The sequence below is a fragment of the Lepidochelys kempii genome, chromosome 1, assembly GCF_965140285.1.
Source record: "Lepidochelys kempii isolate rLepKem1 chromosome 1, rLepKem1.hap1, whole genome shotgun sequence".
Lineage (NCBI taxonomy): Eukaryota > Metazoa > Chordata > Testudines > Cheloniidae > Lepidochelys > Lepidochelys kempii.
Window position 1 is genome coordinate 297,923,922 of NC_136380.1, and position 121,896 is coordinate 298,045,817.

Below are 121,896 nucleotides of genomic sequence, written 5' to 3' on the forward strand. Positions count from 1 at the left end.
CATAATCATAGTGGAGACGAAAGTCTGTAATCATAATAGCATCCTTGCATTTGATAGGAGTAATAGATGGGGAAAAATAGAAAACATTTCAGGCAGCAAATATGTCATCTATGTCACCATATGCGACTAGGGCCTAGTAGATTACATTCTTTGTACAATCATTACTCAGTGAGTACCTCAATCAGACTACTCACATTTTAATTTCACTTTGATTTAATTGCAAGAATTGTAATTTGAAAAGGAATTATCGGTATGGAATCCAATAGTATTTTATCTTAATTGCGGCTTATTTTATTCCTCATGTCCTCTATTCTCCTTTTCCAAGGATGATGAATAATTGATTACGTGATCTGCCACAATTATCTGATGAATAATCAATGGTATTCAATCAATTTGTTTAGTGATTGTACTTTGTAATTTACATTTAAGTAAAAAGATTAAGATTTCCTGCATGGTTAAATAATGAATTATGTTTAAATAATGTTAAGACTGTAATGCAAAGCAACAAAAACTAATCAAGACAACATTAGGACTCATAGCTGTGACATTATGAAGATGGAAAAGGACAAATAGCGTGTATTTGGAATAGGGTAATATTCTTAACTTCTAAACAGGCCGGCTTCTTAAAATCAATATTTGGATATTAATTGTAAGTAAATGTAATTTAACAACAAAGGAAGAAAAGATTTGATGGAAGCCTATAAATATTGTTTTGCTTAAATACCTATTTTTACATTTTTTATGGTATCTGGAGGCCAGTGAAATGACTTCTAGTTGAGACAAGTTTAACATAATTTCTACTGGTTTAGCCAGAGGTAGTCTCCCTTCTTTCTGATAACGTAATAATGTTGCTCACAAGATCCTTATCTTCACTAGCTAACATCCTAGCTGCAATTCACTACTGGTGAAATTCCACAAGTGGAAATAGTTAGTGTAAAGAAGCACTGGTCTTTTTATTACTATATTGTCTAATAACATATCGATAGATGATTTCAGTGAGAAGTGATGCTTTCTTATCTGTCACACAGAGGACATGACAATACTGTACAGGGAGAAAATATCTGCTCTTACCTTCCTCCTCTGCCCCATTTCAACTTCAAGTGAGACAAAGGGAGGCAGAGACAAGAGCTTATATTGCATCTATCATTAACTTGAAAAAAATTCCATGTTGAGACTCATCTATAACATTTGGACACTGTCATGTTACAGATCATGGTCTAAATTTTATTCTCATTTACACTGCTATAAGTCTAAAGTAACTCAAGTTAACTTTACTGGTGTAAATCGACATTAGCTGAGAGCAGATTGTGGCCCCATATAATTCTGAACAATAAATTCCCTTGCTTGTGTTACTGATCTGAAATTGTTAAAACTGAAAGGATTTGTAATCTTAAACATTTCAGATGTTTTTTGCATTTCACTCATCTTCCAAATAGACTGGTAAATTTCACTTTTTGCTTATATTTAATTTTATGTTGTGGTTGTCTATCCCAGAGGCTGGGTAGCGAACACTGGGTCAGTTCATGCCTCCTCCATTTGCACATGAAAGGGATCCTCTGCACATGGATGTCCTTTCTTCTTAATGAACATGTATCTTTCAACATGTGACAGCACACTGGAATGCGAGACATTCGTGGTCACTTGAGGAGCAGGATACCACGTTACTAGTCTACAAAACAGCTACCAGTGGTATTCTGATGATGCTTCTAGAACCAGGGGGGAATTCTGGCAGTTTAGCCTCTACTCCCAGAATACCTGTAGGTTTACACAAGACTCCCAGAAGGCACTGAGCAAATGTCACCAACAGTTGGAACTCTTACCGGAACTCTAGGATGTGTTCCCAAAGTTGCTCTTGAAGTCACTGCAGCTAACCCAACTGAGTAGAGTACCTAGGGCAAAACAGCAAGTCCAGTAAGCATGATTGATACTTGTCTGTAAGATAAACAATGCAATTTAGTTTTCATTTGAGCCAAGTTGTCCATGTCGATGAGACCCAGAGGAGATGGCTGGGCTAAGCCACCAAGAGAACTGATGAGTGAGCCTGTTGTTGGAAATGGACAAAAGAAATACATTTGTTTAATGAGAAACAGAATTTGAAGATTTGTGCCTAACTTGGCTCAGGGCTGGTTTTGTTCAACATCTTTATCAATGATTTGGATGATGGGATTAATTGCACCCTCAGCAAATTCACAGATGACACTAAACTGGGGGGTAGGGATAGGGTCCAGAATGACCTAGACAAATTGGAGGATTGGGCCAAAAGAAATCTGATGAGAAATCTGAAGTCAAAGGGAGTCTTTTCATTGATTTAAATAGACATTGGATCAGGCCCTATATAAATGGACAAGTGCAAGTGCAGAGTCTTACACTTAGGAAGGAAGAATCCCATGCACCGCTACAGGCTGGGGACCGACTGGCTAAGCAGCAGTTCTGCAGAAAAGGACCCAGGGATTACAGTGGACGAGAAGCTGGATATGAGTCAGCAATGTGCCCTTGTGCCCAGTGCCCAGCTAATATGCCCAGTGTGCCCAGAAGGCCAACGGAATATTGGGCATATTAGTGGGCGCATTGCCAGCAGATCGAGGGAAGTGATTATTCCCCTCTATTCGACACTGATGAGGCCACACCCGGAGTATCGCGTCCAGTTTTAGTCCCCCCACTACAGAAGGGATGTGGACAAATTGGAGAGAGTCCAGCAGAGGGCAACAAATATTAGTAGGGGACTGGGCACATGATTTATGAGGAGCGGCTGAGGGAACTGGGGTTATTTCGTCTGCAGAAGAGAAGAGTGAGGGGGGATTTGATAGCAGTCTTCAGCTACCTGAAGTCGGGTTCCAAATCTGGGATACACACAAGAAAGTTACATTATTGGAGGTTTCTGGTAATTGGTTTTGATTTCATATAAACTTCCTGTTACTTCTTCTTGGAGATCAGAACACAAAACTATTGGATTTTAATACATACTTAATGAATACATAAATCTACTTCCATAGTGGGCAGTAGGCAGGTTATTATATAAACCATTACTCCAGTGGGACCACTCACGGGAGTAGAGGCTTGCCGATAAGCAGCAAATACATTGTGACTATTTCAACCCTACAGCTTATAAGAACAAACACAATAAAAAACAAAACAAAAAAACCCCACCCCCCTAGGCAGTAATTTAAATACCCAGGCTTCCACAACCTATAGTTTGAGGGAAGCTGGAACATAAAGATGTATCTTGAAACTACATCTGCCTCAGCTAACTGAAATCATTTTCCAATTACAAATGTTTTTAAAGTTTAATTTACTTTCCTACCACCATCTGAAACAGGAACAGAAAGCATATCGAAAATAGCCCCAGGCAGTCAGAATAATCCATCCAGTGATGTCAATGACATTTAAGAAGGTTTGGAGGGTTCTGTATTTTCACACATCAAGGAACTTGGGTTTGTGTTTTCTGTACTTGCACATCCTTATTTCTGCAAAAAAAAATTGTGGTTATAGTTAGTGTACGGTAGCGGGGAGGACGTTATAAAAGAAGAGGGAGTGGTGTTGACTTCACAGTGTGCTGCTCCCCTTCCAATGGAGACCCTGATTGCTCTTGTGCATGGACTATGCAGTTGGGGCTCCAGACTCAGATTCTGTGGTGATGGGCACTGATGTAAGAGCTTAGATGGATAAACAGGATAGGCATTTTGGGGAGCAATCTCCAAGGAGCAGTCATTCTTTGCAGCATGCTCTGCTGATAGCCCAGCAGATTTCAGTGGTGCTCTATCCAGTGTTAACTCCCCACACCCAGAGTATTGCGTCCAGTTTTTCTACGCTCTGTAGATAAAGATAATCAGTGGCAGCAGGGTAGGGAGCCAATGGCAACATGATATCATTATAAGAGGAATGGCATGTGAAAAAGTGGGTCCACAATACCAGAAGGAAAGGTTGGTTCTTTTCAAGATCCATGAGGTCAGGTTCCATGAGGATGGAACCAGCCTGAGGATTGTTCCATCCGAATTGGTATGCCCCCCGCCCCCTCAGAACACGTGAATCTATCAAGAGCAATATGGGTCCTGAACAATCTGTGGGCTGCCCTTTGCGTCCATGACTCCCTACCCTTCCCCTGGTTCCTAGTATTTCCAACCACAAAAATTAAAAAATTATTAATTTCTCTTTCTTCCCCACCCCTCCCCGATCTCTCAGAAGCATCATAAACACACAATCTCCAGCACCACAGCACAGACTTCTTCCACTTTAGCTACTGAAACAACTGATAGGTAGGAAGCATGTTAGTATCCTTTGTGTAGATATGCCATAAAGGGTGACACAGCACACACTTATTTGTGAGAGCACAGTGGGATCTTGGACATCAGGATTCCTGTTGTCTATGGTTGGGTCTGGTAGCCAAGTGTGGGGCAGTGGGTACAGACAACATAGCCAAATGTTACAAAGCCCCTGTTTGTGTCATCTGTGGTAACTGAACTCAGGCTCTTTGGATGTAAAAACAAAAGATGTTGCCATTTGAGCTAAAGAACTATTTTTCATAGCATGTGTCAATGTTCCTTCCCCACTCTGAACTCTAGGGTACAGATGTGGGGACCTGCATGAAAACCTCCTAAGATGACTTTTACCAGCTTAGGTTAAAACTTCCCCAAGGTACAGACTATTTTACCCTTTGCCCTTGGACTTTCGCTGCCACCACCAAATGTTTAACCGGTTACTGGGAAAGAATTGTTTGGAAACGTCTTTCCCCCCAAAATCCTCCCAACCCTTGCACCCCACTTCCTGGGGAAGGTTTGGTAAAAATCCTCACCAATTTGCAGAGGTGACCACAGACCCAAACCCTTGGATGTTAAGAACAATGAAAAAAGCATTCAGTTTCTGAAAAGAAGAATTTTAATAGAAGTAAAAAGAATCACCTCTGTAAAATCAGGATGGTAAATACCTTACAGGGTAATTAGATTCAAAACATAGAGAATGCCTCTAGGCAAAACCTTAAGTTACAAAAATACACAAAGACAGCAATATCCATTCCTTTCAGCACAGCTTATTTCCTCAGCCATTTAAAGAAATCATAATCTAATGCATATCTAGCTAGATTACTTACTATGTTCTAAAACTCCATTCCTGTTCTGTTCCTGGCAAAAGCATCACCCAGACAGACCCTTTGTTTCTCCCCCGCTCCAGCTTTGAAAGTATCTTGTCTCCTCCCCATTGGTCATTTTGGTCAGGTGCCAGTGAGGTTATCCTAGCTTCTTAGCAGGTGAAAGGGTTTTTCCTCTGGCCAGGAGGGATTTTAAAGGTGTTTACCCTTCCCTTTATATTTATGACAGCATGTTGGCAGTAACAATCATAAACCCCCACATATGGTTTACCCAGTGGAAGGTGACCAAAAGTCATACTGGGTATGTCTACACAGCTCCTTTACCAGAGTACCTTATAGAAGGGGCATGCCAAATGATGTGCTTGTGTAACCCACACTGACACAGTGAATAAGTCTACCCGCAAAAGCTGTGTGTGGGCTAGCCTACTGAGCTAGCTTGAATCCAGCTAGTGCAGGTAAACAGTAGCAGTGAAGACAGCAGGGTGGGCTTCAGTGAGTAGGTAGAACAAGCTTGGCACAGACCCATGGATCTGGATTCTAGCTAACTTGGGTAGGCTAGCACAGCTTTTGCTGGGTAGACTTCCTCACTGTGTTAGTGTAGGTTACGCAAGCACATCATTTGGCATGCCCCTTCTATAAGGTACCCTGGTAAAGCAGCTGAGCGCTGGCTGTGTTACATTACAGATACAGATTCTAGTCTCTTCTATGTCTGAATTGACCTTGTGCAAAGTCTCACTAGTCATCTCTGTAAAGTGGGATAATAAAACATGTGAACAGCAGTTAGTGAAAGAGCAGGAACTAGAAATGACGGTGTCCTGGCTTGCAGCTCAATGTATTTTCTCATAAGCTGAAGGGGATAGTGGGTGGGGGGCAAAGGGAGTGTCTCTCTCTTTCTCTCTCCGTTTCAAAAATCATATGCAGCCATGGAGCATGTCATGTTTTTTGCAAGAGCTCCTGCAGCAGGGGCCAGAAATCACATTCCTCATGATAAATTTATGGCAGTTGGCAACACTGTCAAGTGTAATTATATGTTTACTTCCAGTATATTTTTCACACACTAGATGTTCCTATGAAGATAACAGAGTTTCATACAGGGCATGGTCTCTGGTAACCAAAGGCGACAAAGTAGGAATCTAGCTGCTCAGAAGCCTGTTTGTAATTTATAGTTGTTTTCCTTCATAAATGTTTAAGATATATAATGATACCAGCATACATCTGATGCTAGGGACTCCCTGATATGCATCTATGTCTTATACCTCCCTCCAAAAGGCAGGGGGGATGACATGAAAAAAAAGATCGAGCCTTAGGCTGCATCAGAGGTGCGACAACATGAAAAACATCAGAAGGACCAGTACTGGGAATGCAGGAGACTAGCAGCCATGCTGAGAGATACATTAAGGGATAGGTTGATACTGCAAAAGGAAAAAACCACAACCTACGCCAGCCAGTCTGAGAGCCCTGGTCAACAGACACAGGTTTGAGTTATGGGACTAAAAATAGCCCATTTGGGCTCTGAGATCCAGAGAAGGGGGTGGGTCTCAGAGCCCAATCTCCAGCCCAAGAGGGAACATCTACACTGCTATTTTTAACCCTGCAACATGAACCCTGTTAGCCTGTCATTTGACCTCGGTTCTAACACTCACTGCCGTGGGGTTTTGCGGGAGAGGGGTTGGGGTTTTTTGTTTTCTTTTTGCAGTGTAGATCTACTCTAAGACAGTGTTTTGCAACGACTGGTACGTGGACCGATGCCGGTCCATAAGATGTCTTTAAAACAGTTTAGGAAGGCAGCAAGCCAGTCCCCAGTATCAAAAAGATTGAGAAACACTGCTCTAAGACAGGTTTCAGAGTAGCAGCCGTGTTAGTCTGTATTCGCAAAAAGAAAAGGAGTACTTGTGGCACCTTAGAGACTAACAAATTTATTTGAGCATAAGTTTCGTGAGCTACAGCGCTGTAGCTCACAAAACTTATGCTCAAATAAATTTGTTAGTCTCTAAGGTGCCACAAGTACTCCTTTTCTTACTGCTCTAAGAGAGTACTAAAAGGTTGGGGGGACATATCCCAGCCCCTCCAACAGTGTTTGCACTTCTGGCCTGCATTTTTCCCTTTACCAATGGTTTCAGGGATGTAATAATGTGTGCCCCTTTTTCCTCCCACCCCCGCCCACCCCTCCACACACAAGTATCTGTGTGCCAGAAGAGACTTCTCTGGATCTCATGGAGACGATCTACCTCAATCTCTTTAACAAGACTAGAGTACATTTCCTAATGTGGCTAAGACATGGTTTCTTTCTGTCCACACAGGGAAAACCAAACCCTGTAATAACACTGTTCAAGTAACATGATAGATTTTGCATTACAGGTAGGGCCTCAGTATGGGTAAACCCATTTGCAAGCTACCCAGACTACTCATGGGGTTAAATAGAAGCTAAAGGTTTATAGCTTAATGAGAGGCATTTGTAACTGAGTGTAATATAAACAGATATAGGACTTAAAAGGGTGCATTAGTCATAAAATCTTTAGGAGCAAGATAGCCCAACAGTTCATTCCAGATTCAGATCTGTTAATATATGACTGTAAGAAGAACCATAAACAAGGGTCACCATTTAAAAGCAAGCAACCTTATTTCCTATATAATCAGAGCTCAAAGTGAGAAGAAATAGGTGAAGGAAGCCATGTAATGCTGCAGCACAGGTCTGAATGTGCCTAGATATTACAGAGATAAGCATTACAGAAATGCTTGAATGGATGGCATGAAGGAACATAACACAAGGCAGGTATAGTAAAATGGGAACAAACAGTACTGATCCGTCCTCATCAGCTGTTCCTTCCTTCTTTTACAAAGTATTTCTGTTAAACGTCTATTTAATTTCTTCATCCTTCACATTTTTCCATAAAATAGTACAAATGGTTTTGGGTTTGGTTTTTTTTTCCATTTTGGGAGAAGTGCTGATGTTCATTCTGCTGAAACAAGTGCTGGTGACCAGCTCCTGTGAGTTTCTAGGGGGTGGGTGTGAGGGGGCAGAGACAGATGTCTTCATTTTCTTTTTGGATACACATGTAATTTGCAGGTGTTTATATTCAGAATTAGAGAAACCTTAAAAGGATCTGTTCACTTGAGCAATATGATGTTGATCCTATCTCCAGACAACATTGAAACAGAAGAGCAAAACATGATATTTACACTTCCTATTAAACTTTATAAATTCTTTTACAAGGTTTAACACTATTAATAATAAATATCTAGTCTAGGATAGCTTTCCCATGAGATGTTACCTTTTTATTTTTTCAGCCATGATAAACTTATTTTGACCAGATTGACTTCCAGATGATCATACACACTCCCTAACAGTGGAAAAGCAAATGTAGCTGAAATCAGGAAAGAAATTTTGTCATTTTTAAACTTCAAATTGTTCTCCTTTTTGGAAAGTCTATAAAGAGACACTGCCAGACATGTATAAATCAAAATTTAAGTTTTACATTGAAACAAAACCACTTGTTCCTCCCATTTGTATTTATAAAATCAAATATTAATAGAAATTCATTCAGAATGGTTTTTTTTTAATTTAGTAAATTTCAGTTTGGATTTAACTATTTCCCTGTAATGTGAGTGAAGGATAACTTTAAACTGAAACTGACTATAAACAAATATAAAACTGACACTGCTATTTTTGGCACCTTAGAGACTAACAAATGTATTTGAGCATAAGCTTTCCTGTTGCATCCAATGAAGTGAGCTGTAGCTCACGAAAGCTTATGCTCAAATACATTTGTTAGTCTCTAAGGTGCCACGAGTCTTCCTTTTCTTTTTGTGGATACAGACTTAACAGGGCTGCTACTCTGAAACTGCTATTTTTATTGCCCAAATTGTGTGAAGTGAATGTAAATACATAAAAAAACAGCATGAATGCTGAAAATTAAATGAGATTTTAAAATATCTGAAGTGTTATTAGTGTTATTAGTAACATAAATTTGTTTTTAAAATGTATGCTAATTTACTTAACTGCCAGTTTAAAGTCTACTGTATTTTTTAAAAGCTGATATTTAGTTATCTATTGAGCTGTCCTACATTCTGTACTTCGATTTTGTCTGTAATTTCCAGCATGAGCTAGAGATAGCTTTGAAGTTGATGGCAGCTAACATGGAATTTTAAAGCATTCCAAACATCCTCTTCACACAGAAAAGGGAATGAAAAATGACTGTACCACGCTCTCCTGCCTCTGCCTACTACTACAAGTAATGTTTCGCGTCATAGACAGTGATGTATTTGTGGTCGAAATACGAACATACCCTCCCCCCCCAAGCAAATTTAATCGCACTCGCACATCTCTGCATAGATCAGTGGAAAAAGTTTTAATTAACTTTTTCTCTCGTTAAGTGGATGCTGGAGGCACAGAGACGAGTAATTGGCTGCAGAGCCCTGTTTGATCAAGGGAAATTGGGAATGTGAGTCTTTCCCTCCTTTTCCTGGCTTTAAATCCATCAGCATCATTTGTTAAAACAGCAACAACAACAACAACAAAAACCGGTAGGGGAGAGGGGAAGATTTTGCACTTCAGATCTTTCGCTGTGCCTCAGTGAACTGCAAATGCCAGCTAACATTCCTCTTGCTCAACTTAATCACCAATGTATTTAATCTGATTACACCCAAAAACCCATGCCCCTTGAAAGCACACTAAAACCACACACACGAATCACGAAAAGCACATTCTGCGCCTCCCCGCCCCCCACTCTGCAAACCTGCCCTGCCTGGGATCTGCGTGGACTTCCGAAGCCTTGTCGGTACCAGGGAATGGCCTGTCCTTCCCGGTCAGCAAATCCAGCCCTCCGGGTTTTCGGAGCTGCCGGCACCCCCAGCGCGGCGGCGATTGGAGAAAGCGGCCGGCTGCAGCCAATGGGCTCTGTGGAATGCTCATGTCACCGTACCGGGCTGGCGGCGCCTGAGCCCCGTCAGGGAATAAGGGGAGAAGCGGCGGCGCAGCTTGGTCACTTCTAGCCTGACACGCTCCCGCTCCCCGCAAACCCTTCCCTGCTCTCTGCGGGAAATGCGCCTCTCCAGCCTGCACTGACTTCCCTGGGGTGCCCAAGCAGAAAGGAGCGGCCAAGCCAGGCTCCCTCCAGGGGATACTTGCCTCCCTTGCTCTAAATGTGACTGATCCTTTCCCCCCCGCCCAGGAATACCTTGCGGTGTTTCCCAAGTCCTTCCCCCGGAGGGTAAGTGGCAGCTCTGCTTTGCTCTCTCCCGCAGGGGAGAGAAGTGCGGTTTTGTCTGTATGAAGCGGGACTGTTCGCATTAGATTCCCACTTTGCAGTCTTGGGGGGTGAGGGGAATGTGCTGTGTGGAATGTCAGCCCCCCGGGGTCTTGTCACCTACAAATGTCTCGAGAGACTTAATTAGTTTAACAGGACCCGAAAGGTCGGAGTAGAAGCGAGGCGACTAACTTAGGCAGAAAGCAACTAGTGGCTGCCCCAGCCTAATACCTTTAGAAGCCTGTCGCCTCAGTTTGTTTCCTTAAAATATTGTCTTCGAAGTGGTGAGTTTTTAGCTTTCAGTGCTGGGTTTTGTTGTTTTTTTTTTAATTTTCTATAAACAGTAATGAAGTAAAAGCCCCAATCTGTTACTTATTAACATACCTGGGACTCAGGATGCAGCGCGAAGTTGTTAAATTTCTGCAGACGAAAAACCAAACAGATCTTGGTTATTGGATTGCCTAACCTGGCACTATTGTGTATGGGAGGAGGCTCTGGAAGATTGTCCACAAACTTGTTTGAAGAGTCTTAAATGAGAGGGGAAATAATTTGGGGGCTGACACCATACTGAGTTATAATTTGCCCCCAAGTGGAATCTGAACTAGCACTCCAAATACATGTATTATTAGCTGGAACGTATGTGGGTGCCCTGCATGCAGAACAACAAACAAACAAAAAGCAAAACAACAAACTGTGAGGGGACAAAAGGGAACAGAAGATTAGGATTTTATCTGAGGTTATTTATATCAAAGTGTCTCTGTGATTTATGCTTTACTTATTCATTTAGTTCTACACACACAGACATGGTTGTGCTTACATTTTATCTTCACACATGTACATGTTTTGGTATACAGAGACAATATAGAAATGTGTATTACCACTGCTGTAGAGTGTGTGTGTGTGTGTGTGATTTTAAATATGTTAGCGTATTTTGTACAAGTGTAGCATAGAGAGCTCCGTCTCTCTTTATAGCACCCAAGACTATAGATGGATGTGAGTTTCAGAGTGTTTGCTTGACTCAGGCTCCAGATGTGTGAGCTCAGCTGTTGCCTGTCACTTGGGTGACAACTGGTCTTTTTCCACTAAGCCTTTGCTTTCTCCATTATCCTCAACTAAGTGTCAATGTTTCAGTTTCCTTCTATTATCATGAGTGTATTCCAGTCCCATGGGACAGGGCAACCTTGTTTGGCTATCCTCAGCATGCAATATGTCTGCTTTCAGACTCTCTTCCATAGGAAAAAAACAATCTCATGACAGCTAGAGAGAGACATCTAAAATACAGCCCTAACTTAAGCTAAATATTCTGCCTCAAGAGAGCTCTGAAGGGGTGATGAATATTTGTCAAGCCTTTTTTCTCAAACAATATTTACTCCCACCAGGGGATTTTAAACATAAACAGCAACCATTTATCTTGCTGTCTGGTTGGGTTCATTTCAGTGTGCCTTCAATGTGGTTTCAGCTTAAGGTGGCGGGGTCTGGTCTTGGACAGGAATCTGTCATTGTACCCCAGCTGGGGACTGAAGAAAGCAAAATAAAGCACTCTGCTAGTACCAGTGTCTCTAAATGCCATCAACTGGAGAGTCAGGAAACTCAGTGGGGGTTATTTTACAAGCTCTCCAAGAATGTTTATACAGAGGATTTAAAGGTTAAAAATGCATATTCCCTACATGTTAAAACTAAAAGGTGTCAAAAATAAATGGCTAACATTACTCCCAGTTCAACTTTCCATGCTTTGTCACGTAGCTGAAAACTATGACTTTTAATTAACAACTTTTCTTGCCTATTGAAAAGTCAGAACATCTGTCAGTTCTTTTAGCTCATCTTGACTTTTTGCTGTTAGAGTTTATCGTGTTTTGTAATCCAAGATCTATGGAGCCATTGTTGTATAATAAAGGGTGCTGTACTGAGTCAGCCTGGTCACCCGCATAAAAATTGTAACATCAGCTGCGGGGGGGGGGGGGGGAGGCGGAAAGGGAGAGAGAAAGCCCTTACAGGGTTAATAGCTGAACTATTAAGATTGGAGTCAGATGTGGGTAAAAGCAACAAGGGAGTCTGTTTTTTTCCTAATATCCTGTAGTCTGATAACTCTGAAAAAGGTAATTGTTTAAAAAAAATCTGTTTTGATTTAGAATTTTTTTTAAAAAAGCAAGATGAAGTCTGCATAAACAAGAGAAGATTCTAATGTTTCGAAAGGCTAGGAAATGTCTAGAAAATTCCCGTCAGCTGAAAAGTAAAACACTGAACTATGCATGGATTTGTCATGCACAAATACAGAATTTTGTTGATTTCCCTCTTCTAAATAGTCCATTCTCCATCTTAGTGGCATAAAGGATATCATTCAGTGTTTGTGAAAGAACAGTCTGTGTGCTGGAAAGGTTGTCTTTTCTAGTAGACTAGTTAATTATAACTTTTAATAAGAGTGGATTTAGAGTATTTGCCTTCTAGATAACAGTTTTGCAAAAAAGAAAATGTAAATGGTTTGAAGAGTATAGGTGGTGGTTGCTGTTATACTCTAAAAGTTGAATAACTTATATGTAAAAAAGATGCCTGAGGAATGACTTGGCACACTAATGACCTAACTTCTCTGTTTGGTCTGTCTTCCCTTCTGTTTTTAGAAAGAGATTAAATGAGTTTGGCATTGTTCATTTAATTGGCATATGAAAATCAGATGGGTTTTACTCTGTAACTATTTTCCACTGAAACACTGCATAAGATAAACTTGTATGGAGTTAGTTCCTATTGTATCTTTGCTGAGTGATTGGCTTGACCCTTTCCTAATACCTTGGATGAAGATACAAAGATTTAAAGTATTTTCCCAATAGCATGGCATTTACAGAATATGGTGATGGTGGATGCTGTACAAACTACCTAATACAGAATAGATAAACGGACCAATTTCAGGTAAACACAAGAATTCACTAAACACGATATCCAGGCAACCAGAGCCATGATATATGTACGACTGAATTATTTTTTTGCGACTCTTTTTAAAATGTATGAAAAAATATTTTTGACTACTTAGTGTTGTCTTGGACTTTTACCTTATGTGGCCTACAGGTAAAGACGTCAATGCCTCTGCCTAGAGGTTCATGAAAGAACAGTCTCCAAAGCCATTGCTCCTTTATATTTCAATAATAAAGCTATCACTTCATAAATATTTAAGAGAATCATTCTATGGTCAAGTGTTGCCTAAGATGAAGGAGAATAGCAACACAGTATCTTTCCCTTGTTTCTGAGCAGGCTACATAATGACCACTTGGCTTTCTTATATCTTGAATTTATAACCTTCCTAGAAGGGTAAGTCAGCAGTATTTGATTTGGTTAGCCAACATTAAGTATTTTCTGTTTACAGTCATTCTAAACTGAGGTAAACTTGAGCTTAACTATAGTTCATTAGTGTATTCTAGTGATAAACCATTCATTGTTAGGCCCAGCTACTGGAAACACACAGATGAGTAGCTCTTACTTGCATAGCCCGCGGTGTGGCTCTGCTGCTGCACCAATACGGGGGTGCCACTGTTTCACATCTGGGGAAGACGCTCTATGCCGAGGGAAGAGAGCTCTCCGTCAGCATAATAAAACCCACCTCTGTGAGCGGCAGAAGCTATGGGCTTGTCCACACTGGCAATTTTCTCGACATACCCCTGAGCGCAGCACGTTTCAGCGCTGTAAAGCACCAGTGTAGACAGCGCACCAGCGCTGGGAGCCAAGCCCTGCGTGGAGGTGGGTTTTTTAGAGCTCTTCCGCGACCACACGAGCCATGTGAAAGCACTGCCGCGGCATTGCTTTAGCATTGCCAGTGTAGACTAGCCCTGCGTCAGTGGGAGAAGCTCTCCTGCTGACATAGTGCTGTGCACACTGGTACTTATGTCAGTGTAACTTATGTCACTCAGGGGTGTAAAAAAACCACCCCCCTGAGTGACATAAGTTATGCCAACATAGGCTGTAGTATAGACATAGTCCAAGTGTTTGTAGGACTGAAGACTTATAGTGGAAAGGACCAGGTCTGAAGGAGAGAGCCGTAACTCTGAGTCAACCTTCTCCCTTCCCCCACCTACTGACTGAGCAATGGTGGGAAGAAACATGTTTTACAAGTTATAGCACACTGATGTCATGACATTTCTGGCAGAGATACCAAGATAGACTAATCAGATCACTTTACTATTTGCCAGAATTACACAGTTTTTCCAGAGACTGTTCTTTTGTTGCTGGTCCATAGTCAAAAGATATTTCCAGTTATTGGAAAAAAAAATTCTCCAGGGGAGTGTAATAATTCGTTCTGTGTCTTTGTATTGTTTGCTTGTTTAGACTTCACTCTAAACACATTAAACTCACTTTTCTTTAGCCTCTAGAAAAATGGAATGATTGCTCAGCATGAATTGATTAGCCTTTTCAAGGGTTATTTTTTCTACAAGAAAATTTTAAAATATACAAACTGAATTAAAAATCTCAAGAGACAGAGGCATGAGCCAACACAAACATTTTTAAATACTTATGTAAACTAGCAAGCAACTGTAATTTAGCTCTTCTTGGAACTCTGCCTACAAGGGTCTATTTGATTTTTAAATGTTACCATAATGCTGGTTCAAAATGTTCCTGAAAAACAACTGACCAATCCAGCTGAGACTGTTTTTCTTACCAGTGAACCTGTGGTAGACACTGCTGAAGACAAGTCTTTCATTTCCAGTGGATTACACATCAACAAAAGGTGGAGCTGTAGCTGTGTTATTTCAGTTGTTCTGGTACTGAAGTCATGTATTCCTGTCTAAGATTTGTGTCTGAATCGTTGATTTATAGCACTCTGTAACTCTTGCTGCTTTGTGTGCTTCTCTCTTTCATTTTTCCTTCTCTCTTCCTCTCGCTCTCTAAGTCTGAAAATTTTGGCAATAATCTGATAAAAGTATTGCATACATAGACCTACAAGCACTCTCCACGCAGTTTTATTCAGCTGTCCTTTTATCTGTGGCACAGATCCCACAGCTTGCAGTTACAGTCTTTGACTTTAGTAACAATTCTGTATGAAATGTTTCCAATTACACACACTATTGGCAGCATGAAGCAACTGCATGCCAAAAAGCATTTCCAAGTGCCTTCCAAGAATCGGATTATGATTGATTTTAATTTAAATAAAGGTTGTTTGGTTTCTTGTGATGTTTTTATAACACCTTTTTCAATGTTGTTGTTTTTATAATCTTGTATCAAGTAGCCACAATATACCATGGTATCCGGGCTTGGTTTCTGTGACTATCACCTTCCGAATCTAAGTGCACTTCTAACCTTTGCACCACTGCATGGAAAAGTCAAAGTTGTCCATATACAATATAATTAATGGGCCATATTGAACCAATGGCTCCTTAAACATCAGTGGTATATTACAGTCCAATGTGCTGTTTGGTTTTAAAAAGAAAAAATATCAGGCTAAAGATATGATATGTTCAAGTCCTGCTACAAAAATTAACATTTTAAAAGGAATCCATATTGCAAATTATCTTCATCTCCCAAGATGTTGTGGACAGCTGGTCACTAACTATAGGTGTTTAAAATACAGTAACACAGGATTCTGAACACGTGGTATAAAGCTTTGTCAAATGGTCTGGAATTCTTACACCTGTCCTCGCTTTAGGGCACTTTTTTGTTCTAAAGACGGTCACTATTCTTGTTAGTAAATGTGTTTTGTAACTTTTTAATTTTAATCAGAAACTTAGCAGATTTTTTTAACATTAGTCAGTGAATCTTTAAAATGACCCATGCCACAGAAGTTATTTTTAATCTTTTCCATGAGAAAATGTGAAATACTTGATCTGTTTGTGGAGCAGTCTTGAAAGAGATGTTTTATAACAGGAGCACAAACTTCCTTTGACACTAACACTATAATTCTGCAGCTTTATCCATTACACTCTGATATTATCTTTACATTAATTAAGTCCTTTTGTGAAAGAGAGAGCACTAGCTCAGTGAGAGATTAGCCTAGCCACACAGTCACTCGCTCTCTACCAGCTGAGCACACTGGCTAGCCAGACAGCTGCTCCATCCATAGCTCAGTGCGTTGGTGACACAAATACATGGTAACTATGGTACAAATTGAAAGCTTTTTAAAAACCTTCATGTGTGGGTCAGCTCATCTAACCACAATAAAAACTGATTTTTTTTTTCATGTACATACTAAAAATGAGTAGGCTATGTTGAAAGCAAACCGCTACATAAGATTTTGGGGAAAAAATTTTTTTTCCTGCACTCAAACACAGCATTTTAATTCCCACAGTAATTTTACATCTCAAAAGTGCATGCATTCTATATAATTACTTGCGATTAAGCCGTGTTCAGGAAAGTTAGATCTTCAGAGGACCAAATGTTTTTTGTTTTGTTTTTTTAGTAAAAGTATAAGTTTCAGAAATTGGGATGATAGTTTTCAAAATTGTGATTAAAAATACTGCATATAGCATATGCTGAGAAAGAAAATGACTTTTTGTGAGAATGACTAATACATATGTCCAGGCCTGGAGAGAGAGCGTGGATGTGTGTGTGTCTGCATGTGCACGCATACAAATTGCTAACCGGGGTATAGTTCAGTCTGGAATCTTGTTAGTGAATCTCAGATGTTTCTTGTAGCAGGATACATGTGTTTCATAAGAATTTTGAACTGCTTTCTGACGCTGTGTTCATCATAATGATCGTATGGATAACTTCATTGTGAGAGCCCTCTGACGTGTTTGCAAAGCTTAGAGAAAGAATCTAAGTGATAAATACTGAGTTCCCATTTATCCTAGGACTGAAATGATTTAGCGCTCTGTGTATGTAGGAGGAAATAAAATATACAGAAGATATGTTTATATTTAACAGAATTCATCATATAAGTTTCTTTGCGCTCCTTCTATAAGCCTAAACAGCTTGGCAGGCTAATAGCCAACAAAATGTCCTCAAGTGCTGCCAAATGCGTTGAAAGTAAACCAGACTTTCCTCTATACTGAGGTCCTGGGAACTTACTTTACCTTCAGCTTTTAAAGATATTAATCAGCAAATTGCCTTGGTCTTCCTACCCTCAAACACCCAATGCAGGTTTGGGTCAGAGTAGGCATCTACTGTGAAACACTAGTTGAAGAAAATATGGTGGTTTGCCTGGATGGATGTTGAACAGCAATCAGTGATCAGGTGACACAGATATAGATTAGATTATAGATATGAAGGAAGCTCAATGTGTACTAAATTTGCAGACAGTGTGAACTGAATGATTGGGTATTTAGCTTATCTAAGCAATGTGGTGAGTAAGAAGGCACCTCTCAGGATTGGCTCATGTACTTCCTACAGTGCGCCCCCAAGTCCCGCTGATGGCACTCAACACCTCAAGGGCGGTGTCCAGCACCTTGTGGGATCAGGCCCTGGAAGTGTAAAGGCAGCATGTATGTATGAATGCCATCACTGGGACTTGGGGATACAAGATTCCAGTGGCATCTGTAATGCTTCCTTCTCATTAATCTAAGGAAGAATCCTATATAGTTATGAAATGATAGTGAGGAGGCCTGGGAGAATGTACAATGCTGGAAAAGACAATGCAACCTCTTTCCTTTAGCTCTTAGTACACCTTGTCCCTGACAAACAATCTTATTATATAAAGCCCCAATTCTGAATCTCTAAAGCAGAAACGAGGATCCAGAGGCACTACTGAACTACTTAACTTGTACACTGCTTTAGTAACTACATTCACTTTAGTGGAGTTTCACTGGTGTATAAATGGAGTAACTCAGCTATGAAACAGGCCTAAGTAGCTCTAACCTGTGCAGTAGTTTTGTGATTGTAATTCATGTAGACTCTTCCATACTTGATCTCACTTACCCTTGATCTCCGCAGGTGAAAGACTGACAATTATGGTGTTGGTGCCCTAAAATAGAAATCTTGAAAGATTTCAGAATATCTCATCCTGTCTAATCAGGGAGTGAGCCTTTATGGGACACAGCTTTTCCTTAAAAGAGCTCTCACACCCAGCATTGCCAGCTCTGACTATGAGAGTCTTGTGGTAATTGCAAAAATAATACATTTTTAAAAATGGCTTTAGCTCTAAAATAATGAGATTTTTAATCCCATGAATGTTTGGGGCCTGACGCACGAATTTTGAACACTTGGGCTTGGCAATACTGCTTATCCAAAGCTTTCAGACTTTGTCTGACTGGAGCCTCTTCTCCCGCCTTCACTTGTGGCGCTGCCTGTTTTGCAGTTCATGAACTTATCTTTTAACTCTCCCCCTGAATTGTAGGAATCATGTTTGCAGTGTCCTTTTAAACACACACGGCTTGATTTGCCTCTCTCAAAGACATAAATCAGAGTAACTCCACTGAAATCAGTGATGGAAAAGCCATGCAAAACTGGATGAGAGAGAATATGGCATCCAGTTACTATTTTTAAGTATTTATGATTAATCTAAAACTGCTTAATGCCGTACTATGACTTTATTATGCAAATATTAGTTTCCATACTTCTGTCATACATATTTCATTCTATATAATGAAATATATAAACAGTGCTGGAAATGTTAGGAGGTAGAACATCTCTGTTATGACTGCCCTAGCCAAAAAAGAAGGAAAAGGGAGGCAGTATTTAAACACACACATGCACATTGAGGTGGTTGTTGTTGGAAGCAGAGAATGTGAAAGGAGACTCAACCAGTCATAGACTGGGTGGTAGCACTTTGGTGGTAGCATTTTGAATTAATAGCAGTTATCGTAATGACTTACTTTGGTACTAATCTGCCAATTGTATGTACTACAGTTTCAGAAGTTAAAAGCTAGTACTGCAATACAGACACGCTAAAATAGTTACTGTACTAGGATCTCATCCAACAGAGAGTCAACTGCGCTTACTTCCGTACAGAGTCCCAAAGGAGGGTAACTCTTGAGACTGTGCTGGAGTAACTGTGTGTGCAGTTGTAATTCTGAGTATTGTGCCCCTTTCTATCACTTTATTAGCTCTCTTCTCCAACAATTCTGTCTTGAAACGGCTATGAGTCAGAAGTGATGGAGCACGACTTCTGCCCAAATAAAAGCACCATAGAGTTTGCTGTCTCCTTACATTCACACTCTTATTTCACATAGACTTTTCTATAATTGGAAAACTTGTTTTCATCTTCAGACTCTTTCTGAGCAGTTAAATGTAGAAGTGACTGCTGAACATCTACAAAAATCTCACCATTGCCATAAGTTTTGCTTGATGCTGCTATTTGTGTACTTTTTGGCAGTAGACTATGACCTCAATAGAGCATCAGTACTCAAATCACTGACTGGGATTATACAGCAGTGCTATAAAAACCTGTTCATGCTAAACTATGACTTGTGCATGTGTGTGTTTAAAAACACTCACCTCATTCATTAGTCACTATAGCAGATTCAAACTTCACCACTAGTTAGTTTTTCAGAACTAACATAATATACCTCATCTAACTGAAACTTTGCTTTGATTGCCCGTTTTGCCGTTGAAAAATAATAAAAATAGTCATCTTGTGATTGAGCTTGGAGAAGATCTATTGGTAAATTTGAAAAGATTTTTCTCTAACGTGGCAAATTACAAGTGGACTCTATGGCACAAGAGATGACACATGGTATTGCATCAAATTTTATTAGCATAAAACCAATATTTGACATACAAAACCTAGAAAATCAACAGCACATTATTCAGGATCTTCTCATTCACTCCTTAAGTTTTGACATAATCTAGACCAGGAGTGGGCAAACTATGGCCTGCGGGCTGGATCCGGCCCCTCAGGGCTTTGGATCCAGCCCCTGGGATTGCCCCCTGTGGTGCCGCAGACCCCGCACCGCTCTCAGAAGCGGCCGGCACCACATCCCTGGGGCCTGGGGTGGGGTGGGGAGGCAGAGGGCTCCGTGCATTGCCCTTGCCTCCAGGCACTGCCCCCCACAGCTCCCGTTGGCTAGGAACGGGGAACCACGGCCAATGGGAGCTTTGGGGGAGGTACCTAGAGGCGTGGCAAGGGCAGCGTGTGGAGCCCTGTGCCCCCCCTCTCCCCAGGGGCTGTGCAGGGGCGTGATGCTGGCCACTTCATGGAGTGGCACAGCGTGGGGCCAGGGCAGGCAGGCAGGGAGCCTGCCCTGGTCCCGGTGCACACCGCTGCCACCCCAAAGCCTGAACCCCTCCTGCACCCTGCCCCCCAACTCCCCGCCCTAAGCCCTCTGCCTCCACCTCACACCCCTGTGCACCCCAGCTCCCTGTCCTGAGCCCCCTGTCGCACCCCACACACCTCCACCCAGACCCCCTGCCCTGAGCTCCCTCCCACAGTCCGTACCCCTCCTGCACCTCAGCCCCCTTCCCTAAACCCCTTCATACACTCCGCACTCCTCCTCTGCCCCAATCCCTTGCTCTGAGCCCGTTCCTGCACACCGCACCCCCTCCCACGCTCCGCACTCCCTCCCGCACCCCAACCCCATGCCCCGGCCCTGCATACAATTTCCCCATGTAGATATGGCCTTCGGCCCAGAAAGTTTGCCCTCCCCTGGTCTAAACTGTAGATTGATGTTAGGTGTAGCTGAATGTTATACTGTGTATTTCCCAAGCAGAAATCTTCTTAGGGCTGAGTATCTGTTAATAGAATATTTTTTTAAAATTTACCAAAATACTAGAAATGCAGGAAACTCAGACCGAAGCTTCCAACACTGTGTGCCTATCTAGGTGCCACACAACTGAAGTCTGCCTTCATGGTTATATGATTTCCAATTTTTATGATCTCTAGTTGTGTGAAAATAACTTTCTAACGTATATCTGGTTAGTAGTGCAAGGGAAAATCCTAGTGCCTAGGCATTTGGTCCTCGTAGTAGCAAAGTCCATCATTTGTTGACAGTGCTTCACTATTTGCTGGTATTTAGCTGCCTGGTATTGCAGCAACACGATGATGGAGCCTAAGCTGAGCTGTTCACATTGCGGTACATGCAGTAGAACTTGCAGATGGCTTCTTTGGAGTGGAGTGGTGACAGGGAAAAGGGATGTGCCATGTGCACGCAAGAGTTTGTGGGGGTTTTTTGGTTTTGTTGTCATTTTTTTGCAACAGAAAACTTACCTTCATTTGGGGACTGAGGCTTTTCTCCCTCCTATTTGCTATTGTTATGATTTTATTCCTACAGGGCATGCTAGGTGCTTCACAGGAGACCTACCTGAAGACAAGTCCCTGCCCCAAATAGGCTCACAGTCCAAATGATGGACGTGACAGCCAAGTGAGAAAAACACCTTCATCAGAAGGAGAGAAACACAAGTTACAGAAATGATTAAGTAGTTACTTTAAATATTAACCTTGATGGCTCAGAGGTGAGGTTTTACTTTTTTGTAATGAAAGCCATGCTGTAGAAGTCATATTTTAGTAGTGATTTGTTAAGGTGAATATGGAGGCTCCGATAGGGTGGTTTTTTGGTTTTTTGGAAGTGACTCTCATGCATAAGGCACAGAATGGCAAGACACTTACCATGTTTGTGTCTGAGAGAAAGAAAAGGAGTACTGAGGTGGTGGTTGTTGTTGGAAGCAGAGAACGTGAAAGGAGACTAGACCAGACATAGATTGGGATCTGTGTTGTATGATAGGCCTTGAAGGCAAGGACAATGTGGAGCCAGTAAAGTGACTCAGAATGGGATAAGATGGCTGAAGCAATGGACTATTTGGTGTTAGCATTTTGAATTAAATGGATGGGGACTGGAGTTAGGGCATGGTTTGCATAAAAATTGCTGTTGACTGTGGTGGTTCCTGCCTGTAATTGGTGGGACTCCCTCTTCCTCTCCTGCCTTTTCATTACTTGAGATGCAGGAGCCTTTGCCCCATAAACACACTCTCTTCTGGATAGCTCAATTTCAGGGCTCTTTGCCAGTTAGATGTCACTTTCAGGCTGCACAGCTCATTACAAATCTATTCTAGGGCCTTGCCTAACTATTAAGCAGCAAGAGGAGGAAACTAGCTCTCTCCTCATGCACACTAAGATGAGCTCAGTTCAATCCTGGCTGCTATTTCAGTAAATAATTTCCCCATATATGGGACTGAGTGACATGAGATTTTGCCCCTGAAAAAGGGGGCACATATGGGCAGGCTCAAAGGCTAAAGCCAGCAGAACCTAGGAGAAAGTACCCTTTCAAATAGGGAGCAGCTTTAACAGATGCAGAACCTAAGGTGTGGAACTTCTGCCAGCCCAGCATTCAGAGCCCATTTTGGGGCTGAAATAAGCCCTAACATGTCTTTTAGGAAGTGAATCATTCCCATTAGTTTCTTGGTAACTATTTCAAGCTTTCTTCACATGGAACTTAGATGTAGATATTTTGACAACATTACCCTAAACTTGTGACTAAAAATCATGCATATGTATTAAAAATACCACTTCTTTGGTCAGCTACCTCAAGGCCACACATGTTCAGAGGGGTGTGGCACGCAGAGCTCCTATTACAATTAGCAGGTGCTTTGGGTGCTTGGCACATTTGAAAATCGGGCTCCAGGTGCACGTGCATGTTTTGTGGGTGTACTGTAGGGGAGTGATTTTGAAAATGTGACCCTTACAACGTATAGCTTTTATTTTGTAATAAATGTCAGCTAAAAACTTCTAACTAAAGCCAACAGACTATATTTTGTTGTGTGATTGTCTGAAAGCATATGCTACTTAACAAGATACAAAAATCTTGGGCTATTATGGAGTGGAGACTTAGTTTTAAATTATCATAATAAAGATGGCTTATTTGTTTGAACTCCATCTCTCGAACAAAGATGGAAACAAATTTTGGAGCTGCACTGCCAAGTATTGCACTGCCTACTTGTCAGGGCATTACTTCAGTACTAACATGGAGAGCAGAGTGCCCCCTACTACATCAGTGTGTAATTGGACTTTGGAACTCATTGCCACAGGATGATGTTGAGGCCTAATATTTAGCAACCTTCAAAGAGGGATTGGATGTATATGTGGATAACCAGACTATCTAGAGTTATAATAGTTCATGGCCAAGTACTGGAAAAATATAAAACTTCAAGTTAGTATTTATTCCTAGTGATTAGAAATTGATTTTAGGTTGCAACCTTCATGAGGTTGGTGATATTTTCACACACCTGCATGCTATGGGTCTCTTGCACTTTTCCTGTAAGTGTTGGGTAATGGTCGCTGTCAGAGAGAGGGTATTGGACTAGATGGGCCACTGGTCAGATCCGGTAAGGCAAGTTGGATGAACAAGCATAATGTCCTGCAGCACCCTAGCTTTTCTTTGGAGGTCTTTTATTCAGGAAGTATTTTATTTTATTTTATTTGTGATAACAGGTGAGAGCAAGACCTGCGGTAGTGGAACTGGTAATTATTGATTTCCAGTGTAGCCCGGTTGATCTTAGATCACATTTTTTTCCACTGAAAGTTTCTCTCTTATCTATCCATCTGCTCTTGGGATGAGGTCACACTAAGGGAGATGGCATGAGGTAGCTTTTAAGGGCTACATTTCATTACATAGTTTGGCAAAGGTTAATAAATTATAGCTTTCCAGATTAATGACTTAAACACACTTTCTTCAAGTACATAAAGTACAATAAATTTCCCTTAAGTGTCATAACAGGCAAAACAAGAGTGTTTGTGTATGTGGGAAAAGATCAGTTGTCTGAAAATGGAGCTACAAATTCCAGAATATAGCTTTGTCAAGAAAACAAAGCAAAGTATGCCCCATGCAATGCTGTTTAATGAAGAGTCCCCCTCAGTCAAAAATAGTAAACAAGACACTAGGTGGCACTCTTAAACAAACTTGGAATGTGACCGTGCTTATTTTTCGTGCAGTGCCAGTTATGTGAGGCTGGGGAATTGGGGAGAGACACTGACATGTTTAACGGTTCCCGTTGGAGGGGAGAGAAATAAAGAAACAATCTGAACCTAAATCTCTTCAGAGGCAGCAGAGAGTTGTGCCAGACAGGCTGTAGAAAAAAATGGCTAACCTAGTTTCATAGCCTAAATATCATTTACATTAACACACTTTTTATAAGCAATAATGAGCATAAACAAATGGAATATACTACACACTTTTTTTCCTGTATACTTTTTCAGAGTTTAAGCATGTCTAAACTTACGTTTAACATGGTAAGTCCTAGAAATCAGTAAATATTATACTTGTTTGGGAGGTTCTGCCCTTGACTTCCTTCAATGGGACCAGAATTGGGTAAATGGCCTTAACTCTTTAGGGAGATGCATGTAGGCTGTGGGATATCGAGATACATATTTCACAAATCACAAGTGGGCAGGCAGGTTTTCCTGGGCCTCTCTGTACAGGTGAGAGAAGAGAAGCTTTTAACACTAGCCAGCCATGGACTTTCTTGCATATCAAGAAGGGTACCTGCCGTCTTGGAGTTTTTCTGTTCTACTGTGACAAGTGGCATTATAGAGAAGTGGTGCTCTGGAAATCAACAGTAGAACTGGTCAAAACTCACAATTTCTGTCCTGTGGAAAATTCTGATATTTTTAAATTTGTTTTTTGTCCCAAATTGGGACAAAATATCAAAATGGAAGACGTAGTCCAGCAAGGGAGCCCCAGCCCTTAGAGAAAAGTGGTGGCATTAAGTACCCAAACTACAACTCCCCCGAGACACTGCAGAAGCTCAAGCAGACTCAGACTGATGTCAAACTGATCCAAAACAAAACTGTTTTGATTTAAAATAGACAAATTGAAGTGTTTTGGCTTGGTTGAAACACCAAAACAATACATTTCATTTTGATTTTGTCCAATGGAAAAATCAACAAAATTTGGCAAACTTTAAGGAAACTGCATTTTCTGTCAAAACAGATGCTGTTTTGTCATTTTCTCTATTCAGTTGGCATCAGTTGTGATCTTAGATTTTCAAGGCCTGATATGCTTGTGCAACTGGTTACACACAGTATTTGAATTGTTTTGGAAACTGCATATATAGCATGACAGCCTGCCAGAGGCTGGAGCAGCACTAGCCACCCTCCCCTTCCTACACACACTTCCAAAGCTGACCTGGTGAATGTCTTCACAAACAGTGATCTGACAAAATGGTCTACATCCTTGAGGAGCATTATCAACTCCCATCCAATTAAAGACCAGAAATGAGAATCCCAGCTTTGCACTGAGTTTGCCATACATGGGTACCCTATGAGAGAGAGTATTTTTCTTTGTTTTGTACTAATAAAGTGCTTGGTATTGTACTATGCACAACAGTAAAGACAATTCCTTCCCCAAAGAGTTTAGTCTAAAAGATTTAATATACAAAAGTGACATTGGTGAATAGCTTAAGAGTTTTGGGGTTTTCCCCCCTTCTTTATTCTCCAAAATTATAATAATTAAGAGCATGGCACAACAAGTGGGTTTGGAGGATAGGATGGCAGCCTACTAATGTGAAAGAGGGGTTATTGTTCTATTTATTGTCTCTTGAGCCCTGCCTCCCCTCGAAGGAAAGGGAACCAAGACCCAGGAGACCAGCAGAGAACACATGATCATGTTTTGAACATCTGCACAATTTGTTGTGAGTGGCATCTTATTTTGACATTTCAAGTGGGTGAAGCTTGGCTTGTGGGCAGAGTTTTCCCCCCATATTTGGATTCTGATTCTCAGCTGCTTTAGATCAGAGAACAGGGGAGGGGAGGAAGCAAATTGTACTGTGCATGCGTGGAGCTCATTATTTAAAATGCATTGAGCCATATTTTCATTCAGAGTTGGCTTGTTACCTGGTATCCTGTAAGGATGTGGGAGCTGCAAGTAATTTATGAGTATTATGTTCCATCTGTTTTTTATTGTGGTGATTACTGTGTGACTATCAGGGGTTAATTCATATGAAGGAAGATAGACAATGGTTTGATAAATTATTCCACAAAATCTGAGACCATGCAGAAAATGAAGCACCTTTGAAGTTTATCTCCAACATCCCTGGTGAGCTGTCTAAACCAGTTTAACCAAGCTCAAGAGACTAAGGGGAAAACAAAGGACTGGTTGAACTTATAAAAGGACAGCTTTCCTAAAAGGGGAAGTCAAGTATTTTGAGCTAAGGTGAAACCAGACTCCAGAGACTGGATTGTCTGGGATATACCTACTTAGGACTGTAGGTAAGGTATAGATGTGGGTAGGTGTTCTTACTGTTAAAAACCATTTTCTGTGCTTATGCTTTGCTGTGTTCCTGCTGCTAAGATTGAACAGTATTTTATTTTGAAAAGGGTGTTTTGCATTGTCGTTAACCACTGGTCACAGCTTTTGTAGGCAAGACTCACAAGCACTGAATCCAGTTGGGCCTGCTGAGTAATTATAGTTGATTGACAGAGTGCTGTATCCCAGAGACCTGGTGTAAGAGTAGGGAAAATTCCAGGATTCCACCCGGAGAGAGTTGAAAGTGCACCTGAAAGGGTGCACTCAGACTAGAAAGCATTCAAAGAGGCAGCTAGCGCTGAACTGTGATATCCTTGTTCAAACTGGGGTTGTTTGGTAGACAAAATTAGTTCAGGTTTCAGAGGAACAGCCGTGTTAGTCTGTATTCGCAAAAAGAAAAGGAGTACTTGTGGCACCTTAGAGACTAACCAATTTATTTGAGCATGAGCTTTCGTGAGCTACAGCTCACTTCATTAGTTCAGTCATTGCAGAGTTATGCAAGGACAAAAAAACTGATTGGAATATCTGGAAAATATATGTGACTGCATGTGTGAAGTGGGAAGATTCATGTTTAGAATTCAGCCAATTATACCAAAACACTCAAAACCTGGACTGAAGCTGAGCAGGCAAACCTTATAGGTATTGAAAGCATCTCCTTGGGTATATTTGTCCTAATGTGATTCTGTACTGTTTTAGTTAAAATATTCTACTTCAATACATTAATGTTAACGTGAAGAGATAAACGTTGGCTGCAAGATAAACCTTATATCTGGGGGGGGGGGTAAATGTGAATCACTTGGGCTATTTGGTCTAGCTTGCAGTGCGGGGTTTTATGAAAATTCTTTGTTCAGTCTAATTTTAAATGTCTCATGTGATTTGCATTTCCATTGGCTCTCTTGGGGAAAGTATTCCACACTCAGTGTTAAGATGAATGTAGGAAAAAAATTTCCTAAAACTTAAAAAGGGGTATATTTAGCATGAACAGGATGAAATTAAGCATAGGTGTCATCCTAAACAAATACTTTCCGCTTCTTTTTTACACAAAGGACATTCTCTACACTACTTTCTGGTATTCATCCAAACACTAAAACTACAAGTACTTGGAGACAGTCAACATTGTTCCACATACACACAAACAACCTTCTAGTCAATGTTTAACTAAACCATTCCTATTCAGTTGTTTTTAACCTTTCCTTCTAAATAAATCTCCTCCCACCCCACCCAGGCTTGTAGTGATTTGTATTCTTCTTATCTCCTCTCTTCCAGGTTGTTGAGATCTTTGTGTTACCAAGGTATTCAGAACTGTATATAGTATCCTAAATATTATCCATCTTTCTCGGCATGCCAGTAGTATTTTCTCCCTGGCCTCTGATGTGATACAATAGTAACTTAGATTGTAAGCTGTGTTTGTACAGCGCTTAGCACAGTGGGGTCCTGGTTTGTGACTAGGAGTTCTATGGTAATACAAACAATAATAACCCCCCAAATCGCAATGTATTTTTCTTCTTATCATTTCATTAATAATCCTCTATAATTTTCTCTCCGCTATTGCCTGTCTGACTTCTTTCATATCTGTGTTCTACTTTCTCACTATACTATTCCCTCCTGTTTTTCTAGATTGGCTCCATTTATTTCCTTCCCATAACTTCTGTAAATTCCTTATTACTTCTGTCCTTTCTGCTCTTACTGTCTCTTTCCAACTTAGGTTCATAAGCAACATTAGGCCTCACTCCTGAAGAGTGACCCTACAAAGCCCCATTGACCTCTTTTTTTTTTTTTTTTTTTTTTTTGCTGTAAGCTTTTACTAGTGTGGATCACTGTACAGTATCAGGGCCTTAATGTGCTCTTTTTACTCCTTCATTCAGATAGTAAATAGAAGTTATGTAAAACAGGGTGCCCCAAGGGGCACACGTTCCAACAACTTGATATCTTGGTGTGTATATATTAATTGATAAGATAGCAAGCTTGTCTTGTATAACTTTTTTTTTCCTGTTCCACTGTCCTTTAGAGATTTACAGGGGTTTTTTCCTCAGCCTTTGTTCCGTTACTTTACTATGAATTAAAGTGGCTTTACCATACAGTAATTCATAGAAATCTAAGGCTGGAAGAGACTTTCAGAGATCATCCAGTCCAGCCCCCAGAGCTGAGGCAGAACCAAGTATACCTGGACCATCCCTGACTGGTGTTTGTCTAACCTGTTTTTTAAAAACTAAAAACTTCAAATGTTGGGGATTCTAGAACCTCTTTTGGAAGCCTTTTCCAATTAACAACAAGGGCCAAATTCTGCCATCCCGAATCTTGTAAAATTCCCTGTGACTCAAATGGGAGTTCTGCTTAATTATGGACCACAGAAATGACCTGTGTGTTTACTTCAGTCAGATAAGTACACATCACAACAACAGAAGCCTTCCAGTATTTGCAGGTATTGAAGTTGGTTTTCTAATTATTATCTCATTACCACCTCTTCTGAAGTGATGCCCAAGCATTATTTTCTAAGCAAAGCATGGATTGTAAAAGAAACTTACTGACATAGAATCATGGAAATATAGGGCTGGAAGGGTTCTTGAGAGATCAAGTGCAGCCCCCTGGGCTGAGGCAGAACCAAGTAAACCTAAACCTTCCCTGATAGATGGTTGTCCAACCTATTCTTTAAAACCTCCAAGGCTGGGGATGACACAATCTCCGTTGGAAGCCTATTCCAGTACCTACCTATGCTTCTAGTTAGAAAGTTTTCCCCAATATCTAACCTAAATCTCCCTTGCTGCATATTAAGCCGATTACTTCTTGTCCTCCCTTCAGTGGACATGGAGAATAGTTGATCACTGTCCTCTTTATAACAGCCCATAACAGATTTGAAGACTGTTATCACGTCCCGCATCAGTTCTTTTCTCAAGACTAAACATGCCCAGTTTTTTAAACATTTCCTTGTAGGTCAGGTTCCCTAAATCTTTTAGCATTTTTGTTAGTCTCCTCTGAACTGTCTCCAATTTATCCACATCTTTCCTGAAGAGTGGCACCCAGAACTGGACACAGTTCTGTAGCTGAGGCCTCAAAGTGCCATGTGAAGTTGGACAATAATAACCCATCCCCAGGGCCCTACCAAATTCACGGTCTGTTCTGGTCAAATTCACAGCCGTAGGAGTTTAAAAATCGTTAATTTCATTATTTCAGCTATTTAAATCTGAAATTTCACGGTGTTGTAATTGTAGGGGTTCTTATTGTAGGGGGAGGTTGTGGTACTGTTACCCTTACTTCTGCGCTGCTGTTGGCGGCACTGCCTTTAGAGCTGAGCAGCTGGAGAGCAGCAGCTGCTGGCTGGGAGCCCAGCTCAGAAGGCAGAGCCAGCAGCAGCGCAGAAGTAAGGATAGCATGGTATGGTATTGCCACCTTTACTTCTGTGCTGCTGCCTGCAGAGCTGGGCCCTCAGTCAGCAGCCGCCACTCTCCAGCTGCCCAGCTCTGAAGGCAGCAGCACAGAAGTAAAGGGTGGCATGGTGTGGTATTGTCACTCTTACTTCTGCGCTGCTGCTGGCAGGGTGCTGCCTTCAGAGCTGGGTGCCTGGCCAACAGCTGCCACTCTCCAGCCACCCAGCTCTGAAGGCAGCGCAGAAGTAAGGTTGACAATACTGCAACATCCCTAAAATAACCTTTTGACACCCCCCCGCACCTCCCTTTTGGGTCAGGACCCACGATTTGAGAAACGCTGGTCTCCCCCATGAAATCTGTATAGGATAGGGTAAAAGCACGTAAAAGACCAAATTTCACAAGTGGAGATCAAATTTCATGGTGCATGACGCATTTTTCATTGCTGTGAATTTGGTAGGGCCCTAGATATTAGCCTTTTTTGCAACTGCATTGCATCATTCACTCATATTCAATTTGTAATCCACTATAAACCCCAGATCCTATACTAGATATTGCCTTTTGTGCATTTGATATATTTTTTTTCTCCCTTGGCAATATTGAATTTCATCTTGTTTATTTCAGATCAATTCTCCATTTTGTCATGGTCATTTTGCATTCTAATCCTTTCCTCCCAGGTGCGTGCAACTCCTCCCAGCTCGGTGTGATCTGCAAATTTTATAAGCATACTTTCCATTCCATTATCCAAGTCATTAATTTAAACACTGAATAGTACCGGATCCGGGATTGACTCCTGTGGGGCCCCACTAAATATGTCCTCCCAGTTTGACAGTGAACCACTGATAACTACTCTTTGAGTACAGTCTTTCAACCAGTTGTCCACACATTTTATACCCACTGGCTGCGGTTCGTTGCTCCAGGCCAATGGGGGCTGCTGGAAGCAGCGCGGGCCAAGGGATGTGCTGGCCGCCCTTCCCGCAGTCCCCATTGGCCTGGAGTGGTGAACCGCAGCCAGTGGGAGCCGCGATCGGCTGGACCTGTGGATGCAGCAGGTAAAGAAACCGGTCCAGCCCGCCAGGGGCTTTCCCTGAACGAGCGGTGGACCGGCTTTGAGAACCACTGATCTAGACTACATTTCCCTTGATTGTTTATAAGAATGTCATGTAGGATTGTGTCAAAGGCATTATTAAAATCAAGATATAGCACATCTACTTCTTCTACCCGCCCCCATTCCACTAAGCCAGTAACCTGTCAAGGAAGGAAATTGGATTGGTTTGGCATGATTTGTTCTTCACAAATCCATGCTGGCTATTATAACCCTATTATCCTCTAGGTGCTTACAGATTGATTGTTTGATATTTTATTTCAGTATCTTTCCAGGTATTGAAGTTAGGCTGACTGGTCTATAATTCTCAAGATCCTTTTTGTTCCTCTTTTTAAAGATAGATACAATGTTTGTCCTTCTCCAGTCCTCTAGGACCTCACCCGTCCTCTGAGCTCTCAAAGATAATTGCTAACATTTCTAAGATTTCTTCAAGTAGTTCATTAAGTGCACTAGGATGAATTTCATCAGGCCTTGCTGACTTGAATACTTCTAACTTAACTAAATATTCTTTAACCTGTTTTTTTTTCTTTTCCTATTCTGGCTTGTGTTTCATCTCCCTTGTTGTTAATATTGATTGTGTTAAGCATCTGGTCCAGTTAAACTTTTTGGTAGTCTGTAGTAGACCCCTTCCATAGCATCTCCATGTTTCCCACACCACCTTTATCTTTTGCCGGAGACTTTCAACTGGTCTACCTCTCATCTCCTTCCAGACCTCAGAAGTGTATGTATCACTGATGCACAATTGATGCACAATACATCACCTCCTCCCTCCCCCAGCCCTCCCGCCTGTCCTTCTGAACAAGGAATGTCTATCAACATTTTTCAGTTGATCATATGTTCATTACTTCCTATTTAATCATATTATTTGTTAAACATAGACTTTAAACAAAGTTTGTAGTTCAGATAGTCCAGTGTTGTCACCGTCTTAGGGCATGGCTATATTGGAAACTTCAAAGCACTGTCGCAGGAGCGTTCCCTGTGGCAGCGCTTTGAAGTGCGAGTGTGGTCACATGCGTGTGCTGGGAGAGAGGTCCCCCAGCGCTCCTGGTAATCCACCTCCACGAGGGGATTAGCTCTGGGAGCACGGAGTCTCTGGAGTCTGTTTACACTAGCGCTTTAAAGTGCTCTGACTTGCTGCACTCAGGGGAGTGATTTTTCACACCCCTGAGCCAGCAAGTTAGAGTGCTATAAAATGTAAGTGTAGCCAAGCCCTTAGTGTCCTTCATCCATTTTAATGGACTTCTCATTAAATCATTAAATCTTGTAGTGACAACAATAAGCCCAAAGCAGTAAACACTCTAAGGGTCTTGCTCTGCAAACACTACTTTACATGAATAGTCCCACTGATCTTGTAAATACTTTTCCATCTAGTGCTGTTAAGGAAAAGTTAGCACATGTGACTCCATTTTGGTTTGGGGCCCACCAGCAACCATCCATCTCTTCTTCCCCACCCCACTCACAGCAAGGATGATTTTCACAATAGAATTTATAACCTGCTAACTTTCAGTTAGCTAGATAATAGGTTTGTTATCGCTAATGTGCCACACAGCGAGTGTGTGTAAGGAAATAAAATATTAGCTCAGAACAGAGTATTCCCATGTAAGTGAACATAGAGTTTGAAAGGCTGTTCACTTCAATCAGTGCCTGTTAGGTAGGGTACTGAACCTCACAGTATTTTGTGCAGTCAGCCTGCATGGAGCTTATACCAAGATTGGGACCCAAGAACAGAAGGTGTGTTGTAAATTCACTATTTCCAACCCCTGGCATTCTAAAATCCTGAATTGTTGTTGTTTTTTAATTACCTTTAGTTTTTTTTCATTTGCTTTCTGGTTTTGAGCCCCTAGGTTTATGGTTTCGAGATTGCTTTTACAGCCTTGAGGACGAGCAGCTGCCTTTTTTATTGTTTTCATTTTAAATGAAAGCTGAAATTCTCATGTAATCTTCCAATTCTAAGAGCTGGCATGTGAAGAAAACACCAAATACTGTGAGACTTGCTATAAAAATCATGAGAAGTGGCAACAGTGAAACAATTGTGCTTATTGCATGTCATAATGTTTCCAGATAGCATAGGGATTCTGAAGAATTATGAATTAGGGGGCAAAGTGTATTGACTGTAATAAATAACTTGGCTTGATTTTGAACAGGGTTTTCATTACCCTAAGCGGCAAAAAGTATAATATCTTGTCAAATGAAGTGCAACTTTTTAAAAAAAAAAAAAAATAGTGTAATAAGAGTCTCTCAAAAGTGACACTTCTGTCTCACAAAACTTACTTTATAATCATCTTGGACTATGTACCCATGAGCTCATTCTGTAAAGCACTTACTAGCTTGCAGTAAAAGTATAATGGGTACCTATTGTATGCTCCTAAAAACTGGAGTTGGGCCTCATGTGTGACAGTTTTCACATTTAACAAGAGTGAAACACATTGTTCAGACCTTACGCCTTATTCATCAGGCAGTCACCCGGCATGAAAGTTGCTATAGAGAAATACTCAACTTTGAGGGGCCCTGCTTCCCGAGAAGCTCTGCACAGCAATATAAAGTCAAAATGTATGACTTTTATCAGATGGCAGAGAACTGTGAAATATATTCCTGATTCACAAAGAAAGCATCTGAATGCAAGGAAGTTATAAATAGGGGGACAATAAAGGGGTATGTTCTCGGTTCCAACATTCTGAATATAATATTTCAGCAGCAATCTGAACAATTCTCTAGGATTCATAGCACTGCCAGCAAGTAGCAGTTGACCAAGCAGCATAGATAATTATTTTCTTGGTCTTGACCTGTATGTAATTTCAGCTTCTGGAAATACCTCTAAGGATAAACTTTGTTTTACACTGTTTTAAATAAAAATGAATGCCAACTTTCACAAGCAAGAGGATAATTTGCTATTAGTGATAAACAATTAAAACATGTTGGTTTGATAAAGTATAACCCTTGAGCCACTTCCTTACATGATCTCTTGAATGTCTTCAAAAAGTTTCTCCAGCTTATCACATTCTAATCTTATCTGGCAGTATGACACATGCCTGGAGGGGACTACAAACTGTTTTTTCAAAGACCATTATAGTCCTCACAAGGCTACAGGGATCCTATAACATGTCTCCTGGGTCTGACTACATAGAATTGCTGTTTCTTTGCACACACATGCATACATTTTAAGAATGATTACACTCGTGCAAAAATCTGGGAAAGCATGAAACATTTTGAGGCACAAACGTAGTGTTAATGCAAAAGGAAACAATCATGTTGCTTATATATATATACAAAAATTGAACATTACTTTTATATAAGTAACTTTCAAAACAAAACTTTTTCCTAAGGGTTTGTGTTTAAATGAGGGAAATATACTGCTAGTAGAAGCCATAGTTTACTCTCTGATTTTTAGGACATAGTTCACATCAGTCTTTGTTTTTTGTCTTGTTCTTTCAACAAACAGAAATCTCACTCATAACTCAGATATGCTGATATTAATTAACTCAAATTTAATTCTGGAATGAAAGATCATAGAGTCTTCCCAGGCATTTGCTCATATTCATCCTTCATAAGAGTTTTTTATTTTAGCACTTTGCAGGTCCAGCTACCCGACCAATAGTAGTATAGCTTTTGTTTAGATGAACTTTACTACTGATACTCTGAGAACAAAAATGTTTAATCTATTGGACTCTGGAAAAAGGAATTTAAAAGTCAAATTAAAACCATGACCTAAAAAACATACTGGAGGGTTTAATGATCGGGATACAACTAGAGCTGATCAGACTCCTTTAATCCTGCAACCCTGCAGAGTATTTCGACATCTTGGTAAAAAAAAAATCAAAAGCACTCTGTTCTGAAAACCAAAAATTTCAATTTGGAAATGCCTTTTCCATGCTCATGGGAGTTATAGTGAGGGTGCCCCATATCCTAAATCTCCTCTGTGGGCTGGGCTCTCTAGCTGGACTACACACTATATATATTTCATGATGCACCTCAATCTCCCCTTTTCCTGAACCTCCGTGCTGAATTGTGGAAATACCTGGTCATCAGTGCATCATAAGAGGTGCAGGGGAGCATGGCCCACATAGAGTGGGGGCATGAGATACCCCAGGAGCATGTCTGAAACTAAACGTTTGGTTTTCAACTGAAAATTTTTTGGTTTCCAGGTGTTTGGCTTTTCAATGAAAATGAACATTTTCTGCAGAAAGCAGACCCTTCTTGCCAAAATTCATTGCATTGACCCCCCCCCCCTTTGTTTGTTTTGTTCAAAACACATAGACAGAAAACTTTTGATCCACCCTACCTACATCTTCAGGAAGATCTCTCACACCCAGCCAACTCTCTCTTCTGTTCCAAGCATTGGAACTGCAGGGTATGAGGCAAAAATATGCTGTGGAATTGGAGGCTGAAGCTTTTCCAGTAACCTTGGAAGACGTATCTTCACTCATATTAGTCCGTAGAGCACATGCCGCTAAAACTTTATCTGGCATATTATGTATGGCTTCCGCTATAGCAGTGCATGTTTGCAGCTCTGAGAGCTAGTATTATGAAATACTTAAAGACATTGGGCTACATTCATTACTGGTAAATGAGCATGACACATTGATTTCAGCAGAATTGTACCATGACTAAATTTGTCCCACTGACAGAACACTTCCAACTGCATTTCTGAAAGGCCTTCCATTAAAGGTTTCATTGAGATGTTGAAGCCTGTCAATACACATTTCTAATCCATTATTGTCTAATAGTTTGTCATGGAGTATAATTTACTTTCTAAAGATCTTCGTAACTCAAATGGGTGGGGCTACCATGACACGCCATCTTGCAGACTCATTTCTGCCCTCAGGAACATATAAGCCACTCCCATTAGCCCACTGACTTCAGAGGAGCTGCTGTGTTCCATACCAGGGATGAATTTTGTCAGTCAGTCATGTTTTTAAACAGGATTTTTATGTGACCTTGCCAGAAAACAGAATCCTGGGAATTACATAAATGGCATGGCCAACTCTCGCGATTCTTTTCCAAGTAACAAGATTGTGGCTTGGCTGGAACCTGGTCTTGTGATGACATGAGAAACTCCAGTCCTCCTAGCAAATTTGAGCCCTCTGATGGGTTGTCTGCCCCAATTGCCGCCTCCTGGGGCTGAATAACCAATCAGCACTGCTGTAGGCAAAGTGCTCTGCTCTTTCCCTTCCCCGCAGCAACCCAAAGCAATTCTCACCAGGTGTGGGGGGAAGCAACTAAAAAGCCCAGCAGCCCCCCATCACTACCTGGGACAAGTCGGTTCGTTTCCCTCCACCTCTCTGCAGCACGTGGCCTGGGAAGAGACAGAAGGAGGTGAACTCCTGGAACTGCCCCCACGCTCTGGAAGGGAAAGAAAGGGACCCTGCTGAGCCTGGGAGAGGAGGCTGAACCCCAGGAGGAGCAGAAGTGAGGCTGGGGAGCAGAACTGCTGGGAGGGCTGGAGAGGGCTAAACTTCTGGCAGTGCTGTACTGATAGGGGTGGGGGTGCTGAACTGCGGTGGGGGCTGAATGGCTGAGTGGAGGGGACGGAGGCAGAACTATATTGTGGGCAGAGCTAAGAGAGGTCTGTGGGGAGCAGAATTGATGTGGGAATAGGGGGCAGGATTTATTAGGAGGGTGGGGATCAGAATTAATTGCTGGGCTGGGGATGGACAGGGGTGAGAATAGACAGATGTGAGCACTCCTGCAGCACAGCCCCAAAATCATCCTACCCAGTAAATTTGGGACACTAGTTGCCCATTGATTAAATTCCTTCTAGGCTACTGAGGAGGACTGTGATCAATTGTTCTCCATGTACACTGAAGGTAGGACAAAAAGCAATGGGATTAATCAGCATCAAGGGAGATTTAGTTTAGATATTAGGAAAAACTTGCTAACTATAAGGGTAATTACATTCTAGAATAGGCTTCCAAGGGAGGTTGTGTAATCCCCATCACTAGAGTTGTTTAAAAACAGCTTTCACAAACACCTGCCAGAACATAAGAATGGTTATACTGGGTCAGACAAATAGTCCATCTAAGCCAGTATCCTGTCTCTGACAGTGACCAGTGCCAGCTGCTTCAGAGGAAATGAACAGAATAGGGCAATTTTGAGTGATCCGTCTCCTGTCGTCCAGTCACAGCTTCTGGCAGAGGTTGGGGGACTCAGAGCATGGGGTTGCATCCATGACCATCTTGGCTAATAGCCATTGATGGACCTATCATCCATGAACTTCTCTAATTTTTTTTTTAACCCGGTTATACTTTTGGCGTGCACAACATCCCCTGGCAATGAGTTCCATAGGTTGACTCTGCGTTTTGTGAAGAACTTTCTTTTGTTTGTTTAAAACCTTCTGCCTATTAATTTCATCATTTCATTGTGTAATTTGAACAGGTAAATGACTCTTCCCTATTTACTTTCTCCATATCACTTATGATTTTATAGACATCTGTCATATCGTGCTTTAGTTGTCTCTTTTTTTTCCAAGCCAGACAGTCCCAGCCTTTTTTTAATCTCGCCCCATATGGATGCTGTTCCATACCCCTAATTTTTGTTGCCCTTTTTTGTACCTTTTCCAATTCTAATCTTTTTCCCATCTCAAAAAAAAAAAACAACCCCAACTCCCCCCCCCCAGAACTGCATGTGTTATTCAAGGAACGGGTGTACCATGGATTTCTATAATGGCCTGATGGTATTTACTGTCTTCTTTTCTATCCCTTTCCTAATGGTTCTTAACATTGTGTTTGCATTTTTGATTGCCAGTGCACATTGAGTGGATGTTTTCAGAGAACTATCCATGACTCCTAAGATTTCTTTCGTGAGTGGTAATAGCTAATTTAGACCCCATCAGTTTGTATATATTGTTGGGATTATTTTTTTCCAATGTGCATTACTTATCAACAGTGAATTTCATCTGCCACTTTGTTACCCAGTCACTGAATTTAGTGAGATCCCTTGAAAATTCTTTATAGCCCCCTTTGGACTTACCTATCTCGAACTTTGAATAGTCTCACTGTCCACTCTTTTTTCCAGATCATTTATAAATATGTTGAATAGCACAGATCCCACTATAGCTCCTGAGGGGACCATGCTATTTACCTCTCCATTAAAGGAATACATGTTCAGTTTTCACTCCTTGTTTTCTATCTTTTAACTAGATACTTATCCACAAGAAGATCTTCCTTCTTATTCCGCAACTGCTTACTCTGCTTAAGAGACTTTTTTTTGTGGGATTTGTCAAACGCTTTCTGAAAGTCCAAGTACACTATATTGACTGAATCATCTTTGTCTGCATGCTTGTTGACATCCTGTAACAGGGTGTGCTTTTGCTCCTGTCTTTTTCCCCACAGAAACTGCACAGACTCCCGTGGTTGTGCATTCACAGCACCCTTTTCTGTTAAATTCCCTCCCTCGCTACCACAACAATCGCATGCAGCAGTCTGTTTACAGTATCTACAGTGCTTTTGGCCCTCTCCTCAGGACCTGCAGGGAACAGAGGTCTCCCTTCCAAGGCCTCCATGTGATTGAGCTCAGCTAGCCTGGTCTCCCCGCACTTCCTTCCTGTGCCTCTTTATCAGATTTGGGCTAATTGCCTCTGTATCCCACCCAGATGGCTAGCCTGATTATCTAAGTACCTCCATCAGCTTTCTCTGGGAAAATGATTGGCATCTAAGGGTATGTCTGTGGAGCAAAGGAAAAACCCACAGCTGGCCCATGCCAGCCAACTCAGGCTCACGGGCCTCAGGCTGTTTTTAAACTGTTTTATTTCTGTGTAGACTTCTGGGCTCAGATTGGAGCCCGGGCTCTGGGACCCTCCCACACCACAGGGCTCCAGCCCAAGCCGTAGTACCCTGAAGGGTAGGAGGGTCCCTGACCCCGGAAGTGTACACAGCAATGCAACAGCCCCGCAGGCCTGAGTAGGCTAGCATGAGCGGGCCACTGGTGTTGAGTTGCTGTGTAGACATATGCTAAGTGACCAGAGGGCTTGCTCACTCATTAGCCTCTAGCACTCTGTCACATACCCTCAGAGCATTCTACTAGATTGATGAGGCATGATTTCACATTACAAAAGCCGTGCTGACTCTTCCCTAACACATTGTGTTTATCTATGTCACATAATTCTGTTCTTTAATATAATTTCAACCAGTTTGCCTGATACTCAAGTTAGATTATCGGCCTGTGATTGCCATGATTGCCTCTGGAGCCTTTTTTAAAAATTGGCATTACATTAGCTACCCTTCAGTCATCTGGTACAGAGGCTGGTTTAAGTGATAGGTTACATACCATAGTCAGTAGTTCTGCAATTTCACATTTGAGTTCCTTCAGAACTCTTGGTAAGTACCGTCTGGTCCTGGTGATTTATTGCTGTTTAATTTTATCAGTTTGTTCTAAATCCTCCTTTATTGACACCTCAGTATGGGAGAGTTCCTCAGATTTGTCAGTGGAAAGAGTGGCTCTGGTATGGACATCTCCCCCACATACTCTTCAGTGAAGACTGATGCAAAGAGTTCATTTTGCTTCTCCACAACATCCTTTTCTTTCTTGGGTGCTCCCTTAGCACCTTGATCACCCAGTGGCCCCACTGACTGTTTAGCAGGCTTCCTGCGTCAGGGATGGTCTAGGTTTACCTGGTCTTGACTCCCTGCAGAGAGCTGGATTTGTCCTTTCAAGGTCCCTTTCATCCCTGCATTTCTATTATGCCAATTGTCACACTCATATTGGGGTTTGGCAAGGGGAATTCAAAAGTCAAAAGAGCAAAAACTACAATATAATCTCTTTTTTTTTTAAAATCTCAGGCGGGGAGGTCTGAGTTACGATTTTTATACTGCATGAAGAACATAGTAGTGCAACAGTGTCAGGTAAATGTGCAAGTGTCAACATACCCAGAAGCAGGAAAGTGGGAATTTGAGAAAAAAGAGAAAAATGACTGAAAAGGGAGACGCTACCACTGTGCTGAACTTACTTATTTTTCAAATATAGTTCCTGCTCTTGCTCTCATTGAAACCAATAGCAAAGCTTGTATTGACTCCGTAGGATCTGGTCCCTAGGTAGTGTTATGACATTGAAGTCCAAGGAAAGTTGCACACTACAAGGCAGGATTTAGTCTGGGTATGATTAACCACTGAGGAACAAAGAAAACAACTCCAACTCTAAAGATAGCATGAGTAATGCTCATACATCTATCTCTCCCAACTTTCAAACCTGCCAGTTTGATGCAATGAAAATGAGACAAACATCTAAAATACACAGCACCTGTCTTGTTGCGTGTTGTGCCATAATTAAGTTTTTTTCAAATAAATCCTTTTAATTGACCGTGAAAATACATCTATTTAAAAAAACCCAGTTTTTAAAAAGGGAAAGTGAGGGAAGGTCTCGTCATTTGGCTAATAAAGATTCCCTTCCCTTGGACCCATGGGTCAGCAACAGGGTTTGAATTCTGTACCTTCAGATCCCCAGCAAATATCTACAACTTGAGGTTAAGGAGTAACTATTATCCCCTCTGTGAACCTGGGGGCAGGGTGCAGGTGGGGAGGAGAGAGAAGGCACAACACATAGTTTGCTAGCTGTTTGCACAAGTATTTGCTAGACAGCAGTAAAATGTAGGGAGTCAGGATTCCTGGACTCAATTCCTGGGTCTGGAAAAGGAATGTGGCCTAGTGGTTAGAGTAGTGGACTGACCCTATCTGAGCATTTAGCTCTGGCACATTCATTCTGAGATGCAGTGTGGCTGAGCTGATAAGATTTGGGTCTGTGTATGTGTTTCTATGGGATGACTCTCTGCTCCGTAGGACATTGACTTGGCAGTACAGTGCAACATGGAGCGTGATTTGGCTGAGTGATGTGCAATACATACTGTAAAAATCCAGTATACGTACAGAGTTCCACAAACAGCAGAAGTAAATGTCCTGCAATTCTACTACAGTGGCAGCTGTTTTGTAACTTGTCTGTCAATGTTATGTCCTTTTTATACACAAGTTAAAAGAAGTTTGCAATGTGCACTTCAGTATCGTTCTGACAGTCTGCAATGAGAACTATAACTTAAAGGCGTTATTTTAAATTCTAATTTTTGATGACAAAAATACCTAATTGCATAGAACACACTCTCCTTTCAGTGAGCAAGTTTCAAATAAAAAGTCAGGAGCCCCAATGCCGTTGTCTGCTAACCAGCATTATCTCGGCCAAAGCAAATCCAACAAACGGTCCTGTGTGAATGCAGACAGACCTATTCATTACAGTTTGTACAGGAGAAAGTTGAATTGGAATTTTCCTGAGGCAGTCTAACATCTGGACTTTTACAGAAAGTTTACTCTTCAGTAAAGTAGTAGTAAATCTTAGGGAAACATTGTACCTTTTTGTTTTAATTAAATTGGCATTTCTTTAGTAAGCTGTTACCAAACTGTGGTTGTGTTTTTTATTAAAAAAAATTGTGGCAATAGACAAAAAAATAATAAATGGTGTTGTCTTTTATTAAGTTTAGGTGTCCTGTAAGCATAAAACTAACTAAGTGAAGTATGTGTGTGTGGCTGTGTCTTAAACCATGACTGTGTCTGGTTACAAAGCACCTATTGAGTTGCTTGGACCTACTTCATTTATTAAGTCTTAAACTGCTTATTTAAGAAGTTAGCTACATTGTCTGTAAAGTGCTATACACATTCAATAATAAAAAAAATACTTTCCAAACACCATAACTTGTTGAGCGTGATGTAATGAGGATATGGTAATAGATTAGAGGTTTCTTGTTTTAATAAAGCATTGGCTTATGAACTGAAAAATCATACTTGAGAAGAGCTGTGCATCTTTAGGAATCTTACTTAGGAAGCATGTATAGTGCTTCTCCATTAGCAAAGCTTTAACTTCAAGCTGCTGTTTTAGAACAAGACTCTATGTAGGAGGTTGGGGGATGGCACACAGAACCTTCTCTTCCCACCCCCTCTTGAAAAGTCCATCTAAAGGCCAACCAGAATTGAGGAGCACAGGAACTGCTCTGGCCCTAGCCTCTGGGGACTCGAAACCATGCCAAAGGGGAATTGGGTAGAACAACTACCCCACTCCTCTTCCACTCTGGCTGATGGAATGGGACTAGTGCACTGGGGGCATAGTAGTGAGTTTGTTTCATCTCTGCACTTGAGGGGGTTTAAGGAGGTACAATGCCTTTCAGTATTGTCATTGTGGCAGTCCACATTACTCCTTCTTCCAGCTATGCCTAACTGGCATGATCAAACCACTAGTAAACTGACAAACACTTAGACTATGTTTACACTACGCGCCTTTTTGCGACACAGCTGTGCCGCTACATCCGTGCCGCTAAAAGGTGCGCAGGGTAGTTGTTCTTTGTCGGCGGGAGAGAGCTCTGCCGCTGACAAAAAAAAACTTCCCCAATTAGACGCGGTAGCTTTGTCCACAGAAGAGCTCTCCTGCCAACAAAGCACTGTTCACACAGTCGCTTTTTGTCGGTAAAACTTTTGTCATTCGGGAATGTGTTTGTTTATTTTTTTCCACACCCCTGAATGACAAAAGTGTTACCAACAAAAGTCCAATGTAGACAAAGCCTTAGAGTGGTCTCCAGCACTTAATGTTTGCTTGTTATGTGTCTCCATTTAAATGTTAGTAAATAGCATTGGTTTATAGAAGAGACTCTCCAGCATCTTATTCTCTGGATTATTTGATAAATCCTCGCATGGACCTATCTCCTCTCTCAAAACTCCAGTCTCCTGCTTGGTTCTCAAAACATTTCATTCTTTGGAGCACCAGGATATAGCCCCACAGGTTACAACATAACAACATTATGGGAGATCAAAAATTCAGAGAGAAGTATGTCTGAAACTATGTAAATCCAATATTTACACCCAGCAGGTCCAAGTTTGATTATGTCCCCCACTGCTGAGAATAATATAAATGTGATACGATAAGTGCTATGAACATCTGGGACCAGACAGAGGTTAAGGCTAGAAGGGACCACTGTATTGCCTAGTCTGACTTCCTGTACATCACAGGGCACCAACACCGCCAAGCACCTCTGCACTAAACCCAACAAACCAAAATTAGACCAAAGATCCTGCTTACCTTCAGGAAACCGAAGATAAACAGAAATATCCATGGCTGTCAGGCCACAGAGTTTAATTGTGAGCATTGTCCCTTCCAGTGGATGGGGGTTGGTAGCCCATTGATAAAACAGGGGAGCGACACTCTGAACCTGCAGTTATTCTGAAATCTCCAGGGAGAACCTGTGGCAGTTGGAGCATCTGTGGGTGATTGAGTGTTTGCACAGAGAGGCTGACCCTCTACACTAATCTCCAGAAGCCCCATTCCACATGGCACTGTCTTGCTGCCCTTCCCTCGCTTCTCTTCATACCCTGGCCCTGTTCCAATGTGTGTGACAATCTAGTGTGGAACTTTACTGAATTATTTCTCTAGATCAAAGTAATCTGACCAAATTTACAGTTTTTACTCTCACTTGTATTCACATCACAATTTAATTATCTTTGCTCAGGGCATGGTGTTTATATGAGAACAGTTAGAGCTAGTTTACATTTAAAAAGTTTGCTGAAATAAGTTCTGTTATACCAGTATAACTGAATCTACCCAGGAGGGAGGTTGCCACTTTAACTATGACAGCAAAAAAACAAACTCATAACTGATGTCACTGTAAATGTAGACAAGCCCTTATTCTTCACTATCTGGTTCCTCCTCCACCATCCACCGTTCTCAGTACACTTGCAGTATGCCTTCTCTTTCTACTAGTCTTCCTGTTTTCTCCCTCTTCTCCCATTCTGCCACCTTTATTTAAAGGCTATAAAGTATCAATCTGTGATAGTGGCATCATGGCTGTCTTAAGTGCTGTGCTACCCATATATCTCCTCCATGTCTGGGGCACAGTCTCCCCCTTGAGGGAGTTTGAAGGTGTGAGGTGGGTAACTACCCAATATTAATTCACATGGGCATTTCTGCGTCAAAACCCTTGCACCCAATGAAGCTCCCTCTTCACACATCTCTTCTCCCCCCACCCACAACTTCCCCAAATGAAACCTTATAGTTCTAACTAGGGAGGGTAGCTTTTGTAGGCCTTGAAGCAAGGCATGTGACTATGGCCTGTGACTGCTAAGGCCTAACTCTCCTCTCTATAGTATTTTGGGTGTTCGGCCATTTTTATGTCTTCGCCATAGCTAAAATCTGAGGGATGCTCTGTCTTCGTATGTACATAATACAGCTGACACAGTAGGAATGATGGAGTTAGTTTTGAAAATTTGTCTTAAGTATTCTTCTGAATAGTCTGCTGACATTTCTGTAACCTGCTTTCTTGGGAAGTACTTACGGAATGGTCACAAATATTTAGCTGTACATTTTTTCAAAATAATGGAGTGTAGTCACATGCATCCCAGTGATAACGGGAAAGTCATTTTAGTGATTGGAAATTTACCCTAAAATGTCTAGATGAACATCTCTTGATTTCTTTGCTGAAGTTGTTGGAGACTTTGGGAGTAGTTAGGAGTTATTTCTATGCTTCAGGAATTAGAGACTTTTGTATGATCTGGCTATTCCATTTAGGAAACTATAAAGATTTTAATTGCCAATAGAGGCATTGCTTTTTCCACCTTTCACATGTATTGGCATAAGACAAAAGTCCATCTACTGTACAAAATCTACAAAAAGAACAGGAGTACTTGTGGCACCTTAGAGACTAACCTGTACAAAATCTAGAATGCCAGATTTTTCAGGTCTGTTAATTCCAAACATGCTACCTGCTAGCACTTATTTTCAAACAAATTGTCTGGTGCCATTAGCAGTTCAATCCATTACATCTATACTGGTACAAATAGAATACCAGTCCAACATCTGATTAACTCAGTGCTTTCCTTTGTTTACCCACACATGAGATAGTAGGAAGCATGAGAATACTGTTAATTTTAGTGCTTTCATTTGTTACTGCTCCAGAGGCACCAATTTCTAAGAATGTCAGTATGGAAAAGCAGTTCAAAATCCCACAAACTCTGATTTGTTTGGCTCCTGGAAGTATTGGGCCTGAGTATTCACTGAGGCAATAAGTATCAAGTAGAAAGGAAATGTATTTGGTATGATGCTAGAATTACATGTATGTGGACAGTAATATGTGAAGGAGCTACTTTCAAATTGGTTTGTATAGAGGTCCTAAATCTGTCAGAATGTCTGTGCAAAAATGCAAAACAAAGAGGAGGGTTGTTCTGTTGCCAGTGTAGGCAGCAAGACACTAAATTGAGCTGACTACTCTCAGTATAGTTGATTTTTGCAATTCTATGAATACAAGTAACTTTTGAAATATTAGCACGTTCTTTTTCAGAGAACAAATTTCTTGGCTTGAAGGTGCATTGAGGCGAATGAGAAAGGATTGGTAATATATAATGATCATTTTCTCTCGAGATCAGAGAACTCCATCTGATCTAGGTGAGTTCTGACCAAAAAGTCCTTATCAAATGATGTCTGTTTCATGGCCAGTCTGAAATGTTAATCCTGCTCCTAACGAAGAGATGTTCTTCTATTGAGGGCATTCTGTGCCAAAAATTTAAAAATTCTGCACCAAAAAAATAAAAATGCTGTCCACAATATTTTAAAATTCTGCAAATTGTATTTGTCAAATAAATGTGGAGGCTCCAGCATGGCCTTGGGGAGCACAGGCCACTGGCTGCATGGAGGTGGGAAATAACTCTGCATCTCTCCCCGGGACACAAACTCAGCGGTAATGCTGCACCGAACCCTGACACAGCGCAAGGACCGGGTCTGCCCCAGAAACACCCCAGGACCCTGCCCCTCCATGCCAGGTGCACCAGGTGTGGGCAGGCAGGCTCAGCAAGGCAGGAACCAAGTGTAGATGGGGCTTAGTGTGGGAGGATCCAGATGTGGATTGACAGGGGTCTGTGTCATGCTATCTGGGTGTGGGCAGCTCAGTGGGGGATCCAGGTGGAGGGAGGCATCTGGATGCACAGGGGCTTGTTGGGGGGTTCTGGGTGCAACGGTAATGGGACTCTGCAGGGGGGTACAGGTGAAGGTGGTTGGGGTTCAGCAGGGAGGGGTCTGGGTGTGGAGGGCTCAGTTGGAGGTCCAAATGCTGGGAGAGTGGGGCTCATTGGTGTGGGAATCCAAATGCAGCTGGTTGGGGCTTTGTACTCTGGGGATCTGGTTGTGGGTGACTCAGGGTGGTCCAGCTGCAGAGCTCGTATGGGGTGGTTCTGGGTGCGGGAGGGGTTGAGGCTCGGTGGGAGGATCTGGGGGTGAGGGAATCTGGATGCACAGGGGTTGGGCAGATTGGGGAGCAGCTCCCTGTACAGAGATCCCTCCCCCTGCAGCTGAAGAGCGATGGGTGTAGGGAGCATGGGTGGGGGGAGGGGAGGGAGTTTTCAGAATTTCCTACAGCTGGGGGAGAAATCTGGGGGTGGGTCTGACCCGGCCCTGGATGCCATGAAGGGGAAGAGGAAGTCCTGTCCTCCCCAGCCCAGCCGGGACTACAGCTGAGCCTGGTGCAGGGTAGGAATCACCAGCTGGGTCTTCCCAAGTACCGCCCCATGCCCCACTCCCCACAGTGATTTACCTCTCTTCCAGCTGCCCTGGGCACCTGAAACTGCTGGGGAGGGTCACATGACAGGTCTTGTGGCTTCCCTTTGCTTCCCCATCAGAAAGTCATTTTTCTGTGGGGAAGCAAAGTAATCTGTGGGGGACATAAATTCTGCATGTGTGCAGTGGCACAGAATTCCCCCAGGAATAATGTTCACATCACAGTTAGTCTGAGGAAGGGTGTTGGTGACTATTTTAGCAAAGAAGCTGAGAATTGGATGGGCATGAAAACTGATCTGTAGAAGTGATACCTGCTGTTAAGGGTTGAGAGAAATACATAGGGAAGCTGCACATTGCCAGAATCCTGTGCTGCCCATGTTTTCTGTTTATCCAGTTTTCCAGGATCTGCTTAAAAAATCTAAGGTCTAAGATTTTCAGAATTGCATGTGTAGAAGTGATGGAGTTGCACATAAATTAGTATATTTAAACATACCTGTTAAACAGCTAGGTGGGCATTTGCACTTTTGTGTTCAGTGTAACTGTGCCACTCTGAAAATCTGGACCTAAGTGCTAGGAGTTGTTTAAAAATAAATATATTCCATTCCCATTCCCATTCCATGCTATAAAATCTGTCAGATTTCCCAGCAGTCACAAAAGGAAGGCTTGCATCCAGCCTTTTTACAATCCTAGTTACTGGACACATCAGCCCAGTTCTGACTTTGACCAGCTATGACAAGTTGGATTCACTTCATAAGGTGTAAGTCACAGCACCCTCAACCCTTCCAGCTTTCCATATGGAAGAGTGGTTGAAACTCTGAGAGGACAGAGTGTTTACACTGTTTAAGGGATACATTTGGTTTCATAGAGCCAGACAATCTGGTCTGATTGCTGTCAGGTTTTATCTATGGATTGCAAGCAATGGCAATGGTAGGCTATGAATAACATCTGTGTGTTCCTTAAAAGCAACAGCTCTGACTCACCAGACTGCATGGAATGCTTCCCAGTGACATAGATGTGGATGCAGTAGGTGGGGGGGAAGTAGTCCACCTTCAACCTCCATGGCAGCCATAACGTAGGATCACAAAACTCCCTCTGCTGTGTTTGATCAGACTCTTTCTAAAATGTTGCACAGCAAAGCGAGCTAATGGGGATGTTATAGGAGCCTCTGTGTCATGGCTGATGACAAAATATGACTGGGCTAATGGGGTAGCATTGCTATCATCAGAACGATCTAACGGCAGAAGAGTGCTTGCCTTCAGAAAATTTGTAAACCTCACTCGTCCCATCTGCAGACTTCCATTCAAAAAAGGTACCAATGAGTGGATACTCAGTAGTTGCAAGAATAAGCCTTAAGTCTGCTGCAAAGGAGGTGATGAACTAACCGTGATCAGCTTCTTTGAAACTTTACCTGCTAATGCTTCTCCTGGCTGAGTTGGGTTTTGAGACGTCTAATAGTAAAACATTAATAATCTGCTCAAAAAGCCCTGCATCTCTCTCTGATGGCTGCTGTGTAGTCTCTAAATATTACATTCACTTTACTACTATACAAGGATATAGCTACTTACAGTATGATGAACACAACCACTACACAGAGGGGATTATGGCAACGCTGCTTTCTTTTACCTCAGGTTTGTAGTGGGCCTTATCAAAGGCCATGCTTAGAACTCTTCTTTTCTCCCGTTACTTCAAAGCAGTACTGAAGTCTAGTGACTGTTGTTTCTCCCTCTTTATCTTAACCTATGTGTGTGTAATGTTTACAGGTGGGTCAATATTTACAGCATTTCAGAGGAGATAGAGGTGCTTCCTTGCAAAGAACCAACAAAAATCTTAATTTGAACAAAAGCTGCTTATTTGTGTGTGTGACCCCTCACATCTGCTAACAGTTCTGAATGTTAGTATAACCAGGAGTCTAGAGATATGGCCAATTCAAAGAGGAAAGTTTGTTTGGAGTGCTCACAGCTCTCTTCCTGTTTGGTAGAAAAAGAAAATAACTCTGCAGGACATAAGTACCAGATACGTTGTGTAGAGAATTTGACAAGTTTCTTTATTCAGAAGATCTCTTTAAATGTTTTCTGTGTGATAGCAGCCTCTGCAATTATAGTTTTCAAGCCTACTATAAGTATAAAATTGAAGGGTGTATAGGGATGCATTAACAAGAATGGGGTTGATAAATTAAAAAACCCTACAAAGGCAGCTGATAAAAAAATCAAAACAGCATTTTTATATTTAATGAATACTATTGGATCTAGAGATTTTTTTTTTGTCTAGCATACTTCCTTCCTTAGTCTCTTTCACACTAACTATTTCACATTTTTCCCCAAAATAATTACAGATCTTGGCTTTATCATCAAGCAGATGTTTTCTATTAATTCAGAATGAAAATAAATGATTGCAATTAACCAAATACTTAAGCTACAGGACTCCACCATTCATCTACCTCACGACAGAAACTAATCTTCTTCAGCACCCACTTTTTTTGTGGATAGTGGGAAAAATTCTTCAGAGCTGCAGAAACCCTACTACACAACCCCCACACACAAAATCTGTGTGTAAGACACAGCTGGAAATAGTTTGGGAAGGTTCTCAGGCAAAGGTTAAGTAATGCTAAGTTTCTTCTGGTTGACAGCTGATGTACTTGCTGCAGCCTCTGAGTAATATCACTTTAACATTCTAACAAAATTAAACTGGATGGGTTTGAGAAGCAGCAATAGTGGATGATCTTTCATAAATTTAAAATAACTTCTTATTAACACTAATCTTAAAGAGTTAAATGCACTACTGCAATGCCAATGGTGAAGGAACTAGCATATTCTGCTCTCAGTGCAATGAAGTAGTAATCCAAGCTACATCAATTGTTGTTAGGACTGTCGATTAATCGTCGTTAACTCACACGATTAACTCAAAAAAATTAATCACATTTTAAAAAATAATCACGATTAATCGCAGTTTTAATTGCACTCTTAAACAATAGAATACCAATTGAAATTAATTAAATATGTTGGATGTTTTTCTACATTTTCATATATATTGTATTCTGTGTTGCAATTGAAATCAAAGTGGATATCATTTTTGATTACAAATATTTGCACTGTAAAAATGATAAAATAAATAGTTTTCAGAGTAGCAGCCATGTTAGTTTGTATTCACAAAAAGAAAATGAGTACTTGTGGCACCTTAGAGACTAACCAATTTATTTGAGCATAAGCTTTCGTGAGCTACAGCTCACTTCATCGGATGCATTCAGTGGAAAATACAGTGGGGAGACTTATATACACAGAGAACATGAAACAATGGGTGTTACCATACACACTGTAAGGAGAGTGATCACTTAAGATGAGCTAATACCAGCAGGTGAGCTCATCTTAAGTGATCACTCTCCTTACAGTGTGTATGATAACACCCATTGTTTCATGTTCTCTGTGTATATAAGTCTCCCCACTGTATTTTCCACTGAATGCATCCGATGAAGTGAGCAGTAGCTCATGAAGCTTATGCTAAAATAAGTAGTATTTTTCAATTCGCCTCATACAAGTACTGTAGTGCAATCTCTTTGTCATGAAAGTGCAACTTACAAATGTAGATTTTTGTTGTTGTTACATGACTGCACTCAAAAACAAAACAATGTAAAACTTCAGAGCTTACAAGTCCACTCAGTCCTACTTCTCGTTCAGCCAATCGCTAAGACAAATAAGTTTGTTTACATTTACAGGAGATAATGCTGCCCTCTTCTTACTTACAGTGTCACCAGAAAGTAAGAACAGGCATTTGCATGGCACTTCTGTAGCTGGCATTGCAAGGTATTTATGTGCCAGATATGCTAAACATTTGTATACCCCTTCTTGCTTCAGCCATCATTTCAGAGGACATGCTTCTATGCTGATAACAAGCGTTTAAAAAAAAAAATGCTTTAATTAAATTTGTTACTGAACACCTTGGGGGGGAAATTGTATGCCCCCTGCTCTGTTTTACCCGCATTCTGCCATATATTTCATGTTATAGCAGTCTCGGATAATGACCCAGCACGTGTTGTTCATTTTAAGAACACTTTCACTCCGGACTTCATAAAACGCAAAGAAGGTACCAACATGAGATTTCTAAAGATAGCTACAGCCCTCGACGCAAGGTTTAAGAATCTGAAGTGCCTTCCAAAATCTCATCAGGACGGAGTGTAGAGCATGCTTTCAGAAGTCCTTAAAGAGCAACATTCCGATGTGGAAATTACAGAACCTGAACCACCAAAAAAGAAAATCAACCTTGTGCTGGTAGCATCTGACTCAGATAATGAAAACGAACGTTTGTCGGTCCGCACTGCTTTGGATTCTTGTCAAGCAGAACCCGTCATCAGCATGGACGCATGTCCCCTGGAATGGTGGTGGAAGCATCAAGGGACATATGAATCTTTAGGGCATCTGGCACATAAATATCTTGCAATTCTGGCTACAACAGTGCCATGAGTATGTCTGTTCTCACTGTCGGCAACATTTGTAAACAAGAACTGGGCAGTATTATCTCCTGTAAATGTAAACTAACTTGTTTGTCAGAGCAATTGGCTTAACAAGAAGTAAGACTGAGTGGACTTGCAGGCTCTAAAATTTTACATTGTTTTATTTTTGAATGCAGTTTTTTTTGTACATATTTCTACATTTGTAAGTTCAACTTTCATGATAAAGAGATTGCACTACAGTGCTTGTATTAGGTGAATTGAAATATACTATTTTTTTTTACAGTGCAAATATTTGTAATAAAAATAAATATAAAGTGAGCACTGTACACTTTGTATTGTGTTGTAACTGAAAGCAATATATTTGAATATGCAGAAAACATCCAAAATATTTAAATAAATGGTATTCTATTATTGTTTAACATTGCGATTAATCATGATTATTTTTTTTAATTGCTTGACAAGCCTAATTGTTATGTTTACACTTTATCTAGCATGCAGTCAAGGGGAGGAAAACTGATTTTTCTTACCCTTTTACATATGTCTGAGAAATAAATAAATATGCACACAAGTCTCTTTTTGAAGTAATTCTGTTTAAAGAGGCTTGTCAAAATACTGAGAAATATATATGGGTAGAATACTACTACAATTCAATGGTGGCAGCCTGTGGCCCATCAGGTTCCTGGCCAATGGGAGCTGTGGGAAAGAGCGGGCTGCAGGGACGTGCTGGCCGCTGGGAACGGTGAACCGTGGCCACGGTGAGCTGCGGGCGCCCGTGCCTGCGGATGGTCGTCAGCAAAATGTCTCGTGGCCTGCAATCAGATTACCCTGATGGACTTCAGGTTGCCCACCACTCTGTGTGTGTGTGTGTGTGTGTGTGTGTGTTTATAACTCGTGACATTTGAGGCCCTATACAACTTGGGGCTTTCATTTTTATTTCAGCCTTGATTATTTTTTTACACCATTGTAACTCCAAATTATGCCAGACTTAAATAGCTGTTTAATGGAGTGGACAGTTTGGCCCAAAATTCATGTTTTAAAAGAAATCCTCAAATTACCTAAAAAGAAAGCAGGGAATATTGGTAACTCTGTTGAAATCAAAGTGCTTTAAAACGTGTTGATTTTGCCAAAATTTCATCTCTGAGAAGCAAACCAATAAAAATGCCAATAATGTTAATGTCCCATTGACATTTTCAGAATGAAATGTTTTAATTTTTCATAGTGAAACAACTTTCCTTTTATGTAATAATACAAAAGAAAAAAATTAAAATCAAACAAATCTCCAGTTTCAAGATGAAACACATCTATCAATCCAAAACAGACTTTTTCAGATTTTTCCTATAGAGAAGATTTTAGGTTTTGTTCAGAAATTAAGCCACAATTTATTTGAAATTAAGCCACATTTCAAATATCTTGAAATCTTCCATAAAACAGAATTTCTGTCCTCCGCCCAGCTCTTGTCACAACAAATATAATTCATTCTGGCACCTCTCTGGAACTTACCACTTAATTCTTTGTACCGTTTTAAAAAAAAATCCAAACATACCTCACCCCTTTTTCTCAATGGCAGTACTGCACCCTCCAAATAAACTCATTTTAAAAGTATTTCTGTGGCGAATAGCTGAGCTGCTAATAGATGTCTTGCAACATGACCCAATGGAGGTAGTGCTCATCAGTAGAGGGAGCTATGTGAAAGAGTAAAATCTAAGAGTTCTGTGACAGTAAAGTAAGACTATAGGTATGGTGCCTATGGCTTATTGTACTCTAAAGTTTAGCTGTTTTTAGTCACTAATGTAAATTATCTCTCTTCTTCCAGAGGAGGGGGGCAATGTATGTGTATAGGAATAGATATGAATTCAAACTGGTTTTTTGAGATGTTCACGAACATTTTATGACCTGATCCTGAGGAAATTAACACTTAAGACCCAGATCCTGAGCTGTGCTCTAAACACATCAGGGGAAATGAGATGCAAAGGTGCCTTAAAACCACTTTTTTTCACCCTATATAGTAGCTGTCATGCCACTCCTTGCATAAACTAGAACAGCCTCAGGGCTGCTTGTGGTCCCAAAAGGCTATTGTACATTAGGACATAGGGCTGTCCCATCTACAGTCTTTCTGTTAGCTATGCCACCTGCACTGGCAACTTAGGATAGCATGTGACCACTCAATCCCATCCAAATATTACTCTAGTTGGAGGGGGATCCTTAAGTAGCCAGCAATGCTGCCTTATCGCAGGGTGTGGTTCTGGCTTTAAAGAGACACCCAAGTCACAACTGACTGGCTTCATTATTTGTGAAGGAAGGTGTTGCTTTCTTCTAAAGTTTCAGACATTGGCCACTGCCAGGAGGAGAATATAGATATGAACTGTCGTTTATAGTTTTAAAAAGCCTGTCTAAAAATTCTATCCTGTTTGCAGCTTTTTATTATATGTGTGTTTGTTTATATATTTATTTTCCTTGAAGTATGTCATAAATGGCACAGTAAATTTCAGTGCTAGGCAGGGCAACTGGAAGGGAAAATGTTTTAATTCCTTTTACCTCAGGAGTGTAATTGAATGGCTCTGAAAAAAGGAATCCTGTCCGTTCTTCTTGGTCGAGAATTTTGGTGACTGATGCTAGACATAATTCCATGTCTACACTGGGGAAAATGTCTTCTGTCAGAAAACACCAACACATTTTAACTCTTGATATTAAACTGAACTTAGCACCAAGTGCAGAAAAGGATAAGTCCTATTCAAAAGTGTATTGGTTGGTTGTGAATCTCCCCAGAGTGAACCACGACCAACTAACGCTTCTCACACAAGTCACTGCCTATACCAGGGGCTAAATCATGTGTAATATCGCTAGTTGAAATGTGCTAGTCAACACATTTGGTAACATGATGCATTTTCCCCAAGTAGACAAGCTATGAAAGGAGAGGAAATGGGGAGAAGAGGAGTGTGTCCTACAGTAGTTTGTAGAAACTTTAAGACGTGGGTAAATGGAAACTCTGGTTTCACAGCATTCTCTTTGCTTTTTTTTTTTTTGGTTGGGGGAATACTCTATATGCCATATGGCATTAAAGGGGAGCAGGCATTTATGAGATACCTAAACTTTTATGCAATTTTCTGTCATCAAATACTAGAAAAGTTTAATAGAGACTCTCAGTGTTTTGTCTGCATCTCTAAAAGACCCACCTGGCAATTTCAAGCTTTCATTTGGCAGAAAATAAAGGTACCATGCACCGTTTAAATAAAGACATCAGGTGTGTGTGTTTGTGTTAATATTTTTAACATTGAGATCTAATTACTGGGCCTATAATGAGCAGACTTAAGCTTTCTGTGAGACTCTTTGATTTACTTCATTCTAGAGTATAGGTGCTATAAGCAACATTTCTTTTCTTTTCTTTTTGCATTAAGATACAAGGGGCTCATACTAGATTACTGGTCTCTTCTCATTTGCTCCGTACCTGGGAGACATGACAGCTGTGTATTTGTCCAGATATATGTGATTTCACCAGAGTTAAAATTATATGCATTAAAAATGAACCATTACTTTTAGATTTTCTTTTAACTTTTGTGTATGTATATAATTAGTAGCATAGTATAATTCCATTTTAAACCGTTGCCATCTGCATGATTGTTCTCTTGCTTTACATCAGGCTACAGGAACAGGTTTAATTAGGTAATTAAGGCTATAGTAAATATTTCCTGTGGAACATTTTAATTATAAATAAAATCTAAAATAGAGCATCTTGTGCTGAAGGAGCAGGCTTAGTCTAAGCTTTTACTGCCATTTATTCTGGTGTAACTCGGTAAATGTTTCCATATGAAACCCTAAGGAGCAGGATTTATTTACTTGCATGCACCCACCAACTGGAATGGCTCCCCTAAAGGTAACCTGTAAAGGATTTTAAAAATTGAGATTGAGCCCTCTTGCTTTTTTATGAGGTATAAAGAATACCTGGAAGGTGCCTTGGTTGGGTGGCTTATGTGTCTTACTGAAAAATTGTTTCTTGCCTTAGATATCAGGAATGTCAAGTCTTGTTTTCCTTGGTTTTGCTGGAGTACTGACTAATGTCCCACAGGATGTGTATTCTGTGCCTTGACACCTCACCTGAAGGAGTGGATTGGTGAATCTTTAACAAAGATGTTCTTTCCCTAAAACATCAGTCACTGTAATGTAATGGGTGTTAACTATTTTGAAAAAAAGGTGCTCACTAAAAATCACTTTCCCCTCTCAGGTTTCAGAGTAACAGCCCTGTTAGTCTGTATTCGCAAAAAGAAAAGGAGTACTTGTGGCACCTTAGAGACTAACCAATTTATTTGAGCATGAGCTTTCGTGAGCTACAGCTCACTTCATCGGATGCATGCCGTGGAATGCATCCGATGAAGTGAGCTGTAGCTCACGAAAGCTCATGCTCAAATAAATTGGTTAGTCTCTAAGGTGCCACAAGTACTCCTTTTCTTTTTTCCCCTCTCAGATGCTCAGTGGGTTTCACTTTCTTGACTAGAGCTGTTTGGGGAGGAGGGTGAGGAGGAAATGCTTCCCCCCCCAATGGAAAATTTTGACAAACTGATTTTGTTTTTGTCAAAATTGTCTTATGAAAAATGCTGACTTTTTGAAATATCAAAAACTGAAAAATTTTCAGCTGAAAATTGAACTTTTCAGTTCTTGGGCATTCCGTTTTTCAACAGTTGTCAAGATTTTCTGCAGAAATCCAACACTTTTCACAAAATTTTGTGTAGTCAAAAAGCCAATTTTCCATCAAACCATTTTTGATGCAAAATTTTCAACCAGCCTTACTCTTTACTATTATGATATCAACATTACCTCACTATTTCTGCGATCATCATAGAGTCCTCCAGGGCAGGCAAAATCTGAATTTCTAATGTGAAAAAAGCCATCTCTGAATAGTTTAAAAGGACAGTCTTTCTTTTCTTTTGAAGTACATCTTTAAAAAAATCTGTCATGTGGCTGGAGTACCATTTTTTTTTTATTCACACGCAACTCTACAATTTATAGAACTTCATCTTCAAATAACTTTATAAATGTTAATGGACCCTCACACTGCCTCTGTAAAGTGCGGGAAAGATTATTCCCATTTTATAGTTGGGGAAACTGAGGCAGATAGGCAAAGTGACTTGGCAAAGGCCACAGAGGGTTTCAGTGTCACAAGCAGGATTAGAGTTTAGGAATTCCTCTCTGGGTTTTACGGTTGGAAAACGCTTCTCTGACTTTTATTAGATATGGGCATAGTTGGGGACCTTTTTGTGGAAGCTTGGAGAGGGAGGGCAGGGAAGCTGTTTTGCATGACCACTTGATCCCTAAAGCGTCGATGGTGTGTGCTGGAGAAGGGACTCAGAGCAAAACTGATACCAAAGTATTTAATATAGCTTGTTTCCCCTATTAGGAGAAAGTCTGGTCATGGATGTGTATGGGCTCTCAAGTTTTCTGATGACAGCAAACATTGTAACAGAAACAAAACAGCTTTGCATACTAGTGACTGGAATAATAAAAGAATAGTCTCTTAGATTGCCCTGTCCGAGATCTGGGAGTGAGAGAGCTTAATTGGTGACCATTTTGGTGTTTGGTACAGCTTTTTAAGACAGAAGTTCTGAGTATTGATTCTCAATCTAACAGGATGATAATGAGGACTTTTCAGTAAGTGTAGTATCTGTGTGGGAGACCAGAAGTATGGAAGGCGAAGGATCTACAAAAACTGAACAGCCATTCATGTTAGCTGAACTACTGCTGTGAGGACACTCCCTTTAGAAAAGGAGACTTGATTTTTCTTTTATCAAGCCTCTTCCTGCAGAGTGATATGTGACTGACTCGCATGGGTTAATAGACATTTAGGGCCTAATCCTGCAAATTTTTATCTGCCTTATTGGTTGTCTACATTTGAAAGTTATTTTAGATTAACTTGACTTTTTGGGGGATAAACTGCCATAAGTCTGCACAAGCTTTTAAAAAATGATTTGGCATCTCATTCCACATTAATCAATCCACTTTGGAAGTGGAGTAACTCAAATTTGGAATGAGTTATTCTGCAATAAGGTAGGTGTGGACATATCCTCATTTCATGTTAACTATTCCTTTCACTGCTATCCCACATGGCATTGCTGCACACGTAGGTTAGCCTGTCTGTCTGTCTGGGTGTCCCTCTATTGCTTCGGGTCATAGTGACTAGATATTACCTCCCTGTTTAAATGCTGGCATGCAGCCACATGTGCCTCTTTGTGATGCCCCCTCGTGGTGAATTCACACACTTGCAGTAACATACAGATTATAGGTTTCAGAGTAACAGCCATGTTAGTCTGTATTCGCAAAAAGAAAAGTAGTACTTGTGGCACCTTAGAGACTAACCAATTTATTTGAGCATGAGCTTTCGTGAGCTACAGCTCACTTCATCGGATGCATTCATACAGATTATAGCAGCCATTCCCTATGTTTCCACATGGTGCTGTGATGAGGTCCTGGACTTCCTTCGCTCAACCTCCTCTAAACAGCACTGGCTGTGTTGGCTGGTCTAAGGCAGTGGTTCTCAACCACTGGTACGCGTGGTCTTCCAGGGAGTACATTAACTCGTCTAGATGTTTGCCTAGTTTTACAACAGGTTACATAAAAAGCACTAGCGAAGTCAGTACAAACCAAAATTTTATTCAGACAATTACTTGTTTATATTTCTCTATATACTGTTTACTGAAATGTAAGTACAATATCTATATTCCAGTTGATTTATTTTATAATTATATGGTAAAAATGAAAATGCAAGCAAATTTTCAGTAATAGCGTGCTGTGACACTTTTGTATTTTTATGTCTGATTTTGTAACCAAGTAGTTTTTAAGTGAGGTGAAAGTTGGTGTACGCAAGATAAATCAGTCTCCTGAAAGGAGTACAGTAGTCTGGATAGGATATAGGACCCTAGGTGAATGCATAATAGCATAATAACCCAAAATAAAGGAGTTTGAGGAGACAGAAGCTGCTCTGGGTCAGTAATATGTCACTTTCTTAAAATTAGAATGTAGTACATCTGCTTCTGACTGTAATGAAATGATATTTCTGTCTTGGTTCATAATTACCTAAAAAGCTTTCTCAAAATATTTGGTTAATTAAATAGTCAGTCTTGTTTGTTAAAATACAGTACTTTCGGTATTTTTTTTTTTTTAAGGCATAGTAGCAAGGAGAAATGCAGGCTAAATTAACGAGTGCAAAATCTTATATTGGATAACTTCTTGATGTTCCTAGTGAAACAATGACATGACTGCTTCACATTATTGTTAAAATGCAATGCTTGATGGTGTCAAGGAAAGGCATCTAGATAAGAACTTATCTAAGCTTTTAAAAGTCTGACAACATGACATTATCAAGTTTCAGTTTCTGTATGGGATGTGGGAGTGGCATTAGATTAGTTCTTCCACATGAGCTAAAATCACACATGTATTTTGTCCCAGGCACCCAGTTTTATGGAGTCTCGACAATGTTGGAAAGTCACTATACTAGATATGTTTCAGAGTAGCAGCCGTGTTAGTCGGTATTTGCAAAAAGAAAAGGAGTACTTGTGGCACCTTAGAGACTAACAAATTTATTTGAGCATGAGCTTTCGTGAACTACAGCTCACTTCATGGGATGCATTCAGTGGAAAATACAGTGGGGAGATTTATATACATAGAGAACATGAAGCAATGGGTGTTACTCTGAAACCTCTCCTTACAGTGTGTATGGTAACAGTCGTGTTAGTCTGTATTCGCAAAAAGAAAAGGAGTACTTGTGGCACCTTAGACTAACCAATTTATTATCCTATTACCAGCAGGAGAGTGGGGTGGGGGGAGGTATTTTTTCATGCTCTGTGTGTATAAAAAGATCGCATACACTTTCCACAGTATGCATCCGATGAAGTGAGCTGTAGCTCACGAAAGCTTATGCTCAAATAAATTGGTTAGTCTCTAAGGTGCCACAAGTACTCCTTTTCTTCCTGTAAGGAGAGTGATCACTTAAGGTGAGCTATTACCAGCAGGAGAGCGGGAGGGAGGGGGGACCTTCTGTAGTGATAATCAAGGTGGGCCATTTCCAGCAGTTGACAAGAACGTCTGAGGAACAGTGGGGGGAGAGGGGGAATGAACACGGGGAAATAGTTTTACTTTGTGTAATGACCCATCCACTCCCAGTCTCTATTCAAGCCTAAGTTAATTGTATCCAGTTTGCAAAATTTATTCCAATTCAGCAGTCTGTCCTTGGAGTCCCCATGTGTGAAATAAACAAGTAGCTAAGCCTAAAATATTTATAGTAACACAAAGCTTGCTTTTTTCTGCAGGAGCCTACTAAAAATTATTAGATCCTTTAGGATCAAGTTTATGTAGTCTATCCACTTAGAAATAAAACTTTGCTACTTCCTTGCTTAAAAAATAATTCTAATTGCTAATGGAAGGAGTCCGGGGGGTGGGGTGGGGGGTAAACTTGTCCAACCATTATAGTAGTAAAACCCTGCTTGGCACAGTCTAAATACTTCCTGTGGCAGAGTGCCACATTGGATGATGGGGAAAGTAGAGCTAATGTGGCCAAGGCACAAACACAACATGAGTTACATGACTTCAGTCTTGTAAAAGAAAGTCTTTTTTCTATTTGCAGAGTATATATTACACTTGGAACAACATGCATTTACAGTGCATGGAGGTTTCTCATGTATACAGATCGCCTTTGATTTTTATGAATCAGTAATTTGTTTTGAGTGGACTAAAGACATTGGCCAAATTTTTCAAAAGTGGATATCAGGTCTAGTCTACACACTTTTTTGTTGGTATAACTGTCAGGGACATTACTTTCTTAATTTATATAGTTATACTGGTACAATCCAAGAGTGGACACGGTTATATTTCTATAAACGTGCCTTATACTTCAATGGCTTATTCTACTTCCCATATGGAAATAATAACTATACCATTATAAGCACCTTTATATTGCTATAACTGCATCTGAACTACTTTGACTATACCATTATTGTTAAAGGGTACAGCTTCGTAGTGTAGAGAGGCTTAGGTGACTGAATAAGTGGCCTGATTTTCAAAAGTACTTTCAAAGTCTGCTTTGAACACCATTTATTAGTTGGACTCCTGTGCTTCGTGGTAGATGAGCAGTAGCTCTGAAAGTGAGGAAACCAAAATATTTCCCAGTACTTAGTGGAAACTTGCTCATTGTCCACAGGAAAACATTTATTATGAATTCCAGTAACAACGAGAGTCCTACACATAGTAAGAATCCCTGCCCAAGAGATCTTACAAACTAAACAGGCAAAACAGGGAGTGTGTGGAAGAAAGGAAGATTGTCTCCATTTTGCAGACTGAGTGGCCTACAATCAGTAGGAAGTCTGTGGTAATGCTGGGAATTGAACCCAGATCACCTGAGTTCCAATCCAATGATTTAACCAAAAGACCATCTTTTCTCAATAGGAGTGATAGGAAGTGAGAAGAGTGTCATTTTTTAGAGGTTACCAATGAACTTATTTAAAATGTCTCCCTCTTGCCTCTTACTAATCCTGTTGTTTCTTCTGCTTTCCTGTGGAAAATGGGCAACTTAGTTTAACTGTTGGGAATTTTTTATCATGCTAGAATAAAAGAGAGGAGAGAAAAGGTACTAATGATCTACAGACAATCTGAGGCAATGTTAAGAACTCAAGGAACTATTCTATGTTTTTACCTGGTTTTAAGAATAAATTTGAGAGGTAGTCCAGTAGAGAGCTTGAGTTATAAATCAGAAACCAAAGGCCTGGTCTTCAGGAGGGAAAAAAGGTGTGTTGTTAATTTGAGTTAGCTAACACACGGTAAAAACTTAATTCAGACAGCGCAGTTTGTAGTTTTCACACAAGTTAGCATATTGAGTATAAAGATTATAGGGGAGCCTTGGGCATATGGGAGCTGCGGGTGGGGGCAGTGTGCAGAGCCCCCTGGCTGCCCCACCACCTAGGAACTGGAGGGACAAGTCACCGCTTCCTGGGAGCTACCTGAGCCCCCTCCCGCATCCCAACCCCCAGCCCAGCTCAGAACCCGCTCCTGCACTCAAATTCCCTCCTGGAGCCTGCACACCATGCCCCCTCCAGCACCCCAAACTTCTGCCTCAGCCCAGAGCCCCCTCCCATGCCCTGAACCCCTCATTTCTAGCCCCACCCCAGAGCCTGCACCTCCAGCGCAGAGCCTGTACCTCCTTTCACACCCCAACCCCTGTTTCAGCCTGGAGCCTCCTCTTGCACTCCAAAACCCTCGGTCCCACCCCCCAGGCCAGAGCCCACTCCTGCACCCTGAACTCCTCATTTCTGGCCCCACCCCACAGCCTGCACCCCCAGCCAGAGCCCTCACTCCCTCCTGCACCCCAACCCCCTGCCCTAGCCTGGAGCCCCTTCCCACACCCCAAACCTGCCATCCCTGGCCCCACCCCAGAGCCGGTACCCCCAGCGGGAGCCCTCACCCCCTCCTGCACTCCAATGCCCTGCCCCAGCCCGGTGAAAATGAGCGAGTGAGTGAGGGTGGGGGGAGAACAAGTGATGAAAGATGGGGGAGAGGCCTCAGAGAACGGGCAGGGCCTCAGGGAAGGGGCAGGGCAAGGGTGTTCGGTTTTCTGCAATTAGAAAGTTGTCAACCCTCAGCGGGCCAGGGAGAATAGCCTGGGAGAGAGACCAAGGACTAAGGAACTGCTAGTGAGGGAATCCCCATAGTAGCCAGGTAGAAAGTTGAATCACAGGGCCCAGAGGAATCTGCTTTGTAGACCCTAGAAAGAGGGCTACAGAGAACCTTGAACTAAGAGATAAGAGAGTACTTGAGCCAAGCAGAGGGCTGATATTACAAAGCATGAGGGAACTGTGAGACCCAGCCTCAAGGGGGAAGGGAGAGAAAAATAAGCCAAAGGGGCATAGAGGATTTGACAGCATGGATAAATCTACGTTATTTAAATAATCAGAGATTTAAATCAGGAAACCTTGATTTTAATCCATCTGTTTTATTCATGTTTCCCATTTGTCCTTTTAGTTATTTCCTAAAAGAAGGGTTGATTTTCATTGTTGGTAACTGTTAAAACATGTTGATTTGCAACTAAATACAGCCTTTGCACTAAATTTGGTGCTTCTTTTTGCTAACAGGGAGGATGCACTGTATCTACACATGCTTATTAGAGCAATTTTAAAGCTAAATTTGCATTTATTCTGATTCTTAAGTTTTACATTTTGATTATGTTAGAAAATGGTGAATGATACATTTCTTTACCAGAGGATGATTAAGTAACTTGTGATTGGTTTCAAGCCATATTTGTGTATCCTGGATATATAAGGGGAAAAAAGTTTATTGAAAAGTTAAATGCAAACCATGTTTTGATTAAAACTATCTAAAACTTATTAAACAAAGGAAGTATTATCTGTAGTTAATGAAGGAATTGATGGTGCCTTGTCACCACATCCTTCAGTAGTTTTTCTTCATCAATTGGAAAGGGAAAACAAGCTTTCCTGCTCTTTCAGCTCTGTATTAAGTAGTCATTGAACTTGAACTAGCTAAATAAACTAAAAACAAAGAAAAGATTTTCTTTAAACCCACAGCAGAGGCTACTGTTGTCCAAAGTTGAGCCAACTCTCATAATTTCGTCATGAGTCCCATGATAATGATTGTTTTCCTTAAAGCCCCAGCTCCTGGAGTCAAGTGGAGATGTGATGATTTCAGCCTTCATTCTTAAAGAAAAAGTAAGTTCTAGCCCTCATGGCTGTGGAGAAAGTTTCCCAGTGCACCTAAAGGCTCAAAAAGCAGAAGGCAAATAAAAAGAACACCAGATCTAGTATTTTTACATAATCTCATTATTTTAAAGACAATTTCATGATTTTTGGTGAGCCAGACTCATGATTTTTTGAACATTTAGGGTTGGCAATACTGAGCATTTCAATAAATTCCGGTTCTAGGTGCTTAGCCAGTGACTCCCACCAGTTCAGTGGTTTCTGATGCTTTAAAACTTGGCATCAGACATGTACTGTTTAATATTATTCGATGTATTGAATTTAAATGATTTTAATAGAATGCAATAAGTTTAGGCCTTAACACAGACTGTCAATTTCAAATTTAAATAGATTTTTTTAAAATTGCATTTCATTTAAATTTTAAAAATCTGTTTTTATATTTTTAATTCACCCTGCTATTTGAATTTCCTGCTGCCCAACAGGAGCACTTATTTACTGTGTGTCTAACAAATGGACTCAAGTGAGGGTGGGGGAAATATTACTCAAATTATATGCACATTGCCACATACATGAGAGAGCTAAAAAGGGGAAACTCGGGCTGGGGTGACGGGGTGCTGGGATGGGGTAAGCTGACCATTTACATAGACTAATATATCTAATAGGAAGAGTTAGGGGGAAATTAAATCTATCCTACTATGATGCAGCATGGAGGTGGACTCTAGATCAGTGCTACTCAAAGTGGTGGTCCACGGACTGGTGCCGGTCCGCGAGCCATTGGCTGCCAGTCTGCACGCACACTGGAAAAAAAAATGCTGGTCCCCCACATCAGATAGCTTGACAAGCACTGCTCTAGATGATTTACAATGTCTCTTCCAACCCAGATGATCTTATCATGGTTAAGAAGAATGGCCATTTAGTCAACACTAACTAGATACTTTTTACTCATCTAGTAAGCCAGTAAATGAATTCTTATCTGTCACTTTAGTCATTAAATGGTAGCCCTGGTTCTTTCCTTGCTCCTGGGGCTGGACTGTTATAGCTTGTCTCCACTCCCGGGGAGATCAGTGCTGCTGCAGTCAATGTGAAGACCCGCTAAATCTATGACAGAGCTCTCTCCGGTCAACCCTGGTACTCCAGCTCTCCGAAAAGAGTAAGGGAAGTCGACCGGAGAGCATCCTCCATCAACGCAGTGCGGGTAGACACTGCAGTAAGTCGACCTAAGCTACGTCGACTCAAGCTACTTTATTCACCCATCTGGTGAATTCACTGCCCGCTGATTTAGTGGATAGTGTAGACAAGCCGCCTGTGTCCATCTACCAACCAAACTCCACCCTCTTGAATGCCAATCACAATAGCTCTTCATAATATGACAGTCCTGCTCATTTCTTACTTGAGTTTGAACAGGAGTGACATACTTAAGTGTTCTAGTGTACAAGATCCTCACTGGGCATTCCAGTTTAATCCTCTGTCAAGATGAACAGGAATAGTTTAGACCTCAAAGCAATTGTTTCAGAATGTCAGCAATTCACTGACATCACTGCACCAGCTACACTCAGGTCACATTCAGAAAAGGAGTACTTGTGGTACCTTTGAGACTAACCAATTTATTTGAGCATAAGCTTTCGTGAGCTACAGCTCACTTCATTGGATGCATTCAGTGGAAAATACAGTGGGGAGATTTATATACATAGAGGACATGAAACAATGGGTGTTACCATACACACTGTAAGGAGAGCGATCGCTTAAGGTGAGCCTTTACCAGCAGGAGAGCGCGGGTGGGCAAGGAATCTTTTGTAGTCATAATCAAGGTGGGCCATTTCCAGCAGTTGACAAGAACGTCTGAGGAACAGTGGGGGTGGGGGGGGGGAATGAACATGGGGAAATAGTTTTACTTTGCGTAATGACCCATCCACTCCCAGTCTCTATTCAAGCCTAAGTTAATTGTATCCAGTTTTCAAATTAATTCCAATTCAGCAGTCTCTCGTTGGAGTCTGTTTTTGAAATTTTTTTGTTGAAGAATTGCAACTTTTAGGTCTGTAATCGGGTCACCAAAGAGATTGAAGTGTTCTCCAACTGGTTTTTGAATGTTATAATTCTACCCCATATCGAGCCTAAATGTAGTAAGTAGGATTACTCATGTTAGTAAGGGTTTCTCTGTTAAAGTTTGCAAGATCAAACTCTAGTTATTAGGGGTGACTACAGACAATCAATAGGATGCCAGGTAGCATCTTCCTTTAAAAAACTAAATATTGTACCTAAAACTCAATAGAAGTAATTATTTGTTTGGGTGCATTCAGTCTGACAGAGTTTCTGTGACTTTGACTTTCAGTGCCCTTCATTTTCCTGTGGAAGGGTCTGTTCTGCCCTCTGCATGATGAAAGCCTGTTGGAAATTGATGGCACAGAAAGCAGGGCAGATGCAAAGCATTTGGAGCATCTCAATCCTGTTTAACTGTGCCATTGTCATGCTGGTTGGACTCAACACTTTTCTTTTGCAATTGAAAGGATCAGCAGAACGAGCTGATAAGCACTGGTATCCTGGTGTGAAACTGACCCTTTGAACTGTGAAGAATCGCTTCAGATAAGCAAGTCATGGAATTTTTATCATGTCTTACTTCTTGTTGCAGCATTTTAGAGTTAGCAATTCAAGCCTGTAAGAAACAGAATCATCCACTTCCCCATCCTTACAAAGAACAGAGAGAATATAGTGGCAATGTAATTTGAATAACAAACTTAACTGATTAAGGGCCCAAACCAGTGAAATGAGCACCGGGACTCCCATGGAAATCAATAGGAGTTGAGGATGTTCAGTACCTTGTAGCATCAGGTTGTTGGTATCACAACAGATAGCAATGAAGGCTTGTGCAGCCAAGATACTTTGTATACAGTTTCAGAGTAGCAGCCGTGTTAGTCTGTATTCGCAAAAAGAAAAGGAGTACTTGTGGCACCTTAGAGACTAACTAATTTATTTGAGCATAAGCTTTCGTGAGCTACAGCTCACTTCATCGGATGCATTCAGTGGAAAATACAGTGAGGAGATTTATGCATCCGATGAAGTGAGCTGTAGCTCACGAAAGCTTATGCTCAAATAAATTGGTTAGTCTCTAAGGTGCCACAAGTACTCCTTTTCTTTTGTATACAGTTATATTCACTCCAGGCTTGTGCAGCCAAGATACCTCTGGAGTGAAAATAACTGTATACAAATGGATTCTCTTTTACATCAATAAAATCTCTCCAGTTCTAAAGTGATTTGTCTAATTCAAGCAATAAAATGTTGGATTTCCATAACACAATCAGAAGTTTATCACTGAAGCCCAAAGGAGAGGATGGCAAAATATTTGGTATTTTTCTAAGAACATTAGCTCCTGGATTCCTGATTATGAGAGAATCTCAGCTTTCATTTAAAAGAAAAAAAATTCTAGTCCTCAAGGTTACAAAAGAAAAGTTTGAAAAGGTGAGAACACTTAAAAGCTCAAAAGGCAAATAAAAAAGAACCCCAATCTCAAGATTTTTGAGGATTGGAGGTTGGCAGTACTGTACTACTGAGGTCCGGTCCACACTACAGATCTATAGTGGTATAACCGTGTTGCTCAGGGGTAGGAAAAATCTGACCTAACCCCCCATGTAGACAGTGCTGTGTTGGCTGGAGAACTTCTCCCGCCGATATAGCTACTGCCTGTCTTCACTAAAGCTCTACGGTGCAGCTGCACCAATCCAGCGTTGTAGGTGTAGACTTGCCCTAACACTTCTAATGTTGCTATCCCAAAAAACTGATATGGGGACAAAGGGCCTTATCAAAAGTCCAGTGACATCAATGAGTATTTGAATTGACTTAATTTTGTAAAGACCTGATCTGAAGCATATTGATCACCAGTTAGCTGTCTTGCCAAACAGCTATCCGTGTGTAGTAGATTACACATAAAAGTTACACCCAATTTAAGTCTTTGATCTTAAAGGTAATATCAGAAGATATCCAAACTGGTCCCCTTAGAACAAAATTCACAGTGTCCTTCAGTAAAGTTTGCTGGGGTAGGAGATAATGGAGAGTCTAAGACTTCATCTATACTACCGACTTACATCAGTATAATTATGTCTCTCAGGGGTGTGGAAAATTCACACCTCTGAGCAACACCGTTATACTGCCCTAATTCCCTATGCTGACTGGAGAAGCTCTCCTGTCTATAGGTAGCAACTTCACTAAGGCTGTGCCTACACTGCATATCTTACAGAGGCACAGCTGTCGTGGCACAGCTGTGTCACTGTAAGATCTCCCCTGTAGCCATTCTCTGCAGGCAGGAGAGAGCTCTCCTGCTGGCAAAGTAAAGTCACCTCCAACAAGTAGCAGTAGCTTCGTTGGTAGGAGAGCGTCTCCCGCCAGCAAAGCACTGTCCACACTGGTGCTTTTTGTCCATAAAACTTTTGTTGGTCAGGGTGGGTGTTTTCTCACACCCCGACCGACAAAGGTTTTACCAACAAAAGTGCAGTGTAGACATATCTTAAGTGCTACAGAGGTGCAGCTGCATTGGTGCAGCTCTGAAGCTGCTGTGCTGTATGTGTAGACAATCCCTTAAGCTATCCACATGGGGAGGTAGTGCAAAGTAGCTCATGCACTATAAATCACACCCTAGATTGCTGCTCACTAACTTCCCCACATAGACAAACCTGTCTTTAAAAAAACATCAGGATCAGGCCAAAATCCCAGGCTCCGGGAGGTGGCTTAACTCAAGCAGCTCCCAAAAGCAGCAGCATGTCCCCACTCCGGCTCCTATGCAAAGGCGCAGCCAGGCGGCTCTGAGCGCTGCCCTGTCTGCAGGCGTGGCCCCTGCAACTCCTACTGGCCATGGTTCCTGGCCAATGGGAGCTGCAGGGGCAGCACTTGGGGTGGGGGAGGTGTGTGGAGACCCCTGGCTGCCCCTACATGTAGGAGCTGGAGGGGGGACGTGCCACTGCTTGTGGGAGCCGCGTGGAGTGGGTCAAGCCCCTGACCCCACTCCTCAGTTGGAGCACTGGAGTGGGGCAAGCCCTGGACCCTGCTCCCCGGCGGGAGCTCGAGAGCTGGATTGAAACGTCTGGATGGCCGGATGCGAACCCCGGGCCGTAGTTTGCCCACCCCTGGGTTAGTGGCTTACAGATAGTTGTAATAAGACATAAATCTAGTATGTCTGTTTAGTCCATGATTTTTAGTGTCTAGCAAAGTTATGAATTTAAGTTCCCAGGCTTATCTTTTGAAAGTTAAGTTAAAAATGTCAGATACATACAACAAATATGGCTCCATGCTAATGCTAAAGAGGGCTTGTCATAAATATAAAGGGAAGGGTAACCGCCTTTCTCTATACAGTGCTATAAAATCCCTCCTGGCCAGAGGCAACATCCTGTTACCTGTAAAGGGTTAAGAAGCTCAGCTAACCTGGCTGGCACCTGACCCAAAGACCAATAAGGGGACAAGATACTTCCAAATCTTTAAAATCTTAGGGGGGGGAAGGCTTTTGTTTTGTGTTCTTTGTTTTACGTGGTGGTTCACTCTTGGGACTGAGAGAGGCCAGACAGAAATCCATCATCTCCAACCCCTCCAATATTGCAACCAGTATAGGTAAGCCAGGCAAGGTGGATTAGTTTATCTTTAGTTTTATGTGAATTTTCCGTGTGTTAAGAGGGAGATTTATTCCTGTTTTCTGTAACTTTAAGGTTTTGCCCAGAGGGGGATCCTCTGTGTTTTGAATCTGATTACCCTGTAAAGTATTTTCTATCCTGATTTTACAGAGATGATTTTTATCTTTCTTTTTTTTAATAAAATCCTTCTTTTAAGAAACTGACTGATTTTCCATTGTTCCAAGATCCAGGGGTTTGGGTGTTTGATGATTTTGTAACCAATTGGTTAGGATATTATTCTCAAGCGTCCCCAGGAAAGGGTGTGTGTAGGGCTTGGGGGGATATTTTGGGGGAACACGTCTCCAAGTGGTTCTCTTTCCCTGTTCCCAGTTTAAAATGCTTGGTGGTGGCAGCATACTGTTCAAGGACAAGGCAAAGTTTGTACCTTGGGGAAGTTTTTAACCTAATCTGGTAAGAATAAGCTTAGGGGGTCTTTCATGCGGGTCCCCACATCTGTACCCTAGAGTTCAGAGTGGGGAAGGAACCTTGTCAGGGCTGGTTTTGAATCTATTTAATTTTTTTCCACCTTTTTGTGGATCTTGTGGTAGTGTTTTTTCCCCCTTGCAAAAAGACTTTATTATGACTCTGAATGAAACATGCATTATTTTCTATTGCAGCAACCCAAAATCAAGACAAGTTTTTACAGAAAAGTTACTTTAATGGAAAAGTCTTAGGTGAAAAACCTTTACTGCTTCCTCTGCACATAGGTTTATAGTAACTGCTTCATATGTTCAAACTGAACTAAATAAATATAATTTAAAATTTTAGTATAAAAGAGACAAATCCATGCACACATAATATGAATTGTTGTTTTTCCTCAACTTAACTGAAACTTTTTACATTGAAAGAAATATGCCAGTGTAGTCTAGGGTACTGCTTTGATGATTCACTGAATTGCTGTTTCTTAAAATGAATCAATAGTCACTGAATTCATATGGAAAAATTCCTAGACTGACTGACTGAGCCAACAACTCCTTCTTCCTGAATTTTTGCTTTGATACAATAAATTGAATGTGAGATAGTCTTGCTGAGACAAAGGAAATCACAACAGAATCAGGGGTGGGCTGCATCCTTTCGCCTTGTAGGGTTTGGATGGATTACCAAAACAAACTGAGAATGTCTTGTTCACCATCTGTGAAACTGTGAAACTTTTCTTCGTGACTGTTGAAGACTAACACCTGGACAATTGAAGACTAACCATTGCTTCTTACAGAAGACAAACTTCCAGCTATGGGATGCAGTAGCCTAGTCCAATCTAGAAGAAGCCTCTCCTGAGCACCAAGAATCTCAGAAAATGATACCTAGTTTCTCTTGAAAAAGTTACTGAAAAGATGGTGAAATCTAGACTCCTAGCATCACTTGTCTTCATTACCATGGGTCTGTCACAATCAAGTGTTCACGCTTGGGCATCACAGAAGTGACCTTATTGACACTGGTGAACAACCTTCTCATGAACTTGGACGAGAAGCAGACCTCTTTGGTAAAACTGCTAGACTTCTCTATTTCAATACCCTTGACTGTTTGTTTTCTCTTGACATTAGAAGAGCTAGTAGGACCTAGCACTTGACTACTCCTTTTCCACCAGACAAATCCCAGAGAATTGTAATGGCCTCTCTCTGGGTGTGAAGCCTCAGGATCATGGTGCAGTGACAAGCAATGTCTCCTTTTGTCTTGCACTGGCCAAAAACTCCTTCTCTCAGGAAGGCGGTGATCTAGATTTTCACTGCTTCCAAGTTAGTGAGCTGCAGTAGTCCATCTGGGTTGAGCATAATGGCTTTAACTGGCACAGCATGCAGTAGCTCATAAATAGAATCTAATAATGGGTTTGGAATAATCCTTTAGTCTCCATGTATTACAGTATACCATTCAGTGGATTAAGCAATTTAAGTATGCATGATACAAAGGATACAGATTAAGGTTAAGTTTTTGCATTGTTCTTCTATGACATAATGCTGTCCTTGCTATCAACACTTTTAAATTAGGATAAAATTCTGTCTTTTGATACATGTGCACAACTTCTTCAGTGAGAATTGGATGATCATTTGAAGTCCGAATTTGGTTTCTAGGCCCAAATCCATAAAGGGAATTGGGCATCGCACTATAGAGCTGCACCCTTATAAGCTTTAGTTCAGTGTTTAGGGAATTTACCCAAGATATAGGAGATCCTGGTTGAATTCTCCCCTTTGCCTGATGAGGAAAAGAGATTTGAACATAGATTTTCCATCTTTCAGGTGAGTGCACTAGCCACTGGGCTGTGGAGACCTTCTTTCTCAGGTCTGTCCTACACTAGAAAATTAGGTTGGTTTAACTACAGTTGTCAGGGGTGTGAAAAATCTACACCCCTGAGTGGTGTAGTTAAGATGACCTAAGTCCCCATGTAGACAGACCTAGGTTGACAAGAATTATTCCACTGACCTAGCTACTGCCTCCTGGGGAGGTCACAGCTGGACTACCTATGCTATTGGGAGAAACCCTCCTGTCAACATAGGTACAGCTCCACTGTAGCATTTTAAGTGTAGACAAGCTGTCTCTTGTCCAGTGGATATTTAGTTATTTATACACAGTGAAACCACTTTAACAGGAGAGAGACACTTCAGAATGCCTGCGAGCCCAGTGGTTAGGGCACTTACATAAGGAGTGGGAAATCTGTGTTCAGATTCCTTCTCCTCAGTTCTTAGTCTAATTTGTCAGTTCTTAGTCTAATCTATTTATTAAGAGGGCAGGGATCAGAAGGATTAATGTTTGTTTGTTTGTTTTGTTTTAAATATTGTGTTAGCCCATTGTTAGGCTTTTGTAATACAAGGCATGTGAAAATTCCCTCTCCATAATTTTGAGCATCTTAGTGTAATCTCTTCTCCTCGCCACAGCAGAGTTTTTCTTGTTTCTTCTGAGTAACTAAGCCAGAGTAGTAAGCAAAGTATGTGTCTACCCTATTCATATTATGGTTATAATATAAAAAGTACTTTCATATTTCTTGACGAGATCACCAAGGCACTGTTTAACAATTAATTGGGCCTCACAACATTCTGTATGTAGGTAAATATATTATCTCCATTGTACAGCTGGGGAAACTGAGGAGTTAAGTGACTTTCTCAAGGCTATGTAGCGAGCCACTGGTAGAGCCAGAACCAAGAGGAAAACTGTAGTTCCTAGTGCCTTAGTCCATCATTCTAAGCTGATATCATACTATCTGCTTTGATAGTCTTTGTATCTTTCAAATATACATTCTCTGTTGTAGATTTTATAGTATAAATGTTATTGCTGAAACATAAGGCAGAATAAGAGATAAGTAAAAGAATAATACTAGCATCATGTTTGCAAAAATTGTCATACAATTCAATGGCTTGTTGTGGTTTTTACTATTCGTGATCATTAAGAATACATCTCTCTTTACCATCAGGTAACCAGTGTTGCCTCAAAAAGCTGTATCACACTCTCTTCAAGAGGGTCCCAAATTCTTCCTTAGCCTTTGCCAATATAGGCCATGCACTTTGTTGTCTCCCTGCTGTGCAGGAGGATGGCTGTCAAAATGACAGGATCTGCTTTGAGTTCTCATTAAATATTGTATGTCATAGTGTGACACATGATATGCCCTGCAGTGTGTCGTGTGCTATGACGCTAATCAACATTCAGTACCAAAAGAGGAGAGCAGCTGTTCTGTAGTCGGCATGTCTGAGTGCTCCTGAGCCCAGCAGGACATCACTTAATTCACATTAATGGCAAAGGAACTAGCCTCATAACATTTATATAAACGGAACTAACGATCAGGAAAAAATGCAAACTAGTTTTATTCTACTCTTGGAAACTATGAATAATTAACAGTAATCAGACATACTGGATCTGATTAAACTGCTTGTGCCACTGCTACGGCTCCTGTAAACCTTTATGTGAAGCTGCAACTTTTAAGCGCTTATGTGCTTTAATAGATTAAGTACCATTTGCCACAAGGCTCCTCACGTATTATAATGGAGAAAAGCTGCAGCTAAGGGCAAACATCTCAGAATCATGGTGCATAGGGATAGAAAGTCCATCGTCTCTCCTTTCCTCACAGCTCTTCTATTCCTCCTCCTTCATCTTGCCAAGACAAAATTTTTTTTTCTATAGTCTAACAGCAATAGCTTACCCACCTCCTCTTTAAAAAACAAACAGGAAAAAAACCCAAACACACAAGGTCCTCAGCTTCCCAGGCTACCAAGGATGTGACTACATGGAAGTTTCTCTGTCGTCCATTTATCTCATCCCCTCAGGACAGCCTCCCTGCATTAATACCACATTCTCATCCACATCAGGAATGGGAGTGCCTTAATCATCATTGACACAGTGCCTTCCAGCACCTTGGAATAACGACTTCTTCATTACTGTCCAGTGATGGACACCTATAACCAGGAGCATCAGCAAACATGGCCAATTCTTCCTATCTCCTTTCAGTACAAACCCATAGCTCCACTGCCTCCTGTAGGTCAGAGTGAGAAACATTAGAAACTACTATGGAGAGAGAAAAGGAGGACTTGTGGCACCTTAGAGACTAACCAATTTATTAGAGCATAAGCTTTCGTGAGCTACAGCTCACTTCCTCAGATGCATATCGTGGAAACTATGCATCTGAGGAAGTGAGCTGTAGCTCACGAAAGCTTATGCTCTAATAAATTGGTTAGTCTCTAAGGTGCCACAAGTCCTCCTTTTCTTTTTGCGAATACAGACTAACACGGCTGTTACTCTGAATACTATGGAGAGGTGGATGCAGTCTGCCCATAATGGCTCTGGGCCACTAGATAGTCATCATGATGATTAATTACAAAGATCTTTGTTAGGGCACATGAGTTCTGCCAGTTGGTACCTCCATCTCTACCTTCCCTGTGACTATAATCTCTAGAATCCTTCCCATGAATGAGTGAAGCGTTGTTCCTTCACTGCACCCTCCTGGTTTCATGGCTAGTGCCCATTTGGCCATTCATCTCTTAAATTATTTGGTTCTGCAAACAGGACCTGGCTGCTGATGTTTTAGCTCAAATAAACGAGCCTCTGGCCACAAACATCCCCTCATCCCTATTGAAAACCTGTCCTCTAACAAATTGAATATCTAATTAGTTACTTCATGCACAGCAGATGTCTTTCTTGAACCCGCAGCACTATCAAATGGCTGCATATTCCAAGCTGACTGCAGCTAGTCTCACGGTTTGGGCTGTGGTTTTTTAAAGCAGTAAATCCAACCAAGAGTAAAGTTGGTTGAGGCAAGAAAGTGGCAAGAAACTGAGCAGCAGTTTGGGGTTGTACAGCCAACAAATGGCAATGGGTAATCTAGGTCAGGATAAAATCATTTTTTGCCCTTGTAGGATGAATAAAAACACTGCAACACAAATGAATTAATACTGTAAAATCCCTCATAAACTGGTTTCCCCCTTTCTGAACAGACACCCCTCTACCCTCATATGTAATCATTTATTCCTAACGCACACTGAGAACTGAGTGAGTGGGGAGAACCCTCTATCCCAGCTGCATTAACCTTGGCCAGCTTGTTTATGGGGTGGGGGGTGGGGGATTGCCATGGACAACAGTGCTCAAAACAAGATCCCTGTGGAATCCGTCTCTGTATATGGATTAAATTGTGGGGCTTCTCTTAAACTGCTGTTACCCTCATCTCTTACCATTTCCATCTTCTGTATGGGATGGGGATCCAGGTCTATCTAAAGAGGGCAGGATTAGATAGTCTTCTGTTCTGATAAAGGTCTCCACTCTTGCTTCTGGATCTTTTCCTGGAGTTTTCCATGAGATCTTGGTTGGCGTACTACTCAGTTGGAGCTTACAGAGGGGAACTTTTTTTGGAGCTGTGGCTGTTCCTCAAGCCCACTTAATCAACTTCTCAAACTCAAGGCTGCCTCTCCTTGGCTGTTTTTTCCCCCTCTCCCTCATGCCCTCAGAAAAGTCTGTCTTTTGATTGGTTCAAAAAGTTTCTGGAGCCCTTTCCCAGCCTTCACAAGAAACTTTTTGAAGACGAGAGCTCTTGTGCTATGGTATTTGGAACCAAAATGCAGAGCGATGGTCAGATTGGCTGTGTACAGGTTCCATAATTATCACCAACTTGCTGCTTATGTGTATCATGGAAGAAGTCCTAGGTGGGAAAATGAATGAAGAGAAGGTGATGGCTTAATGCAGTAGCTATCAACCAGAGGTACGCGTATCGCTGGGGTTATGCAGAGGTCTTCCAGGGGGTGCATCAACTCATCTAGATATTTACCTAGTTTTACAACAGGCTACATAAAAAGCACTAGCAAAGTCAGTACAAACTAAAATTTCATACAGACAGTGATTGTTTATACTGCTCTATATACTATACACTGAAATGTAAGTACAATATTTATATTCCAGTTGATTTATTTTATAAATATATGGTAAAAATGAGAAAGTATTATTTTCCGTAATAGTGTGTTGTGACACTCTCTTGTGTTTTTATGTCTGATTTTGTAAGCAAGTAGTTTTAAAGTGAGGTGAAAGTTGGGGGTATGCAAGACAAGTGAGACTCCTGAAAGGGGTACAGTAGTCTGGAAAGGTTGAGAACCATTGACTTAATGGACCAGAGATGTAGGGTGGGTCTGGGTATGTGAGAGAAAGAGAAAGCCATATGTGAAGATGTTCTGAATGTGAAAAACTGCAGAGCCATGTGCTGTAGCTACTGTGAACCTTTGGCCTCACCTACTCTCTGCTTGCTTAATCCATCTCCTCTGGGACTATTCTGTCTTCTTAATAGTTCACCATGACTCTTTGGTGGGAGGAATAGAGGCAAGAGAGAACTGCCTACAAATTTTCCCTTAAGTACACATGCATGTGCAGAACCAACAGAATGTTAGTAGGCCAGTAAGACTGCATTACAGTCTGCATTACAGTAGGTTTCTTTTAAACCTTATAACTTTCATATATTGAACATTTTTACCAGACTTCTGAAAGTTGCATCGGTGGCCTAGGACTATCTCCTTAGAAACTTGAAATTTTCCATCTCAAATGGCTAGGTGCTATCGCTATTCAGAACTGAATTTGCAAAAAAGTATAGTGAGAAACTTTCATTAAAAAAATTAATCCTGGGTTAAGTGAACCTACCAAATTCAGCCTAAAATATTTAAAAACATGTTTTGAAAAAGTTGAGAAGCTAAAAATAACCTTTTGAAATGGCAATGCTCATTCAGCTTCAACTGTAGGAACTACTAATGAATATCTAATTTTTAGTTACAGTATATGAAATATGGAATACAGTCTGCTTAGAAGTAGTTCAATATAAAGCATCAGCACCTGCTTACTTTGAGTAAATTGCATCATATTTTTAAAGCAGTGTGTTACTTCTTCATTGCTACCTATTCAAAAGAATCCAAAGGAATCCATCCTAATGTGTAAATGGTGAATGAGAGAAGTCAGGACATGTTGTCGAGTCCTTGTGGAGTAGCTAAAAGCTAGGAGGCAACTAGTTAAGTAACAGATGTTAGGCGTCTCAAACAGCTCTTTTTTCAGCAGTTGAATGGAGCTAATAGGACTCGTGAATAAATGTATGCTTGTATGATGGTCACTCCTGCCAAGATTACAAGTTTAGGGTTTAAAACAATCCTCAATGGTTGAATTATATGTAACCATGGATAATGAAAATACATTCTATTTAATATAAAATCCCCAAACATAGTAATATAAAGTGTAATCTAAGGCCACAATTCTGCACACAGAACATATGTTCATGTGATTCTGTAAACATTCACATTAGTGAAGTATGTATGTATGTATGCCATTGAAGACTCAGGCCTTAAATTTAGTAAGTCATATTTTGAAAAAATAAAGGATATTAGACTTGATTTTAGGAGAATTACACTCAATTTTTTTAAATGTTTAGGTAAATTGTCGATATGGTAAAACAGGTTATAGTGATCAGTGTGTTTAAATTGACTTTCACTTGATTTATTGTAGATCATATAAACATAAAAATAAGTACTGCAAGCAGGGATAACACGTTTGAGAATAGACTCTTTTGCCCATCTGACCTTGAATTTCAAGTAGAATGGAGGGGAAGAGAAGATGTATGTTTACTCTGAGGCAGAAATTCTATTGGTTTTGGTGGTGATTCTCCACCAAAAATTGAACTATCTTTCTCCTTTCCTCATCCTTGTGCTCACAAAATACTCAGGAGGCATCTGGGCAGTGCTAGTTAAACCTTCTTTCCTGCCCCCCGTTAGACTAAAAGTTCCATCTGGGCTGAGGAGTAAGGGTCCCCAAGTAGCAGTACAAATCAATATTTATTATGCTGTTGATTTGGCCCCAGTACCATTTTGGTAACACACACAGACAGGATGTTCTTCCAGCCAAGTAAAAAATAACTATTTTTGTAAAAGGTTTTTACTTACATATATTGCTTAGGGTCTGGGAATCTGGGATTAAGTAAGAAGAAATTCTACAATGAAGTAACTCCAAGCCATCAGCATTCTTCATTCAGTAAAGTGGAAAGTCAGTCTAACCACAGGGGAAACTGGCTGAGTCCCTCCCATCTATCTCAGCCATTCACCAAGGGCAAGTCATGCCTGACCAACCTGATTGCCTTCTATGATGAGATAACTGGCTCTGTGGAGATGGGGAAAACGGTGGATGTGATATATCTTGACTTTAGCAAAGCTTTTGATATGATCTCTCACAGTATTCTTGCCAGCAAGTTAAAGTATGGATTGGAGGAATGGACTATAAGGTGGATAGAAAGCTGGCTAGATTGTTGGGCTCAACGGGCAGTGATCAACGGCTCAATGTCTAGTTGGTAGCCAATATCAAGCAGAGTGCCCTAGGGGTCGGTCCTGGGGCCGGTTTTGTTCAACATTTTTATTAATGATCTGGATGATGGGATAGATTGCACCCTCAGCAAGTTCACAGATGACATTAAACTGGGGGGAGAGATAGATACGCTGGAGGGTCCAGAGTGACTGGACAAATTGTAGGATTGGGCCAAAAGAAATCTGATGAGGTTCAACAAGGACAAGTGCACTGAGGACAGAAGTGTCCTATGCACCACTACACACTGGGGACTGACTGGATAAGCAGCAGTTCTGCAGAAAAGGACCTGTGGATTACAGCGGATGAGAAGCTGGATATGAGTCAGCAGTGTGCCCTTGTTGCTAAGAAGGCTAACGGCATATTGGGCTGCATTAGTAGGAGCACTGCCAGCAGATCGAGGGAAGTGATTATTCCCCTCTATTCGGCCCTGGTGAGGCCACATCTGGAATATTGCATCCAGTTTTAGTCCCCACACTATAGAAAGGATATGGACGAATTGGAGAGAGTCTAGCAGAGGGAAACTAGTCAAGGAGAGGCTAAGTCAAGTGCCCTGGGATTGTTTAGTCTGCAGAAGAGAAGAGTGAGGGGGGATTTGATAGCAGCCTTCAACTACCTGAAGGGGGATTCCAAAGAAGATGGAGCTAGGCTGTTCTTAGTGGTGGCAGATGACAGAACAAGGAGCAATGGTCTCATGTTGCAGTGGGGGAGGTCTAGGTTGGCTGTTAGGAAACACTATTTTGCTAGGAGGGTGGTGAAGCACTGGAATGGGTTACCTAGGGAGGTGGTGGAATCGCCATCCTTAGAGGTTTTTAAGGCCTGGCTTGACAAAGCCCTGGCTGGGATGATTTAGTTGGTGTTGGTTCTGCTTTGAGCAGGGGGTTGGACTAGATGAACCCCTGAGGTCTCTTCCAATCCTAATCTTCTATGATTCTATGATCTCAGGAAGGAAAATACAAACACAAAATAAATCAACACTTTCACATTGAATCTTGTTCAGCAGCTCAAAGCTATCATGAAAAATGCATAACAGTGGTAACAAGCTGAAATTTGTCTTCATAAACATGATTTAAAACTTTTCTTAAATGCCTATATTTGTGGGTGGCATTTGTTTTTTGGAGTGGGGATGACTTAAAGTAAGGTCTCTTTTTATAAGTGTTATTGGGAACAAATATGACAGCATTTTGGGGCAAGGTACCAGGTTGTAGAGTAATGTCTACAGTGGATTCTTTTAGGCCTTGTCTAGGCTACAAAGTTTTGTCGACAAAAGGAAGCTTTTATTGACAAAAGACTGGATAGCATACACACTGCGATGTGACTTTTGGTAGCAAAAATGCTCTATTTTGGTGACAAAATAAAATCACTCTGAAGAGAGACATAAGGCTTTTTGCATAAAATTTTTGTCGACAAAGTGCCCGTGTAGACACCACGCTTGATTTTATCACTTTAATTGGCCTCTAGGAGGTGTCCCACAATGCGCACAGTGACCGCTCTGGTCAGCAGTTTGAACCACCTACCCTGCAGCCAGGTAAACAACCATCTGCCCCTCTCTCTTCGAACCCTTGGGAATTTTTGTAATTCCATTTCATGTTTGCTTGGTGTGGAGAGGTCTTATCGCATTTTCCCAGGTGACCATGGTGGGTTATTGCGGCAAACGCTCTCCCACTTGGACCACTGCGGAGCTGCTGGAGTTGCTCAGTATACGGGGAGAGGAGGCTGTGCAGTCCCAGCTGTGCTTGAGCCATAGGAATTTTGATACCTATGAGCAATTTCTCGAGGCTTGTGCGAAAAGGTCTGTGATCAGGACACACTGCAGTGCAGAGTGAAGATAAAGGAGCAGACATACCATAAGGCAAAGGAGGCAAACCATCACTATGATGCTGCACCTAAGACCTGCTGGTCCTATAAGGAGCTGGATGCTAACCACGGTGGCGACCCCACCTCTACTGCCAAGAGCCCCTTGGATACTTCAGCGGGCCTGGAGGAGGCGGAAAGAGGGCCTAACCCAGAGGACAAAGTCGTTGATGAAGAGGTGGAGTTAGACGATGATGTGGAGCTCCCGGCGGGGTCGCTTGGTGGGGCAGGGAGCAAGGAACTGTTCACCACTCCGGAGGTGTCTAGCCAGTCTCAGCAGCTGCTCTCCGGCAAGCAAGAAGCAGGAGAGGAGATGCCTGGTAAGTGGCTGTGGTTTGTGTAGTGCAGGGGTGGGTTCACGGTATAGAAGTGTAGAAGCCTGGCTGTGTTTCTGTGTGCTGGACATTTCTCTGTGTATCTAATCAGTATGGGGGAACAGGGTGTAGATGCATCCTGAGATCTCACAGGAATCCTCCAAAGAGATCTCTAGGAAAGTTTCCTGGAGGTATTCGGTAATCCTTTGCCAAAGGTTCCTTGGCAGAACTGTTTTGTTCCTTCCCCCATTGTAGGAAACTTTCCCATGCCATTCAGCAATCACTTGTGCAGGGACCAAAGTGGCATAGGGACTAGGGCAGAAGCTACAAGCGTGTAGTAAATGTCCCCCTGCTTCCCTGCTTACCCTCAGGAGCAAGATATCTGCTACAATGACCACCCCCCTCGCCCCCGCCTGTGGAAAAGTGTGGGAGAATTTTAGATTTTCTCCCCTAGTCAGCTGCACCACAACCCTTGCAGAGTGCTTGCTGTTTTCTCCATGTAGAGCGCTCCCACCCCCAGCCAACACTCACCATGCTTTGGGTGTTCACAGAGATGTGTGCTTGCCAAGGTCCAGTAAGAAAGTGATTGTTATCGTTACAAAAGGTATATTTTACTGAAATGTTTCAATGCTGTGTGTGAACATACCGATCGTGTTTCTGTGCATTGGTCCCTCTGCTTCAGCAGATGTGGCCTTCAGGAACACGCCACCCACACTGGCCGAATATCTCCACCAGATAAGAAGACATGTTCCGGGAGGTACTGCATTTTTCCAATGCAGAGAAAAGAGAACACAAGGAGTGGAGGGAAGCCAAAAGGCAGGACAGAAATGGAAATCAGGAGTTTAAGGACACTACTGAGCGGATGACTAAAGTCATGGAGGAGCAAACGCAGATGCTGAAGTCCTTAATAATGCTGCAGACTGAGCAGATGCGTGCCCGCCCTCCCCTAGAGCACATTCAGAACTCTTTTCCATGCCCCCCAACTCCGCCCACACATTCCTTTCCACGTTCCAGGACTTCTTGGTTTCCCCTTCACTCCATCTCCTTGGACAACTTTCAAAATGATAGCTGGACCTACATACATCTCTGAAAGTCTGCTCTTCCCTGGTACCTCCTTTCCCAGTAAGCATCTGTGTGTGTGTGTATGTGTTGTTGTGCAATATAAGCAAAGTTTTGGAAGGGTAACTCATCTTTATTTGTTTCCTACAAACTGAGATAGCCGGCACTACCAATACATACACAGGCAGTTTAATCATTTGCTTACTGGAATGTAACGCCCCAAATGTCTCCATTTCTACCTAGGAAAACTACATGTAATGTAAGATTGCAGCACTAATACAGAGATACGCATTACTGGTTCACATTTTCAAAGTGTTGCTGCAAAGCCTTCCTGATTCGAATTACCCCCCTCTGGGCCCCTCTGATAGCTCAAAATCAGTAGCCAAGCGGTCTGCCTCAATACTCCACCCCTGAGCAAACCTTTCAGTCTTAGCTTCACAAAGATTATACAATGTACAACACGCGGCTATGACCATGGGAATATTATCTTCATTCAGGTCTAATCTGCCATAAAGACATGGCCAGCACACCTTTAATCTGCCAAAGGAACGTTCCACTGTCCTCTGGCACTTACTTATCCTGTTGTTAAACCACTCCTTACTGCTGTCCAGGTTCCCATGTAGGTTTTCGTGAGTCATGGCTGTAAGGGGTACGCTGGGGTCTTCCAGGATCGCTATGGGCATTTCAACATCCCCCACTGTAATCTTCTGGTCTGAAAAGAAAGTCCCTGCTTGTAGCTTTCTATACAGGCCAGTGTTCCTGAAGATGCATGCATCATGCACCTTCCCGGACCACCCCACGTTGATGTCAGAGAAACGCCCACGATGATCCACAAGTGCCTGCAACACCATGGAGAAACTTCCTATTGATGTACTCCATCACAAGATGGTCTTTTGCCAAAATTGGAATATGTGTGCCATCTATTGCCTTCCACAGTTCTGCAAAGCCATCCACTATTTCATGCACATTTCCAAGAGTCACGGTCGTCCGTAGCAGGAGTCGATTAATTGCCCTGTACACTTGCATTAATGAAACTCCAGTGGTCGACTTTTCCACTCCAAATTGATTCACGACCAACTTGAAGCAGTCTGGTGTAGCCAGCTTCCACACAGTGATTGCGACACGCTTCTCTACCTATAGGGCAGCTCTCATTCTGGTGTCCTTGTCCCGCAGTGCTGGAGTGAGCTCTGCACACAGTTCCAGGAAGGTGGCTTTCCACATCCAAAAGTTCTGTAGCCACTGCTCATCATCCCACACCTGCACGATGATACAATCCAACAATTCAGTGCTTGTTTCCTGAGCCCAGAAGCAATGGCCCACCCTCTGCAGCTGTTCTGTGAATGCCAAAAGCAATCTACAGTTGCTCTTATGCATATCACACAGTATGTCAGGCAACTGGGGGTCGTCTTCAGTTAGGAACTTTGCAATTACCTGCACTGCGATCCATGATGCCTTCATGACAGTTAACAGAGCATAGGAGAGCAGTGCGGGATCCATCCCTTCTCACAAACAAGGGCCATTGAAAAATACTGAGAAAGAAAGCCGGAAGCCCATGGAATGCTGGGACAGAAAGCAATGCACCATGGGACATTAAGCCTGGTCCCAAGATGCGCCACGATCCACTCTGCCTTCCCACAAGGCCTAGCGGTGTTGAGCTGGACTATGGGATAGGTACCCACAGTGCACTGCTCACGCAGTCGATGCTAGTGCCCCAAGTGTGGACATGTTTTCCTGACAGAGGGAGTGAGTGTGAACATGCAATACCAATTTTAATTATAGCACCTTTTGAGTGTTGACATAACTTTTGTCAACAAAACTCTGTAGTGTAGACAAGGCCTTAGTAAGGGAGCTTTTTCCTCATTTCTACCTTTCAAGGATAAGCCTCAGCTGAATTTGAAGAAATGGACTAAACCCATTGCCATTAAAAAAAATTTTTTTTTTTAAACCCACAACTTAAAAACATACCTGTAGTAAAACAAAATCAGATTTGAACTATGTTACATCTCTGATTGATGATAACATAAGTGTCTGGAAACAGAATTTCTTCCAGTTCCTGTATCACATATGACGTTTCTGTATAAGTAGAAGAGGAAATTTTAGAAAAGCTGAGAACGACAGAAATAGTTTTGACAGAGGGAGCATGGCCTGGCCTGCCAAATAAGCAAGCCTAGTAAACAGAGTAGTGAGCGTCTATTGAAGTGGAAATAATGTCTGGCTTTGAGAGAGATGTTTTGTTGTTATTCAACAGGAAGTAGACTGTCTTCAGACTTAGGTGCCTGTAATATATGGGAGACTAATAGCCATTTAGCTATTGATCTTCCTTTGCAAAGATTGAAACAGTATCTCTTTTTTGTGATGCATTTTGGTAGGGTTGACCAGCACTGGGTCTTGACAGCTCATAAATCTGTTGGTATCTCTTCTGCCCCTGCTACTTTGCTGTCCAAATGAAAGTTAACAAAGTATAATGTATGTTTATCCTGATAGACCAGCAATTTATTAATGTCGACATTACATCACTGTCTGCCTTCAGGATGGCATGTGAGATGAATTTAGTAAACCAAAGTGGATGCAGTGTTGTTGTAGCCATGTCAGTCTCAGGATAAGAGAGAGGCAAAGTAGGTGAGGTAATATCTTTTATTGGACCAACTTCTGTTGGTGAGAGACAAGCTTTTGAGCTTAAAGAAAAGGAATACTTGTGGCACCTTAGAGACTAACCAATTTATTTGAGCATAAGCTTTCGTGAGCTACAGCTCATTTCATACACAGCTTGTCTCACCTACAGAAATTGGTCCAATAAAATATATTACCTCACCTAGATTGCAAACCAAATTAACAGTTCTCCTAAACTGTTGTCTCTTCTGTATGAGTTGTGTTGGAACTTGGTGCACTTATATACAAATTTAGCATGTGGGTCTCTGAAAAATGACTCTGTGAAAACAGGAGAGTTCCATGATTGTTGGGTCTCATTGATCGCCAGAGTAAATTTGCCTACTTTAAGCAAAAAGATGACTGTCACTGCCATCCCTGCATTCCAGCCTAGAATTTAAAACTGGGTTGTCTTCTTTCTGACTTGTGTATCATCAGTAATAGACATCTTCCAGGTCAAACTCTGTTCTCATTGTAACTACATTGTCTTTAAATTCTGGCCTCAGGTGTGCCTATTCAGCTACATGGCCTGTAACAGGCATGCCTAAGTATAACTGAGTCATTATTTACACAAGAAAATTGTCCTGATCTAATTAAAATTGGTTGAGAAAATGATATAGTGTAGATGCTCTAGTTTTGGTTTAAGAGTGTAGTACTGATTTTATCTGAAGGAAGTTGCACTAATGGTTAACTAAATCAGTTTCTAAACCAATTTGGCTAAATTGATTCAATTGTGACATGTATACAAGGTCTAAGAGCAGAATTTCTGTAACTAGGCATTTGACATACATAAAGCTAACATGATTCATTGCATCCACAAAGCAGACTTTTCTCTGGCATAATAGAGAAGTTAAAAGTACATAGATAAGCAAACAATGGTGTCCACAATCTTCCATGTTGCACAACTGCTTCTGCTGGTGCCACAGGCAAAGCATTGTGGTGCATGTATTACAATGCACTTGATTAGACAGTCCCTTCTACACAACCAACCAAGCAAACAAACCTCAGAACCAAACAATTGTGTTAGAATCTGGTTAGAAACAAGTCAGTCGTGGTATAGCTGTTCGTGATCAAGGCCTACACAGTACTATACTCACTCAGTTACTCATGTTGTGTGTGGACATCAGCCATGTGGAGTCAATCATGTTAAAAATCAGGTTACAATCTTAATCAAAATCTTTAGGGGTTAGCAATTACTATAAAGATGCTTTAAGAGTCCTGTCAGTTCAAGACCAAAGTCCGGCCAAATCCACTAACAAAATGCTCTAACACATTTTAATTTCTTTCCTTGTTACTTCAGAGCAGAATCATGGTCTAACATCTGTACCAATACTATACTAGATATACAGTAAATGAAAGGAATAAATTAAAGTTCAAAAACAACTTTTAAGACAGCTATCCTTTGTACATATATTTCAGAACAGAGGTATTTGATTTCACTGGGCCGGTGCTAGTTGTAACTGTGTTCAAATTCAAACATGATTGTATCAAAAAGCATTCTACCGATGCGTCTGATTAGATGCATAACTGCCACATTCTCTATACTCTACAAGCGATGGTATTGTGGATGTAAGCACAATAAGTGAGCAAGATTATTTTCTGATTTAGCTTATCTGTTAATAAACTAATGCTAATATTCAGAGCAGAAAAATAGAATCCAGGAGGCACCATATAGATACTGGTGTCCTCCGATTTGGACCTTCAGAGTCCTTTGTGTTAGCACAAAACTATCCTTCTCCATTTGTACCTGCATTGTTTTCTTTTCTCCTTTTTTCCTCCTCTCTCTTGGTCTCTTTTCCATCTGTATTTTATTTTCACCATTGTTTCTTTGCCCATCACCTAATCCTTTCTCTTCTACCTACCCCTCGTACATTGGCTCTCTTCCCACAATGGTCCAGTCTCCTGCTCAGTCCTTTCTCTCTTTGAATTTATCCAATAGCTCTGGTTCTGTCTGCCTCACTCCACAGGTATCTCAGGATTGTGGATTGTGCTGCTGTTCTATGTCTCCTGCTGACAAAGCGCTTTCCACACCTGTGCTTTTGTCAGTGTAAGTTATGTCAGTCAGGCGTGTGGTTTTTTCCACACCCCTGAGAGACATAAGTTTTACCGACAAAAGTGCTAATGTAGACATAGTCCTAGTGTCTAGCACAGAGGTGAGTAAACTTTTTTTGGCCCGAGGGCCACATTGGGGGTTGTGAAACTATATATGGTGGCCCAGGTAGGGAAGACTGTGCCCCCCCTAAACAGCCTGGCCCCTACCCCCTATCTGCCCCCTGATTGCCCCCCTCAGAACCCCCGACCCATCCAACCCCCCCTGCTCCTTGTCCCCTAACTGCCCCCTTCTGGGACCCCCAACCCTAACCACACTCAAGACCCCACCCCCATCCAAACCCCCTGCTCCCTGTCCGCTGATTGCCCCGACCCCTATGCACACCCCTGCCCCCTGACAGGCCTCCTCCCCCCCTCCCGGGACTCCCACGCCTATCCAATCGCTCCCTGTTGCTTGACTGCCCCCCAGGGCCTCCTGCCCCTTATCCAACCCCCCCCACCCTTACCATGCCGCTCAGAGTGGCAGGAGCCCACAGCCGCGTGGCCCAGCCAGAGCCAGCCATGCCACCCAGAGCACTGGCGCGCGGTGAGGTGAGGTGAGGCTGCGGGGGGAGGCGGTGGGAGCTAGCCTCCCCGGCCGGGAGCTCAGGGGGTGAGCAGGATGGTCCCACAGGCTGGATGTGGCCCGTGGGCTGTAGTTTGCCCACCTCTGGTCTAGCACAATAGAGCCCCATTCTTGGTTTGCCATAAGCACTACCATAATAAATAATGAATGCTCCCCAATTGTTTTTGGATAGAGAAGAGAGAAAGGAGGAAGTCTTGATTATTCCTCAGGAGTTGCTAAGGGAGGGAAGAACGGAAGGGGAAATATTGATCTCTGCCTGTAGCCCTGGAATTAAAGATACTTCATTTGGCCTGAGTGAGCATGATAGCAGAGCCAAATGTGTGGCTGTCATTCCAGATGAGTGACACTTGGCAGGGGTGCAGACGGTGAAAACTGAAAGTTAAAGGACACGTCTGCATTGGGAATTTTCAGCACTTTTCATCCCACTGGTCTAGCTTTGCCGATGGTGGCAACGGGGAAGTGCTAGTACAGACAAAGATACAGTTTAGGGTATAGTTGTTAAAATACCTGTACCCCCCTCACTACCACCAATAGAACTGCACTTGTGCTAGGTAGTGGTTTTCAATCTGTGGTCCAACCCGCGCGGATCTGCAGATTACGTCTAAGATTTCCAAAGGGGTCTGCACCTCCATTTGAAATTTTTTAGGGGTCTGCAATTTCAAGTGAAAGAAGTTGAAACCCACTGTGCTAGACTGACGGTGGGGAAATTGTTAGTGTAGACAAGAACAAGGGCCAGACTTATAAAATTATATGCGGAGACGCCTAAAAATGCAGTTAGGCACCTAGTGGGATTTACAAATCCGAAAGCAGGTTAGGAACCTAACTACCATTAAAGTCTAAATGCCTTTATAAATATGGCCCATGGAAACTTTTCAGAAGAAACTATACTCATGGTATGTCTACACCACAGTCACAGATGTGACTGTAGCTGAGGTACGCATACCGGTGCTAGCTTTAATCTAGCTAGTGCTACTAAAAATAGCACTGAAGATGTGTGCCGTGGCTCCCGTGGGGGAACGTACAAATCTGATCAGAATCCTAGGTATGTACTTGTGTTGCTCGTCTGTGCCGGGGCCATTGCTGCCACATCTTCACTGCTATTTTAACTGTGCTAGGTAGACTAAAGCTAGCGCAGATATGCGTATCTGAACTGCAATCACATTTCCAACTTCAGTGTAAACATACCCTTGGAGGCCCAACTTATTCCCATGGGAGAGAGAACACCTCAAGTCATGATGGGGCTCTAGAAGAAATTTCTGTGAGGACTCGCTTGAGGAAAACCTCCCTGCATCATCCTCTTTGCTCCTCATAGCAAAGCCTATCAAGCCTGCTGTTTTCCAAACCTGGCAGATCCCCAGGGATCTGTGTGGGCCTCCAGAAGCTATAACCATCCATCTAGTGGCTCTGGCAGGCCTCTTACCCTCACACTTTCAGGGACTTCTCTGACTATAGCCCCCAGGAACCCTGGCATGGACAGGGCTGGATTAACCTTTTTTGGGCCCAGTGCCAAACATATTTATGGGCCCCCACAAGGGCAATGGGGCATGGCGCGGGGGTCAGGAGTGGTCAGTCCCTGGAGCGAGGCACCAGTCAGGGGAAATGAGACATAGCACGACGGGGATGGCACTGCTCTGCCCAGCCCAGAGTGAGGGCACACTTTAGAAACCAGCAGCCACCAGACATACACTGCATCACTCAGACATTAAGGTCAGAAGGGATCATTATGATCATCTAGTCTGACCTCCTACACAATGCAGGCCACAGAATCTCACCCACCCACTCCTGCAATAAACATCTCACCTATGTCTGAGCTATTGAAGTCCTCAAATCATGGTTTAAAGACTTCAAGGTACAGAGAATCCTCCAGCAAGTGACCCGTGCCCCATGCTACAGAGGAAGGCGAAAAACCCCCAGGGCCTCTGCCAATCTGCCCTGGAGGAAAATTCCTTCCCAACCCCAAATATGGCGATCAGCTGAACCCTGAGCATGTGGGCAAGATTCACCAGCAAGATACCCAGGAAAGAATTCTCTGTAGTAACTCAGATCCCACCCTATTTAACATCCCATCACAGGCCATTGGACCTATTTACCATGAATATTTAAAGATCATTTAATTGCCAAAATCATGTTATCCCATCATACCATCTCCTCCATAAACTTATCGAGTTTAATCTTGAAACCAGATAGGTCTTTTGCCCCCCCTGCTTCCCTTGGAAGGCTATTCCAGAACTTCACTCCTCTGATGGTTAGAAACCTTCATCTAATTTCAAGTCTAAACTTCCTGATGGCCAGTTTATATCCATTTGTTCTTGTGTCCACATTGGTACTGAGCTTAAATAATTCCTCTCCCTCTCTGGTATTTATTCCTCTGATACATTTATAGAGAGCAATCATATCTCCCCTCAACCTTCTTTTGGTTAGGCTAAACAAGCCAAGCTTCTTGAGTCTCCTTTCATAAAACAGATTTTCCATTCCTCAGATCATCCTAGTAGCCCTTCTCTGTACCTGATCCAGTTTGAATTCATCCTTCTTAAACATGGGAGACCAGAACTGGACACAGTATTCCATATGAGGTCTCACTAGTACCATTATACAGGGCACTGACGCCTCCACATCTCTATTGGAAGTACCTCTCCTGATGCATCCCAAGAGTGCATTAGCTTTTTTCACGGTCATATCACATTGGCGGCTCATAGTCATCCTATGATCAACCAATACTCCAAGGTCCTTCTCCGTTACTTCAAATTGATGCATCCCCAGCTTATAACTAAAATTCTTGTTATTAATCCCTAAATGCATGACCTTACACTTCTCACTATTAAATTTCATCCTATTAGAACTCCAGTTTACAAGGTCATCCAGATCCTCCTGTATGATATCCTGGTCCTTCTCTAAATTAGCAATACCTCCCAGCTTTGTATCATCCACAAACTTTATTAGAACACTCCCACTTTTTGTGCCAAGGTCAGTAATAAAAAGATTAAATAAGATTGGTCCCAAAACCGATCCCTGAGGAACTCCACTGGCAACCTCAAGCCTGACAGTTTACCTTTCAGTATGACCTGCTGTAGTCTCCCTTTTAACCAATTCCTTATCCACCTTTCAATTTTCATAGTGATCCCCATCTTTTCCAATTTAACTAATAATTCCCCATGTGGCACCATATCAAACGCCTTACTGAAATCTAGGTAAATTAGATCCACTGCATTTCCTTTGTCTAAAAAATCTGTTACTTTCTCAAAGAAGGAGATCAGGTTGGTGGCACGATCTACCTTTTGTAAAACTATGTTGTATTTTGTCCCATTTACCATTGACCTCAATGTCCTTAACTACTTTCTCCTTCAAAATTTTTTCCAAGCCCTTGCATACTACAGGTGTCAAACTAACAGGCCTGTAGTTACCTGGATCACTTTTTGCCCCTTTCTTAAAAATAGGAACTGTGTTAGCAATTCTCCAGTCATGCAGTACAACTCCTGAGTTTACAGATTCATTAAAAAGTCTTGCTAATGGGCTTGCAATTTCATGTGCCGATTCCTTTAATATTCTTGGATGAAGATATCCAGGCCCCCCGATTTAGTCCCATTAAGCTGTTCGAGTTTCACTTCTACCTCAGATATGGTAATATCTACCTCCATATCCTCATTCCCATTTGTCATGTTACCATTATCCCTAAGATCCTCATTAAAGACTGAGGCAAAGTATTTGTTTAGATATTAGGCCATGCCTAGATTATCCTTAACCTCCACTCCATCTTTAGTGTTTAACGGTCCCACTTCTTCTTTCTTTGTTTTCTTCTTATTTATATGGCTATAGAACCTTTTACTATTGGTTTTAATTCCCTTTGCAAGGTCCAACTCTACTTGACTTTTAGCCTTTCTCACTTTATCCCTACATGTTCTGACCTCAATAAGGTAGCTTTGCTTGCTCATCCAGCTTGGTCTACAACTCCTGCCAATGAATTTTTTCCCCTTTCTTGGGATGCAGGTTTCTGATAGCTTCTGCAGCTTGACTTGAAGTAATCCTGGGCCTCCTCTGCCTCTAGATCCTTAAATTCTTCAATCCAGTCCACTTCCCTAACTAATTTCCTTAATTTTTGAAAGTCAGCCCTTCCGAAATCAAAAACCCTAGTCGCAGATTTATTTTTGTTTATCCTTCTGTTCAGTTTGAACTGAATTAGCTCATGATCACTTGAACCCAGGTTGTCCCATACAGCTATTTCTTCTATGAGGTCCTCACTACTCACCAAATCAAATCTAAAATGGCATCCCCTCTTGTTGGTTCAGCAACTTCTTGATGAAGGAATCCATTAGCTATCGCATCTAGGAAAATCTGAGCCCTATTATTATTACTAGCACTTGTTCTCCAGTGTATATCTGGGAAGTTAGTCTCCCATGATCACACAGTTTCCATCAGTATTTACTTTATTAAAAACATTAAGAGGGCTCTATCCATATCCAAATTAGATGCCGGCCGTCTATAGCACACCCCAAGCACTATCACAGGGGAGACTCTAGTAGTTTTCTTCCCCAATGTGATTTTTGTCCAGACGGACTCTGTCTTATCCATTCCATTGCATCTTATTTCTTTACATTCTACCTCATCATTGATATACAGTACTACTCCACCAACTTTTACCTTTATTTCTGTCTTTCCTAAACAGCACGTACCCTTCAATAGCTGTAGTCCAGTCATGACGACTATTCCACCATGTTTCTGTTATCCCTAGAATATCTGGTTTCACTTCCTGCACCAGTAGCTCCATTTCGTTACCTAGGCTCCTCGCATTGGTGTGCAAACATCTTAATTTTTGCTGTTTGTCCGTGCGTAATCGGGTAAAGAATGTGAGCAAGGCCATTCTACAGCCAGTATGACCTATTAGACTGGTATCCACACTGCCCTTCCTCCTTATGTCCATTCTCCTACCCATGGCTGTATCCTTTCTTACTTTGTTTTCTTCCCTCTCAATGCTAAAATCCGGCGTGGAGATTACCTGGACATCTCCCAACCATCTCCCCCAAATTCCTAGTTTAAAGCTCTCTTAATCAGTTGTCTCAGCCTCCATCCTAGAAGTCTATTTCCTTCCCTACTCAGATGAAGTCCATCCCAAGAGAACTGTCCTCTGTCCATAAATGCATCCCAGCAGTCATACATCCCAAAGCCCTCCTTATAGCACCACTGCCTAAGCCATCTGTTGATAGTCATAATCTTGTCACATCTTTGTTTCCCTTCTCTAGGAACAGACAGAATCCCACTGAAGATTTATACCTGAGCCTCGATTTCCTTAAGTGTCTTCCCCACCCTGGCATAGTCTCCGTTGATATGTTCCAGTGAGAATCTACCGGTATCATTTGTTCCCACATGAAGGACAATCAGTGGATTCTTTCCCGCTCCCTTTAGGATCCTTTTCAACTTCAGGTCCACATCCCGTATCTTAGCACCTGGAAGACAGCACACCTTTCTATTGTCTGGATCAACTCTGGTTACAGGCCTGTCTATTCTTCTCAGTAAGGAGTCCCTGATCACGTAGGCCTGCCTTTTCCTGGTGATGGTGCGATTCTCCGGTCTATCCCCTGTTCCCTCTGGCTGTAAATTCTTTCCATTCCTATTCTCCCTTGTAATCCTCTTCAAGCCATCCTGTATCCTCCTGGGGCTCATATTTGGTGTAGTCTCCATTGACTCTTCCCCTTTTCCTATAGGGCTAGTTGCTCTTCTCTTCTTTCTTGCCCTTTCACCTTCAGTGACCACCTGCTGAGCCCCTTCTTCATTTTCCAACTCTGCAAACCTGTTCTTGAGCTCTATTTCTCCTTCACTAGCCTGTCTTTTGCTCTGCCTGGTTCTTTTAGTCACATGCTTCCACTGTCCATTTTCTTCACCCAGCAGTCTCCCTCGGAATTCTTCATTCCTGCTTCCATCTGCCAGTCTGAGTTTTTCCCTTCAGCTGCCTCATGTCTTTGCTCCATAATCCACTTGAACCCCCTTCTAAACTCAACCAGACTTTCCACTTGCATCTCCAATCCTCGGATCTTCTCTTCCATCAGCTCTGTCAGACAGCACTTCATGCAGATGAAACTCTTTCCCGGTACCCCCTCCAGGATCATGTACATACCGCAGCTTCCACATCCAGTCATCTTCATTGCATCTTCCACTACATGGGTCACTCCCACTGCTGCCTCTGTCTCTGTCATAGCCTTCCCACCTAAATCCTGTTAATCTGGGGAACACAAACCACACCAAAACACCACCCCCCACAGCAAAAACAAACCCCAAACGAGCACCGCAATACAAACTCCCCTGTTTACAGCTCTGTTTGCTGGCTCCTGGGCCACTGCAGCTGTCTGTGCTGCTGCCTGACTGGCTGGCTACCTTTATAGGACCCCTACTCAGAGAAGCCCCGCCCCCTAATCGGGGCTCAGCTTCTCTCCCAGCACAAAGCCCCTACAAGCCTCTACACATACAAATAATACAAATACAAAAACTTTCTCCTCCAACAGTATTCCCACTCAGACTCCTGTTTACAGCCCTGTTTACACACTGCCTCCCAGCCCAGTGCCCCCCAACAGACTCCCCACCAACACCTATGCCCTACAGCCCCCTGCCCAGAGACATCCCCCACAGACTCCCCACCACAACTGCACAGCGCTCTGCATACCACCACAACCACCACCACCCAGTGCCCCCCACTACACTCACCAGCCCCACTGGGAGGTGACCGTGTCCACCAGGCTGAGCCGGCAGTGTGGCTATTGCTGGTCCGCCCCTCAGGAGCAGCACGATCAGCCAGGCTGGAGTTGGGCCTGCCCAAGCTGATCTCCCACGGGACCCACTTGCTGGGTGGGGCCTGGCCGAGTCCTCCGTGCTGCCCCCCCTCCACCAGCCGAGACTGGTCCAACCTCTGCACCAGTCCCTGGTGGCTCGGTCCCAGGGAGATGTGCTGGGCCCCTGCAGGTAGTGGGCTGCAGTGACTGATTGAAGGTGGAACCATTCTGGGGAGCAGGACAGACCCCTGGAATGTGACCCCCGAGAGCCTCCCCCACGGCCAGCAGCCCTACCCAGCCACATGATGGCGCCTGGCTGCTGGGCGGTGAGTCCCTTACAGGCAAGAGGACCTGCTGGCTGGGAGCCACTCACACAGCAAGGCCAGGCTCTTGACTGCCCAAGGTGAGGGGCCAGACCTGGCGTGTGGACAGGTCATGAGTTAGGGCTGTTTTAATGTGCTCTAACTCGCAAGTGTAGCCATGCCTTTAGTGTAGACAAGCCCTACATCTCTCAGTGCTGTAGCTTTTTCCAGTGTAGACCTACCCATAGTGAGTGACAATCCCTGCTTCAGAGAGTTTGTCTTATTAGTTCTCTAGTTTTCCATAGAAGTTTCCAAGCAAAAGGGATAGAAAAGACATGGATTGTTAATATTCAACAGCAAAAATAATGCATCGGGGGAGGTCAGGGAGAATAAAAGGTATTTCCGACGTTTCAGTTTTTAATGAATGATTAATAGAATTGGTAGAGATGCTCAGTTGACCACCAGAGGGAGATTATTCAACTCAACAAATAAAAACACTGAAATTGACAAAATCTGGATGAATACATGCCATATTTGACTTTTTAATTTAAAAAAATTATTGTGACTTCATAAAAAAAAACAGTTAAAAAATCATGGTGTTTATTACCAATAGAATTACTTCATGCAAATGAAGTTGGATTTAGGCATGGGAAGTTGACTAGTTGATATACCAGAGATATTGCAATTCCCCCCTCCCAGTAATGGCCAGGTCTCACAACTCTGTGCAGGTGTACCCCTCTGTTGAATCCCCTTGACTTCAGAATGGTTCTGTACAGGTGCAGTGGTCCACCTAATCAGAACAAGTAGAGCCAATGACAGGGGAGTAAAAGGAGAACAGAGCAGAACAGTACCTATCCTACCAGACTTGGGGCTGGTTATCAGGTAGGTGTTGTGATAACTAGACATAGATGAGTAGATGAATATTTTATATTTCTTCTCATAGGTATCATATTGTGGATCCATTGGGTATCTGGGTCTGCCATTTATAATGATGTCACTACAGACAATACTGGTCCTCTTTGCTGTTTCTGGCCATGCCATCACCACCACACCTGTTACTCAGCATTGTATGAATCTGTAATGTTTCTCTCAGGCGTATGTCTTTTTAAGAGATTTATGTGCTTCCATTGGATTTAGAATGGTGATAAAGAATTAAAAGATTGATCAAGTTAGTCACTCTACTAGAGTTTAAATAGAGAAAGCTCCTTTCAAACTGCAAAGGGAATTTTAATGTCTGACTGCATGTCTTGTGAAGCAATATTAACCTATTTTTTGTAATAGAGATCACATATTTTTCATCCGTGATTTCTAATGCTGTTGATTTGTGATAAGATTTGATGTAATGGACCAAACCGTTGATCCATCAAGTTTCATATCCTTGTGGTCTGCTAATGCCCGATCATTATTAATCAACTATTCCATAGTGTTTTCATGGAAGGGGAAAAGTTTCTTCCTGTTCCATGTTGCAGTGTATGTATGCCCTGGCATACGATATTGGATATTCTCATTTCAGAATTCATGACTAAAATGTTGATTTGTCTTAATGTTACCCAGCCAGTAGCAATAAGTAGCTTAACTTCATGCATGAAATTGCATCCTATTTCCCATGTAAAAAAGAGGTTTAATATTTTCCATTTCTGAACACAGTTCATGTATCTGACCCCTTTCCACAAACAAATTTATTTCTGAATGATTGGCTCTATACCATGAATAGATAATTTTAAAGCAGTCTTTTTCACCTCATAAAATGAAGTCTAAATACAGGTTGGAGATGTGGGAAAATGGTTGCAGTTGGTTGCAGAGTAGAGGCCGTGTTAGTCTGTATTCCCCCCCAAAAAAAGAGTACTAGTGGCACCTTAGAGACTAACCAATTTATTTGAGCATAAGCTTTCATGAGCTACAGTATCCATTGAAGTGAGCTGTAGCTCACGAAAGCTTATGCTCAAATAAATTGGTTAGTCTCTAAGGTGCCACTAGTACTCCTTTTCTTTCTTCTTAGCAGTCACCCAAAAAGCAATCCACACCAGTCTTCCCGCTGACTGAAACAAAAGGCAGCCCTTGAGGGGCCCAGTTATGACTCATGCCTTTCCTTTTCTGAATGTGTTTGCCCTTGACAATAACAATGCCTTTCAGACAAGATTGACTCCTCTTAGCACCCTGTGGATATAGTCTGTCTCATTCAAATTTAATTTTTGTAGGCAGTATTAACTGTCTGCTAACTACTTCGTTACTATCTCATATGCAATAGCCTGTAAAGTTAACAATGCTGTGGAAAATGTAACAAACAAGTAACTGTGAATGTTCCACAGTAGTTGACACTTCCACCCTCCATATAAATAGTTGAATGCTGTACATAATTGGATAATCATGAAGCCGTATCTAGTTAGCTAGTGTATAGTTGATTTTAAACAAAAGTTTTAGAAGTGATCGGCCTCATATAATTATAATTTCATGTTAGATGCTTTACTACTGGAGAATATGCATCTATGCCAAGCTTTAGGAGAAAGGAGTGCATGTCTGATTAATGTTGTGACCTGTCCAAAACTAGACATCTCTATAAAAATGCTACATAGTTTCATTCAGAACAAGAGGCATTTATGCCTTTGACCTAGAGATAAAGTACTAATAAATTATCTTTGATAATTATTTCCCTAGGAAAGCAAAGAACAGTTAGGAATAGGAAAAAGGAAATATGACCTAGGTGTTCACGGTTAAATTCACAGTTCTGTAGAGGAAACTGCCTGTCAGCCTTTGAAGTCAAATGTGGGAGGGAAGGCGCAAAAGCCAGTTTATTTCAAGCTGGAGGAAAGGCTACACCTTTTAAAAATGCAGAGTGAAGTAAAAGCGACAGCTATGTTAGTGGTTCCTCCCTTTTTGAATATTTATTGTCAAAGATGGAATCAACATTGGCTGCTAGCCAAGCATGTCTGCATGACAAACACTATTGTCTGACCAAGGCTAAATCTTTTCTAAATAGACTCTACACCTAAAGCCATAAGCCTCTGGTATCTCTGCCCTCTAATAAATACTAAATTTTTCCTCATCTGTACTTGGCACTGGAGAGAGAGAAACTATTCGAGTTTTACCACTGAGCTATTCATTTCACCAAACTGTTTACAGCAACATGTTTGTGTATTTTTAAATGTTAAGCTTTACGATAGGGCCTTTTCTGTTCAGTTGGGTGCAGAACCATATGTGCAACTAATCTCCTTAACTATGCCCTGTGAGAGAGAAATTGTTCTTGGGTAACATTTTTTTTTTTAAAAATTGACATTCTACCTTACATTGCTGTTTGTCCACCAGCACTTTATAAATGCAGAGACTTCATATGACTCAGATACTACAGCAACTATAAATACTACATGTATGTATAGATTTGTATTCTGATAGTGTTACCTTTGTATGTAAAGCAGTATTTACAGTCTACTGTTGGCCATAGTCCCTAGGTACTGATATCTAATGTGTATAAAATAAATTATTTTAGATTATATACTGTAGCTATTAAAGAGTTCTTAATTTATTTTTGTAATTATGCAAATATATACAATATCCAGATTCATTATGATGCCATAGTACACCTTTCAGTCTTGCACATGAAAACATTGACTCTACTACTCTGAAATTCTTTCCTCTTGCTTCAAACGGTTTAGTGATGTATTTAATGAAGGGATTTTTTTGTATTAAATCCTATATAAAATATTTGTCACATTTGTATAATACTATTCATGGGGCTGCTTTGAATTTTGCTAGTGTATTACTACTAATTGTCAGGTTTCAGAGTAGCAGCCCTGTTAGTCTATATTCGCAAAAAGAAAAGGAGTACTTGTGGCACCTTAGAGACTAAATTCGTTAGTCTCTAAGGTGCCACAAGTACTCCTTTTCTTACTACTAATTGTAGCTCACTTTTGACACCTTCCACTATCCTGTTTGATTTAAGTACACAGACTTTTACCTGGCATTGTTCCTTTCTCTGTCTCATGGAGTGACACAAAATAGCTCTCTTCATCAGGCTTATCTGACTTTATTTATGTTAAGGACCTCTTCAAAATGGTCAGAAACTTATTAAATTCTGGCCCAGTGGGCTGACTTCATTGTTATGGGCAAGTTTTGAGATGATTGTTAAGGACGGCGGCCTCCCATATTCCGAGAGTGGTGTGCTGGAACGAAAAGGGAAGTTTACACAGGCGTTTTAAAATGTTTGCTTCAGTGCTTGTAGAACTGATTGGGCTCCCTGGAGCTCATGAAATGGAAGATAAGGGATTTCTCAAGTAACACTTCTAGTTTGTAGTAACTTGTAGTTTATATAGGATCACAGATGACTGACAGTTCCTGGAAGTGGACAGTCTAACGATTAATGTTGGAGGAATTATAGACTGAACAGAGGTCAGATCTTAGTACACTCTAATGTATAGGCAGGAAGGCTTTCCACACAATGGGGGGTGTGGTGGGAGATCTATTACAAGCACAAATAGCATTAGGGAAGCAAGGGGGGGTGGGATAATATATGTACTCAGTACTGTGACTTAAGCTTTTATTACTTCTAAAAATATTCAGTCCCTGGAGTAGATAGTTGGCTGAGGGAACCTTTTTGCCTTGTACAGGTTCCTTCCCAAAATGAACGTGCATCTTCTTAGCCAGCGGTAGGAATGAAAGGGAAGGATGATTCTGAGCACTGCCTGCCAAAAAAAGAAGAGGCCCTTGTTCTGGTGCCTTCTGCCTCCTCCAACAGCTGTAGGCTTGATGCTGTATTGGTAAGGGCTGGTTCCTCCTCCCGATGCGCTGTGCACCACTGAAGTGGGGGGTTAATGAGAACATCTCTGTGTGCGGGGAGGGGGTATGCGGTCTAGGGGGACTGCTGACGGGAGCTAGTGTTTATGTTGGAGGATGTTGTAAACAGCCTCCGGGAGGAGTAAGGAGCTTCTTGAGGTGGGTGTGTTGGGGAGGCGGGCGGTTAGGGGCTGTGTGTGTGTGTTGGGCGGGGGGGTGGCTGGTGGACTGTAAGGAAGCCGGGGGTCTTTGAGGAGGCTGGGGGGCTCTGTGTGTTGGGGGAGACTGGGCTGTGTGGCTGCCTGAGGGGGTGTGGGGGGGAGTGGGGGCTCTGAGGAAGCTGCCTGAGGAGGAGGCTGAGGGCTCCAGGGAGCTGGGGGGAGGCGGACTCGGGGGGCTCTGAGGAAGCTGCCTGAGGGCTGGGGGCTCCAGGGAGCTGGGGGGAGGCTGACTTGAGGGATGTGCGGGGAGGCTGGGGGGAGGCTGACTGAGGGCTGTGTTTAAGAACTACCAGCGCATTTGGGGAGGGGCAGGGCTTGTGCTCGGGAGGCTGCTCTGTCCTGTCTCTGCAACCTGGCGGGAGGGGAGGGGGTGCCCGCCCGGCCGCCCGTGTCGCCTCAGGCGGAGGGAGGCGCAGGTAGTGTGCGGGCGGCGCTGCCGGGCACTGCAGGCCTGCTGAGGTGGGGAAAGCAGCAGCGCGAGGCTGGGGGCCGCTGCCCCGGCTGCACTGGCCGCTGCCCCAGCCCTGCCCGTAGAGCCCGGGGCCGCCCGCCGGGTGGGAGTCGAAGGTAAGGAGCCTGCAGGTCGGCGCGGCGGCTTCTCCGCCCGGCTGCGGGGATGCTCTGGCAGCCGCGGGACGCGCAGCCCCTGGGGCGGGGGCGATTCTCCCGAGGGACCCCCCCAGTTTCCATCGCCCCGCGATGGGACAAGGGAGCCGCTCTCCCCGGGGACAGCAGGGCACCGCGCTCCGTCTCCCCAGGGCCCGGCGGCGCGGGAGCCCCCAAGAGCCCGCTTCTGGCTCACAAGCCCGGCTGGGAGCCGCGACCCCAGCGCCCGTCCCCGGGCTGCAGTCCCCAGCAACTCGCTCCCCGGCCCGCTGGGGCTGGGCGCTCGCTCTGCCCTGGCCGGCGGCACGGGAGCTGGCGGCCCCAGCCTGGGGGAGGGATAGCTCAGTGGTTTGAGCATTGGCCTGCTAAACCCAGGGTTGTGAGTTCAATCCTTGAGGGGGCCATTTAGGGATCTGGGGCAAAAATTGGGGATTAGTCCTGCTTTGAGCAGGGGTTGGACGAGATGACCTCCTGAGGTCCCTTCCAACCCGATAGTCTATGATTCTATGGGCCGTCGCGGCTGCCGTTTGCGATCTGCCGGCTACTGTGTCCTGTTTCTTGGCGTTTGAAGCAGTGGAGGGTGGGAGTGGCGGAAGGGGACTTAGTTTAAAATAGCAATTGCAAGTGGCCAGGGGAAGCAGCGAGCGCCGAGTCTGCAGGGGTCGGAGCTGGGGAGCTTCGCCTCCCGCTGCAGCTTGCGCCAGGGCTCCCCTTTTAAAAGAGGTAACGTGCCGCTTGTTGTAGCCACTTAACCGTTAGGGCTTGGCTGCAAGGGAGGTTAATTGGATGTTGATACCTTATTACTGCTGCTGTGAGCTAAGAAAGCCAGGTCTGTTTGAGCTGCGTTTGCTCTAACTGTTCACAGACGTCTCCTGTGCTACTTGACATACGAGATGGCATCACATTTGATCCTATTCACTCAACAAACCTCCCACTGGTGAGTAGTTACATGTGCACTTTTGTTGTCAGCTGGCCCTGGGACACAAGGCCTGCCTGAAATGCAGGTGGTCTCTCTAAGATTAAAATGATCGTTTTAAACTAGTCTCCACAATGACTTGGCCTTGAAATAATAGGTTTAAGAGAGGATTTCTTTTGGCAGTGTGTCTGGTATTTAGAGTTGAGTATTGAGAGGGGTCTTGCCTCTTGTTTGCTATACATGCTTGTTGCCATGAAGTGCAAGTACACTCATGGTTTTAGCCTGCAATTGTTAATCCCCTTTTATCGTTTTTAAAAAACATGATAATGTGCAGGAACAATCAATGTCAGTTCTTCAGAATTCTTCTTCAGCTGATTTCTTCTTCAGAACACTTGACAGATAAGATGACCTTTTAAAAATGTGCATGTATGTATATTTAAATTTTCCTCATTAATCTGTGTCAGAATAAACTGGGCTATGTGTGGAATTTTGTTTTTACAACTTGTGACTTCTTGAACACTTTCTTGAAGTATTTTCTCTGGAAACTTGTTTCCAATGAGTGCTGTAAGCTTTAACAAAGAACAGTGTTGTTCAGGAGCCAACAGGTGATGGGGTGAAACCTGAGTATATGTGTACATTGGAGTAAAGTCTGGCTGCTGTTTCCTACAGTCGTTTAAAATAGAAATTTTTTAAAAAAATCAATAGACTGTAAAGGGCTAGATTTCTTTCTCTCACTTTTAAAATCTGTGTACCCCATTATGGAAAATAAAGATCTTATTAGAACAGTGCTTCCTAAACTATTGATTCTTGTATAACCACAGCATGCAGTTTGTTTTTATATGGAGCCAAATAAAATAACCCAAATCAGACATTTTGGCAAGGACAATGCTTTATAGTGTTTCCTCCTTTTGTTAAATTTAAGCAGTCTGTCTTTGCAATTTCAGAAGGCATTATTCATGAAAATAAAACAGTCTGAAATCATGAAAGAAAGTAATGCCAAATTTCCAGTGTGAAAAATTCTTTATTTTGGCATGTGTGTCAGTATGTGTGTGTGGTAATTACTCAACTCTGCTGTTGGTTGGTGTACATACTTAGATTAGGCATTATTTAGAAAATGTAGAAAACACATCAGCTTGATTTACTCTAAGGCCAATCAATATGTAATTAGCAATAAATACACTGTAGCAGTCTTTGAATTTTGCTGTATATCTTTAATAAAGTACAGTACTGTTTCTTTGATAGTTCACTAGATATTCTGTATATGTAAATAAGGTAAACCTCTGAAGCAGCTGTGGCTAAGTCCTGATAACGCCTAACACTTAAGTTGTAATATTTGGAACTGGGTCCAAATTTCTTTTACTGGGTGCCAAATCTGGTATCAAACGTTTTGCTAGATTTCAAAAATTAAGTTATTTTTAATGGGGAAGCAGGAAAACAAATTACTCTAGTTGCAGCAGTAAAGTGGGTTTTTCTGGTAATGCTTATACCGTTATTGGAATGTTTTTTGGTTGTATTTCTACTACAGACTCTGCTCCTCTTTAGGGTGAATTATCATATGAGGTAGAAAGAAAAGGAGTACCAGTGGCACCTTAGAGACCAACCAATTTATTTGAGCATAAGTTTTCGTGAGCTACAGCTCACTTCATCGGATGCATAAAGTACAGTACATAATCCCATTCACTTGCTTATTTAACGCCTAGTCTTAACCCTTTGGGCTGCAATTGCAGTATATTGTGAATGGATGCATGTGATATGCATCTTGTGTTCCCTATAGCCTTGTTAACAAGCAGTTTAACAAAAAAGTTGTTAAACAATTTGCCCTGCAGGACAGAGTTAAACAGCAGGGGTTGGGAAAGGAAATATGTGTCTTACTGAGCTCACAAATCATGACCTCTTCTATCTGATCAGCGGTGACCATAGAACTTACTCAGTGAGCTGGAAATCCTAACATAAGGATTAGTTTCACACTTGGATTTAACAATTCTCTAATATCCTTTCTCTAGGATGTGAATTTTAATATTTTATGTAACAATGGATTTATAATTAGGGATATGGACTCTTCACTCCTAAGAACTCTTCCTATTATTAAGTGACCGTAGATGACAATAAGTTTCACTAGTGTATATCTGTCTAACTTTTTTAATCACATTTTTCTTTTACATGGCTAATAATTATGAAGCCACTAGTGAAAGATTTTTCTCTTTGTAGATTGTGAAGCTTTATTAATGAGGGAGTGCTTGTAAATCTTAAAAACAAACTTGCTTTATTCTGTAGATGTCATGTAGTATCCTTTCTCAAAGTTTCAACAAGCTCATCTTAAGATATGTAACCATTTTGAAGCCTGTTACTTTAAAGAATGAGTACAACTGCAAAAATGTTTTAGCTCTAATCTGTTGCAGTTTTAATTCGCAAACCAATTTACGGACTCTTAAGAGGGTTGGGAAAATAATAATTTATAAACACATAATAGCTAAAATAGTTCTACAAGTACTGATTGTATTTTTAGTTTTCATATACTTCAGTTTAACATCAAACCTTCAGAAACATAATGGTCACAATCTGGTTCAATTTATGAATAATGTTTTTGGTATCTGGAATGCATCTCCTCCATGTTAATTATCCCAACCTTCCAATGAATGTAGGTTTAAATGGTAATTTATATCTATGTGGGCATGTGAGGTTTGTGGTGCTTCTTCCTTGCCCTTCCTAAAACTAACATATTGATAGCAACCCTGCCCTTTTCTTTTAGTTTTTCAATTTCAATTTGCCAGCTAAGGGAAGAACCTCTCTTTCCTTCACTCTCTCCCAAGAGCTGTTTCAACCTACTTCTTACCCATAAAGGAACTGGAGGTAGAGGGTGTAAGCTTTGAAGTGAATGTATTACTTTTTAAAAAAAATTCCAATGCATAGAAAAATGAGTAGAACTGGAGCTGTTCCCCCAAGTACTTTGGTCTGAAAGGAAACAAGGCTCTGCTACTTTCCTCCCCCGCTAAAGTCTTGTCCTCTTTTTGGAATTATATAACTCTGGCATTTATTGGTGCACTTTGTAAGTCTTAACGTTATCAAGGACAGCAGTTACCTACATAGAAATAGCACTTGACACTTATAATGCTATCTGCAAAGGGCTTTGTAAAATTAACTAGTCCACATAACCTTGTGAAATGAGTGAGTTTATCTTCTGTATTTTGCGGATGGAACAACTAAGCAAGAGAGGTTGACTTTTTCTGAGGCCACAGGGTATCAGTGTGGTCTTGACTTTCCCAGATTAATAGTTCAAAATGGAGTTTAAACAACTAGTACATGATCAGTTCAGTATCATTCAGGAAGTCATGGGTATATGGTATTGGGCACAGGGTTTCTTATTACTGACAGTGCTGAACACAACCTCGTCCTTGTCTACAGTGGCCAGTTGTGTGAAACAGTGCTGACCACAAGTAATGGGATTGTGAATTCATATTTTAACATGACTTATCTTCACTACCAAATTTAAACTTCTGGTTCTGGTATTCTGCTCAGACTACTAAAACCTCTCACTACAAATCAAAGTCTCCTTTAGTAAAGTGAAAGGAGGTGTTACTTTGCTCAGGTGTTACTGTCCATTCTTGACTAAGCTGTAAATAATGTAACACTTGAATTTTAAAATTATTCCATAACTAAATATTGGATATTTACACAAGTTATTGGAACAACCCAGTACTGTAGTTAGGTTTGATTCATACCAGTCTGGCTTATGACACTCTCTCCTTCATGGAATTAGCTAGTCCATTCTGAATATGGTTGACATTTTTTGTCCACAGAGTAGGAGGTGGTAGGCAGCCCTGATTCACCACCAGGAACAGTTCTGTTGACTATGACTTGACGGTTAAAAAGAAGAAAACTTTCTTTGCTGCGATGAAGGCATAAGATTTTTTGTTAATTGAAAAAATAAAAAAATCTTTATGCCATCATCAGTCACACTTCAAATGTGATTTCTCTTTCTGGTGGTCTGGCATTCTTTCTCCAGGCTTAATTTATATTCCAAGATGACCTGTGAGGATAGCATAAAACAAGAGGCTGTTAAGGATTTTCTGAATTTATTTTGTGATTTTTTTTAAACATTGATTTTTATTAAGAAACAATGCAAAGTACAAAACCATGACCGACTGACTTACAGCTTGTATATCTTTCCAAACAGAGACGATTTTCTATACTGACAGTGGAAGACATAAAATGTCCTACAGGGTTATTTGGAGTGGCCTTCTAGAGGAATCATTGATGAGCATTAGGCAGATCTCATCTGCGGCACAAAGCAATCATTTCACCCTTTAGAAAACTGACAACCAGTCTAAGAAAATCTACATGGTAGAGTAGATATGTACATTTATCTGTATATCTGATCATTGTATGAGAGCCACTAATATTTTGAGCAGCTATTCATCTTCCCTGGTATATTTCTGAATCAACAGGATTATAGTTACAAAGCTGAATATATCCAATTATTGTTCTGGCTTAAGAGTGTGAAGGCTAGACCAAAGATACTGTCTGAACTCTTCAGTATACTTGCTGATGTAGTTACTTCTTTCATATGAAACTTACTTTAGGCTTGCTATTCCATGATGGAGTCCACCATTAACTACTTAATTAAACTTTTTTTTTTTTAAAGGTAGACTCCTTTATTCATGGGGTCACTAAGCAGAATTAAGTTTTGAAAGGTGACAGTTTGACAAACACATTAATGTACATAATAGAGTAACAAGTGAGAAGTAGAAAATTTTAGGTGAGACTTCAAGTAGTTAGTGACACTTTAAAAATATGATCTATGTCATTTCAAATAAACATGTCATTTAATTTCATTAATTCTACAGAAGAATATTCTAAAGTAGTGTATATCTAGTACTTGGATCACCTTCCAAAATGACTTGGACTTTAAATGTGACTCATAAACATGATACATTGATCTCACAGCTGAGAATTATTTGGACACACGTATAATTGTGGTAGGGGTCAAGATACTCATCACAGTCCTACTACAACCATAACTAACAATAGCATCTTTTAGTAGCTACCAGAACATTGAGTTCCCAGCTTTATCCTAGTCCCTCTTGCCTGTTGCTATATGGGAATAGGAAGAGATCTTGGCTATGTCTACACTACATGATTTACAGTGGCGCAGCTGAACTGTTGTAGTGCTTCTGGTGAAGATACTCTAACATAGGGGTTCTCAAACTGGGGGTCAGGACCCCTTGGGGTCATGAGGTTATGATGTGTGGGGTCACAAGCTGTCAGCCTCCACCTCAAACCCCGCTTTGCCTTCTGTATTTATAATGGTGTTAAATATATTAAAAAGTGGTTTAATTTATAAGGGGGGGAGTCGCAGTCAGAGACTTGCTGTGTGAAAGGGGTCACCAGTACAAAAGTTTGAGAATCACTGCTCTAAGACGACAGGACTGTTAGCTTAATAAATTCTGCCTCTGCAAGAGGTGGTAGCTATGTTGGTAGGAGAAGCTCTCCCACCAACATAGCACCATCTACACCAGTGCTTAGGTCAGTATAACCTATGTCCCTCAGGGGTGTGGATTATTCACATCCCTGAGTGACATAAATTATACTGAAGTAATTTATAGTATTGACATAGCCTTAGATCTAAAATGAGATTATTGCTCTTGTTGTACTGGATGATTTTATTTCCACTAACCTGATGAGAAAGGAATTTCCTTTGTATCAACAAATTATCTCCTCTGTATCTGCTTTCAAAGGAAATTAGTTAAAAGATGTTTATCTATGTATTCTAGATATCCAAAGTGAACTTTAAGAGACCTACCTACTGATCATATTTATAAATTACTTATTGAATAGATGATCACTTCTTTTAGCAACAGTAATATTCAAGACAATATAATATCCACACTAAATTGCTTCAGACTTTCATTAACCCTTCCTAGTAATTGAGGATGGAATGAATGCACTGATGTTCATAAAGCTTTTTTACATAGAAGACATGAATGATCTGCACCTGTTTTAAAATGATGACTTGTTTGGAAGGTCACAAACTCTGAACAGTAGAAGAGGAAATGAGGTCATCTTTACTTTTGTTAAGGGTGAAGTAAAGTCAAATTTATTGGTTGGTTGTGCTAATCTCTGCCTTCTGGCATGCATGCAGTTTAAAATACTGCACAAAATAGCAAATGTAGAGGTTTTCCTACATGTTAACACTTAGCTTTCTTTATAATATGCACTGATAAACTTAATTTTAGTTTTAATTTATTCAGGTTTACTAAGTTTACCACTTCAACAAAAACTGAAATAAAATTTTAGGGATTTATTTAACATCCAACATGCTTTGTGAAAATGTGCAGTTCTTACAGTGGCTTGGATAGGAGATCTACTGTTGTACTTAGAATAATGAGTTATGATGTAAGCAATCTTTATTACAGTGCTGCTGTGCACTATAATAATAGTCTGTTGGCATCTCTTAATGTTTTTTTTTCAGGGTTTATAACTTTATTATTCTAACTAGCAGTGGGCTAAAATTAGTGGATAAATTCTCAAGGCATGTATAAACTTCATTATTCATGATTTTTGTTTTGGAAGCTTTTAGTATTGTAGCAATAGCAAAATGGAATAGTCAGTTTCATCTTTTTTTGTGAGGGTAGGAAGGTATGGACTAGCTCAACAATGGCTTAGGGTAAATGTGTATCTTAAAAAAAGATACATAGTGATTAAATGTTGTCTACTGCCATTTACGTTGAACGTTTGAAGGAGGAAAACTGACATACTGTACCTAAGGCATTGTCTACCTTGAGAAATTTAAGTCTTTCTTCCACCACTGATTTAGCACTGGTACATCTTCGTTGATATTGGCAATAGTGGGACTGGCAATGTGTCCAGCCACAGGTATTATACTGCTGTGATGTTTAGACCTGATTTGAGAGGGGTTACGTACCATGCTGATAAAATTTTCTATGGATGATATAGCATCAGTAGAGTTGCATCAGCACTTATGCCAATGATAAGAGAGGTTTCAGAGTAACAGCTGTGTTAGTCTGTATTCGCAAAAAGAAAAGGAGTACTTGTGGCACCTTATACTAACCAATTTATTTGAGCATAAGCTTTCGTGAGCTACAGCTTATGCTCAAATAAATTGGTTAGTCTCTAAGGTGCCACAAGTACTCCTTTTCTTAATGATAAGAGAGCTGCCTAAAATTCTGAATGTAAATGAAGTTTAATCATGCAATGCTATATACTGTTGGAGGAAATGTCTTCTTAATCCCAGGTGGTCAGGATGATTGTCCTGCCAAGACACTAATTAATTTTACTAAAGATCAGTATTTCATGCTATGCATATAATTCAAACTCCTAGTGACGTATCAATAAAAGCATCTACCCTTCATGATGTATTTTATAGCAGTCACTTTACCACAATAGTATTTCAAATATTTAACTTGGTTGATGCCCTTCTATGTCCACCCCAAGATCACTTCCATGAGGCTTTTCCTGTTTTGTTAACTCTTTTGTAATCTCATCTTTTCAGAACAGTTTCTTGATGAACTGCAACTGAATAGCTGACACCGCACACTACACTATGCCTTTGGAGATGGAGCCAAAAGTTAACAATCTTACCTTTGGGTGTCAACGAAGCTCAACATCCGATGACGACTCTGGCTGTGCCTTGGAAGAATATACCTGGGTCCCGCCAGGTCTTAGACCAGAACAGGTAGGAACTGAGACTCTTATTTTTAAAATTAATCAAAATAGCCATAATTTCTTACTAAATATCACGTGTTGCCACTGATAAAAGACTTGTTGTTTCGCTTCCTAATAAGACGTAAATTAAGTGTGCTTTAGCAGATTTTTTTTTTCCCCTAATGACCTATCTTAATGGAGAGAGAGGTTAAACAGCTTTGGTTATTGGGGAGGTTATATTAAAAGAAAATCATCACTGGACACTTTTATAATAGAAATAATAATATACTTTCCAATTCTTTATTTTTCTAAATAAGTAAACATTTGACATATGTGTGTGAAATGGGATGTTTCTTTAAATAGGATGTATTTAAACTAAACTATTTCTGGCACTGCTTTAAAATTGTTTAACTGAACATATTGCCACTTATTCATGCAGTGATTTCCCTCTTGCATGCTGTCTGGGGTTAACTTTTACTGTTGGAGGGGAGAAGAGTTTAGGACGGTTCCATTTTTTGTTTTGCACGGTTGTTTTTCCTCAACTAAACGGCCTAAAACTGAAAATGAAACCTTTTTAAGTATAATAATGGTAATGGAAATAGGACAGTGACACTACTTGCTGAGGGAGCAAGTTGCTACATTGATCAAATGTTCAAAAATAGGTTCTTAAATAAAATTCTAGTTAAAAAAGATCCAGCAACAGTACTGCAGGATTTGGTATAGATGATTCATAAGGTGTTTGACCAGCACTGAGTTCTGTTACTCCTGTATACATGGGTAAGGAGACTATGTGTAACATGTCAAGGGAGCTGAGCATCTCTAGTTCAGGTGGCCTGCTGATGTATGCAGGAGCAAAAGATCTACTTTTTGTTTTCCAGAGACTTTCTCTTCATGATTAAATTAAGAATAACAAGCCAACAAGAGCCATATATATGATGCACCATCTTTAAGGAAGATCCTTTTATCATACACTAGAGTTAAACAACCTTGAGGGACATGGGGAAGGGGGAACAACTAGCTAACAGCTACTTTAAACTCTTAAGGGAAATGCAGCAGAAATCACTCATTCTAGGTACCATCGGCTTAAAGATATTTTCACACAGATGACAACATCAGTGGCATTTTGCTTAGTATTATGAGAAACATGGGCATAGAGCAAACTAACACTAGAAGTTTCCTTCTTACTGCATGTTCTGCTTTGTTCTCTGTAAATAAACTCTGTTGGTTAGTGGACTTAAAAGTAGACTTAATTGAAACTCATTAATGTTCAGTTCTGTGTCAAAACCTTAACAGTGATTTGTACTACTTTTTCCACTTAACTTGATTGAGGAAGTAGTGATTCTTTTTTCATTTGTCTTAACTAAAATACCTAGTCCAAGTGATTGACCAAAGCATCATTTAAATACAGATAGCAGGTAACAGATTGTCTGTCTGCAACAATCAGCTCTTATTTACAGCCTCAGGCCTTGTGACAAGCTGGAAACTGCACAGGAAAAATAATAAATCTGTAGCTGCTCCACAAAAATATTTTTTGCCATTGGGCTTTGTCATAGCATTCTTTACAGTTTTCCTGTCCTAAGTTTCTTCTGATAAGATGAAATAAAGACAAGCCTGAGAAGACTTTCAAGAAGGCATAGTGTGTTTTGCTTTCCTGGTCAAATGCAAAAACCCTATGAAAATTTCAAAGTGAACTTGCATCTGGTTGAAATGTGGCTGGATCCAACCTCTTCCTCCCAATAGAGAGATTATTTTAGCTTCTTACCAAAAGCTCACATGGTAGCAATGAAAGCTGATGCTTGTGAAGAACCTGATCAGCAGGAGATTACAAAACAGGTTTTGTCTCAGCAATGTGTAAAATGCACAGAGCAAATTCAATTTGTTTATGTAGTAGTTGTTTTTAGTACAGCTTCACACATTGTGTGGTAAATTGCAGAGGGAAATTTGGAATTTCAACAGGCTTGCTGACCAACCCTAAAGGGGGTGGAAATAATGATAGCATTAAATGTGCATAATTTATGATACCCGTAATTGTCACTGCAAATTGCATTCCAGAAAAGCAATTCAGCAGCTGGGCATTAGTTGTAGCAGAGACAATCCAGTTCTGCTGCGTTAGCTCATCTGGTCCTCATCTTACCTAGAGGAATGCAAATGCTAATGTAGCATATCTTAGTTCCTTTGTAAATGAGACTTAAGATAAGGCACTGGTTGAAGGACATTTACAATGTTTGGGTCATGTGTACCCCTCTGGTCTTAATTCTTAATACCTCCTATTCAGGTACAGCTATACTTTGCCTGTTTGCCGGAGGAGAAAGTCCCTTACATTAACAGCCCTGGAGAAAAACATAGAATTAAACAGCTTCTGTACCAGTTGCCACCCCATGATAATGAGGTAACTATGTGGCCATGTATCTATTAACTATATGCTGCTTTTTTAAGGAAGAATTATCTTCTGTGGACATATTACAAGTCTAAAATGTCACATGCAATGGCGTCTAACCCATAAAGATAGCATAGTGTGTACATTGTCAAATCCATTGTTTAGCTGTCCATTTCAGTTGTATTCAGATAACAGCTGGCTAGGAGGTCACTGCTTTCTCTTGTTAAGAAGGTGGGCAGTCAAGTGCAATAAACTGAACACAAGTTGGTTTTATAGTGTTTGCAACCACCCACCAATTACCAGGAACCTACACATTTCTGAGATTTCATTGTAATAGAAAGGATGCTTTGTGGCAGTAAAAGGTTTGAAGCTTAGACGTGAATCTGTGTTTTGTAGGATAGAAGTGGAAGTAACAAACACTTTTGTAAAAAGGAGTCAGTGCTTAAGTTCTTGTGTATACTGCAATATACATTGTTTAGTTATGGTCTGTAAATCCAAAAACCATACATCCAAACACATTAACAAATTTCATTTGGCAGCAATTCTGTTTTTAGATAGCAATAGTTTAGCACACTATTGATTTTGCTTATAATACTTTTACAAAGAATTCACATAAACTTTCTTTTCACGTATCTGGTGTTGTAACATGTGGAGGAGTTACAATATATATTGTAGGAAATATAAAGCATGTGGGAAATCTTAGGAAGGAATTGAACCGGGATGTTGATATTTTATAACATATATTTTAGTTACTACCGAGAAGTAAATAACCAGTAGCTTGGTGTCTAAAGCATGTACTGTCTCTTCTGCTGAAGGTGAGATATTGTCAATCTTTAAGTGAAGAAGAGAAGAAGGAACTACAGATGTTTAGCGCTCAGCGTAAGAAGGAGGCATTGGGACGAGGAACTATTAAACTGCTCTCAAGAGCAGTAATGCATGCAGTTTGTGAACAGGTAACCTTGTGGCAATAGCAATGAAACTAGCTGCACCAACACTGTAGACCTTACATGTTTGTTGATGCTACATATAGGCTCTTGTCTGTCTGCATTTGTACTCAGTAATACTGATAAAATTCCACATCGGAAGAGAGAAGATAATGGTTTATTTTTTAAAAAGTTAGATTTAATTCTTTGGTGTGGATATACCAAACAATTTTCAGAGTAGGCAATAAGTCAAATTGTAGCCAGTTGGCTGTTGTACTAAATCCATACCTATTTAATACACAGAAGATTAAAGTGTTGTAAAAACACCAAGTAAGTGTATATGAGTAAAATTTAGTTCTGCATCAGAATTGTGTACAATCCAGAATTATTCGAATTGCCCCTTTTGCTATATACAATGGAATGAGAACTTTAACACTGAATTGGGCTTGGTGTTTTGGTTTAACTAAAGTAACAACAAAGGCTGGTATTTTTGCAATGGAAGCGTATTAACTTTTTTTGGTTGTTTCTAGTGTGGTACAAAGGTAAATGGAGGTGAAATTGCAGTGTTTGCTTCAAGAGCTGGACCTGGAGTGTGCTGGCATCCATCATGTTTTGTGTGCTCTACATGTAATGAGCTTCTTGTTGACCTAATCTACTTCTACCAAGATGGAAAAATTCACTGTGGTAGACACCATGCTGAACTGCTCAAACCCCGTTGCTCAGCATGTGATGAGGTAAACAACACTTTTCTACTAAACCCATGCTGCCACAGAACCCACCTTTAATAGGATAAAATTGTCATGTCACTTGCTCAATTAAACAAACAACTTTTGAATGCTAATATGTCCCCTTTGGCAACAAAGACTGTATCCTAGTATCTCATATGTAGATGTGAACAACTTCTCCATTCTCCAAACATATCTTGTAAAATCAGATACTGGACAAGTGTGATGTAGCTACTTTTACAAGATACACATCTGTGTATCTGAGATTAGAATTGAAACCTAAAGACCGAGTTACAAGAAAAACTTTTACACATTCCAGAATAATGGTTTTCTTATTGCTGACCTTATTAGTCATACCTCAGATACTTGGAAACATCTGTCTTATGCTCTAATTTTAGTTACTTTTATGACAACTGACCTACTTTTTAAAAATGTGTATCCATTTTACTTAGCAAATGTGACAGCCTTCTGTATTAGCTATGCTGCTACAGGTAATCTTGTATTTTTAACTATTGAAACTGATCAGTTAATACTTCAGATTCACAGTACTGCTGAATTAATATGTAGTTCTTTAAATGTAATTGGTGGTCTGTTTACTGTACCAAGGGAATAAGTTCCTTTTTCACGTGCAGTTTTCGTGAATCTAACAAGCATTATTAATGGTTGTTGACAAATTTACTTTTATTTTTTAAGATCATCTTTGCTGATGAGTGCACAGAAGCTGAGGGTCGCCATTGGCATATGAAGCATTTTTGTTGCCTTGAGTGTGAAACTATCCTTGGTGGACAGAGATACATTATGAAAGATGGGCGTCCATTCTGCTGTGGGTGTTTTGAATCTCTCTATGCTGAGTACTGTGAGACCTGTGGGGAACACATAGGTAAATATATCCTTCTTAAGTATTAACATTTTACAAAGGTGGTGAGTATTTTATTGAATAAACATGATAATTCACAAGCCAAAAAAGCTTCAGGTTTTGCGTGTGTAACTTTTAACTATTTTAGCCATAAACTAAACAGTCCCTCTTTGACTCTTTACTAGGTGTTGACCATGCTCAGATGACCTATGATGGACAGCACTGGCATGCTACGGAGACTTGCTTTTCTTGTGCTCAGTGCAAAGCCTCTCTGCTGGGTTGTCCTTTTCTTCCCAAGCAAGGACAGATTTACTGTTCAAAAACTTGTAGTTTGGGAGAAGACGTTCATGCCTCTGACTCATCTGATTCTGCATTTCAGTCTGCACGATCAAGAGACTCCAGAAGAAGTGTTCGTATGGGAAAAAGCAGCCGGTCAGCTGACCAGTGCAGACAGTCTCTCCTACTGTCACCAGCACTGAATTACAAATTCCCTGGGCTTTCTAGCAATGCTGATGATACTCTTTCTCGCAAGATGGATGACTTAAGCCTTTCAAGGCAAGGAGCAAGCTTTGCGAATGAAGATTTTTGGAAGGGAAGAGTAGAGCAGGAAATGCCTGAAGACCCTGAAGAGTGGGCTGAGCATGAAGACTACATGACTCAACTCCTCCTAAAATTTGGTGATAAAGGCCTCTTTCAGCAGCCCACTGAAGTAGATGTTACATCAAATGAACACTGGATTTCTGATAATATTATTAAAAGCAAGTCGGATTTGAAAAAAAATAATCAAAGCCTGGCAAGTAAAAAATATCAGGCAGACATGTATTGGGCCCAGTCACAAGATGGTTTAGGTGATTCTGCATATGGCAGCCATCCAGGCCCTGCCAGCAGTAGAAAAATCCAAGAGTTAGATATGGAACATGTGGCTTCCGGATACAAACATGACCAAACACAATGGTATGAAGGTTCATTGGAATGTCTGTCTGGTCTGAAACAACAAGAGCAAAGTGTTCGAGATTCAATGGATTCCTTGGCTTTGTCTAACATCACAGGTAATTGATTATAGGGAAAAGTAAGCAATTTCTTAGAAAAACTTTTTTTTTAAAATCCCAAATTAGTAGTAATGTATGTGAAGACTTCAGGGAAGAATTTGACCCTTAAACTATCTTTTTTTTAATTGAAATACACACTTCCAACCTCCCCTGAAGAAAGAGTGCCACATAGGTATCTAAGGGCAGAATCTGGCTATTCTATTTCCTCCTTTATTTACAAGAGAAACACAGAAACCCATACCACTTGAGGTGTTAGAGCTTTCATCAACTTTTGCTGGAGGAACTGTTTTGCACTCTCTACTTAGTAGGTACACAACCTGCCAATTCAAATAATTTTTGTATCTATATTTAACAAATTCATACACTAAAGAAAAATTAAAAAAATAAACACTTTTCAGTCTATAATGATATATTAAAGGTTAACTGCAAATAATATTTTTAAATTGGATTTATTTCATGTTTTACTTTTATATGTATTTAGAATGGATGGATGGTGGCCTTTTAAAAAAAATGACATTTCTGAATGTTAGTTTTACACTGTAAACACAAGGCCATTCTGCCCCCTCCTCATACCGTTTTACCTTAGAAATATCCAGATTGTTACATTTGGTATTCCCTGACTTTGTTGGAGGAATTCCTGGGAACATGGAATGTGTATTGTCAACCCTGAGCAGGTGGTGTGGGATGTTGAATCTTTTAACAGACTTTTTTTTTTTTTTTTTTTTAAAGTGTTTTCTAGGCATTGGAGCTCAATAGATGTTTTGAACAGCCTAATTAAAAATTCCTTTCCCTCTTGATATCCTAATGTCGCTAGTTTTCTACTAACCATAGTTAAGACCTGAATTGTTAATGTAAATATATATAAAGGACTTTTCAGGCTGCCTTTATACATCTCAAACAAACAAATGGCACAAGAACATTTTTTTTTTACTTTAAAGTTCACCTTTAAGGCAAAGTCACAAGGAATCAGTGATAAGCTATGTTTAGTCCATAAATCTTTATTAGAAGTTTAATACTTTGAGTCAACACGCTTCATTACAACTTCACAGATTACCTTAACCGATTTTTTTTTCCTCCTTAGGGGCCTCAGTGGATGGAGAAAGCAAATCAAGACCATCTTTTTATTCTTTGCAAACTTTCCAGGAGCTGGAGGCAGAGGACTGTGAGAAAATGAGCAATATGGGAACTCTAAATTCTTCAATGCTCCACAGGAGTGCAGAGTCTTTAAAAAGTTTAAGTTCAGAGTTGTGTCAAGAAAGGGTGTTGCCAGAAGAAAAGCCAGCACACATGCCTGTACTTAGAAGATCCAAATCCCAGTCTAGACCACAACAAGTAAAGTTTTCAGATGATGTTATTGACAATGGGGATTATGAGTGTATTGAAATTCGCCAACCTCCAATGAGTGAAAGGACTCGTAGGCGTGTGTTTCATTTTGAAGAACGTGGGAATCGGCACCAGCATCGTCGCAGGAGAAGTAGGAAGTCTCGGTCAGACAATACACTTCATTTAACTACAGAAAGAAGATGTTCTCCAAAAGAGAGACTTCACTTTTACTCGCCTCAGGATTATGGCAAATTTATCCAAAATAAAAGCCCTCATGAGGTTCAAGCATACATTCAAAACACAGAACTCTATGGACAGTATGCCCATGCTACATCTGATTATGCACTGCAGAACCAGGCAGTTGATAAATTTTTTGGACTGTATGGTGAGGAAGAAGACTCATGGTGTTCAACTTCATCATCATCGTCTGATTCTGAAGAGGAAGGATATTTTCTTGGACAGCCAATTCCACAGCCACGATCACTGAGATATCCATACTACACAGATGACCTTTCCAGTCCAAGCACTGCACTGGCCAGTTCTCAGTTTGGGCAAAGGACAACCAAATCAAAGAAGAAAAAAGGACACAAAGGCAAAAACTGTATAATTTCTTAACCCATTAAGTCTAACAGCTGTGAAGACACATTCATATAAACTTTGTAGCTATAGTCTGTAAATGATAACCCTACTGATGTTTACAGTGTAAAACTAACATTCAGAAATGTCATTTCTCCCAATTATCAGATATTGCCAGGTTTTCATAATATATGCTGTGGTTATCAAAATATTGTAGTTTTACTTTCTTACTACAGTTTACAGTCTTTCATACAAACTTTGTGTAGAAATTAACATTCTTTTGGATTTTCATCCCTGTTTAAACATATGAGAGAGGGTGCAATAATAGTGAACTGAAAATAAAAAAATGCTTGTCCTTCACTGTTGCTTTACATAATCGGATAGCCGCAATATCTTTGTTTTTACCTTTAGAAAGGAAAAGGGAGGGTTCTGAGGTGTGTTCCTTCCTTGCAACCTCCCATTTTCATTAGAACAATCACAGCCTGGGTTGCCTTTTTTTACACATCAAACTGGAGTTTTAATCTATAGCTTTTATTTTATTTGAACCCTGATCTGCAGCTTTCACATTCTTCATTTGTGTGTGCCAGCCCTCCAAAGCAACCTCCAGTAAAAAGAGGCAAATCAGAAAATGACATTTCAAATATCTGCAGCCATCATCATATCGTACCGAAGCAGTAAATGGCCAAGACTTCTTTAAAAGATTAAGAATTCCAGGCACCCTTTCAATGCAACATTTTATTAACTAAGGTAATCAAGGTTCAGCTGGTTTAGAACTTGACTGGCATTTTGTTTCACTGTGGGACATACACATAGCTATAACTGGCATTTTAATAGAATATGGTTTTCCTTTAAAAAAAAAAAAAAAAAAAAAGGGGGGGGGGGCGGAGAATGGTATCCTAACACTGGAAGCCCTTACACATGCAAGTAACTTTTTAGTCAAACTACTTTATGTAAAGAATACTTGCAAAAGGGTTGAAAGGATTAGGTCCATATTTGTATCTTTTGGAATTCATTAGTCCAGATTTTAAATGTATTATTAGCTGCAATTATAAATTGAAAACACATTGATATTTATAATGTAGTATTCCATAGACTAAAATGTATTCATAATTTAACAGTGAAAATATTAATGTACATATTGTACAGTTAAGATTTAAAAACTGATTATTTTTATATCCCTGAATTCCAAAAAGTTCATTGTAATACAAAACTAGATTTATTAGGTGTTTAACAGCAGCATTATGGATGAAAAGATTGTTTGTATTTTAGTCAAAGGTTTACATTTAGAAACATTCAAAATTTTATTACTTAGTGAGCCAAAGCTTAATTTTCTCTTCTAGATATTAAAAGCTCTGTATGCATGGCAGGGCTGTGTAAATGCTCTCTGAACTATGGCCCTTGTAATCTTACAAATGTTTATTTATGGGTCAAGCAAAATGTAAACTGTATAAATGTAAAAAACCACACAAACCTGGAATATATTAGTACAACAAATATGCAACTTCTGTGGATGATTTTTTTATAAGCTTTGTTATTGCCCTACATTAGAGAACAGTTAATATTGGGGTTGTGTATGGAACAGGAATGGCACAAAACTTTAAACAGCTTCTTCTTTCCATCAGTGAATTTTAAATGTACTGTATGTAGGAAGTCTCAATTTCTGCCCTTCAGCTAGCGTGTATATCAAGAGGAATTTTGATTTAGTTATAATAAACATATATACCTCTTACAATGTTGCATGCCTTAACCACAAGTGGAAGTTTTTGTTGTTATAAATGAGACATAAAGGGTAACAAGAAAACATTCTACAAATACATTAAAAGCAAGACGAAGACCAAGGACAGGGTAGGCCCGTTACTCAATGGGGTGGGGGGAATAACAACAGAAAATGTGGAAATGGCAGAGGTGCTTAATGACTTTTTTGTTTCCGTTTTCACCAAGATGATCAGTGCTAAATGGATGTCTAACGTAGTGAATGCAAGTGAAAATGAGACAGGATTAGAAGAGGCTAAAATAGGGAAAGAACAAGTTAAAAATTACTTTGACAAGTTAGATGTCTTCAAGGCACCAGGGCCTGATGAAATGCATCCTAGAATACTCAAGGAGCTGACTGAGGAGATAACTGAGCCATTAGCGATTATCTTTGAAAAGTCATAGAAGACGGGAGACATTCCAGAAGACTGGAAAAGGACAAATAGAGTGACAATCTATAAAAAGGGAAATCAGGACAACCCGGGGAATTACAGAACAGTCATATTAACTTCTGTACCCAAAAAGATAATGGAGCAAATAATTAAGCAATCAGTTTGCAAACATCTAGAAGATAGTAAGGTGATAAGTAACAGCATGGATTTGTCAAAAACAAATGGTGTCAAACCAACCTGAGAGCTTTCTTTGAAATGGTAACAACTGGATGCGGGGAAAGCGGTAGACGTGGTATATCTTGATTTTTAGAAAAGCTTTTGATACTGTTCCACATGACCTTCTCATAAATAAACTAGGGAAATGCAACTTAGATGGAGCTACTATAAGGTGGGTGCAAAAATAGTTTGAAAACTGTTTCCATAGTGTCATTATCAGTGGTTCAGAGTCATGCTGGAAGGGCATAACGAGTGGGGTACCACAGGGATCAGTTCTGGGTCCGGTGCTGTTCAATATCTTCATCAATGATTTGGATAAAGGCATAGAGAGTACAGTTCTAAAGTCTGTGGATGATACCAAGCTGGGAGGGGTTGCTAGGGCTTTGGAGGATAGGATTAAAATTTAAAATGATCTGGACAAACTGGAGAAATGGTCTGAAGTAAATAGGATGAAATGCAATAAGGACAAATGCAAAGTGTTCCTTCCGAAGTGGAGTAATCAGTTGCACACGTACAAGATGAGAAATGACTGTCAAGGACTACTGTGGAAAGGGATTCTAGGGGTCATAGTGGACCACAAGATAAATATGAGTCAACAGTGTGATGCTGTTGCAAAAAAAAAAAAAGCAAACCATTCTGGGATATATTAACAGGAGTGTTGTAAGCAAGACAGGGGAAGCAATTCTTCTGCTCTACTGCAGTCTGATTAGGCCTCAACTGGAGTATTGTGTCCAGTTCTGGACACCACATTTCAGGAAGGATGTGGACATATTGGAGAGACTCTAGAGAAGAGCAACAAAAACGATTAAAGGTCTAGAAAACATGACCTATGAGGGAAGATAGAAAAAACTGGGTTTGTTTAGTCTGGAAAAGAGAACACAGAGGGGACAAAACAGTTTTCAAGTATGTAAAAGGTGGTTACAAGGAAGAGGAAGAAAAATTGTTTTTCTTAACCTCTGAGGGAAAGATGACAAACAATGGGCTTAAATTGCAGCAAGGGTGGTTTAGGTTGGACATTAGGAAAAACTTCCTGTCAAGGTGGTTAAGCACTGGAATAAATTGCCTAGGGAGGTTGTGGAATCTCCATCATTGGAGTTTTTTCAGAGCAGGTTAGACAAACGCCTATCAGGAATGGTCTAGATAATTAGTCCTGCCACAAGTGGAGGGGACTGGACTACATGACCTCTCAAGGTCCCTTCCAGTTCTATGATTCAATGTGTGAATACTGAAATTTGCTAGCAAAAAAATATAATTAAAAAACGTTATACATAAAATGCTAATGCCTATGGGTTTGACTACCTGACCAAACTTAATTAAATAATAAAATAGGGCAGGTGCTCCTTATACAATATCCCTAAAAATGTGGCATATTGAAAACTAGAACCAGTCTTGCACTTTTTCTGAGGATATGGAAGAACACTGATTTTCAAAAAAGAGTTAAGCAAATTATTTGATGATTAGGAGTACAATGGGGTGGTCATCTAGGCAACCATTTGTGCTGCATGAGTCTGAGACTACCATACTGCAAGCAAATGCATTGCTACTTTAATCAAACAGCTAGAGTCCAAGCAGTGAACATTTTTGGTTTACATCTTTTGCAGACTGAAACAAAAAGACACCTAACAGAGCTACACAATTCATAGGAATGACAGAGTAGGTCACGCTGGTGGGGGAAGTGGCATTGTATGTGGAAAAATATAGTTCAATATAGTAAAATTCTTAAATGACTCAAACTACCGTAGAATTTCTATGAAGAGAAACTCCATGCTTTAATATTTAAGAGTATAGCTGTAGGAATGTACTGGCAATTACAGGACAGTAAGCCTAAATTCAGTACTAAGCAAATTTGTTGAAACTACTGTAAAGAACTCTTGTAAAGGGAAATCATGCCTAATCTACTAGAATTCTCTGAAGGTGTCAACAAGTGTGTGTACAAGGGTGATCCAGTGGATATAGTGAACCTGGACTTTCAAAAAGCTTTTGCCTTCCTCTCATGGATCAGTAAGTGATTAAAAGACAGGAAACAAAGTAGGAATAAATTATCAGTTTTCACAATGGAATGTGGTAAACAGCAAGGTCCTGCAAGGAGCTGTGCTGTTCAATGTTCATAAATGATCTGGAAAGACAGATAAACAGTAAGATAGCAAAGTTTGCAGATGATACTAAATTACTCAATACAGCTGAGTCCAAAGCTAACTGAAGAGTTACAAAGGGATGTCACTAGGTGACAAAAGGGCAGATGAAATTTAATGTTAAGTGCAAAGTAATGCATATTAGAAAACATAATCCCAACTATACATGCTGTTACCACTCAAGTAAGCAATCTTGGAGTCAATAGGCAGCAGTCAAAAAAACCTACCAGAATGTTAGGAACCATTAGGAAAGGGATAGATAAGACAGAAAATATCATAATGCCACTATATAAATTCATGGTATGCCCACACCTTGAATACTGTGTGCAATTCTGGTCACCCAGTCTCAAAAAGCATATATTGGAAAAGGCACAGAGAAGGGCAACAAAAGTGCTTAGGAGGGGTATGGAACACCTTCCATTTGAGGAGACATTAAAAAGATGGACTGTTCATCTTAGAGAAGATGACTAATGGGGGGGGAGATATGATAGCAGTCTATAAAATCATGAAGGGTGTGGAGAAAGTGAATAAGGAATTATTTACCCTTGCCCAAAGAAAGAACAAGGGGTCATCCAATTAAATTAATAGGCAGCAGGTTTAAAACAAATGTAAGTACTTCATACAACACCCAGTCAACGTGTGAAACTTGTTGCCAAAGGGATGTTCTGAAGGCCAAAACTATAACTGGGTTAAAAAAATAATTAGATAAGTTCATGAAGGATGGGTCTGTCAATCACGATTAGTCAAAATGGTGAGGGTTGCAATCCCATGCTCTAGGTATCCCTAAACCTCTGACTGCCAGAAGCTAGGACTGGATGACAAGGGATGGCTCACTCAATAATTGCCATGTTCAGGCACTGGCCACTTTTGGAAAACAACTGATGTTATGATACGATAACATACACCATTCAAAGGCTAATTGAGACTATTTTCTAGTCAGTTTGGAAATACTTCAAGGGCAACATGACTGTTGCAGTGTCACAGGTATTAACAGTTCAGTGTCTGGAGTGCTGTGTTCAAGATAGGTCTTAAATTTTTGCACTGAAACAACTTTTTGTTCCAGGGCGTAAAATCTTTGTAAAATCAGCATTTCTTCTTTCAGGAGTGAAATTGTACTTAGGGCTTGTCATGCTGACAGTGTCCTCTTTGAACAAGTGACTACATAAAAAAAATGGAAAGTACATTTTAAAATCTCTGCAATCATGTTGCTTAGAAAAGACCAAAACTGAGAGAACAATTTTATTTGGTGCAGTATCACTGTGTGCACATATACTTCTCCTGGGGGAATTCTGTGCCACCGCACAATGCAGAATTTGCGAAAAAATTAATGTTCTGTGCAGAATTCCCCCCTCCCCCCGAAATGGGCTGCAGAGCTGCTGTCCACCACGAGGGGGGAAGAAACTGGAGAGTTCTGGGCAGCTGCAGTTCCCAGCATGCCCTGAAGGAAGGAGGCATCATGCAGGAAACTCCACACAAGCCCAGGACCCATTATCAGGCTGTTTCTCCCTCTGGATCCCTAGGCTCTGGAAGGGTAGGGGTTGCGAGTGTCTGAGCTGGGGGTGCCCTGCAGCTGGGCTTTGGGGGTAGTGAGTGGGGGTGTCTGGCTGGGCTTCGGGGGGGATGGAGAAGAGAAACAGGAATTGAGTTGTCATAGGAGTTCCTTCAACACTCTACTCCTGGAGGAATTTTTTTTTTTACACATAGTTACAGATAGATATTTTGATATAAATTACCAAAATAATTGAAACTGGCATGATTATATAGTGTTATTTTGACAAATAAAATATGCAGAATTTTAACATATTGTGTACAGAATTTTTAATTTTTTGGCACAGAATTCTCCCAGTAGTAATATACTAATGTAAGACTTCCTAGAGGTCCAAAGCAATATTTGGAGCATAAAGGGACAAAGCCTGTGGAGGATGTTGCAGAAGTTTGCCAAAACTCTCTTCCTCTGTTTTTCAGTAAAGCTAGGGTTTAATTTCTGGAGATTTTGGAGTACTTTCTACTAAATACTATATGTGCTGAGGTCAGCCACTCCATCTGGACAATGACTAAGATCTCCACGTACTCCTACATGGAGACAAGGCCCCAGTTCCACAAAGAAACTTGGCATTGCAGCACCTAACTTTTAGGAGCTAGAAAATCACTGGAACAACAATGGCATCCATAAAGCACATGGGAAGAAAAGGTACATACGAATGCAGTCCACAAAAGCACAGTCCACAAAAGTCCCCTCTTCCCTGAGTTAGGTACCTAAGCATGGGCTGCAGAGAGGTGTCTACCTCTACTTGAGATCCACATCCAGGAACTCCTCTCCTGGAGTCAAGTGGCTTAGTTGTTTCTTGTGAGGATGCGTCACTGATCTCACTCCACACAAAAGGGCCAGGATGGGTAGAGAACTCACTTGGGATGTAGGAGTCCTGACTTCAATTTCCCGCTCTGATGGGGAGGAAAAGGTTGAATAGGGGTCTCCCACCTCTGATTGTTCCAAAGCAAGGCTTCTCAGCCTGAGGGTCAGGACGCAAAATTGGTTCACCAGAATGTTTCAAAGGGTCACGTGGCAGCTCCTGTGGTTCCTGTCCCATGGGACTGCCTGGTCTTGCTTCCCTGCTCCAGGCACTTCAACCTCTTGAATCCCAGCACCACTCAGGTTTGGCCCAGCTGTCATAATGACAGGAGCTTAGGTAGGCCCAGGAGCTAAGTCACACTCTACTCACAAATTTGGTCCAGTTGGAGGGGGTGGGGCCAAACCCAAGCAGTGCATATGGTTAGAACCCCAGGTTAGAACCCTGGGGCCAAACCCATAAGCAGTGCATATGGTATAGCAATTGTATGGTGGGCCATGAATGCTCAC

General features: G+C 41.2%; 1 protein-coding gene across 4 annotated transcripts; it reads left to right on the plus strand.

Moving 5' to 3' along the window:
- Positions 1 to 10,041: 10,041 nt before the first annotated feature.
- Positions 10,042 to 116,319, plus strand: PRICKLE1 (prickle planar cell polarity protein 1). Of its 4 annotated transcripts, none has more exons than XM_073328020.2 (9): positions 10,042 to 10,290; positions 99,006 to 99,077; positions 106,567 to 106,749; positions 108,994 to 109,107; positions 109,911 to 110,048; positions 110,549 to 110,752; positions 111,437 to 111,623; positions 111,785 to 112,648; positions 113,730 to 116,319. In XM_073328020.2, exons 3-9 carry the CDS (start codon positions 106,618 to 106,620, stop codon positions 114,584 to 114,586), a joined length of 2,496 nt encoding a protein of 831 aa, XP_073184121.1. In that variant the 5' UTR covers positions 10,042 to 10,290; positions 99,006 to 99,077; positions 106,567 to 106,617; the 3' UTR covers positions 114,587 to 116,319. The 4 variants fall into 4 exon arrangements, with proteins under 4 accessions (XP_073184121.1, XP_073184119.1, XP_073184122.1 ...); XM_073328019.2 differs by lacking the exon at positions 10,042 to 10,290 and adding an exon at positions 97,955 to 98,101; XM_073328018.2 differs by lacking the exon at positions 99,006 to 99,077.
- Positions 116,320 to 121,896: the final 5,577 nt, after the last annotated feature.

Coding starts and splice junctions, on each gene's coding strand:
- PRICKLE1 (XM_073328020.2), top strand. CDS start 106,618: ATGCCTTTGGAGATGGAGCCAAAAGTTAACAATCTTACCTTTGGGTGT. Junction 106,750..108,993: donor CAGGTCTTAGACCAGAACAG/GTAGGAACTGAG, acceptor CCTCCTATTCAG/GTACAGCTATACTTTGCCTG. Junction 110,753..111,436: donor GTTGCTCAGCATGTGATGAG/GTAAACAACACT, acceptor TTATTTTTTAAG/ATCATCTTTGCTGATGAGTG.